This window comes from Molossus molossus, unplaced genomic scaffold (genome assembly GCF_014108415.1).
Source record: "Molossus molossus isolate mMolMol1 unplaced genomic scaffold, mMolMol1.p scaffold_m16_p_10, whole genome shotgun sequence".
In the NCBI taxonomy this organism is placed as follows: Eukaryota; Metazoa; Chordata; class Mammalia; order Chiroptera; family Molossidae; genus Molossus; species Molossus molossus.
This window is the reverse complement of record NW_023425345.1, coordinates 18,799,197-18,900,932: the sequence shown is the minus strand read 5'-3', so window position 1 is coordinate 18,900,932 and position 101,736 is coordinate 18,799,197. Positions and strand designations below refer to the sequence as shown.

The 101,736-nt window shown below is 43.7% G+C and overlaps 3 protein-coding genes and 1 non-coding gene across 7 annotated transcripts; 2 read left to right on the top strand and 2 right to left on the bottom strand.

Annotated features, from left to right (window-relative positions):
- Window positions 1-4,906: 4,906 nt before the first annotated feature.
- On the top strand, window positions 4,907-20,188 carry AMDHD1 (amidohydrolase domain containing 1). Its single transcript, XM_036250830.1, has 9 exons — window positions 4,907-5,043; window positions 6,355-6,461; window positions 7,856-7,920; window positions 9,123-9,400; window positions 10,899-11,124; window positions 15,567-15,691; window positions 17,125-17,218; window positions 17,788-17,948; window positions 19,297-20,188. The coding sequence occupies exons 1-9, from the start codon at window positions 4,907-4,909 to the stop codon at window positions 19,382-19,384; spliced, it is 1,281 nt and encodes a 426-aa protein (XP_036106723.1). The 3' UTR covers window positions 19,385-20,188.
- A 4,259-nt stretch (window positions 20,189-24,447) lies between these two features.
- On the bottom strand, window positions 24,448-48,189 carry HAL (histidine ammonia-lyase). Of its 3 annotated transcripts, XM_036251867.1 has the most exons (20): window positions 47,918-48,183; window positions 47,233-47,293; window positions 47,105-47,132; window positions 46,704-46,778; window positions 46,544-46,616; window positions 46,376-46,442; window positions 46,036-46,073; window positions 45,380-45,505; window positions 42,033-42,172; window positions 40,235-40,282; window positions 39,447-39,594; window positions 38,618-38,713; window positions 38,460-38,518; window positions 37,416-37,496; window positions 34,515-34,580; window positions 34,273-34,438; window positions 32,487-32,621; window positions 28,303-28,411; window positions 28,140-28,209; window positions 24,864-25,146 (listed from the first exon to the last, which is right to left on the bottom strand). In XM_036251867.1, the coding sequence occupies exons 1-20, from the start codon at window positions 48,162-48,164 to the stop codon at window positions 25,006-25,008; spliced, it is 1,974 nt and encodes a 657-aa protein (XP_036107760.1). In that variant the 5' UTR covers window positions 48,165-48,183; the 3' UTR covers window positions 24,864-25,005. The 3 variants fall into 3 exon arrangements, with proteins under 3 accessions (XP_036107763.1, XP_036107762.1, XP_036107760.1); XM_036251870.1 differs by lacking the exon at window positions 46,376-46,442 and having other exon boundaries at window positions 24,448-25,146; window positions 47,918-48,189; XM_036251869.1 differs by lacking the exon at window positions 28,140-28,209 and having other exon boundaries at window positions 24,630-25,146.
- Window positions 48,190-52,659: 4,470 nt separating this feature from the next.
- On the bottom strand, window positions 52,660-84,950 carry LTA4H (leukotriene A4 hydrolase). 2 transcript variants are annotated; one of them, XM_036252481.1, is made up of 19 exons: window positions 84,737-84,950; window positions 77,460-77,590; window positions 75,844-75,964; window positions 73,503-73,571; window positions 71,315-71,419; window positions 70,285-70,337; window positions 65,686-65,758; window positions 65,285-65,425; window positions 64,397-64,420; window positions 63,608-63,678; window positions 63,024-63,135; window positions 62,052-62,196; window positions 59,995-60,098; window positions 59,499-59,569; window positions 57,530-57,584; window positions 56,342-56,437; window positions 54,321-54,403; window positions 53,555-53,659; window positions 52,660-52,937 (listed from the first exon to the last, which is right to left on the bottom strand). In XM_036252481.1, exons 1-19 carry the CDS (start codon window positions 84,893-84,895, stop codon window positions 52,820-52,822), a joined length of 1,836 nt encoding a protein of 611 aa, XP_036108374.1. In that variant the 5' UTR covers window positions 84,896-84,950; the 3' UTR covers window positions 52,660-52,819. The 2 variants fall into 2 exon arrangements, with proteins under 2 accessions (XP_036108374.1, XP_036108375.1); XM_036252482.1 differs by lacking the exon at window positions 54,321-54,403.
- A 430-nt stretch (window positions 84,951-85,380) lies between these two features.
- On the top strand, window positions 85,381-85,452 carry TRNAD-GUC. The gene has a single exon. It is a non-coding gene; the product is annotated as a tRNA-Asp (tRNA).
- Window positions 85,453-101,736: the final 16,284 nt, after the last annotated feature.

The window sequence follows — 101,736 nt, the reverse complement described above, 5'->3', positions numbered from 1 at the left end:
GCTCCGTACCAAAAGAGAGGGAAAATGTTGAATTGTATAGCAAATGCCTACAAATTCATTTCTAAAATACATGTTCAAATCCAACGTCTGACAACTGAAGAAGGTCAAGAGCTCAGAGCAATCAGGGATTTTAAATGGTGCTGTGTGGCTGCAAACCATCATTTTTAGACGTGGTATAGGCTAGTGACTAAGAGCATGGCCTCCCATGCTCCTTAATCCTCACGCTTCAATTCCCCATCTTTCAAAAGGGAGGATGATATAGAAGGAGCTGAGGGTCCAATCGGGACACCTGTTGGAAGACAAGGGATAATGGGGTCTTGGGATAGTAGTGGATAAATTTGAAAAGTAGACCTACGTAATTGGCTGATGGTTTGGATGTGGGGTATGAGATAAAGGGCCCAGGAAAGAAAGGTTAGAGTTACCATCAACAGAGAGAGAGAAACAGAGAAGGCTATGAGGGAAGGAGCAGTTGGGACAAGCAAAGTTTCAGTTTGGAACATGCTAATTTTTTTTTTTTTTTTAATCCTCACCTGAGGACACCTCTCCATTTTTTTGTTTAGATAGAGTGGGAGGGAGAGAGAGAAACACTGACGTGAAAGGGACACATTGAGTGGTCGCCACCCACATGACCCAACCAGGGCCGGGGACAAACTGCAACCGAGGTACGTGCCCCCAGCGGAAACCGAACCCGGGTCTCTCTGGACCGCAGGTCGATGCTCCAATCGCTGAGCCAAACTGGCCAGGGCAGAACATGCTAAATTTGATATTTATATTAGACATCTAAGGTACATGAAACATATACTGTTCTACCAAGTGAACACCATGCTGGTTGATTTATTTACTTTTTTTTTTTATCCTCACCCGAGGACATTTTTGGATATTTTGTTCAGATAGAGTGGGAGGGAGGGAGGGAGGGAGAGAGAGAGAGAGAGAGAGAGAGAGAAACATCGATGTGAAAGGGACACATCGAGTAGTTGCCACCCGCACAACCCAACCAGGGCCGGGGACAAACTGCAACCGAGGTACGTGCCCTCAGCGGGAACCGAACCTGGGTCTCTCGGGACCGCAGGCCAATGCTCTAACTGCTAAGCCAAACCGGCCAGGGTGATTTATTTACTTTTTACATTCCTCTAACATTATGCAATTATATGTATAGGTCACTGAGCCGGGTCCTTTGATGTGTATCATAGCAGAGGCAGCATGAACGCACTGAGGAAAAACTCTGGCCTTGGGGGCAAGCGGGTTTGAATCCTGCCTCTGATTCTTATCAGCCCCCCCCCTTTTTAGGCCCACCCAACTGAACTCAGGGCACCTTAGGTTCTTCTATCAAGTATGGACACTAACGCCTTTTGTACAGGCTTGTTGCAATTTTCAAACACAGATAATGTATGCACAGTGCTTCGTCACGGCAGGCTGGCAGGGAAATAATTGCTCCTACTATCTTCTAAGGAGATATCCAGATGTGTCCTCTTTCTTGTCTTGTCAATAACTACCAGCGTATGAGAAGAATCGAGAAATCTGACAACTAGCTTCTGTGAGAAATCCTGAATTAAAGTTCTGGAAACCAGGTCATTTGAGAGGAATCTACCAGCAATGTCAGTGCAAATTTGGGGAATCTGACCCACCTTAGTGCGAATTCTTATCATTCCAAGCTTCGCAGAAGTGGGGAAAGGGGCGGGGGGTTTCAGAATGCCCGAACCTGAAGTCCACATAAAATTAACAATAACAATGTCTACCAGATATTATTCAAAGAAGTTTGTGTTTGAATTTCTCAACTCTACAAACTCAATGAAAATGGATTTCCAGATTCTCTCAATATGAGATAAAGAACTTTATCTCCCATATGCAAATGAAGATTTAGACAGATTCTCTCAGACCCAATGCTTTTCAATATTTTCCCACCTCCTTTCCACCCACTTGGACAAACACTAGGAAAAAGGGCTGTGAACTGTGTCCTCTTTCTAGACCAGAGCTAGCAATTTTTTGTTTACCCGAGAGCCAGCAGCCACCAGGTCCTTGGGCTGCCCAATGGCTGCCTTTTTTGATTAGGTCAGAATCGGAGCACAATGATGAGGAAATCACCTTCAGCTTGACCTTTAAGTCCCTGCTGGCGTCAAGCTAGCTATGTTGTGTGGACTTTTCCATTGACATTTCTGACTGCCCCTTTTGCAAACTGAAAAAAGCAACTGGAGGTCAAGTGGAAGGCAGACTGGGGAAAAGAGATCAGCCAATGTGAGTCGGATGATGTAAAAAGTACTCTGTAAACTAAGAAGTGCTATAGGGTATTGGTTATTCCTAAGGAAAAACACGATCCCTATCTCTCTGGAATTATTTAACAGTGACCTGGGCGGAGGGCAGTGCACTCTCACCCTTCTTGCTTCTGAAAACCTCTCATTTGCAGGGACTTTTCCCACAATAATGTTTATCTGGACTGTGGATGCACTCAGTTCACCCACAGATATAAATCTCCGTTTTAAAAAATACAATTTCTTTTAGACCTGCCAAGAACTTGTGAACTTTAGGTACATGGTGCAAGCCAGAATGCTATTGAAATCTAATACTATTGAAATCTAATCTTTAACTTAATTGACCAGCAAGACAAAGAGCAGGATTAAAATAAACTAATAGCAATAATAATAATAATAATAGCTATGACTTATTAGAGATAGGCACTGGGCTAAGTGATTTTATTTAAAGCTCAAACAAGTCCATAAAGTAGAAACAATTATCCCCATGATATGGATGAGAAAACTAAGGCTCAGGAAAATTAATTTCCCAACAACAAATAGTTCATAAGTAACAGAAATGGGATTAAGACAAGTTTATCGAACCTCAAAGTCTTCTATTTTCCTATAATTTCACTCCGTCCTTTATAATTGCATAAATCTGCAAATATACTTATAATTGCAAAATGTTACATTTAAGTCTTACAGAAATTTTATAATATAAAATTTTAAGCTTGGCTGGTGTGGCTCACTGGCTGAGCATCGACCCATGCACCAAGGGTAGCCAGCTGGACTCCTGGTCAGGGCACAATCCAGGTTGTGGGCCCAAACCCCAGTGGGGGGCATGCAGGAGGTGACCAAACTATGTCTCTCTCATCTATGTTTCTGTCTCTCTCCCTCCCTCTCCCTTCCCCTCTCTCTCTAAAATCAATAAAAAAAAATTTTTTAAATATAAAATTTTAATGTTTTCTATGAATTAGTGATTTTGTGTTTCTATTTTCCACTATTTCTACTTTTCTCTATTTCTTTCTGTATATTATACCTTTCTTTTAAAAACCATATATAGAGACACACATCCGTTTGTGATTGTGTGTCTGAGCTGTTACGAATAATCTGTGGATTTTTGTTTTCCTTTTGGTTCTCTTTTACTCATATTTTCTACTGAATTCTTTTCAATTATTTTTCTTTGCCCTCTCTCTTTTCTACTTGATTGGTCTCTCTCTTTTATGGACACACTATGATGTAAAGTATATTCTTATTTATTGTGCTTTCTGTTCTTTTAAAATGGCTTTAAAATGCCACTAAATTGATTTGCTCTTATATTTTATGGTTTTAGGGGACTCAAGCTTGCCTTTATGGTATGTTATTGTATCCATAAAGTGTCTTCCTTTTGGTTGTAGTCTGTGCTGGGCAAGGAAAGTGCCCTTCCTGTCTTTGTATGTTCCACAACACAAAGCTTCTACTAAAAGAATATAAATTAATGAAGTAGTTAAGAAGCACCAAACCACAACCCCAGCCTGACAGTGTTTTCGCAGCAACTGATCATCGGGAAGAGATGTAGGTGAGAATTATAGAGCATCTTCCTAAAAAACTTGATTCTGTCTCCAACCTTGGATGTACTGTAACTTGAGGAAAGACCAGACCAGATACAGTTGGGGGTGTGGAGGGCACGAAGCTGAAAACAGTTTAACCTCAAGGAGTTTGAATCCAGAAAACGGTTCACTCACTCTTTCCAGGAAGGTGGGGCCGATCCATTCTCTAGTCTCAGCTCTCTCCTCCCCCACGGCGGTCGCCCTTCATCCGGGAGAAACCCGCTGGAGGGGATCCGGGAGCGGAGCTGGCCAACCGAAAAGTTCGCGGCACCCGCCCCCCGGCGTCGCGGCCGCGCGGACCCAGCAGCAACTCGCCCCCGCACCCCCTCTCCTCCCTCCAGGTTCCGGGCAGCAGCCCCCGCGTCCAGGTGCCCCCCGCCCCCCGGCAGAGGTTTCCCGCCTTCCGCTCGCTGCCGGGGCTCTGCCCCAGGGTCCTGCGCCTGCCCCCGCCAGGTTTCTTCCCCCTTGACCCTCTCCAGGCGCCCTCGCCAGTGACCCCCTTCCATCCGGCCACGTGTTCGTCGCAGCCCACCTCTGTCTCTCGGGGAGGAACTTCAGTTCATATTTACTTTTTAAAGTTTTTTCTTTATTGATTTTAGAGAGAGAGGAAGGGAGGGGGAGAGAGACATAGAAACTTCGATTGGCGCCTCCTGCATGCGCTGGGGATCGGGCCCACAACCGGGCCTGTGCCCGGACTCCGACCGAACCGTGACCGCTTGGTCCATGGGTCGACCTCGACCCCTGAGCCACACCTGCCAGGCCAAACTTCAGTGTTTTAAAATCTGTGAAGTAGGGACCATACTCTCTACCGCATTTACCCGAATGTGACGAGGCGACCGAAAAAGACGATATTCCTTATAACAGTGCTTACTAATCGACGCGCTGCTCCCTGGTGCCACGCTGCTCCCTGGTGCCAGGGTTTTACTGCCGCGGTTCGGGAGGAGGCGCGCATCCCCCCGGGCTGGGAAGGGCCGCGAGCGCCCGCCCCCGCTCCTCCCTCCCGCCCGGCAGCGCCGCCTGCGGGGCTGCCCCTCCGCCGCCGTCCCTCGCGCAGCGCAGCAGGGTGACTCGGGACCCAGGCGCGGCGACATGGCGGGCGACCACCGCCTCCTGCTGGAGAACGCGCGCCAAGTGGTGCTGGTGTGCGCCCGCGGGGAGCGCTTCCTGGCGCGGGACGCGCTGCGCAGCCCGGCGGTGCTGGAGGGCGCCAGCCTGGTGGTGGGCACGTAAGTGCTGCGGGTGGAGGGCCCCGGAGGCAGTAAGGCCCGGCCCCGCGCTCCTCTCTCCCGCGCGCGCTGCGGACGGAGAGCGGGTCGAGGCGTTCCCCAACCAGGGAGCCACAGCAGGGCTGCCGTGCAGGAACCTGCTGCCAACACGTTGGACTGCTGCAGGGTCCCGCCTTTTCTGATGAAATACTGTCCAACAATCAGAAGGGGTTGGCGTTCTTTCCACCGCTTCTTGAAGTGCGGCCAGGAGACCACCTGCGTCAGATGACCTGAGTTTTGTTTTTTAAAGACAGATTTCAGACCACCCACCTGCCCCCCACCCCGTCCCCAGATCTTTTGAGTCAGCATCTCTGTGGGTGGAGCTCTGAGACCTGAATTTTTACAGATACCTCTCTCACCCCCTTCTGTGCACTAAAGCTTGAGAACCACGGAAAACGTTTAGATGGTGATGGTTTGGAGTAATAGGAAATTACGGTTCAGCTACCAGAAAAGGAGGCCGTTTTCAACACACCTGTGCTTCCCGCTCGAAGTGAATAAAAGAACGGCCAGTTTGGGAGGATGGGCCTGGAGCGGGAATGGGGGGTTGGATGCCAATTCGAACTGGAGAATTACGTGGCAGGACGGTTGTGCAAGAGCGATGAGTCTCACCCTTGAGCTGAGGCTGCTTAGGGCTGTGTACGAGTCCAGCTTTTAGGGAAAGTGTCTGTTTCTAATTAACAAAGGGATAAGAACAATTCCAGTGTTACTGTCAAAAAATTGCTAGTATCAGCTTAGGGAATTGCACAAAACTAAGAAGCCAGGTATAGCTGATGGCCACAGTGTGGAGTCCTGAGGATTCAGGCCCTCACTAGCTTGCTCTGTTGTGCAAGACACTTCTTCTCCAATAATTCCAACATCCGACATGGCTGCTCTGTCTCTCATGGTGTCTATATTCCAGCCTGTAGGAAAGAGGAAGAGAAAACAATCCTATTGGCTAAACTTAGTCTCATGGCTGCACCAGGCAGCCAAGAGACTGGGTAATGAATCTTCATTCTGGGTGGTCATGTGTTCCAGCTACATTTTAGGAATCTAGCACCATGGGGAAAGGGAACATTGATCTCAAAGAACAACTAGCATTCTCTGCTGCACATGAGTTGACTTTTTGCCTTACAGGTGGCTAGAGTAACTTTTTCCAAAGACACACCTTCAAAAAGGAAACGCAATAAATATTGACTGACACCAAGAGACATTGATAACATACTTTAAATCATTAGCCAGATTTCTCACACTATTTCCCCAAACTTTAGTAATTATTTCTTGATTTTTCTTCAGGGATGGGTTGATAAAAGCCATTGGTCCTGCTGATGTTATCCAAAAAGAGTTTTCAGAAGAAACATTTGAAGAAAGAATTGACTGTTCTGGGAAATGCATCTTACCGGGTATCAGCTTCTTTTCAGTAAAACCCTGAATGCAGTTTTAGTAATGTAAAGAGGAAGAGTAGTAGGTTGTTTTAAAGAGGGCCTCACAGTGATATTAAAATATAATAATAACAACAATTTATTGAGTTTCTACTATTAAATGTCTAGCTGCTTTACAAGCATGTTGAATCCTCATAACTGCCCTGTAAAGTAGGTATCATTACTGGCATGTTACAGATTAGAACACTGAAGTTTAGGGTAAGGTGAAATATCTTACCCAAGATTGCTAATGGGTCAAGGGCAACCTGGGACTCAAACCCATCCATTCATTCCACTTCCTCCCACTCACATAACAGAGACCAGCTGTGTTGTATTTAGGTTCAAAAATCGTCAGAAGAATTTTATTAATACATTGGGTAGGAAAGGCAAACAGGGAAAACTACTACTAGAATACACTTTAAATTAGTATAGAGTGTGAACAAAGGACCCATCTGTAGATGGAAAAGGAAAAAAAAATTTTTTTTCACTGAAGTTGTATCTTTGGTGATTGACAACAGAATCAGTTTATTTACCATTCTCTCCTACATGATCTATGTTTTATGGCTTCATGTAATGATCTGAAAAAAGTTGCTCAAATTTTGAGTTCTGTACAAACACAGAGGCCAAGATTTATACATTTAAAGTGTGTACTGTGTATATCTGACAGCTTTCTACCAGCTCGTGGGAGATAGAAGATAAAGTCAGGGTAAAACCTTATCAGAAAGAGCAGAATACATAGAAAGTGATCTGAATAGGGACTTTTGGTTTTACTCCAAGTCAGAACCCACTAGTCAGTCATTTGATCTGTTAGGTATTTTGAATATTCTGGAAAGACATACTTTACTGAATTGTACCTGGGTAAACAAAATTTCCAAGTGATTGCTTTATAGTTTATCTTTAATAAAAATATATAGTTTTTCATGAAGAAAGATTCATCTTTCTGATTTTATATTTTTTCTTCTCAAGTTTGACAATAGGGATTTTGATTCTGTTTTCACGCCCAGATTATTCCTTGGTGATATAGTCCTTAGTTTTGCTCACTAATAGATTTGACATCCTGTTTTTAAAGCTCCCTTGCTGAGCATGGCTTAATGGGTAAAAGGAGCTGTATTTTTCTGTACCGCAGGCCAACACTCCAACTGCTGAGCCAAACCTGCCAGGGCCTAGGAGCTGTATTTTTGAAAGGATATTTTCGTCATGTTGAGTGACCCTCCTTTATTAGAGCCAGGCTCTAACAGACAAATTCTTTCTCCTCCATGCCCTCCAAGATGGCTGACCACCATCACGCTTTCCAAGAGCAGAGTGGTATAGCTGGCCTGCTATCTAAGGGTTTTCTAGGTCTTAACTTTAACAATGATTTCATTTATTGATTACAGGTTTGGTGGATGCACACACACATCCAGTATGGGCTGGTGAAAGAGTTCACGAGTTTGCAATGAAGGTAACTTCAATGAATGATGTTAAATAAAAATGAAGCATAAACCAACATAGACAAATCTTTTTCTAAAGAGTCTGTAGGCTATCAGGCTTTGCAACATATGCCTACATGTTTTTTTAAAAAATTGATTTGAGCCCTGGCCGGTTTGTTCAGTGGTTAGAGCATCAGCCCACGGGCCAAAGAGTCTCGGGTTCGATTCTGGCCAAGAGCACATACCTCTGTTGCGATTCAGTCCCCGGCCCTGGTCGGGGTTGTGCAGGAGGCAACCAATCGATGTGTCTCTCTCACATTGATGTTTCTCTCTCTCTCTCACTCCACCCCTCCTCTTGTCCCCTCCCACTCTATCAGAAGACAAATGGAAAAATATCCTCAGGTGAGGATTATAAAATAAATAAAATAAAAATTTATTTGAGAGAGAGAGAAACATCAATTTGTTGTTCCACTTATTTATGCATTCATTGTTGATTCTTGGGTGTGCCTTGACCTGGGATCAAACCCGAAACCTTGGCAAATCAGGGTTAACTGAGCTAACTGGCCAGGGCCCCTACATGTCTTTTTTTTTTTTTTTTTAATCCTCACCTGAGGACATTCCTTTGTTTTTTGTTCAGATAGAGTGGGAGGGAGAAAGAGGAACAGAAAGAGAGAGAGAGAGAGAGAAACATTGACGTAAAAGGGACACATCGAGTGGTTGCCACCCGCTTGACCCAACCAGGGCCGGGGACAAACTGCAACCAAGGAACATGCCCTTAGCGGGACCGAACCCTGGTCTCTCTGGAGCGCAGGCTGACACTCCAACCACTGAGCCAAACTGGCCAGGACCCTACATGTCTTTTTAATGGATATTTTTGCTTGCCTGGACTATGGAAAATAAATTACAGCAAAACTAACTAGTTTGTAACTGTCTCCAATCTTTATACTGTGCACAGGATTAGCAATCATTTCAAGTATAATAATTTTATTTTAAAATTCTAGCTGGAGAATCTTCATTTTAACAGAGCTGAGCTCACGAGTTTCTCCTCCACCACATCTCCCATCTCTGCCACCCCAGTACTTTCCTGGGACGCCCCCCCCCCCCACTTTCTAATCAGCTGGTGCCCTGGCATATTGATTGTGAGTCGTTCTGAATATTATCCCTACAGGTAGGTTCTATAGACCTGCCTGCAACCTCCCTGATTTGTCCCGCTTAACGGCGAGCCTGTGTTCAGTTGGCAGGAGCCACATACATGGATATCCACCAGGCTGGAGGAGGGATCAACTTCACGGTGCAGTGCACGCGCCAGGCCTCGGAGGAGGAGCTGTTCAGCTCCTTCCAGCAGCGGCTGCAGTGCATGACCAGGGCGGGGACCACGCTGGTGGAGTGCAAGAGCGGATACGGCCTCAACCTGGAGACAGAGCTGAAGATGCTCCGTGTGATCGAGCGCGCCCGGCGGCAGATGCCCATCGGCATCTCCGCCACTTACTGCGGGGCCCACTCAGTGCCAAAGTAACCTCAGCCGATGGGCACCTGGTTTAAGTCGGGCTTGAAGGGGCTGCTTTCTCTAGCAGTGGCTCAGCACTTTAGTTTTTGCAGAGACCAGTAGAAAGAAGCCTTTGGAAAGGTGTTCTGAGTCTAATTGTCAGTCATCTCACACATGGTTTTAGGAAGGTGACCCCCACCAGACCCATCACTTTGCCAATCCCTTAATGATGAAAGGAGATGCTCAAAACTCTTTTGATTAAGAAAGAGAAATGTCTCTTGTAGCTTCCCATGACAGCATAAAAGCACTCTCGTGATTAACAGTAACACTCTTTAGGAGATAGGTCCGATCTTGTAGTCAAGTGACCCAGAACAGTTTTTATCTTTGTTTATGTTTGTTTTAACAGCAAACATTCCCCCTTTAGTTAAAAATGTTTTTCCTTAGTGGCTCTACGGTAATGGCTGTCTCCTTCTGCATCTGCACCTCATCTGTTCTGGAATTTCTAGACTGGAAGGCAGTTCCCCAATGAAAAGATCCAAAAAAATCCAAGACTTGGAAATTCACAGGCTTCTCCACAGTCTCAGTGCAGTTTGAAGTTTTGACAGTGTAGATATAGAAATGCTACAGGCTTACAAAAATTATTTGAAAAAGAATTTATACATTTTATAAATGTATTTTGTTTTGTGAACTTTAAAAAATGAAATTTCAATGCTAATTTTTTGTGTACCATCTTCAGAGGAACTAAAAAAATTAACATTAAAATTTATTATTAAAAAGTTACAAAATGAATTAAGTAGAAAAGAAACACAAATAGATAACATTTCCAATGATGTCTGTTGTATGTTTTTAGTATTAGGACTTCTGAAATCATTAAAGCTTTAAACTGCCCTAAGACTTTTGGGACAGCCTGTCTATAGAAAGCAGATTTTTTTCAGATGGACTCTAAGGTGTGTGATGGTCTGTTGGTTTAGTTTCTTTTTTTCAGTAGGAAGGACAGTGTGACTTGGTAGAAAAGTCTCAGGCTTTGGAGTGATAACAGACCTGGGTTCGAATCCAGCTTGGCTACATCCAGCTGGGTGATTTTGAGGGCATCTTTTAACTTTTTTGAACATGAATTAGTAACCTGTAAAACAGCTACATAACACCCTATTCTATACGATTGTCTTGAGGATTATATATAAGTGCCTGTCTCCTCATGGTCCACCTCTATCTAGCCACCCAAATGGTTCATTGAACAAGAGGCTTCTATGTGTCAAACACAGGACCAAAGTTTTACAAAGATTTTCTTCATCTGCCAGTAAGCCTCTGAGGTCTGCATCTGATCTCTAGTGATGAAGCCTGGGTCTCAGAGTATGCAATTTGCCAAATGACACCTAAATAACATGTCCAAAAAGTTACATAGCCAGCAAGTGGTGGAGCTCTGTGTTTATTTGATTTTAAGGGCCCAGCCTGTCAAAGCACCAAAAAATCCTTTCTCCAATTAAAAAAATATTTGCACATGGAAATCTTCTTTTCTTCCCCCAGAGGAAAAACTGCTACTGAAGCTGCTGATGACATCATCAATAACCACCTCCCGAAGCTGAAGGAACTTGGCAGAAATGGGCAGATTCACGTTGACAATATAGATGTGTTCTGTGAGAAGGGTGTCTTTGATCTGGATTCTACCAGAAGGATTCTACAAGGTGGAAAAGATATAGGGCTACAGATTAACTTCCACGGGGATGAACTCCACCCGATGAAGGCTGCGGAGGTACGATTGACTGTTTGCTTTTCCTTTGTCAACACTCATGTTATGGAAAACTTACCTAGTTTGTTCAACGACAGGAGCAGCTTTCTGAAAAGGCAGAGAGTGGGGAAATTTGTTCAAACACCGTGAAATTTACTTTTTTGCTGGTCATTTTCTTCTATTATCACCTGCTGGGGATGTTAGTAGAAAAAGAAGTACCTTTGTAGTCTCATTGACTAAATTCACAACCTCTTTTGGTTGGTACAGAAAGCCACACCAGCAGAGTCTATTCATTTCACGTGCAGCTCCTAGGGTCTTTCTGTGACATCATCCAGGTGAACTTCGGTGAAGCACACCGTTAATAGCTACAACATGATTTTCAAATCTATGCGTCTTGCCCAGATTCATTTATTCATGCTTTCAACAAATATTTGAATGTCTAGTGTGTGCCAGGCACTGTTGTAGGCACTGAGAATTCATCAGTGGATAAGACAGCTCTTGAGTCGGGTGCAGAGCTAAATACAGATGTAGATACGACACCCCACATGTGTCTTAACCGCAACATGTTCTGCTTGATCCCTTAATATCACTTCCAAATCATGCCCTGTGTTTCCTGCCCCAGTGAATGACACCATTATCTATCTATTGCTTAAGTAAAAAACCCGACATCATTTGACTCCTGCCTCCCTTTCACCTACCACATTTCAACCAACCAGCAAGTCCTGCCAGTTTTCCTCCTCAATATCTCTAGGTCCGCCTCTCTTCACCCCACTGCCTAAGTCCAACCACCATCAGCTGTCACCTGGATTCCTGTAACAACTACTCTTGCCTTCAGGCTGGCCTCTACTTTAATCTGTTTCTTTAATCCATCCCCATCATGCATCCATCCTTCCTCTCCATTGCTTAAAACCACCTCAAGGCTCAGAGGGCAAATTCCAAACTCTCTATGTGTAGGCTTGCCAGGATCCAGCCCTTCTTTACCTCTCTATCTCCCCCGCCCCTTTTCATCTCCTTCACCCTGTCTACCACGTACTAGCCACAATAAATGACTTTTAGTACACTGACTACCCCATACCTCTGCACATGTGGTTTCTCTAGTCTGAACTAACCCTTGTCTGGCTAATTCGAACTCCCTTTCATGTTTCATCCTAGCCAAGGCGTCTCTGGGGTCCTTCCCAAGCCTCTCCAACAGCGGTTATAGCTCCTCTTGTATTTGTCTCACGGGGTTAAAATCTCCTCTGTGGTTCCTATTGGACAGCAAACACCGAGGACTGCAGCCAGGTCCTCCATGGCCCTGGCCCTGGAGATGAGCACGGTGCCTGCCATACCGATGGACTTTACTTAGTAAACAGTTGTTGAATATTTGTTAAGTGAATGTGAACTGGGTGGTCAACAAGATATTTTTCTTCGTAGAGAGTGACTAGTGAATTACATCAATAGAGGTCAATACCCAGGATGAGCAAATAAAGTTTGGAAAAGTGAGGGTGTTTCCAAGGCCAGAAGAGAACTTCCCTGGGGAACATAGTCTGTCCTGTGGTCCAAAACGCTCTTGACCTGAGCCAGCTGCTGATGAGGGGCCAGCTCTTCCCTGCCCTGGTATGGGGGACAGCAGCCTCCCTGGGCCACAGTATAATGCCAAATATTTTCTACTCTTCTTTCCTTGGAACATGTCTTCTTAACATACCACCTTTCATCCTGAGCAAAGTGTGTGTGTGTGTGTGTGTGTGTGTGTGTGTTCATGTGTGTAAAATTGCAAAGATGAGAAGAAATCCACGTTAAGGCATGGTTCCGTGAGCACCGTAGCATTGCCTTGTCTTGGTTTTCTTCTAACAATCTAACCCAAACTTTTCGTCTGGAGAGAAATCAGGCTCAAATAGTATCCTCAAATTATACATGATCCACATTTTTAGTTTGTTTTCTTGACTAATCTATTTTCACTGAGAACGATGGCATTCCAAAATACCTTTTTATTGTGATTGTATGATGCTATAATAGATTTTTATTACCAGTATTACTCAATGTTTTATTCTGATTCATAAGATCCATAAAACTTTCTTTTTTAGCAAATGTCTGAAGAATGTCAGTAAGCATTTTTTTTGTTGTTGAAAGCATTACAGATGTCCCCCTTTTTTCCCCACTGACCCCTCCTTCTCACTCCCACCCTCCTCCTGCCTTCCTCAGCCTAGTGTCCATATTGACTGATTGTGCATATATGCATATAAGTACTTGGGTTTATCTTTTCCCACCCCTCCCACCCCCACCCCACCCCCTGTCCCTCTGAGGTTTGTCAGGCTGTTTCCCACTTCCATGATTATGGCTCTCTTTTGGTCAAGAGCTTATTTTGTTCATTATGTTCCACAAATAAGTGAGATCATGTGGTATTTGACTTTCTCTGACTGGCTTATTTTGCTTAGCATAATACTCTCCAGGTCTCTCCATGTCGTCTCAAAGGGTAAGAGATCTCTCTGTCTTACAGCTGCATAGTACTCCATTGTGTATATGTACCACTGCTTTTTTATCCACTTATCTACTGTTGGGCATGTGGACTGTTTCCAGATCTTAGCTATTGTAAATAGTGCTGCTATGAACACAGGGGTACATATATTCTTCCTGATGGTTGTTTCAGGCTTCGTAGGATATATTTCAAGAAGTGGGATCACTGGGTCAAATGGCAGTTCCATTTTTAATTTTTTGAGGAAACACCATATTGTATTCCTAAGTGGCTGCACCAGTCTGTATTCCCACCAGCAGTGCAGTAGAGTCCCCTTTCCCCCACATCCTCACCAGCATTTGTTGTTTGAGGACTTGTTGATGGTGGCCATTCTGGCAGGTGTGAGGTGATATCTCATAGTCGTTTTAATTTGCATCTCCCTGATGATTAAATATGACGAGCATTTTTTCATATGTCTCTTGGCTATTTGTATATCTGTTTAGAGAAGTGTCTATTCAGATCCTCCACCCACTTTTTAATTGGGTTCTTTGTCTTCCTTTTGTTAAGTTGTATGAGTAATCTATATATCTTGGATATTAACTCCTTATCCAATGTATGATTGGCAAATATATTCTCCCAGAGAGTGGGTTCTCTTTTAATCTGATGCTGGTTTCTTGTGCTGTGTAGAAGCTTTTAAGTTTGATGTAGTCCCATTTATTAATTTTTTCCTTTCTTTCTCTTGCCCTAGGTGATGTATCAATAAAAATTCCACTACATATGATGTCTGAGATTTTTCTGCCTACATTTTCTTCCAGGATTTTTATGGTTTCACAAGTTACCTTTAAGTCTTTTATCCATTTTGAGTTTATTCTTGTGTATAGTGTAAGTTGGTGGTCTAGTTTCATTTTTTTTGCATATAGCTGTCCAATTTTCCCAGCACCATTTATTGAAGAGACTGTCTTTTCTCCATTGTATGCTCTTGCCTCCTTTGTCGAATATTAGTTGGGCATACTGTCTTGGGTCAATATCTGGGTTCTCTGTTCTGTTCCATTGATCTATATGTCTGTTCTTGTGATAGTACCGGGCTCTTTTGATTATGATTGCTTTATAGTACAACTTGTTATCTGACATTGTGTTCTCCCACTTTGTTCTTCTTTTTCAAAATTGCTGTGGCTATTTGGGGTCTTTTATGCTTCCATATAAACTTTTGGGGTGTTTGTTCTAGATCTGTGAAATATGCTATTGGTACTTTAATAGGAAATTACATTGAATCTGTAGATTGCTTTGAGTAATATGAACTTTTTTTTTTTTTTTTATCCTCACCCGAGGACATTCTTCCATATTTTGTTCAGGTAGAGTGGGGGGTGGGGGAGAGGAACAGAGAGAGAGAGAGAAACATCGACGTGAAAGGGACACATCGAGTGGCTGCCACCCGCACAACCGACCAGGGCCAGGGACAAACTGCAACCGAGGTACGCACCCTTAGCAGGAACCGAAACCGGGTCTCTCAGGACCGCAGGCCGACGCTCTAACCGCTGAGCCAAACCGGCCAGGGCTAATATGGACATTTTAATGATGTTGATTTTTCTGATCCATGAACATGGCATATGTTTCCACTGTTTTACATCTTCTATTTCTTTTTTCAGTGTCCTTTAGTTTTCTGGGAACAGGTCTTTTACTTTCTGGGTTAAGTTTATTCCTAGGTATTTTATTTATTTTTTTGTTGCAATGGTAAATGGGATTGTTTTTTTGCTTGTTTGTTTGTTTCCCTTTCTGAGTGTTTATTATTGGTGTATATGTCAGCAAACATTTGTGTCTAGGAACCATTTTTGAAACAGCACGCCAGCTACTTTTCACATGAATGTCCATCACAAACCACTGTCTATTTTGGGGATTGTGCTTGTGACAGGTAGTTGACAAGAAATCTTAGTAGTAGAGTGCTGTTATATCTTTGTAGGAAACACAGTTTTATGGCACTTTATTGATTTGTTGTTGCTGTTGGTTAAATCTTTTTCTCTCTACTCATTCTGCTTAGCTTGGGGCTGAGCTGGGAGCCCGGGCAATCAGTCACCTGGAAGAAGTGAGTGATGAAGGCATTGCTGCCATGGCAGCAGCCAGGTGCTCCGCTGTCCTTCTGCCCTCCACGGCCTACATGCTGAGGTGAGGTCGTCCTCACCCCCACACAAGAGCTGCAAGCACAAGTTGTGAAGACACAGACTTCCAACATGCCAAACTATTATTTCATGGCCCTTACAAATCCCTTCGAATGCAGATCCAGAAAACTTGGCTCATGAAAGATGCCAATTCTGGAATGATGTTCAGAAACGAATTACTCGGAGCTCGGAATTAAATCGACTCTGAGTGGTGGGATTACTGGGGAGGGCGGCGCTTCCTTTTTCTTTATTACTAGTTTAAGGATTTTCTAATTTAAAGAAAAATCAGTATGCATGACCTTTATAATCAGAAAAAAATGAAGTGGGCTTCATACTTTAAAAAACATGGCTAAACCCTGGCTGGGTAGCTCAGTTGGTTGGAGCAACGTCCTGTACACCAAAAGGTTGCAGGTATGATTCCTGGTCAGGGCAGGAATCAGTTCAGTCCCTGGTCAGGGCACTTACAGGAGGCAATGGATTGCTGTTTCTCTCTCTCTCCCCCTTCCTCCCTCTCAAATAACAAAAACAAAACAAAACAAACATAAAAAACCATGCATAAGATATTAGGGATATTTAACAGTATTCAGAATCTGCATGAGCGGTTTTCTGAGAAGATGAGGGTGGGCGCCATAACTGTGTACCAGAACCCTCGTAAATCCCGGGGGTGAGGGGAGAGGGGGTGTGTGTTTTGTAACATCTCCTCAGGAATTTTGCTGTATGCCCTGTGTGAACGGAAAACATTTCGTGCACCTTGTGTAACTGCCATTGTTCTAATTCTACCCCCTGAGACCTGAGATCGCTGACTCTCCTCATGCCATCCATGACAACCACCGAGTCTGGTCAGGGTGACCGGCATCCAAGAGACAGTTTACTCTCTTAGAACCAGGTGCTTTCTGTGAGGTTGGGCTGCATGGTTTTCACGGAGGTGATTCTGCAGTGATGGCCTTAGGACAGTGGTTACCAACCTCGGGTGATGTTGTCACTCGGGACATTTGTCAATGTCTGGAGACATTTTTTGTTTGTTACAACTAAGTGGCACGACTGACATCTAGTGGATAGAAGCCAGGGATGCTGCTAAACATCCCGCCGTGCACAGAGCAACCCCCCACAGCAAAGAATTATGCAGCCCAAGAAATGAACTGAGCCAAGGTTCAGAAACTCTGCCTTAGGGTGGGGAAACAAGACTTGGAGTAACTGTTACAAGGGAGAAGAAAGAACCATTTCAGAGCTTTCCTGAAACTTGTTATGATTTTATACACGTATATTAATGTAGACTACAATCAGGAAATATCAATCAATAACTAATCACTTCATCTTGAGTTTCTGTTTCTTCTTCCAGAAGACAAAGGGGTTGGCTATCTCAAGTCTTCTTCCATTCTGAACATCTATTCTGCAAAAGCTCCAGTTCTGGACATTGACATCATTTTTTCTCTCCCTTAGACTGAAGCAGCCACGGGCCAGGAAGATGTTAGATGAAGGAGTAATAGTTGCTTTGGGCAGTGACTTCAACCCTAATGCCTATTGCTTTTCAATGGTAATCATTTTTAATATGTCTTTCTGAGCAGGGTATCAAATTTCTACCAAGCATATAAGTAATTTAAGTATATTTCTGTTGCAATATACCAAACATCAAAAAAATTTTTCCTGTGTAACAAGAAAAAAAAAAAAAGATATAGACTGTAGTGTAATTTTCTGCACACATCAATGCCTCCAGGAATAGAGAAAGGAGAAAAGGTTCTATATGCATTATTTCCTCATTTGTCCTTGGGCATTGTGGTTTTATAATAACCCATTTTCCCTCTTGGAGAATAAGATTAGTTCAAAGAAGTTTCAGTGAGTAAGCATGGAGGGGAGCTTTATTATATACACTAGGGGTCTTGGAAAGCTGTACATAAATATTAAGTATACGTGGGGGCACTCTCCATAATAAAGGAGCCTTTTATAAAGTATGAGAACCTTTATGTATACGTTTAAGTTCTCCCATAGCAATTTAGCCATTTTCACCCACACATTTAATCACCATTATTTGTTGTGCTGTGTTAAGAAATGTCGCAAATAGACATTTTGTTACCTTCTTCCAACACTTTTTTCTTCCCACCACAGCCAATGGTCATGCATCTGGCCTGTGTAAACATGAGAATGTCCATGCCTGAGGCCTTGGCTGCTGCCACCATCAATGCAGCTTACGCACTGGGAAAATCTCACACACACGGGTCTTTGGAAGTTGGCAAACAGGGAGATCTCATCATCATCAATGCATCCAGGTGAGTGTTCTCCCAACTAAGCTATGTTATGCCCATTGTAGGGTATAGACCTGGTTTAAATACTTTTTCCACTAATCGTTAGTGTCATCTCTGTGTAAGCACAGAAGCTACCCAGTCATCCCTACAGGTCCTAAACTACAGGGTATACTTTGTTTTCTGGTCTCTTCATCCATCTTACATCTTTCCTAGATCTCCAGGCTTCTACTCTGTCGACCTGGACTTTGGACTTGTGCCCTCTGTGATGCGCTTTTTATTTTTCTGCCTGGCTTCTGACCTTCTGCTGACTCTAGGCCACACATGTCCTCACTACAGCTTGTCGCCCTGGTTCTGATCCACTACGGCTCTAACTTCTTATTCCTACTGGATCCCAAATCCTTGCATCACTGTTCCGGCCCTGGTGTCTTATTCTTTACCCGCAGTCTGCTGCCATCTGGGTCTCCAGTGTGACAGTTTGAGTCTTCTTGTTCTAAAGCCTAGATCCTTGACTCCAGGGAGCCGAGCACAGCTCTTGGATCTTACGTTCCACCGAAGAGAGCGGCTCTAGAATTTCCCTCTCCGTGGTCGTAGACCACTCTCTCCATGGAAAATAATGCTGATGCATTATTTACTGAATCAACTACTTTAAGATCAAATACTTAAATGATATTATTAAATATTATTTATCATAGCCTAGTTAGTATATATGTTATTTTGTTTGTTTGTTTGTTTTTTAAATACTCACCTGAGGATATTTTTCCATTTATCTTCAGATAGATTGGGAGGGAGAGAGAGAGAGAGAGAGATCAATGTGAGAGAGACACTTCAATCGGTTGCCTCCCCCATGACCCCAACTGGGATCTGAACCGCAACCGAGGTACATGCCCTTGACTAGAATCGACTTTTTTGGTCTGTGGGCTGATGCTCTAATTGCTGAGCCAAACTGGCCAGGGCAATATGTCGGTTTTTTGTTTTTTTTTTAAAGCCCAGATATCTGTAACTAGGTATAAAGAAATTTTTAGAAAATGTTTATTTATTTATTTATTTTATTATTATTTTTTTAATACTCACCCGAGGACATTTTTGCATTTATCTTCAGATAGAGCGGGGGGGAGAAAAGAGAGAGAAACATCGATGTGAGAGAGACACATTGACTGGTTGCCACCCACACGACCCCAACTGAGCCGGGGACAAACCAACCGAGGTACGTGCCCCTCGAGGGAACCAAACCCGGGATTCTACGGTCTGCAGGTTGACTCTCTAACCGCTGAGCCAAACTGGCCAGGACTAGAAAATGTATTTTTAAATTAACATTTAATGACAGTGATAACTTTGACTTGTATGTACTGAAGGAATGTTGGTTTCTTTCTAGATGGGAGCATTTGATTTACCAGTTTGGAGGCCATCATGAATTAATCGAGTATGTGATAGCTAAAGGAAAAGTCATCTATAAAAAATGACCAATCTTAAAGGAAAGAGAAGACTTCAATTGTATAAAATACATCAATACAGTTATGTTAAAAGTTAAAATATCTTAGTAGTTTACCAAAATTATGTCACTTAAACCTAAATGTATTTCAGTGTTTTGTTAATCCACTCATAAAACCCAAGGGATTAACTTACTTTAATTTAATATGCACCTGGACACACAAAGAGGTAAACCAATTGTGATGACAATCTCAAGACAAATTATTTCGCAAAGATTTGTCATAAATATTCTGAAGATGAATTATCGCAAGAATGTATTTGTGGGGGGAAACCAGATTGACAACTAGGTAGATGTGGCTTGAAATTTGCATTTTGTTTCTGTTTTTTAAATTTTAATTTTCCAACAATATTTAGTGACTATTGGGGGATAGAGGGAAATCCAAGTGATATGCCCCAGATTAAGCTTAAATGTAGCTTTCTATAAGAGCAAATCATTTTTCCTGTTCCCACCCAGTTTGTCTGTCTAGCTGCTCTCCGAAGGCATCCGTGTGTCCTGAGGAGAGCGTCCTTCCCCGTCTAACTTGGCGACCCTCGCTGGAAACGACCTCACAGCACAGCTCACGGCTCGTCGCTTTACATACAGGCTCGGGGGCCTTCCTGTAATGGGTGCGTTTTGACCAAATCCAATAATGTAGTTTTTTAAAAAATCGTTTTTAAGTTTTTGATTCTTCACATTGCAAATGTATAGAAAACATGTCATAACGTTTAATAAATATGAGCTGTCGCTATTATTATTGTTCCCCTACGGCCCCGAAGGTAGAGCGGCGCCTTGTCTATCAGAGCTTTTCAGGAAATAAACAAATTACAGAATTACTTGTAAAGAATGGATGATTATTTATTTATATAAATAGTTGTTTCATCTGAGTTTACTTGAAATCTTTTAAAATGTTTTAATCATCTTTATGGTCACAGCTGTGTTATCAAACTTTGTCCGATTTATGAAGAAATTATTTGAGGAGTAAATGATGACTCTCCAAACTGTCACCCATTTCAGGTCAATAGAGGCTGAACCAGTGAGGCTTCACTGTATTCAGCATAAGTCAAATCAAGCTCCCCCTCGTTGGAATGTTATGGGTAGCAGGGCAGGTCGCTGTCCCCACAGGGGCTCTGGTGCTCTCTCTCGTCTGTTTGGCAAAGGAGTCTTGAGAGGGTATGGGATCACCTAGCCAATGGTGGGAATTTGGGACGTACAAGAGAGAGAAAGGCCAACAGTAAATATTAGGTTTGTCCTGGATCCCACGCCACACAACAGTGTGTCCTTATACTTACAGAAGAAGAAGGTGAAGTGCATCCTATTTCCCTCTAGGAGACACTCACTCAAAACAAATAGTAGTTACGTCTGTTCCTGAAGGAAAGCCGAAGAGGATACCCACCGGGCACTGCCTTAGTCCTCCCAGGCCAGTGTCTATAAGCCCTTGCAACTGAAGGGAGCTTGCTGGAATGCGCAACATCCGCCCCACCCCAGACCTGCTCAATGGGAGTCTGTGTCTTCAGGAGCCCCCAGGTGATTCGTGTGTCCATTCAAGTCTGAGAAGTGCTGCAGCCTAAGACCCCAGCCAAGCCAACTCCCACCTGTTCCTCAAAAACCCCATCTGCTTGGGCTGTTCAGGCCTTGCAGCACTGTTCCCTCTGCCTGGGGTGCTGTTCCTCCCCACCCCACCCTGCTCCCCTACCTCGAATACAGTCGTGATACCATTGTAATTTAACTGTCTTTCCCTTTAGGTTATGAGTTAGTAGAGGGCAGGGACCTTGTTGTGTCCCCAGGATCTGGTATGGGGGGGGCTGGTTCACAGCAGGTGATCAATAAATGAATTAATGAACGGCTGCACAAACATACAGATCATCATAAGGAATTTCTCAAAATAACCTAAGAAAGTCAATCCAGGGATGCAGTTATTCTGTGGATGGGAAAAAGCATATGAGTTTCTTAATATAATGTCAAAGGATGAAGCTCATGGGAAGTCAAGTGTTAAAATAAAACCAAACAAAGCGGTTAGAGCGTTGGCCTGCGGTCCAGAGAGCCCCGGGTTCGGTTCCCGCTAAGGGCATGTATCTCAGTTGAAGTTTGTCCCCAGCCCTGGTTGGGTCGTGTGGCAGGCAGCCACTCGATGTGTCACTTTTACATCGATGTCTCGCTCTCTCTCTCTTCCTCCCCCTCTCCCTCCCACTCTATCTGAAGATGAATGCAAAAATGTCCTCGGATAAGGATTAATAAATAAATAAATAAATAAAAATAAATTAATTTTAAAAAAAAAGAAACCAGTTCAAGGTTGGGCGGGGGTGGGGTTGCCACCCTCAGCTGGGGGGTAGGGAAGACTGTGACGGGAGGAAAGGCTCCAAGATGGGACATCAGGCCGTGTTCGGAGATAGGTGATGAGCACTGCTAGAGTAGAGGGGTCGGGGGAGCCAAGACTACAAGGTGAGGTCAGTTTCCACAGGGCTTTGGACGTCAGGCTCACTGGTTGAAACTTCATTTTACAGTCAGGGGAAGCCAGTGGGTGTTTTGTTCTGTTTGTTTGTTTCTTTGTTTTTTTCCTTTACTGATTTTAGAGGGAGAGGGAAAGAGAGAAACATTGATGAGCGAGAACATCGACTGGCCACTCCTGCATGCCTCACACTGGGGATCGGGCCCACAACCTGGTCATGTGCCCTGACCGGGAATCGATCCGGCGACCTCTTGGTGCAAGGGTCGACGCTCAACCACTGAGCCACACTGGCTGGGCCGCTGGGTGTTTTGGAATAGGTTAGGACCGGAATGAGAGCGTTGTCGTGAAGAATTCATCTGGTTTCAGTGTATATAACAGGCACTCACATACATGTTGTGTGAGTGGACTCTGGCAAGACACCTTGAGCAAGTCCTTTGGAGAGAGGAGCGCTCCGGGGCTAGATGTCCAGGTGGCACATGAGATGTGGACACTCCGCTCTGTGCTCGCATTGGGCTAGATTAACATTGCTTTTCTCAACCCTCTAAAACTATTGGGCCACCCCCCCAGGAGAAAAATTAAATTTGTTTCTAGGGGATAAGATTTTTTTAGGTAGGGTTGAGCTTTGGAAGACCACATACCATTGTGACATGCAAGTGTTTTTTGTTTTTGCCTCTACCAAACCTTGCTGGCAACATCACCCCCACTGAGCTGAGGCTATGTAAACCAGACGCTGTGGGAGACAGGTGAGGCAACATGGCATGGTGAAGGGAACGCAGGTTTGAGACTTGACACCTGGCACTCAGATGGTAGAAACTACCAAGGAGCCAGAGCAATCTGTCCCTGTTCACGCAGCCATGAGCTCTCGGAGGTGGTCTGTCCTGGTGGAGGTTCACTCGCCCTCCTGTCCCACTAGCATGGATTTTCATGCCGTCGATGACCTGCCCTCTACTTACTGCCGCATGTTGCTGTTGTTGTTTCAGCCTCCAGCCCACTACCTGGGCTACACACCATGAGTGCAAGGACCAGGACCATGTCAGCCACCATTTGGTTACAGATAGAAATTGACCAAACACAGAATTGGTCTCCTGGCATAACGCCCACTGACATTGAAGTTTAGCTTACGTTTCTCCTCTTTCTCCCTTCTTCTCTGACTCCCATCACTCAAAGACCAGCTTAGTCACCTCTTCCAGGAAGTCTCCCTGATGACCCGAAGGTGCTGCAGTTGTTGTGCCTTCCTCCAGGACACACGCCCCCTCCCAGGGATTGAGCTCACAACCTGGGCATGTGCCCTGACCGGGAATCAAACCGGCGACCTCTCGGTGCATGGACGATGCTCAACCAACTGAGCCACACCGGCCAGGGCGATATTGTCATTGTTTAAATTTAATAAACACCTCCAACAGAAGTGACACCCCCAAATACAAAGTGATTATGTTATTCATGAGATAATTAGAAGGTTTAATAAAAAGATAATAAGCCAGCGATCAGATCCAGAAATGAGACACACATTTAAAGTAGTATGAAAAGTATCTTTTTTCCCCAAAACTTTCAGGTCATGTATGGGATTTTATGTATGTGTAGGTTGTTAGAGTAATGGCCCCCAAATCATGCCAAATCATAGGCCCATGCTCTTGAGTACTACTCTCCCAAATTGACCTTGACTTGCTTTGACCAATAGAAACAGCAGAAGCTCGAAAAATCCTTGCACTTTAAGGTTTTCCTTCAGACAACAGGTGAAGAAGCCAGGTGAGCCTCAAAGGGAGAAACTCAGGGTGCCTCTAACTTTTTTGCTGCTACTCAATGGGAAAGAGAGAAAAGACTGAGTCAATAACTTCTGTCTCCTCCTTTCCTGTAGACAGGTCGAAATTGAGTGTGAAAACTCAATTGTGAAATAACTGTTGGATCCATTTTAGGCTGTAATCAGGTAGGCAGTCTGGCAAGTGTGTCTGTCCTTTCCTTAACCAGCTGCAGTTTTTAGAGCCATGGCCTCAGACTCCTGCCCTAGGTCTTTGCACCCAATTGCACAGACGGGTGCAAAGTCACAGATCTTGGAAGCCAAGAGGTCATCCAACCCATCCTTCATCTGGAATATTACACTTCAGGCTCAGAAGGCCCGTTCAAACTTCCTTTTTGGGAAGAAACATATTGGGTAATACATCCTTTGGCCCCATCCGATCTTTGTCAATGGGGCTTCATGTTAATGGTTACATTCCAGCGAGGGGTTGATTAACTTCTGAACATCAGATTTCTTGTCTATGAAACGAGGAGGCTTAATGCAGGGTTATTATGAGAATGTGAACCAAGAAGGAGACTTGACTTGGGGTGGTGAACACACAATACAATATACAGATGATGTATTATAAAATTGAATACCTGAAACCTACATAATTTTATGAACCAAGGTCACCACAATATATTTAATAAAAAATAATGTGACTTGAGTAAGAAAGTGATAATACTAACCTCCAACTCTAGTGTAAGCATCTGAGTCCCCTTTTCAATGTGTGTAGTGACAGTTGATAAATATGAAATACACAGTTCAATAAGAGCCACTCCTGTAGCAATCTTTATATTCATTCCTTAATTCCTTTACACAAACCTCTCATCGACCTATTGACCATTCTTTACTATGATTCAATTAGTAGAGGAAAGAGCAGCTGGAAGACAAATTATGATTTTAAAAGGGTTGTTTATGAAGGCATGTAAAGGAACAGCAGTCAGAGCACGGTACGATCAGCCAGAGTTAACTAATGGAGAGCTTGTCAAGGCAAACACACAAAACAGGTTTACCAAAGTCTAATGTTTTTAGAAAAGAAGGCCATCAATCTGTTTCAAGATTTGAGTGGCTCTAATGTGAAGAGTAAACGACGCACGCAATGTGGTTGCTCTTCTTACCTTTAAGAGTGAGTGGCCTTTTGACAGCATTAAAGAAGGAAAACTCCTATAGTCTGAAAAACCACCTGCTGTGTCTCAGACCAGACCAACAAGAACACAGTGCTCGAATCAGCAACCGTACTGCTGTCGCCAGTCTAACCAAAGTAGGTTTTAGAAGAACTGAATTATATAATAAGTTGATCTACCTAAAAGAAGTTCTCAAGTCTCTCCTTCAGCATAACGCCGCGTGCTGTTTAAGTACCCTCTGATCTACAATTCCACAACGAAGCCCTTTAAAGATCCCCAGACTCTGAGATGCTGCTGGATTTCCTGCGTAGAGATTCCAGCGAAAAGGCTGTCGGAGAAACAGGTCTGGATTCAGGAATATGCTCCAGTCTGTATGTTTCGATGTATGGCGAAGCTACTTCCCAAACCTGAGAAACAAGGATGAAACCGAAATGTTGACAACATTGTTTCCATATGCCATTAAACATTAACTTCACCAGAGGCCAAAACATTATCTCTACCCACCTGGACTTGTAGCAGCAGTGAGCTTGCTTTTTTTAAAAAAGTTTTTTCTTTATTGATTTTTTTAGAGGGAGAGATAGAAACACCAATGAGAGAGAACATCGATTGGCCACCTCCTACATGCCCCCCACTAGGAATTAGGCCCACAACCTGGGCATGTGCCCTGACCAGGAGTCAAACTGGCAAGTTCCTGGTACATGGGTCGTTGCTCAACCAGTGAGCCACACCAGCCGGGCATGTTTGCTTGCTTTTATTATAAGGCATTTAACACGCGGTCAGTGTCAATTAGTCTCTGGTTGCATTCAAAACTTTTAAAATACAAAGTCCAAAACTTTTCTGAAGTTACCATGGAGGTTTTCAGCTGCTTCCTCCTCTAAAGCCAAACAAGCCAAAACAAACAAACAAGCAAAACCTAGAGAATTTGGTGTGGCCAGAATTAGGGAAAGTTGCTCAAGGGTCCGACCGTGTGTTTTCTAAAGCAAACCCTGAGTGATGAAAAGCAGTGGATCTCCTCATTTGCTGTTTCCCTGCCATGCGTGCTCTGTCCCTCAGACCCTCGAAGTGGCCCTGGACCAGCCCCATCAGCACCACTGGGGGCAAGTCAGAATGTCAGCCCCACTCCAGACCTCCTGAATCCAAATTGCATTTTCACAGAATCTCCCGGAGACTGACATGCACATTACAGTTTGAGAAGCACTGCCTCAGGCCCCCCAGTCTGTTCTCTTCCCAGCCTAACATCGTCTCCAGCTAAGGCCCTGCTCTGGGTTTGCAGCTGCTTTCTACCTGATTGCTGCTGGCAGCCAAGGAAGCTCTTCTCTCTGTCCTTTTGTACCCCCTGGGAAAATGTATTCTTTCCAGGGCGAAGCTCCTCGAAAAGACAGCCGCACACCCTGGTCATTGCAATTTTTACAATTGCCAAAACATGGCAGCAAGCTAGGCGTCCATGGATGAATGAATGGACAAAGAAAATAGGAAGACGGGATGCATATATAAATACTTATGCGAAAACTGTTCAGCTATTAAAAAAGGGAAATCTTGCCATTTGTGAGAATGTGGATGGACCTTGAGGGCATTATGCTAAGTGAAATAAGTCAAGGAAAAGTATGGCATTATCTCACGTATATGTGGAATCTAAATAAAATTAAGTAAAATAACACCAAACTCATAGATACAGAGAGCAGATGGATGGTTGCTAAGGTGGGAAGTGGGAGGTAAGTAAAATGGGTCACGCTGTTAAAAGCTACAAACGTCCAGTTATAAAATAAATAAGTCATGGGGACGTAATGTACATAGTTTGACAACTATAGTTAATACCATATTGTATATTTGAAAGTTGCGAAGAGAGTCTTTTTGTGTGAGAGAGTTCTCATCACACAAAAAAACAATCTGTGGGGACAAAAAGGGGGACATCTGTAATACTTGCAACAATAAAAAGAAAGAAAAGAAAAATAATTTGTAGCTATGTGTGGTGGTGGATGTTACTAGATTTGCTGTGATCGTGTTGCAATATATACAAATACTGAATTATTATGTTGTTCACCTGAAACTAATATAATGTTTTGTGCCAATTGTGTTTCAATTAAAATAAGACTAACCTCTCACACACTTCTCTGCTAGCATCCAAGTTAGCAGCAAGCAAGGGGCTCCCCCTCAAGGGTGCAGGGCACACTTGAAAATGACAGGTATGAAGATCAAAGGGAAAAAGTGTTCCCCAAGAACAGAGCAACAATTTCAGGGGAAATCAAGCAATTCTAGGAACCAGGATACCACAAATTACTACAAAAGGCTTAACAAACTTTAAAAATATATATATTTTAAAAATGAGTCAGGCCCTGGCCGGTTTGGCTCAGCGGTTAGAGCGTCGGCCCGTGGACCAATGAGTCGCAGGTTCGATTCTGGTCAAGGGCACGTACCTCAGTTGCAGTCTGTCCCCGGCCCTGGTCAGGGTCGTCGGGCAGGAGGCAACCAGTTGATGTGCCTCTATCACTTCGATGTTTCTCTCTGTCTCTCTCTCTCTCCCTCCTTCCCACTCTATATGATAATAAATAGAGAAGTGTCCCCGGGTGAGGAATAAGAAAAAAACAACAACGAGTCAGCGTGCTAGGTGACTGTCTCTATCAGACGGTCTACTCAACGCAGCCAGAGGAAATCAGCAGTAGAGGGAACTGATGTCACCAGGGGGTGGGCTGGACACACCAGAGCACCAGACAGACCCACAGCCCTTTGAGGCAAAACCCTGGCACTTTGTTGTCTCTTCGGATCTAAGCAGGCATTGAATGTCCAAGGGGTGGTGGTGGCAGCGTTACAGAAAGAGAAAGGACTTTTGGATCAGAGAGTACAGTCTCGGTAAAGGGGATCGCGAACATGTCATCTCCTTTCCTCCCCACGAATACTTGTTCCAAAACTCCATCTAAAATTTATTTCAGCCCTGGCTAGTTTGGCTCCATGGTTGGAGCGTCGGCCCATGGACCAGAGAGTCCCAGGTTCGGTTCCTGCTAGGGGCATGTACCTCGGTTGCGGTTCGTCCCCAGCCCTGGTCGTGTGGGTGGCAGCCACTCGATGTGTCTCTGTCACATCGATGTTTCTCTCTTTATCTTCCTCCCTCTCTCCTCCCACTCTATCTGAAGATAAATGCAAAAATGTCCCCGGGTGAGGATAAAAAAAAAAATTATTTCAGCTTCCAATTCTTAGATGGTCAACATTTGGGTGCCACCTGGGACACCTAAGAGATGATCAAATAGCTTCTCGGTGGCCTTGCAAATGGCTTATGCACCTTTTTGTTCACTTCCAAGGCATAGCCAGGAAATGAAAGAATAAGACAACGTCTCTCCGCGACCCACTCCGCTCTCCTTTCCCATAATGACCCCGAACTAGGAAACAACCCAAGGAGTCAGCTTGCCTTTTGCTCCAACAGCAGCCTGTGCGCTGCCTCGATGTCGGGGGCCATGACGCGGTCTTTTATCCAGGGCCTGCGGACAAAGAAATCGAGCCGTCAGCCAAACATGAAGGCCGCCAGAGTCCACAGTCTGAGAGGGTGTCACTTCCATTACGACAGACCTCACCTTACAACAGAGCGCACCAGGTCATAGACCTTCTCCAGGGGCGTGGTTGTCCTCAGGGGCCGCAGGAACTCGATGCCCTGGCAGGCCGCCAGAAGCTCGATGGCCAGCACTGAAACGAGAGGGGGCGGGGTGGCCGGCTGAGGTCTGCGTCCTTCTCAGGGCTTGAATGACACGGAAGTGGGTGGCCATCTGGGGTGTATCTTTAATGGCGAGAAGGGGGAAAGAATCCAGGGAAATGTCCCAGTTTTCCTTTTCTCACCTTATCTAATTGAGATGGAAACATCTGTTTCCTATTTCCACCTTTGTGTAAGTTTCAAAAAATTGGTTTGTTTTTTTTTTTGGTCTTGTTGTTCCCTTTGTCCTAAAATACCTGGCACATAGAACTTCATCAAAGGATGAAAACAGCCCTGGCCGGTTTGGCTCAGCGGTTAGAGTGTCCGCCTGCGGTCTGGAGAGACCCGGGTTCGGTTCCCGCTAAGGGCACGTACTTCGGTTGCAGTTTGTCCCCGGTCCTGGTTGGTCGTGCGGGTGGCAGCCGCTTGATGTGTCCCTTCACGTCGATGTTTCTCTCTCTCTCTCCCTTTCTCTCTCTCCCTCCCACTCTATCTGTACAAAAAATGGAAAAATACCCTCGGGTGAGGATAAAAAAAAAAAAAGGATGAAAACAGCCGGTGAAAGAGAAAATGAGTCCCGTTGCCTGGGACTGATTCTACAAGGTGAGGCCAAAATGGATTGTCAGTTGTTTGTATGGAAAATAATATAATAATTAATAAATAATAATAGAATAAACTCTGTATTTGGCATACTCACAACTATAAACCTACTTTGGCCTTTCTCTGCATAATGTCCCTTTCGAGCCTTCAAACTCAAAGGCTCCCAAGTCCACTAAAACTGAAGTTCTAGAAACTGTTACCTGGATGTCTTGTACCTTCATCTCGATGCGTCTCAGAAGAATTTATTTTGTGCACACACCCCTTCCCTTACAAAACTAACATTGCAGCTCTCCTCCCAATTAGCTGGCCCTATTTGTTGTTCAGGTCCTAATGTTATATACTCCCTCGGAGATGCCTTCTCTCACGCCTTCGGACTCGGTTATATCCTCCTAGAACTCTATTTTTCAGTCAGAATTTTGTAATGTGCCACAAAGAGTTGCCAAGTTGTTGCCCAATGTCCGCCTCCCTGGTTAGACCCTCATTTCTAAGCGGGCAGAGAGAAAGATGATCTCCTTCACTGTTTCATCCAGGCAGAATTATTCTCTTCCTGTGCCCCGCGTGCAATGAGGAATCACTGGGTGCTGTAATAAGCAGACGCTTATCTTGTTATTTTATATCCAGAACCACTGGATTCCAAGATTTGTAGGTATTTGTCTAATATCTGAATCAAAGCAAACTTAAGTAACAACGAACATGCTTGGAATAAAAACTGCCAATTCTTTTTTTTAATTGCATCTGATCTCAATGTATAGAAACACATCAGATGAGCTAGATCTACAAGTTGGATCTGTAATTTGGATCAGTAGGGCCAACCTTATTGTCATGTAAACGTCTGAACACCGAGTCTGTGCCGGACACCATTCTGGGTGTCCCAGGTCCATCTGGGGATGGGATCAAGGCAGCTGAGGCCCCTGCCCACAGAGCTTACATTCTGCTGCGAGAGACAAACAGCCTAAGCACGTCGGAGCACTGAGTGCTATTAGGAGAGAGAATGGTGAGGGCTGTCAGCTGGCGTGACAGGGTGGGCCTCTGAGGGGAAGTCTGGGCAGCTGCGGAGAGGGAGTGAGGCGGTGAACCGCGTGAAGCCCTTGGAGAACGGTGCTGAAGGCAAGAACCCAGGGGCGGAGGGAGGGGTGTGTCCTTGGCAGGTACAAGAACAGCACTGTGCTTCCTGGGTAGAGAATGGGACAGAGAGAGGGAGCCCTGGGAGCCAGAAAGCAGACCACGCCCTGCATGATCCTCATAAGCTACAGGAAGGGGGTTGGACCCTGTTTTAGGCAATAAGAAGTAATTGGCAAAAGTTCAGGGGGGCATGATGTGGTCAAAATTATGTTCTAAGAAGCTCACCCTGGTCATTGTATATGGTGACTATAGAAGATAGTGAAAACAAGGAGCCCACGCAAAAGGAGAGGGCAGGCTTGATTGATAAGGGTGACTTTTGGCCAGAGCACCATGTTCAATGGGGAGGCCATCTTAAGAATGAAGAATACACTGTGGTAGACGGACAATGACAAGCGTTGGTGAGGATGAGGAGAAATCAGGACTCCCAGACACTGCTGGTAGGAATGCAGCATGGTGCAGCCACCTTTGAAAAACAGTTCGGCAGTTTCTCAAAAAGATGCATATAGGGTTACCATAGGATCCGGCAACTCCACTCTAGACAGATGAAACCACGTGTCCACACGAGAACTGTTACACAAATGTCCATAGCAGCATTATTCATATTAGCCAAATGTCCCTCAACTGACAAATGGATGAACCAAATGTGGTCCGTCTATACAGTGGAATATTCTTTGGCCAGAAAAACGAATGAAGTTCTGACACATGCTACAGCGCAGATGAAGCTTGAACACATTGTGCTTGGTGAAAGCAGTCAGTCACATAGACCCTCCCACACATGTCAGATGATTCCATTTGTATGAAATGCCCAGAATAGGCAAATCAGCAGAGAGAGAAAGCATAGCAGTGTTGTCTGAGCCTAGAAGGAAGGTCAGTGGGATAAGGAGAGGGGAGATGACAGCTCTAGGGTACAAAGCTCCTCTTTGGGGTGATGACAATGTCCTAAAATTGATTGTGGTAGTGGTTGTACAACCCTGTGAATATACTAAAAACCACTGAATTATAATTTTTAAATGGGTGAATCGCATGATGTGCAAATTATATCTCAATACCACTGTTACAAAAAAATAAAGAAAACTTAATGCTTCCATTCATCTTAAAATCATGATATTCTTTTGTCAGCCAACTGCTTTTAATATAATTGCAAAAACTTAGGAACTTAGACAAGAAGTCCTAAAGGAAGGCAATTTCTCTTAAAAAAAAACACACAAAAAACAACAACAACAACAAAAACATGCAGTAATTATGAAGGTGGGGAGAAGGGGGCCTAACACAGGCTCCACTGTGAAGAATCTTTGCCAAAAAGGCTGGATCTCAGGCTTGTCAAGCCGTTAGGGCCAACTGCCCCATACAGGAAATGCATGGGGCAGAGAACAAGTTAAAAGTCACACCATGAGGAAGCTAACAGGTGAGCCCAGAACACGGTCTCCGTAAGAAAATTGACCTGGTTTTTAACTAGTCGGTGGAATTAAGAGGGGAGGTGGGGAGAGGAGACGGGACTGTTCTAGATGAAAAGAAGTTTAAAACCTTGACTGCCCAATTTAAAATGTGGGCCTTGAGTCCTGGTTTGAACAACCCCCCTGTAAAGACACAGAGGTCCCTGGGAGAATGTGAACGTGTGCTCAGTGGTGACGCCAGGCTGGTTGTAATGATGGCATTCTGGTGGATTAGCAAGCACCAATAGCTAAGACTTAAAGGATGCAAGAAGAAAATAAGAGGGATTTGTTTGAAAATAATTTGAGAAAAGAAAAAGAAAATGAAGCAAAAGTGCTAAATGTTGAATCAGAGTGGGGGGGTGTATGAGGTTCATGGTATGTTTTGAAAGTCTTATTTTTTAAACAGCTGGCAGATGATCCAGTTTAACCAACTGGCATGTTTCCTAATCTCCAGTGAGCATCACCTGGAGGACTTGTTAAACCCAGATTCTTCTGTTTCCTCTCTAGAGTTTCTCATTCCGTAGGTTTGAAGAGGGGCTTAAGAGTTTGCCTTTTTTTTTTTTTTTTTTTAATCCTCACCCAAGGACATTTTTTGATATTTTGCTCAGATAGAGTGGGAGGGAGGGGGGGAGAGAGAGAGAGAGACATCGATGCAAAAGGGACACATCGAGTGGTCGCCACCCACACGACCCAATCAGGGCCGGGGACAAACTGCAACCGAGGTGCATGCCCTTAGTGGGAACCGAACCCGGGTCTCTCTGGACCGCAGGCCGACGCTCCACCCACTGAGCCAAACCGGCCAGGGCAAGAGTTTGCCTTTCTAACAAGATCCCAGGTGATGCTGATGGAGACCCCACTCTGAGGACCAGGAGTCGTTTATCAGTAAGGCCTGCCATCCAGGTGTGGCTGGGGTTACCTTGCTCGGCGTGCTCGACCACCCTGAGGGCTTTCCTCGCTGCCCATCCTCCCATGGAGACATGGTCCTCCGTGGCAGCGCTGGTGGAGAGGGAGTCCACAGATGAGGGGTGGCACAGAGCCTTGCTCTCAGAAACTGCAAGAGGTCAGTGCAAGTTAAGTATGTTCTACCAGGAAAGTGTCAGAATGACACGTGGTTTCCCAAAGTGCTCCACGGCATCCTCTCCAGGAGCCCTTCCTTGGTGGTTATCCAAGCACCAGATGGTCCAAAGTTACTTTGGAAAAAGGGAACACGTTGGTTGTTTTCTTTCCCCCCTAAGTGAGAAGGACTCCAAAGCTATAGTGAGTTCTAAGACTGAAGGGAACCCTAATGTTACAAAGCCACCTTAACAACATTGGAAGCAGTGAGCACACCAGGGAGACATGTGGTCATTCCCACGTGCTGGAGAATAACTTGACGGGTGGTGTCACCAGAGGAGGCGATATTGGAATTCAGGCATGGCATTTCGTGTGGAGGCGGGACCTACAGACTTTGAGCAGGAAGACCCAACAGTTCGGACAATTCAACAATGACATAAAGGGCTTAATCAGGGCTGGATGACTGTCAGAGATATCTTAGGGAGGTGAGAGGATCCCACAGGTGACCGAGATTGATGTCTCTCAAACTGCATTGTGCAAATGAATCATTAGATCTCATTAAAAGGCAAAGGTTGCATTTCCCGGGGACCTGAGATTCGGTTGTTCTAACAAACTTCGAGGTGATAGCTGTGCTTTTGGACTGAGGATCAGAAAGTAGCAAGGATCTAGGTTACAGTGTTTCTTCTCCCAGCGTCAGGAGCCAGGAAAGGTCAAACTCTTTGTATGACATTGAGAGTGGCTCTAAGCGAAGCATCCATTGTTTTCCAGGCTATAGGGATCCTGTCTGAGATCATCTAGATATAAATGCAGATTATCAGCTCGTCCTGGTTTGCCCAGGACTTCAGGTCTCAGCACTGCACCCCAGGTCCCGGGGCCCTAAATCTGCTACATGGATCAGAAGGCTGTAGTGAGACCTGTTCAGAAACATAACGTACAAGTGGGAAGCTGATCATTCAAACGGGGCTTCCCAAAGTCCATAATATTCTTTAGAAATCTCCCCCCACCATGTTAATATGAGAACTTGTTGCCTTTTGAGGGGGTATTTTAATATCCAGGTGAGTGAGCAAACAGAAGACACTGGACTGAGGAGAAGACACATTCTGTGGCCCTGTGTTGGTTATTTGCGCTGAGTTTTAGTGTGAGGCTTAGGTGAGGAAGGGATCAGGAGTAATAGTAACTATATTAGCACCAGGCATAGTTCTGAGGATTTACCTGCATTAATTCATTTAATCTTTACAACAGCTCCACTGGGTGTGTTTATCATGCCCATTTTACACAGGAGTAAACAGAGTCAACAGGATGGAGATTTGTTCCATATCACACTGTAAATGGCAGAGCCAGGATTCGAACCCAGACTCACACTAAAACTCAGCACGAAGAACCAGCACCGGGCCACGGAACGCATCTTCATTACAATCTCACTAGTGTATTATTATGTTTCAGCACAATAGTGTTAGGGTTTGTTTCGTATTTCTTCTAAAAAATATTAAAGTGACAACCTGCTGCATTTGTATGAAGAGAGGTAGGATGCAAATGGAGGTGCTGAAAGAGTTAGATCTCATTCAAAGAGAAAACTTGATACTTCCAGGTAAAATGAGAGGCCCGTCAATGGACCGGCTCGTGCTCTGGGAAGAGGGCGGTGTCCTTACCCAGGGCCGCGGCTGTGCAGTGGGCTATCATGAATCCAGAGTTCAGACCACCTTCAGCCACCAGGAAGGCAGGCAGCTCGCTGAGGGAGGGGTTACAGAGCCTTTCAATTCTTCTTTCGCTAATCGCAGCAAGTTCATGGACACCAATGGCCAAATAGTCCAGGGCCTGGAAGAGTATCTCAATTCAGTTGGTCTATATTGGAATATGCTTTCAAGGGCAGCAGCAATTCTAAAAAGCTTACTTTGGCTGGGTATTCACCGTGGAAGTTTCCTCCAGAAACAGTCTCTCCCCTGCTGGCAAAGACCATCTTTCAAAGTAGGTTAAGGCTTGAACATATTTGTTGATTACTTCATGTATAACCCTTCCCCCAATCTGCTTATTTTTAACATTGAAGTAGCAGCCCTTGTAAAATGTGGGGTGGAGAGAAGGTGAGTTCACAAGCAGTTGTTGGCATAAAGGGACAAACACACAAACAAACACACGATGTTAAAGAAGACTCATGTATACTCAATTCGGAGTCAAAGAAACACAAGGTGTGAAATGTTTTCTCTTGAGATTAGAGATTCTTAAGCATCATAACTGTGCTAATCTGATGGTTAGTACTTGCTCTTGAAAAGTTTAAGAGCAGAGACCAGGATACCAGTTTAAAAGCAAATTCTAGCCTAGCTGGTGTGGCTCAGGGGTTGAGCATCAACCCATGGACCAAGAGGTCACTGGTTCAATTCCCAGTCAGGGCACATGCCCAGGTTGTGGCTCCATCCCCAGTAGGGGGCATGCAGGAGGCAGCCAATTGATGTTTCTCTCTCATTGATGTTTCTATCTCTCTCTCCTTCCCTCTCTCTCTAAAAAAAAAAATTTAAAAACAAATTCCATTTCTTCAATGGGCACTGTGAGCTTGTTCTCCATAGAAGAACCTGCTGAATGGAAGACTTTGCTGATGACCAACCACCAAATTGTCTGGAATAATCAATTCTGGGAAAAGTCCCAAACAAACTCTCCACTCAGTGATCTGTACCAGCATTCACAGCAAATGGCCAACAGGTTGTCATAAACTCATTGAGGCCAGAGGCCACTTTGAACACACTGAATATTCGTACTCTCAGGGATCATTTTGTTCCACTGTGCACTTTACTTAACCAACAGACAAAGGCAGTAACAGACCCTTCTTCCAGGTTCCCAAGAGCTCATTTTTACCCACGGGACTAAAGAATATTCACTACCTATCATATCAATTAGGAACTCACTCTGTGTGAGAAAGGTTCTGACTTCCAAAGAGCTGGAGATACATGTGTTACATGACCTGCATCACGTGCTCTCCAAAACCGTGAGCACATCAGGCCTCACTCTTGCTCGTTTCCGTGAACCCACCCCAACCGCAGGCCTCGGTCTTCTCTCCGTTCTCGGAATCCTTATAGCAAGTGATCTCGTCATCAATTTAGAACTTAAGCATGTTCTATTGCCCTCCAGCTCCAAATCTGTTGGTTGGCTATTAAATTATAGCTCTTAGAAGTTAACTCCCATCATATCCAGTGACTAGGTAATAGGTGTTCTTTTTCTGCAGTAAAAACTTAGAAAAATATTCTATAAGGTAACATCAATATTGCAGGAGAACTCCCAAAGATTAGGCTATTGGAAATGCATCAGCAATTAAAAATCTTTAATTGAGAAAGTAAAGGACTTTGAGATGATTTTTTTTTTTTTTTTTTTTTTTTTTTGCTGGTGGGGGAGGAGAACTTAGTAGAGAATTATTTCCTCTCCCATTTCTAATAATTTAATGGTGCTTTCTTTTAACTCTCTAAGATACTCTTTTAAGCCTAAATTACGCAAGTGTGGAATGCATTCTTCTGCTCCCCAGGACAGATATGAGACTACATGAAATGCCCTGGACAGTTTGGCTCAGCGGTTAGAGCGCCGGCTTGCGGTCCAGAGAAATCCGGGTTCGGTCCCCGCTAAGGGCTTGTACTTCAGTTGCAGTTTGTCCCCGGCCCTGGTCGGTCATGCGGGTGGCAGCCACTCGATGTGTCCCTTTCACATCGATGTTTCTCTCTCTCTCTCTCTCTCTCTCTCTCTCTCTGTTCCTCTCTCTTCCTCCTATTACCTGAACAAAAAATGGAAAAATGTCCTCGGGTGAGGATAAAAAAAAAAAAAGACTACATGAAGCTCAGAAAAACTACTGCATCTGGGAGGTGGGCTGGCATAGAGGCGGGGTAGTGAGTTGAGAATCATTTAGTGTGGGTCTGACCTAACTGTGAAACAAGCCAAGAGAACATAAGACACACACCCTAAGATCAGCTCGCCAGAGAAACCTCACACAGCTGCTGCGGACCCATCTGCTAGCCCAGTCCGCGAACTTTCAGGGATGCGAACTCAGACTTTCTCCAGGGTTCAGAACCGAGGCAGACGTGGGGTAGGAAAAACTGCTTCCTGAGAGGTCTAGTGGTCTTCACAGGCAGCACTGTCTCTGCGAAGACTGCCAGTGTGACCCACTCAGGGATCACACCGACGTCGGGGGGATGACGCCGGCACAGAACATGCCATAGCGAAGACGAGGTGGCTCTGAGGTACCCACTCCAGGAAAGTCGAGCCCATCCTTGAGAAATGCGAGTGTTCTTACTCTTCTTCGTACAAACACCGATTCCAGTGAAGTCCGTGTCAGAAACGAAAGCTCGGGGTGTGGAGAGCCATAGCTCTCTGATCAACACTTTGGTAAGTGTTAAAGGCTGCTTCCTATTTAACGCGTCATGACGTTACTGGGACCGGGAAGGTGTGCATAAATGCCACTTAGCCCAGGTCTCCCCGATCACACCTGTGCCGTAGGTCTTCAACCTTCTACCAACAACCCCAGCGTTGGCTTTTAGGGCAAATGTCCTCATGAGACCGCTCAGCCAAAGCTGGAAATCCCTCCTTTAGGCTTTAATTCTGAAAGCATGGCACGTTTGACTCTGAACCGGAGACTCGGTTCGCAGACCTGCCTCTGCCACTTCCCAGCTCTGACCTGGAGAAAGTCCCTTAACTTCTGAGCCTCAGGTACTCAGTTTATGAAATAATGTGACAGGACAGAGGTGCTGCACAATGATCACGGCGGATCTTAAAATTACGCCGAAATCCCATAATTACGGTTTAGTAAACTGTCAAAAGATACAGGATTATCGGTTGCGCTGTTTAGTTCTGTGGTTATCAGGTTCTTCACAAATGCTATTGTGTCATTCACCACACCATGGACCTAAAATACAAGATTAAGTGAATTACTGCATGGAAGACACTGATAATGGTGCCTGTTTCAAAGTCTGATATTCCTATCAGAATGGCAAGGATGTTTGAAAGTGGGATTTATTCTTGTGGCAGAGCTAATTGGGCAATCCTTCCCCACAGATGTGTTCGATCCAGCTAGCTAGAGTAGAACTTGCAGGGTACCAGGACGTGAGGGCATTAGGGAGGACTCTTGACTACACTGTAGACTGGAATATGGCACAGGGTGGGGCAAAAGGAGGTTTATAGTTGTGAGTACATGAAACAGTTTATTCTTATATTTCTTAATAATCATCTCCCAAGAGAACAATCACAAACCTACTTTTGCCCCACCCTGTATTGTTTCCTTCTTAAGAAACGTGTTAGTCTCTTATTCAATTAATTACCATATGCAAATGAGCCACAACATCTGTGATACAGGAGGATGCCTCATGCTAACCCAAGTGATCTGCATTTTTTTACTTAAAGTTAAGTCTCACAGATTCATTTATGATGATTTCTGTCTGCCTATTAAAGGCAGGTAAGGTATACCGTGGATGGGCACTTGAATTTGGATTAGACTTTCCTGTGAGCATCCCTGGCATGCTGGTCCTTGTTCTCCCCAAGAGGGAGAGCAAGTAAAACTCTACTAACTGGTTAGGATGATGTTATTACTATGAATTTTAAAAAGTGAGGGCACTAAGCCAACACTGCAAGTTGTCTGTTGGGATTCTCTACAAGGTTGAGCAAAGCAATACAAAAGGAAATAGCCAGTTTATCACATGGAATAGAAACAATAATGAGACAAATGGAAGTATGATCTACATAATCTTTAATAGAGACAGTAAAGAAATTTGGATTCTAATGGACCATCAGATGATTTCCTAACACCTTCCTCTTTTTCTATTTTCCACCTGCACTGGGAGAGAGACAGGGAAGGTCCTGTCTGTTGGTTTACCTGTGGACAGCAGCGCAAGGTGTACGCGTCCTGCACACGGTCACAGAACCGGTGACTCTCTGCGGAAGAGGTGGAGGGGATGCCAGGAAACATATTAGCAATTTTCCCCCCACAAAACACCAAACCCAATAAGCTCACTCACATAAACATGCCCAGACCTGCTATTTCTGATGGATGGTGATCTGAGTCCAGGAGTGACCGAAACCGAAAAGCAACTTCAATTTGCCCAGGATGAGGGCGAACAGCGTGAATGTCTAGAATTGATGAAGGAGAAAAGGTCTGAGCAACTCTTATATTAGAATGAACTACCATGGATGACACAGCCCTCAAAAGTCCCAGGGGTCCTTAACCACCACTGAGGATTAGAAATGTATCTCCAAAAGCACGATATTCCTTATTGTCTCTATTCTTTCTACTTCAAACCTCCATGTGCAAATTATGTGTTGAGAATTCAACTACTGGGAATTCAACTCAAGACACTGGACTACCCTAAAAAGATTTAGGCTGATAATGGAAGGGAGCTGTATAGTGGCCTAATTTAACTAAGTCATTTTTAGCCAGTTTTCTTGTGTCCTCTATATAGTAATAGTCTTTCAAATGCACTACTTTCTAAGTAAGCTACCACTTCTATAATTTTTTCCTCTGATTTTCTAATAGGGATCAACCTGAATCTTACTATAGTTCTAAAACTCTGCAAACAGATTCCTAAAATAGCATATAGTTTGATGAGAGTCCAACCTAGGTGATCTGGGGCAGGTCACCTGACTCTCAAGGTCAGCGTCTTTCTGTAAAATGTGGTCATTTCAAGGGTCAAGTGTGGCAAAATTTAGATGAAGCTGTAGCAGTACCGGGTACACCATAGACTCTTGGGTTTTCTCCTTCTTCCCTACCACCCACCCCCACACTCCCATGTCGGAAGACCTCGACCAGCCTGCCCCACCAATTCTGGTTGAATGACTAGCAACCAAAGAGGGGGACCGCGCTGACCAGTATCGAAGGCTTTGGTGGTGCCCTTCAGCACCTCCAGGGTCAAGGCCGCCACGATGTCAGCCTGCCGGGCAATAGCACTGGCTCTCTCCACAGCTTCACAGCCCAGGGAGGTGATCATCTGTGTCCCGTTGATGAGCGCCAGACCCTTTGGGGCAAGGGAAAGAAGCTTCCTACTGAATGTTTCGTTACAAGCCCATGACCAAGTTGATTTAGTATCGTTGGCTTTCATAAGAGGCAAGTTAGCCAGTCAGCTAAATATAATTATGTTTCCTGAAGTGCAGGGCAGTAATGCTTATTCAAGCACGTGAGGGCTAAGTGACATCCTATGTGAAAGCATTACTATGAATCTGGCAAATAGACTAGCTGTTAAGTATCCCCCTTCTCACAGTAGCAGAGCAGCTCCAGTGCAGAAGGCATATACAATCTTAGTGATGGTGCATTTCTTCTTTTACTTCTCATCATTATAGACAAGATACCCTAACACATTTCTGGTCCAAGATTCTTGGCTTAGAGTATCCTAATAGATGCTGTCTTAGAGCATCTCTTAGGGATCCCTAGAGATCCCAATTTAAAGTTTAAGTTCTTTGTCAAGAGAATCCCTAAGCATTTATGGCAAGAAGAATCTTTTAAATACTGATGGAGGAGCTGTTTCTTCAGTGACCAACTTTGAACAAACATGTGAACCATGTTTATTTTAACAAATCAGTGAGACTAATATTAAGACGGAAAATAGTGCATAAAGAAAGACTCATTGGAAGGAACAAATTTTCCTTGGCTCTCCTTACCTCTTTTGGTTTCAAAACAATTGGTTTCAATCCGTGGGCTTGCAGGACCTAAAGAATTATTTAAAAATGAACATGGTATCAAATGAAATACCAGCCTATTACTAATTTCATGAGGTACCCAATAAAAGATCTTTAAGCCTAAAGGTCTGTCTTATAAAAGATTAGACCTACATGAGTTAGTTCTATTTATCATCTCTGGTCTATCCTCTAGCTCTGTTCTTTAGTCTGAAAGCAGACTTAGCTTTCAAATGTTTTTTGTACTTAAATCGGGGACTCTAGCATCTAGGTCCTTTGTGTTCAATGTCCACTTTCATGATTCACCTCCCTCCTGTGGCTTCCTGAGCACAGTCGCACATAAGGCTGGGCTTCCTCCTGTCTGCCCACACTCCCTGCCTCCAAGGCTTGACCTTAATAGTCCTCCTAACATATCCAAACACTGGCAGAAGCTCAGAGAAGGACTTCTCACTCATGTGGCAAACGTGTGAGCACCAGTGAAGTGGTAGTTGTTGGTCTAATGAATGGGAACAGAATCCTGAGGGGAAATGGGTTGGATAATCTTACTCTGACATGACAGAAGTAACAATGAGTTAAGGTCCCTCTAGAGAAGAAGGAAGACAGAGCCTGCACCATTTACTACATCAGTTTCTCAGGTTTATTAGAGGGACTGTTCCACATCTAACTCTGTTCTGAGTGTTGGGCTGGGCTGGAGTGGGGGAAATGGAGACAGATATGCTCAAGGGCAGTTACAGTAACAGAACGTTCAGTGGGAAATAATCAAGTACACTGCCAGGAGAGCACAGAGGAGGAGCAAAGGAGACGTGGTGGGCAGGGAAAAGAACAAGAAGAGCAGAGAAGCAGTTTCCCAGAGGACTTATTAGGAGGAACAGGAGTAAGTGGGGAAGAGAAGAATGACCCTGTGCTAGTCCCTCTGCCTAGGACATAGCACATTCCAGCTGCAAGGAGTCTCCAGCTTCTGTGATGGAGGACCTGGGTGGGGAGGGGGGAACATGACAAGTAAGACTCTTGTAGGCCACTTGAAGTTTGGACTTTTCTCCTAAGGACGATGGGAAGGACTTTAGGTTTTAGCCAGGACGGGCTCAGACTTGCTGAGTGAAGGTGGTGGGGGGACGCTGTACACAGAGAAATAATCAAGAATAGTCTGCATGGAAGGAAGGGGATCGGGAGTCCATATCCCCATAGCGATTATGGGTTTTATTAACTTCTCCCTCCTCCTTGGTCCTGGAACCTTTGCTTACTGTTAGGGGACCTCCTAACAATAGATCAAAGATGGCACTTCAATTAATTCTTTGGGCTGCTCTGATGGAATCTGGAGATGAATGACGAAAACACTAAAGCTCTATCAAAAACAAGCCTTTCTCATCAGCCATTAGGTGGGAGCTCAGGGAAAAACAGAACCTTCTTTTCAGAGCCCATAGAATGAGTGCTATGATTATAGCTCAGTACCTATGAGATCAGCAACCAAGTAAACTTGTGACAGGGCGTGACCTCCCAGATAGGCCCCGGAAGGAATTTCTCAGAAGAAATTCCTGAGATCCACACTGGCAGCTATACTTTTTCACCAAGGCGATCACCAAGTCCAGAGGCTGACCATTGGGTATGAAAGCTAAGAGCCTTGCCTAGTTTGACATCCAAGCTTCAGTTTTCTCATCTATAAAGTAGGGCTAACAGTGGCCCCTCACTGGGTGGCAGTAGGGATCAAGTGATATAAAGCATGCTGTATACCCGGTGTCCAGCCCAGGGAAAATCCTTCAGATGGACGTTGTTGTTAAAGTCTTACGTATTTAGCGTCAGCCCAGCCACTCTTTGGAGACCACATCCTCCCTTCTCCAATGAGCCCGAGAGCAAGATGAGCGAGTGGAGCGAGGTCTCCACTGGCACCAACGGTTCCTTTCTCTGGAATGTAGGGCAGGCAGGAGGCTGGGAGGGAAGTTACACCAGTTATTCCAGAACGTTGTTCTGGTCAACCCCATGCTGACAGCAAGACCCACCTTCCCCAGGAGGATCCAGGGTCACCTTCTGGTACCAATTGTCTGGGGAAGACAATTCCTCACGCACAACTAATACTTAAGGGATCTGGCTGAGGTACTGTAGTGAGGGGAAGGAAGAGAGAGAAAAAGGCAAGGGAGGAAAAAAGGGAGGGAAGGGAGTAAGGGAGGGCAGGAAGGAAAGAAGACCCTCCCTGTAACAAAGACTTCTCTTGCAGCCACTGTAAGTTTGGACTTTCTCCAAAGGACAACAGGTAGCATTACAGGTTTTAGCCAGGACATGCTCAAATTTGCAGTGTAAATGTGGTTGGGAACACTGTACATAGAGAAACAATCAAGATCGGGTTGCAGGGGAGAAAGGTGATCTGGAACCCATAACCCTAACCCTAACCCTAGACCTCCCAAGCATTTCAAATCTTGTCTCATATTTGAATTTTCCTGTCCCAGGAAGTAAGCTCCAAAGAGTTGAGCTGCATCATAAAACTGGCACCAGATGGTTTCACCATCGTGAGCAAGTCTTGAATCTCTTTTCTGTTTTATTTTTTCAAGAAGCTGGATTTCTGTTATTTAAGTCTGGTGATCTTACCACTTGGATAGCAGTAAGATTTCAGGTTCCCAGGCACCAACCAGAAGTACAGAGTCATCTTTGGGATAGATATCCAAGAATCTGGATGTTTCCCAGAAGTTTGGATGTTACTTCTCTAACCACCTTTGAATATCACTGAATCAAAGTTCTCTCCAGATTTCCAGTCAAGATGGCGGGTAGGTAAACACAGTATCGTGTCCTCCCACAACCACATCAAAGTTACAACTAAACTACAGAACAACCATCATTCAAACCCACCTGAAATCAAGCTGAATGGAAGTCCTACAACTACGGAATTAAAGCAGCAGCCACATCCAGACTGGTAGGAGGGGCAGAGGTGGACAGGCTGGTCCCACACCCACGTGTGGCAGATAAAAATCAGGAGGATACCTCGGCTAGGAAGGTCTTCCCTGAGGACTGAGGCATCCCCGTCCCACACCAGGCGCCATGCTCAGGGTTCCAGTGCCAGGAAGAGAATCCCCATAACTTCTGGCTGGAAAAACCAGCGGGAACTGAGGCTCAGGGAGGCTGAGGCAGCTGGAGCCCCAGGCAGCCCCTCTTTAAGGGCCCACGCCTGGATTTATCCAACTTACTCCCTCTAAGCTTGGAGGGAGGCAGCTCGAGGGGCACCAGAGACATACAGGGAAGAACAGAGCTGTTTGGCACCGGAGCGAGGGCTGGAGAGGGGGCTTTCTCCTGGACAAACGTGCTGTCAGAGGCCTTTGTTCCTTTCGTGAGCCCTTCCCTCACAAGGCCGGCATACAGTCGCCACATCTGGGACTCCAGCAACCTGGCTCACACTGGTTGCCCCGCCCTGGTGAGTCCCTGAGGCCCCGCCCCACCCAACTTTCAGGCCCACAGGAGCTGTTGCCAGTTGCTTCACCACAGCATTGACCTGTCTTGGATCCTGCTTCAGGTTTTCCTAAATTCTTTCAAACAAGTAGCATCTGGTCTCATACCTCCTGTTAAGTAATACATAGAAACAAACACAGGAAGGCAGCCAAAATGAGGAGACAAGAAACAGGTCCCAAATGAAAGAACAGAAAAAATCTCCAAGAAAAGAACTTAAGCGAAATGGAGATAAGCAACCTACCAGATGCTGAGTTCAAAATACTGTTTATAAGGATGCTCAATGAACTTAGTGAGAATCTCAGCGAACTTAGTGAGGGCCTCAAGAGCATAAAAAAGGAGCAGTCAGAAATGAATGAGGCACTAACTGAAATAAAGAATAATTTACACAGATTCAATAGTAGAATAGGTAAAGCCAAGAAGCAAACCATCAATTTGGAATCTAAGGAAGCAAAAAATACCCAATCAGAATAGCAAAAAGAAAAAAGAATCCAAAAAATGAGGATAGTGTAAGGAGCCTCTGGGACAACTTCAAGCGTGCCAACATTTGCATCTTGGGGGTGCCAGAAGGAGAAGAGAGAGAACAAGAAATCGAAAAACTATTTGAAACAATAATGGCAGAAAACTTCCCTAACTTGGTGAAAGAAAAAGACATACAAGTCCAGGAAGCACAGAGAGTCCCAAACAAGATGAACCCCAAGAGGCCCACACCAAGACACATCATCATTAAAATGCAAAAGACAAAGAGAGAATCTTAAAAGCAGTAAGAGAAAAACAGTTACCTACAAGGGAGTTCCCATTAAGACTGTCAGCTGATTTTTCAAAAGAAACTTTTCAGGCCAGAAGGGAGTGGCAAGAAATATTCAGAGTGATGAAAAGCAAGAACCTACAACCAAGATTACTCTATCCTGCAAAGCTGTCATTTAGAATTGATGGCCATATAAAGACTTTCCCAGACAAGAAAAAGTTAAAGGAGTTCATCACCACCAAACCGTTATTATATGAAATGATGAAGGGTCTTTTTGAAGAAAAAGATAAAATATATGAACAAACAAAATGGCAATGAATACATATCTATCGACAATGGAATCTACAAACAAAATGAACAGGCAGAACAGAAACATTCTCATAGATACAGAGAACATTTTGTTGATTGCCAGATGGGAGGGGGGTTGGGGGAATGGGTGAAAAAGGTGAAGGGATTAAGAAGAACAAATTGGTTGCTAGACTGACAAACCTCAAAGAGAAGGGGGTTGGGGGAAGGAAGAAATAAACCAAAGAACTTATATGCATAACCAATGGACACAGACAATAGTGTGGGAAAGGGTGGGAGGGGGGCGGGAGTGGGGAGGAGGGGGTCAATGAGGGAAAAATGAGGAACATCTGTAATACATTCAACAATAAAGATTTAAAAAAAAAAAAAAAAGCTCTCTCCAGCCCTGAACTTTAGGCCAGACTTATGGGCTGGTTCCAGCCTTAAGGATGCCAAATACAAAGTGAAGAGTGATGGAGAATGGGTTCAAGTACACAGGATTGTCTCTGCCACACTCCCTCACCTAGCTATCCTCCTTCTTGCCAAGCCCATTTTCTATTCATGTCATTATTTTATGTCTCAACCAATTCCTTACCATCTCATCAATCAAGTCTACCTTATGGGACACGCCCAACCTCAATGGAGGGTCGCTCAGGGATCCATTGCATTACCATTAAATACTTGGATAACTTGTTTGAGGGTCTCCAGGGAAATGCCACTGTATCCTTTGGCTAAGACATTGATTCGTAAAGCCAAGAGCATCCGACATCTCTCAGGGTTTAGTGGTTTCCCAACACCTACGAAACAATTGAAAAATAAAATCTTTTCCACCTCCTGGCTGCCTCCACCTCTCAAATCTTTCTTCGCTTCTTGCCTCAGGTCATTGGACTGCTCTCCCTCCTGACTGTCTTGCTTCTTAAAGTATCATCTTCCAGACGAAGGTGAAACCCAGTTTTGTCTTCTCAGTTTCCCTTCTTGGAACACTTCAATGAGCCCCCACGCCCCACCCCAGGCCTTGCAGTCTGACGAGAGCGGACTCTTGACAGACTGTCCCATCTCACCTCATCCTGATCTGCTCATTGCTGACTTTCAGCCTGAATGCACCCCTCTCTTGGCATGACTGCACCTGTACAGGTGCTCCTGTCCCTGTACCTGGCCCATTCCTCTTCCTGAGATTCATCTGGAAGGAGGTGTTGTCTGATGCTTTCTGCTTCCCTCCGTCCCCTGAAGCACCCAGTCCCCGGAATACACTAGCTCTTCATGACTGTCACGGGGGGGCATCAACCAAACAAGATCTAGGAGGCACCCAGCATTTGCGATGATTTACCTGAAGAATGTGAACGTACTAGGTTGACCTGGAGTTCCCTGAAAGAGAAAGAAGAAAAGCCCTCTTAGATACCCGTGGTGAAAATGTTCTCTCATCTGGGAAGTGAAGGGAGGGACAGTAACATCTTGGGAGGGACAGAGTGAGGAAGCGTGAGGCAGCGGAAGAAACCAGCAAGCCTGTGTTTTCAACGCCGTCTCCTGTGCAAGCTAATCTGAGCCTCGTCCTCCACACCTGTAAATTGGGGCAAATGTTATTTCCCTTGTTGAAACGAATCTGATAAATGGGGGTAGGTGGCCTGTGGCTGTGTACATTTCATGGGAAGAGCAGGAATCACACTTACTGTAGCTTGTTAATAGGAATTACAGTTCTGGCAAATTTCCCAAAACCTGTAGTAATGCCGTAAACAACTGGAATAAAAAAAAAACAAAAAACAGATGTTATCCAATTAGACACAGGCCATCTTAAATCTATAAAAATAATTGTATTAACACAAAGGGGGAAAGGATACCAGTTTTTTCTTTTATGATGCTATCTATGACTTCCCTGGATTTTTGCACCTTCTTTTCAGCAGCGGAGGTGAGCTAGAAAAACATTGGTCAGAGCTGAGCACATGGAAGATTTCCACATGTAGCAAAAAAGGTCAGAGGACATCCTTCCCTCCCCCATACCTTTATTTTGTAGTGTCCCTTGCCCAGGTTGATCAGATCCTCCGTGGTCAGGCTGTCCCCATCTAAGTCCATGTACTGCGCAAAGGAAGGGATCTCCATGAGTCTGAACGGCTTAGTTGCTCGAACAAGAGAGTAGAGAAGCCTCAAGCAGAACCAAACTTGGACACCTCAGAGATTTTATCACTGCTAATTCATGTGCTAAGTTAAAAGACAGCTTACCTAAGAAGAGGCCAAGTAAGGAAAGTTAGAAACGCAAAAGCGTAATGTCTTTCCCTACAACCCTGAGCTGGACAAAGTCCTGTCCTAACTGATGGTGCTAGCTCATACATCTTGCTGGCTCTCCCCCTCCTTAAATGAGGGGGACTTAATTTTCTTAACAAAAAGAGTGGTTTGAAGCTCACCTTTTCAGGCTCCCGGTATTTGCTGTATCTGAAGCCAGGTAAAGGAAAAGAGGGACGTGTGGGAGAGCCCCAGCCCCCCACCAGCCGGAGCCCTCCGAGCAGGCCAAGGAGCCTGCAGGAAAGGATACAGGTAAACTCCTTCCGGCTGCGATGGAATGAAGTCGGGAGACATGGCATCCCCTTCTATAACTGAAACGAGAAGATGAGAATGACCCCTGACAGGTCACAACCGAGAGCCACTTTAGGCCTTGCTGGTAAACCAAGGCAGGGCTCTTCAACTGCCTTTAAATTCTCTCCAAAGGTCTGCTTTAAAACAACTGCAGATACTTTCAAGTGCTCTTAGCATCTTTACAATGGAGGAGAGCAAAGGGCAGGGATGTAGGTGCTGGGCATGGCCCCGGGTTTAAATGCAAGTTCAAGATCTAACCCCCACCTCTATCCCCATCCCAGCTTTATTTTGTTTTAAATCTGAACTCCTTTATGCCACCTTTAAGTCTATAAAAATAGTTGTATAAGACAAAGCAATTTAATAACTGCAAAGGGATTCCAACCCGCAGTCCTGGGTTCAAAAGTGCTCTTTGCTTCTTACTACCAGCCTGACTGACTAGATAAATGGCCTCCTTTGGGAGCCTGTTGCCTCGTTGTAAAAGGTGAATACCAATCCCACCTTTTCAGGGGGGTGTGAGAGTCGAAGGCCCACAGAGGCCTGGCAGCACCTGCCCGGGGCCAGCGCGCACTTTCCCGGCCGTGGGACGCGAGCACTAAGCCACGCCGTGCTGCGTCCCTTCGCGCCGCTCCTCTCCGGCCACTCACCCACTTCCACGAACTCATTGTCCTCCAGGGCCACCTCGAGTGGGTCCTCATTGTCCAGGAGGCCCAGGCCCTTGCAGCGACGCACGAGGAAGTGCACGTCGTCCACCGAGGCGAAGCCACCGTTGTCTGGCTTGTTCTTCATGTAGCGCCGCACGGCCTCGCGGCCCAGCCAGCCCACCGTGAGCTGCGCGTCCTGGCAGGGCACGGCCAGCCATTCTCCGCGCACGTGCACCGTGTACCTGGGCATGGCTCCCTGCCGCTCCCGCAGCCCGCCGGGCTCCGCAACCAGGCCTCGCCTGCTGCTCTGCGGGTGCCGTCACTGGGGACAGTCACCAGGAGCGATTGGTTTTATCCAGCAGTGACTACCGAGGTGTGGTGCACGGGGAGGGCCAGAATGGACTTTCAAAATATGCTCTCTCTCTTGCCTTTACTCGTTCACGCGTTGGGCAAATATTTATTAAGGGCCCATGGTGTCCCTTTGTTTTTTTTGCAGTTGAGCTAGAGGCAGGAAGGGAGGATGCAAGCAGGCCAGTTGCCTGGGCACCTGTGATGCCACCCTGTTGGCAGATAGGCCTGGGCGGGGGCAGATGGGGGTGTCCTAGTGCCTGCTGGCACCAGCTGTGGCCCTTTTCCTCAGGGTTCCTGCTTTCCCCGCCCCCATTCCTATCTGCATTCTCTTCAATTAAGGGCAACTAATAAACACCATGTCCCTATCTTTATCTGGAATTACTCAACTGTAAAATATACCCAGGCGGCCAAGTATGACACCAGAGAGTGTGGCAATCCTCACTCATTTGTTTATTCCACAAACAGGTGTTGAGCAACTCTCACCGCTGAAGTTTCCAGAGGTTGCAAGGGCCAGGGATCGTTTTTCACAACCAAAAGTCACTGTCTGGACACAAGAGCCGTGGGTGGAACTCCAGCTCCACTGCTTATTAGCCTCCAGCAAGTAAGCTCTTAACTAGCTTCTGTTTCCTCCTCAGGAGATAAAGGCAATAAATGCCGCTCTGCACTATTTGTCATAGCTACCTGGGATCAAATCCCGGCTCTGCCTTTTACCAGCTGTGGCCTCTGGCAAGTTATTTGACTTCTCTGAGCCTCGAGTTCTTCGTCTATAAAATGCAGATAATGAGAGTAGTGCCTATTGCAAAGAGCTGTTGAGGGAACTGGGTTCATATATGGGAAGCCCTTAGAGTAGCACCTGGCACACTGGAAATGCTACAGAAGTTTGCGACTCTATTTGGACTTTAATTCTTTATATTGCTTTATGAATGTTCTTTCATCTTTGTACGCAAATATCCCTACTCCAGTTAAGCTTCTTCAACGCAGATAACTGCTCCTTGAACCCACTTCATTGCCACTAGTATTAAGAAAGTCTGAAGAGCATGAAAAAAGAATCAAAGAAATGTGGGCACTAGTTTAGCAGCATTTTAGTAGTAAGCCAGTTTCCAGAGATTTGGTGAACACGGCAGAAAAAATCCGAAAATGTCTGTTGCGATTAAAACAGATTACTGCGGGGACTAGACACAGTTGCTCACAGAAATCACCTGTACCCAGCATCTCTTTCTCTGACAGCTCCCCAGGATGTGTACAAGGAGCTACCATGCCTTAAGCCTTATTGAAACTTGCACTTGAGCCCCCCAGCTCCTGACCACACCCTGGAATTTGTCATCACCTGAATCTGATACACAAGAATCTTGATGCCAATACCCACCTCCTTACCTTGGCCTCATAGCCTTGCTGCTCCCCCCTCACTTCAGTCATCTCTGCCCATAGGACCTGACTTCTAGTTAGTTCCTTCGTCCCTCTGCCTCCCACTGGCTTTCTCACTTACTTTCCTAGGAAGCTGGTCCCCCAGTTGCTCACCTGGACCACTTTCTTCAGCACTTTGAAATTCCTTTATTTTTCTTTATTGATTTTAGAGAGAGAGAGGAAGGGAGAGGGAGAGAGAGATAGGAACATCAATTGGCTGCCTCTTGCACTGGGGATCTGGCCCACAGCCTGGGCATGTGCCCTGACCGGGATCGAACCAGCAACCTCTTGGTGCACGGGTCAGTGCTCAACGACTGAGCCACAGCAGCCGGACTGAAATTCCTTATAACACTAAGCCTGTGCTTACACTCTGAGTAAAACCTGACCCCTGGGTCACCACACGAACGCCACCTGTGCTCACTCGGGCGGCAGGCTTGGCACAGAAAGTCCGGTGATGGTGCAGATCACGGTGCTGCTCTTCCACTGGCCCCCTCACCCCGTTTCTAAAACATCACCCACTCCTCAAGGACCTTTTCAATGTCCACCTCCCCTAATTCTCAGAGGAAGATCTTACCTCCTACTTCTCAGAAAACAGAGGCCCTTCGACATGAAGTACCTGAACTTTCTGTTTCCTTCCATTCACTCATCCAAGAACTATTTCCTGAACGTCTGTTACACCCGTGTCCCAAGCACAATGCCAGGTGCTACTGATGAAATACAGTCTCTGTGTTTACAGTGCTTCCTCTCTGGTGATGGGTGCAGACATATAAGGAAGATTGGGGAGTCCAGCTATCCCCCGTGTTGTGAGGAAACCCCAACTGACCCCAGCTTTGGAGCAATCCCAGGCCAGACACGGGGCATGTGAGGAGAGAAATCTCCAGATACCAGCCTCCAGCGATCTGAATCACACCCAGACATCTGAGGACCCCAGGCTCAGGCCCTAGACACGGTGGGTAGAGCAGAAATAGCTGTTTTCACTGGCTCTGTCCAAATTCATGACCCTAACACCCATAAGTCTATATTCTCACTTATGTTATTCTTTTTCCACCCACAACACACCTCTAACTTTCTTTGCTTGGCTAGATCTTTCTTATTCCTTAAGACTCAGTTTATGCCTTCTCCAGAAAGCACTCCCTAAACCCCTTTCTCTGGGCTGCTTTAGCATACCTCCTCTTTAGCGTTTTATAGAAATTACTTACCTTTGTTCATCCGGAAATTATGTGTATGTCCAGCCTGGCACAAAGATACTCAGCAGATGCTTATAAGCAAAAGTGAATAAATGTAGACTCCACTGAGCTGGCCCCAGGTAAATCTGTTCGAACATTTGTCTTTAGCACCCTCTACCTTCCTCACAGCACCCTTCCACACTACCCTTCAAGGGTCCCTCGCCCCAATCACTCATCAGTGATAGTAAAAAATGGTGTTAGCTTTGAAGATGGGGGAAGCTTAGAGGGCTGGAGACACCTTTGAAAGTTATCATGTGGGTTTGGGGATTTGCCCAAGTCTAATCACTTAGAACGTGATTATAGACCAGGGATTCCAGCTGTTCTCCCTGGTGTACCTGGCACTGAACACAAGTGAGAACAGACCCTGGGAAACAGAATCACACTGCAGCTATAGATACGTGTCCAGGCAGAGTGGAGCTGCAGTCTCAGGATTATAGGAACGAACAGGAAGCTGTCTCTTTATCTGCCCCACCTTTTGGGGGTTTGCTCCCGTTTTGAGACTTTTGCCACTGCATTAGCACTTTTGGGGGGATATTTAATAATGATATACCTTCACCCGCATTTATACTAAAAAACACCATTCCTCTTTGCTACAGTTTATTTGGCCAGGAGTGGACCCAACCTGGGTCAGTCTCACTTCTGGAAATTTGAAATTAAGACAGTCTCTCCACATGCTAAGAATTATTTGCAACAGTAAAGCTGGTGACAGCCAAACTATACAGTGTGGACTACAGAAACAGAAAGGAGGCCAGGGCACTGACGGCTCTGCCGTCCTGGGTCAGTGTCTGTCTGTCCACAGGTTCCGATAACCTCCCTCTACCCTAGTCTTAAAATAACCCTCCTGTTCCCTTTCTGACTTCTCGTCATTTGGGTTGCTGTCAGGTACAATCAAAGAATCCCAACTCGCCCTGGCCGGTTTGGCTCAGCGGTTAGAGCATCGGCCTGTGGTCCAGAGAGACCCGGGTTCGGTTCCCGCTAAGGGCGCGTACCTCGGTTGCAATTTGTCTCCAGCCCTGGTTGGTTGTGCGGGTGGCAACTACTTGATGTGTCCCCTTCACGTCCATGTTTCTCTCTCTCCCTCCCACTCTATCTGAACAAAAAAATGGAAAAATGTCCTTGGGTGAGGATGAAAAAAAGAAAAAGAATCCCAACTCATTGAACAGTGGTTCCCAAACTGTGCTGAGGCACCCTGGGTGCCACAAGGCATTCACAGGTGTACCTTGTTACTCTCTCACTTGGATCAATGTTGTATTGTTTTCAATATTTCTGTCTACGTGCTGTGTGCTCTGTGTTGGTGAAGGATGTCTGCTGACCACTAAAGAGATGAGGCAGGCTGAACAGACCATCAGGAGACTGATGGGAAGGACTGGTGTTCAGGGTGGTCACCAGAGCCTAATGGACAGGAGAGGGGACAAGCCCAGAGGATCAGCAAGTGGATCCAGGCATGAGGAGCAGAGTGCTCCCCTAGAGTTGACACATTTTGACAAGGGAGTTCACCCTGTGTCCACCAGCTGGGTGATGAGCAAATCCGACGAAGTGGTCATGTTTATGGTTACTTAAAAGCCAAAACCCTAATCATGCCGAATTCTTGGTGTGCAACAGATTCAAATGAAAGAACTTAAAGTAACGGGTAAATATGTTGACATATTTTGTGACCGTACTGGGAGAACGTCAACATGAAACTGAAAATTTTACATTTATGAATCAAAAGTTTAAGCTTTTATATAATTCACTTTATAAGGAACATACCACTTGGGGGGTGGAGGGGGAAGGAAACTCAGCTTTATTTATGAAAACCACTGACCAAACAATAAAAAGCCAAAAGTAAAAAACATTTTTAGTTACACTATGAGCTGGAGTGCTATTCTTCTTTATGAATTCAGTTTAAAAAAGAGAAACATCTGACAGGGGCAACAGGCAGGGCTCAGTCCACGTTTAGGTCCTTGCCCACCAGCATGGCAGTCACGGGGTGCATACTCTCTTTGTGCTCCTGGTAGGTGCGGATGGCTTGATCGTGAGACTTGTCAAAGGCAGCGAGGTCCCTGCCAAAAAAAAGAGAAGACATTGTGACATAAACAAAAAGCAAACATAAATAATCATGGATATTTATGTCATGATTATCTTTTGTTCAGAATTCCTGCCACATCCACAGTCAAAATCATTTCACCGAGAGTATTTTTTAATGTAGCTTGCAGTCAAGATACAACTTCCCCCTTTACCAACCTTCCTTATGTTAGCAACCACTCTGTCACCTCATTGCAACATCTGAATCCAAAACATTTGGCTTTACCTGCTCAGTTCTTCTTCGGACATTTTTCTTATCCATGCCTACTTACCGGTTATCTTCTACTTGCTTTTAAAGATCTTTCTATGTCTGTAAGATTGTCTTTGATTTATTTGCTTTTCATCAGTATCTAGCCCTATTTGGCCCATAACAGGTAAACCATATATAATGCTTTTAAAGCTAATGAAATTTAAAATTTTCACAAGTATTAATTCCTATACAAAAATAATATCTATAACCTTTAACAAACTTAAAAATATGTATTATTTTTAGATTCTATTTCACAAAGTATTTTAGCAACAACAAAAACACTTAAGCTTTTTCCCCCCGCCCCACCCTTACATAAATTCAAAGCGTAGCTTGACTTGGCCTTACTTGAATAAGGGTCGTGTAAACTTCATTCTTCCTTGTTCAGTCACCATTTTTAGAGCCAAAGGAATTGCTTCCTCCCATTTCGATTGAATGCAGAGTCGCAACCATCTGAAAGAAGGATTTTCAGGGAACATGAGATAGGGAAGGAGGAGGAAGAGACAGGATACGACAGTTATATTTGAAAATAACTTTTGTAAGGATAAATAATCCTATTGTAGTTACACTGTACACCACTTTATATTATGTCTTTGGTCTGAGAATCTCAGGTACTTACATATACAATTTAATAATTGGAGAGGAGAAGGTAGAGGAATTTCTTCTTTAAAAATACCACACGTTTTAAAAGGTCTGGAGTAAAAAGGTGCTCAAGTACCTTATATATGCACTTTCTGAAGGAATTAAACTTTGCTTTAAACCTTACACTACAAATCTGAATTAAGAAAGATTAACCACATAACAGAATCAGAGGTTTCTCACTATTCCCAGTTTGGAGTTAATTGGGCTAGCTGTGGAAGGATGCCTATTTACCACTGAATCCTCAATCCTAATCTTTTTTAAATGCAAGGGAAGCTTAGAACAAATTCTAATAAAAAGATTAATACTATCATCTTATAGGTATTGCAACTATTCCTTAAAAAAACACTAATTATTTACACAGAAGCAGGAAACTTGACTAGGATGTCTCGAGACTCCTGTTCAGCTTCCCCTTTCTCCGCCTTTGAAACTAGTTTTCTACTTTCTTCCACAGAGACAAGTTAAAATGATGTACCTGAATCGTATTTCAGAATTGTTAATGGCATTGAAGTTGTACACCTCTTGCATTCGCTTTATGTGCCCCAATGGAAGAGGTGCCTAAGAGCAAAATGAAAAGTATAATGTATCATTTCAACAGGATTCCTTGGAAGAAAGGAGCTGGAGAGAAATTCTTAGCCAGATTAAAATCCTAAATATTTTATAATATAAAAGTAAATTAGATAAAAATAAAAGAAACAAATGCACACTAAAATAAATTTTGTGCAAACTTATTCTAGATAAGGGTGTTCTACTGGGAGCAAAGGGGTAATTTAATTTGTGAGGTACTCAGAGAATTAAGAGAATTATGCTCCTCAGACTTTTTGGTATATATAAATATTAACTTTCAGATTCTTTCCAGTCTTTCAAGTTCTTCCTTATGCCCTGTATATTTTAAATTTGTTCCATTCTCCAGATTGTATCAGTTTCTTGACTTTTTGCTCAAAATCCCCCCAGCTTTATCTTTGCATATTTCCTCTGAAATCCCTTTTAAATTATCTATAGCCCTACAAAATAGCAGTTTAAACTTCGACATTACAGACTCCTTTCAGAATCTGATGAGTATTATAGATCCTTTCTTTAGGGAAAAAACAAGACATTTACCATATAAACACAAACTTCTATATACAGTTTCAAGGGGTTCACAGCCCTCCTGTGCCCACCTCTACCCGGTCTAGAAGACAGCACGTTCGGGCGAAAAAAAGCAAGAAGAGTTCAGTCTGGACAGTGGTCGGGGGCGTGCAGAGTGCAGGCCGAGGTGCCACTGGGTAGACGGAAGTTCTCTCCTCCATCCTGACCTCATCTGACAGCTCACTCCACACTCACCAACCATCTCTGCTCTTGCCAACTGCTAGGCTCTTCCCAAACTGTTTCGTTTCAACTAAACTCCAAGTTGGCCCTGGGAGGTGAGCTGGGTAAGGTCACCTCCCAGGCTCCCCCCCTGCCCCCCACGCTTCCTTCCTTCCTGGTCCTCGGCCACACGGGTTGCTACAGACATCTGTGAAACCATGATGGCTTGGTGCACTAACAACTGATTCTGAGGCCCCTGTTGCCTTAGAATCCCATTCCTCCTTCTGCATCAATGTGTTCAAAGTCTTCTCCATGCTTGTCACGTCCTCTGACCTGAGACCTTCCTGTCATGTAACAGTAAAGACCCCATCGGTCATTACCTCCCTCTCCAAACGCAGCATCCTTCCGTCTCACATGTTCTCCTCATGACCTGGGTTTGAAACCTTCAGATCGGCTCGGACTCTTCCCTGTTAACCCCACGTCCAGTCAGTCACAAAAGCCTGTGCTTTCACCCTGTGTGACTCCCTCTCACCGTCCTATTCTTCCCCTTCCCACAGCCCCTCCGTGTCCCGTCCTCCGAGCCTCCCTCCCCTGGTGTTCCTCATGTCAGTCCAGCCTCCACATCACCAGCAGAGCAGTTTCCATAACCACCATTTCACCACATGACTCTTGTTAAACATGTTAAACCCCTTCCTACTTACTAGAATAAAATCTGAAATTCTTAGCATTCAAGACTTACCCCATCGGACCCTACCACCTTTCTAGTGTTACCTGCATCAGGGCCCTGACCAGAGGCACCGCCCACTCCTGCGGCGCTGGGCAGGCTCCGCCCCCTGCGGCTCCCTCCCCGACTCTGCTCTGCTCCAAGCCAGCCCCATGCCTCCAGATCCCTGATCCTGCCAGTCGGGAGTCTTTCTTCCTAATTTTTTCTCAAATGATACTTAAAATATACCTCCTTTTATAGCTAAATTTTGCATGTGTGACCTTTCTTACTAGATTATAAACTTTTTGAGGACTCGATGTCTTTCTTATGTATATTTTTATATTCAGCACAATACTAAACATAGTAGGCATACAAATGTTTTTAAGTAAATGAATTTTAAAAATTATTATTTTCTATTAGTTTCCACATTAATATTTTTTTCCAGGTTGGGTTTGACGTAAATGCTGTGCCTTATGCCCATTCTAATGCTTTGAGCTAGTACTTACTTTCTGAAGCATCTGTGCTAAAAATTCATTCAACTGATGAGAAGAGAGATCTTTCAAGTCCGCTGCGCTGAATGAATTTAAATCATCTTCTTTGGCCTAAAATAAATGTTACCTGGTTATTTCCATTCATGTACAATTCAATATTTATTGTTTTACCTGATATAAAAGTAAAAATTAAGAAAAAGACAGAAATACAAGAATATATAGAATTATAAAAAATAAATGTAAGCCTTAACTATAATATTTCTGAAATTGCATCACTATAATTATGACTCCTAAAATCTTTAGTGCTTTAAAAAAAAAAGATTATTAATAGCAAGAGTGGAGGAAACTTTTGACATCTTTTGTACCAGGGATCTCAGCTAAAAACTCAGAGCGTAGAGAAAAATTATTTTTCCTCTATAAGAATTATTCCTAAATGTTCCATTAAAGAATTATCCGAGGTTTACACTCGCCCTGGTTGCTCTAAGGGTTAAGTTTCCATGTATACAGGGAGAAGCTCCTCTTCGGGAAGTTTCAGAGCTGTGAGCAATACCAACGGAGCGAAGTGCCTCCGTTCTTCCCCACCAGGTAGCACTAGCGGCACCCAAGGTCATTTTATTATTATTTTTTTTATTTTCACCCGAGAACATTTTTCCATTTTTTGTTCAGACAGAGTGGGAGGGAGAGAGAGGAAGAGAGAGAAACATCGACGTGAAAGAGACACATCGAGTGGCTGCCACCCATACAACCAACCAAGGCCAGGGACAAACTGCAACCAAAGCACACGCCCTTAGTGGGAACCGAACCCGGGTCTCTCTGGACAGCAGGCCGACGTTCCAACAGCTGAGCCAAACCAGCCAGGGCCCAAGGTCAATTTAGATTTTCTTTGTATGTGGAATGGCTATATTTGAAGTAGCAGCTCACAAATGATTTATGAGGAAAAGGAAAAAATGCAAATATTTTTGCATACTTTTTTAAAGAGTTGAAGCGAAGCAAGAAAACTCAGAACCAATGCTATCAACATCTACTTGTTTTCCCCATTAAACTTAACGACACACTGGGAGCTGGTATACACCTGACTTACAAATAGCCTTTCCAAATACATGAGTCAAGTACCCACCACCCCTGGCCCCACCACCTTCATGTGTAGCAGAGACGTATTTTTATAGTTCAAATAGGAGTCAAAAGCCACACATTAGTACTCACAGTAATCCATCTTTGACTTAGGGCAATACAAGCATTTGTCAGAGTCATATCATAACTGCAAAGATGAGAAAATATTAAAGATTAAATGTATAAAAATGCACATGCTTTTGCATAACTGCAGGTTACAGAACATACTTAAACTTCAAAGTTATTTTTAAATAAAGAAAAAGAACTCCAGGGTGCGGGGAAAAGGAAATCATCTGCCTGACTTGAATATGACTGGTGTCATCCGAGAACTTGAAAATCCAAGTGGATACCAAATTAATGAAACTCCTGATTATTCTTTGGAAAGAACGCCAAAGCATCGCAGCCACGACTGTCATACGCTTGCGTGGTGGAAGCTGAAGGGACTGGGGCTCGGGAAAGCATATCTAGTGTTTACTGTGGGGCAGGAGCAGTTCTGGGCTCTGGGGACAACAGACAAACAACCAGTCATCTAACTATCCAATGAATCTGCAAGCACTATGTGACAGGCATGTTCTAATCACTGGGGAAACTGATGTCACAGGAGACTCTTAGGAGACTCTGAAATCATATGATGCTAACTTCATTTCTCTCTTTTCAGAAAAAAGTGGAAATAACAAACTCTGACCATTAAATCAAGCAAGTTACACTGATATTTGTGTGATCTCATGTTAGAAAATAAATCATATGTTTTACAGTAATGGAAGAGACCGGGTGATGTGTGCAAGATTCTTACAAAACACAGCCCTCTTCGTCTGTAAATGGTGTCTGCCTGCCCTGAAATGTGTCTGTTAGAGAACAGAGGTGTACCTGCCCTTAGGGCCTACATGAAGCAGGTTTTGACTAGAAGTTGCTGTAGAACCTGCGTCAGGAGAGCCTGTGCTCTAGGGAGGAAATACGAGTCCAAGCAGTGACCTTTGAATCAGCTGCCAGGTTATCTTCATGAAGCACTCAGGCTGTGGACTTGAGGCAAACCTTTGGTTTGTCCTCAAGACCAAATAGGATCAGAGATCCTGGATTGCTCAATCACCTTGAAGGTTACTTAACAGTGATTTAGAAAGGAATGATAGATAGGACAATAAAAAACCCTTGGCTGGTCTGTTTCTTGGTGCCCTGAAATTTCCTTCTCAATGTAATGAAAAGAACTAGGTAGGAATTAGCCCAAGGAGGGAAGCAACCCTTATTTATGGCAACGTCCTAAGAAAAGTAATGAGCAAAACCAGATGTATCAGCCCTGCTCTCATGGTGCCTCAATGTAGTGAAGGAGAAAGACGACAATAATCACACAAGTAAATGCAGAATTACTACTGTGGCAACAGCTATGAAGAGGTAATACAGAGCACCAAGAAACCCTGACTGGGAGACCTGACCTGGTCAGAGACGCCCAGGAATGAGTCCAAGTGCTGAGATGAACTGATAAAGAGTACTCCCGATAAAAGGAACAGCATTCCTGGCTAGAACATGCAGGAGTTTGCACCCTCATGAGACTCGTAAAAGACCAGGGTTTGGGTCCCTGATTGAAGAAGGTGCTTAGTTTAAAAGGCTCTGTATTGGAGGGGTTAAGACACCCAGGGTTTGAATCTCAACTCCTTTTTCTTACTTGCTGTATAACCTTGGGCAAGACACTTATCTAGCTAAGCCTCATTTCCCTCCTCTGGAAATGGGAATGATAACTTATAACACTGTTACAATGATTAACATAATACTTAGGTTATTTTTCTTACTGCAAATGTTTTCACGGAAAGGGCAACATCTTACTCTTTATCTCTCACCCTCCTTGTGCAAAAAGAGGTACTAAATAAGTATTTGCATGAATTTAACTGATTTATATTTAAATGTCATGGAGATTGTTCTTCTGACCTCAGGTTTAAAGTTCAAACACCCAACAACTCTGCTCTCATCACTAACTAGTAACAGCATAAGGAAGGCGTAAAGCCCTTCCAGATATTTGGAGGAGCCCTAGGATTAGAATGAGAAGGAAACCATGAACAGGGCAAGTCCCGACTTGGGTTTCACAGGAGGCAGGCCAGGAGAGTACAGCCAGGCATTCCAATCCACTTGGTCGAGAATATCCACCTGTGAACAGTAAGCACACCCAGTTTTCTAGAGAACAAGCTTTTCTACTGAAAAAGACTCTAAAACAGACTTTTAGGTCCTCAAATCTAATTTAGTCTATACTGACATGTCAAGATAATTGCTAAGTCTCTTTTCTAAAATAAATTTATTATTAACTGTGTTCTGTTAAATAACTAAAATATGAAAAATTTTAATACATACAAAAACTACATTTCTAAAACACTAATGCGGATCTCTCTGAAATAGGATAATTCTACACATAGTTCACGTATCACATTTTAAATAGGAAAAAATACAATGAAAGACTGAGTTTTAAAACAATTTAGCTTAGACCAATACCACTATTAAGTAATTCGGATCAGCCTAACCAGTAGCCGTTAGAGATATACAGGGCACAGGAAATAAGAGAGCTCTTAAAAGCCAACCTTATCTTTAAAGTGAGAATACAGGAAGTCCTTCCAGTCATCAGTGGTTATGCTCTTGTAGGAAAATTTCTCAACGTAAGCCTTTAAGAATCCTAGGAAAACCTCTGAGAGTTAAAAAAAAAAAAAAGTCTATTAATAGAAAGGTAATTATTTATTTTTTTTCCTGGTGCTTGGCATTGTACCGTTAACCACAGAGAACGCTCAGAGAAGAGGGAAGCCAGTGAGGGCTTTAAGAGTGAAAGAATGTTCAAAAAAAGAGGTAGGACTTGAGTTGGGACTTGAAGAATATATGTAACTTGGTGGAAGGGAGACAAGAAGCCCTAACTACAGAAGGGATCATACAACAAAGACACAGAAAAGGAATACACAGCACAAGTTCAAAAAGCAATGGCCCTATATGACTGGAAAGGAGAAATAAGACGGGACAGGCAGAATGGTCCAGATGAGGAATGGGTCCAAAGTCAGTCCACAAAGGAGAACATCTACACGCCCAGCAACAGGGAAGGTTACTTAAACTCAGCACATCTATACTTCTAATACTAGGATGGCATTAAAAGTGTAAGACAACCCGGCTGGTGTGGCTCAGTGGATCGAGCATCGTCCCATGGACAGAGAGGTCCCAGTTCCAGTCCCGGTCAGGGCACATGCCCGGGGTTGCAGGCTCAGCCCCCAGTGGGGAGTGTGCAAGAGGCAGCCGACTGATGGTCCTCTCTCACATCAATGTTTCTCTCTCTCCCTTCCTCTCTCTTTAAAAGATCAATCAAAACATATTTTTAAAAAGTTTAAGATAGCCCTGGCTGGTTTGGCTTAGTGGTTAGAGCATTGGCCCATAGACCGAAGGGTTCAATTCGAGGTCAACGGCACGTACCTCAATTGCAGGTTTGACCCCTGACCCCTGAGGGTAGAAGGCAACCAACTGATGTCTCTCTCTCTCTCACTCTCTCTCTCTCTCTCTCTCTCTCTCTCTCTCTTCCCCTTTCCCCCATCCCACTCTATCTAAAAATCCATGGAAAAGTATCCTCCAGTGAGGATTTTTTAAAAAAATGTGTAAGATAGATTTGTATGTTCTGACATGGAAGGATGTATGTAAAATATTGAAATTGAAGAAAGTAGAATAAGTATATAGTGTGATTCCTTTCCTGTAATTAAAATAATTATATATATTTATTTGTCTATTTGTTCATTTATGCTTAGAAAAAGATCTGCAGCCATACACACCAAACTGCTAACAATGGTTATCCCCAGGGAATGGAAAGGTCACTGAAGGACTCTCACTTGTTAATCTTATGAAATTCTGTACCACACACATTTTTTTTCAATGAATATATATTATTTTCCTAATTTTTAAAGTAATGATGAGTTGCGCCCAGCCAGAGTGGCTCAGTGGTTGAGCGTCGACCCATGCACAGAGGTCACTGGTTTGATTCCTGGTCAGGGCACATGCCCAGGTTGTGGGCCTGATCCCCAGTCAGGGGTGTACAGGGGGCAGCCAGCTGATGTTCTCTCTCACTGATGTTTCTATCTCTCCCTCTCCCTTCCTCTCTCTCTAAAATCAAGAAAGAAAAAAAAATGATGATGAGTTGCTTTTTTTAATTAAGTCAAGCAATACAATTTTGAACTATTTGGTTATTTGAGGTTTTAAGTAGAGAGGTAACATTAGAAAATGATACAGATTTCTTCAGCAACTATATACAGAAGAAACTGGAAGAATAAAATGAACAAAACAACAGTTAAAAATTCTTCCTTATTCTTTTTTTCTTGGAAATTTTACATTTATTGCCTTTTATTTTTTTTATATGCTTTTATTGATTTTTAGAGAGAGAGGAAGGGAGATGGAGAGACAGATAGAAACATTGATGAGAGAGAAACATCGATCGGCTGCCTCCTGCACGCTCAAGCCTGCAACCCAGGCATGTGCCCTGACTGGGAATCAAACTGGCAACCTCTTTGTGCATGGGTCGACGCTCAACCACTGTGCCACACCAGCCAGGCAAAAAACTCTTCCTTTTTCTTTATGTTACCCTAAAAAAAGAAAACAGAAAATGCCAACCACTTACCTGGTCCTCCTAGAAGTTGCTCAAGGTGAAAGAGTAAAGCAAAGCCCTTCTCATAGGGAACTGAAGAATATGCTTCATCAGGGTCTACATTTGTCAGATCAACCACAAGTTTGGTGAAAGGATGTGTATCACCAAAAGTCTTTATCTGCAAGACACAAAATTAGATGAATGTTCAACATGAAGACTAGTTACCACCACGCAAACAAGTTAATGAGAAAGCATTACTTCCCCTCAGTGGCATAACTTTAGGAAGTCTAGACCATGCACAACTCAGAGTCTGGAAACTGTAGGATGTGTTTGTATAAATGTCTAGAAGTCTATTAATGGAATATCTACTTATGTAATGTTCCATGGTATTTCTTGCCCAATAATAAGCTTTATTCTTGTAAAAGTCTAGAAAAATGTTTCTGGTCAGCAAATTCAGCTTTCAGGAGACAGAGCTTAAAAATTACATACTTACACCAAATAAAATTCAAAAATAGTAACTGACCATTTTAATCTCAAAGACCCAGTGAGGTCCTACTGGTCATGAACACATTTAGGGTAGGGTTTAATAGAATATTATTTCAGCATCTGCTAGATTTTCCACACCTGTAAAAATAATTTTCTTGTTGCTACTTAGGAAAGGTGCTTTTCAAACCTAAATTTCTGAACACCTATACAACTTTGGATGGATGCCTTTATTTATTTATTTTCTTAATCTTCACCTGAGGATATTTTTCCATTGATTTTTAGATAGAGTGGAAGGGGGGAGAGAGAGAGAAAGAGAGAGAAACATTGATTTGAGAAGTGCATCAAGTGGCTGCCTCCTCCAAGCCCCGGACTGGGGCTGGGGATCAAATCTGCAATCCAGGTACATGCCCTTGACCAGGAATTGAACCCGAGACCCTTTGGTCCTCGGGCAGATACTCTAACAGCTGAGCCAAACTAGCCAGGGCTAGATGACTGCTTTTTAAAGTATGACTCATTTACCGAATTCTGTAGTTCTCCCCATCCTCCTAGAGCATGAAAATGTCTGAATTTTTCACCAAACAACCGTCCACAAATGTGGCGTTCCAAATACACAGTATGTCCTTCATTTAACCTGGAAAAGGTTTTTAAATAAAAATAAAAACAGTGACATAGCTGACAGGAAAAGGCATGATAATCAACAAGGTATTTTATACTGGGTTTTCCACAAAGTACAGCAATTGTAAAGCATGACCACTCCCTCTAGGCGGCTGCCTGGGTGGCTTCCCTGCATCCAATCCACAAGCAGGGGAAGCCGGGCCAAGCAGAGGGCAGCAGGGAAAATTAAGCCGTGGATCTGATTTTACATGTCCATGTACCACAATGTGACTGTCCCAGGAACTAAATAACAAGCATTAACTGAATACCTAGGTCTACTACATAGCACTGTGACAAGTATTACAGGATTCAAAAAAAAAGAAATCTGTGTACCAATGACATAATACCAGAGAAAAACAAGATATACACACAAAACAATTTGAGTGGTGGGAGGCAGGAAAAGATATTAATCACAAGAACTGATAGAGAAATGATAAAATAAATCTTACCAAAAGTGATCCCAAGTTTTGTTGGTCACTAGATTTCCTGTCCAACTATGTGATATTTCATGTGCAATAACCTAAAGAAAATAATGGACATAATTAGTAGTAAAATTGATTACCTTATCCTAAAATAACTCATTACATAAACATTCTAGTTCTTTCAAATCCAAGTTGTTGGTTCTTTTTTAACATTTAGCTGAGAGGTTCACATTGTTACTCAGTTCAACAACAAAAAAATAATTTAGCCAAAGACAAAAAAGTACAGCACAGTTAAAAAAATTAGGAACAAAAAAAAATCATTTAGAAAATGTCAAATTAAATGGATACATCACTTCATTAAAAAAATATTTAATCGCCCTGGCTGGTTTGGCTCAGTGGTCAGAGCATTGGTCCGAAGACAGAAGGGTCATGGGTTCGATTCCCGGTCAAGGGCACATACCTGGGTTGTGGGTTCATGTGCGGAAGGCAACCAGTCAATGTGTCTCTCTCACATCGATGTTTCTCTCTCTCCTACCCGCTTCCCTCCTTTCAACTCTCTCCAAAAAAATCAATGAAAAACAAATTTAATGAACATATGAAGAGATAAAACCATAAAATGTTCTTAAATCTGTTAATGATTTAAGAATGGTTAAGGCATTTATGAATAATGGTTAATGTAATGTCTTACAACAAGAATTCTCAAGTTTTCTTTTATAACCGTATCTTCAATATAACAATATGTACAATGGATATTTTAAATTCTTTTGACTTAATAGTTCATGAGTGTAAAACCATGATAATAAATGTTTAACTTACATTGGAGAGTGACCTGTCACCTGCCTAAAAAAGAAGAAAATTACCTTAGTATTTAGTAGGCAAATTACATCTATAACCACCTGTATTAAGATGTAGTGTTCTGGCATTAACTGTCCACTCTATTTCTGCATGGCATGCCAGAGTTCAAGAGACATGTATTAAGAAAATAAAACAAAAAAATGAAGGACCAAAAACAGCATCATTCTTTCTCTCCTAATTATCCTAGAGAATTTTTCCAATACCAGCAGGGCCAGTATCCTTGTCTCTAATTTTCTAGGAAACATTTCTCCTATTTCCATTTTTTATATCTGTTCTTATTTACCCTTACTTACCTTCTACCTCTCTATTACCCACAGTATATATATTTTTAAAGTTTATAGTGTCTCTTATAATGTACTCTATTTTACTTATGTAGTTGCTAATCCTACCTACTGGTTCTAGGAAGGATTTGAGGTATCTTACAAGACATATAAAACATAACCATATACTGTGGCCTAATCCTTTCCTATTCATGGTAAATTGAGGTTTTTTTCCTTTTCTTTTTTTTCTGTTTCTTTCTTTGTTTTTTTACTAGTACCTATATGCCAAGTGTAAATGGTGTAGTTTCTTTGTCTGGATACATAACTCATCAATAGATTGCTGTTATGCAGTCCTCCACGCCCTAATATCCCCAAATAGCTTACACAAACTATTATTTTCTCTCAAATGGCCAAATTATTTTCTTAAGAAAAAATGAGATGATGATGATAACCACAATAAGCAATAAAATTAGAAATAAGGGTTATATAAACAAAATACTTTTTAAAATTATTAGGAGTCTAAGGTTCTTCATTCCTAGGTTTATATTTGGGGAGAAGTCAATTTAAATGAAAACATATTTACACTTACCAGCAGAGTAGGAGTTACAAAAGTGAGGCAAGGGTTTTCCATGCCGCCATAAGGGAAGGACGGCGGCAGGACCAATAGGTCATACTGCCCCCATACATACGGGCCTCCCAGATCTTCTGCAATTTTAAGCATAGATTCAGTCTGGAAAATTAATGCATATATATTGGTATGTCTTCATCATTATCATAATAAATTCTTAAAACTACATATTGCTTTCTATGAAGGTTATGAGTTAATGATACTTATTTGAAATGAAAACAATACAAAAAAATTCTGCAGATACAAATTCACATGACATATATTTGATTCTTTTACCACATCACTTAACACCATCACCTTTCATAATCAAAATCTTAAAACGATTGTCTACAATTGTTTAAAAAGGTGACTATGTGACCAACCTCAGAAAATTCGTAAGCAGACTTTTCCACCTGCTCTTTCTCAGACCATACCAATGTTCTTGGGCCAATTTGCCTGCAAAATTAAAAAGCTTAATAAAAAGAAAATTCAAGGCAAATTACTCACCTGGTTCTAGGAAAAATTTAAAGCACTGTACACAAATCCTATAGTAGGTGTGGTTTACCATGTGCTTAGGGGCAGGGCTGAGGTTAAAATGTCCCTCCTGAGATACAAGCCTGCTGTTATATATGCAGCAATTAATATGTAGCTCTCTAAAGAGACATAGTCTGGGTCAAATGAAAACTGAGACATAGTGGCCCCAAAGGTTAGTATACTGGCTTCTGGTAAGACATGGGGGATCTAGTTTCCTCCCTCAATTTCATAACTGTAGAAACTCAGTCACAGCTCAGTAAGAGATGATTCCAGAACAGGGGTGGATGTAAACTTTGTCATGCACTTAAAGGCTGAACACTCTAATATAAAAGAAACAAATAGAACAGAAAGAAAATCCTGTCACATCCTATAATATGGCTGAACCTTTAGGACGTTACACTAAATGAAATAAGCCAGTTATAAAAGAACAAATACTCTTATGATTCCACTTATGAGATATTTAAAGTAGTCAGCCCTGGCCGGTTTGGCTCAGCGGTTAGAGCATCGGCCCGCGGTCGAGAGAGACCCGGGTTCGGTTCCCGCTAAGGGCATGTACTTCCGTTGCAGTTTGTCCCTGGCCCTGGTTGGTCATGTGGGTGGCAAGCCACATCGGTGTGGTCCCTTCACATCGATGTTCTCTCTCATCATCGCGTCCTCTCTCTCGCCCTCCCACTCTAAGCTGAACAAAAAAAAAATGGGAAAAATGTCCTTGGGTGAGGATTAAAAAAAGAAAAGCATGTCAGAACTCTGGAAAACAGTCACAGATTTAAAGCAACAACAACAAAAAAATAAATAAAGTAGTCAAATTCATAAACACAGAAAGTAAAATGGTAGTTACTAGGGGCCAGGGAGAGGTAGACATGGGGAATTGCTGTTTAAAGGGTATAGAGCAGTGGTTCTCAACCTTCCTAATGCCGCCACCCTTTAACACAGTTCCTCATGTTGTATGTCGGCGGACCCGCCTGGAGACGGATAGAGGAGCGGTGTCTCGGTTCCTAAGACCACAGGAAATTTGTGTTTTACGATGGTCTTAGGCGACCCCTGTGAAAGGGTCGTTCGACCCCCAAAGGGGTCACGACCCACAGGTTGAGAACTGTTGCTATAGAGTTTCTGCCCGGGCGGTGTGGCTCAGTGGATTGAGTGTTGTCCCATGCACCAAGAAGTCACCGGTTCAATTCCTGTCAGGGCATATGTCCAGGTTGCAGGCTCCATCCACAGTGTGGGGCATGCAGGAGGCAGCAAATCAATTTTTTTCTCTTATCAGTGTTTTTTTTTTATCCTCACCCGAGGACATTTTTGCATTTACCTTCAGATAGAGCAGGAGGGAGAGAGGAAGGAAGAGCAAGAGAGAGAAACATCGATGTGAGAGCGACACATCAATTGGTTGTCCTGCACACGACCCCAAGTGGGGCCGAGATGAACCGCAACCGGTATGTGCCCTTAGCGGGAATCAAACCCAGGACCTCCCTGGTCCACAGGCCAATGCTCTAACCACTGAGCAAAATCGGTCAGGACAACTATCGTCGTTTCTATCTCTCTTCTCCTTTCCCTTCCTCTCTACCTAAAAACAAATCAACAAAAAAGCCCTGGCTGGTTTGGCTGGTTTGGCTGAGCGGTTAGAGCTTCAGCCCGCAGACCATAGAGTCCTAGGTTTGGTTCCCGCTAAGGGCACATATCTTGGTTGCAGTTTGTCCCCGGCCTCAGTTGGGGTCATGTGGGTGGCAACCACTTGATGTGTCCCTCTCTCGTCGATGTTTCTTTTTTTTTTGTTATCCTCACCCGAGGACATTTTTAGGACATTTTTCCATTTTTTGTTCAGATAGAGTGGGAGGGAGAGAGAGAAACAGAGAGAGAGAGAGAAACATCGATGTGAAAGGAACACATCGAGTGGCTGCCACCCGCACAACCGACCAGGGCCGGGGACAAACTGCAACCGAGGCACACGCCCTTAGCGGGAACCGAACCCGGGTCTCTCAGGACCGCAGGCCGACGCTCTAACCGCTGAGCCAAACCGGCCAGGGCTCACATCGATGTTTCTATCTCTGTCTCTTCTTCTCTCTCTCCCTCCTGCTCTGTCTGAAGAGAAATAAAAAAAAAAAATGTCCTTGGGTGAAGATAAAAAAAAAAAAAAAGCCCTGGCCAGTTTGGCTCAGCGGTTAGAGCACTGGCCCAACAAACCAGAGTTGCGGGTTTGATTCCAGTCAAGGGCATGTACCTTGGTTGTGGTTCCTCCCCGGACCTGGTCGGGGTTGTGCTGGAGGCAACCAGTCGATGTGTCTTTCTCTCGTCAATGTTTCTCTCTCCCTCCCGGTCTATCTGAAGATAAATGGAAAAATATCCTTGGGTGAGGATTTAAAATAAATAAATAAATAACAAAAAATAAATTAAAAATATATATAAGTAAAGGGTACAGAGTTTTAGTTTTGCAAGATGAAAACATTCTGGAGATTTGTTTCACAACAATGTGAACATAGTTAATATTACTGAATTGTCCACTTAAAAAACGGCTAAGATGTTAAATTCCATGTCTTTTAAAAACCACAATAAAAGAGGAAGATACAAATAGATTATGGATCACATATATAAAGCTTAAATGCAAAAATATTTTTTTTCATCTAAAATTTTTTACATAACAGAAAACTCCAAGCAACAAGACTTGCCTTGGTGTCCTGCCCCAGAGAGCAGTGAACTCTACAGCAGTGATTCTCAAACTCTAACGTGCATGCAAATAACCTGGGGAGCTCGTTAAAATACAGATTCTGATTTAGTAGGTCTGGGACAGGGCCCAAGAATTTGCTTTTCTAACCAACACCTAGGTGATGCCAAAGCTACTGGACTGCAGACCACACTGAGTAGCAATGGTATCCATGCTATACATTTAATGAAAGCCACAAATGCGAGCTACATATGTCATTTAAAATTGTCTAGTGGCCACATTAAAACAAAAAAAAAAGGCAAAATGAAACAGATAAAATTAATTTTAATATATTTTGTTTAATCCAATATATCCAAAATATTATTTCAACCTGTAATCAACACAAAAAATGATTAGTGCATTTTACTTTTTTCCATACTAAGCCTTTAGAAGCCCAGAGCGGATTTTGCATTGACAGCACATCGCAAGCCTCGCGTGGTTCGCGCTGCCGCACAGCGGCCACCCTGGAGCGCGCAGGTCTGCGCCGCAGGAGCTCGCAGAACCTGGTCTGTCTGGGTCCTGGCTCTGACATTTCCCAAGCCAATTACTAAAACTCACCAAGCGCTGGTTTCTTCATTGGTAAAATGGGAAAAAATAATCGTATCTACTCTACAGAGATGTGAGGAATCAATGGGATGGTGCACTGGAGTTGACCTTTTAAGACCTTTTAAGTTGTCAGCTACTGTGACAGTTATTATAATTATCATTTAAGTCTGTTAATTCTCACAAAAAGCCTTTGAAATCCATATTATTATTTCTAGCTTTTAGGTGAAAAAAAAAAAACTCAGAGGTGAGTTACCTAAGGATGAAGCTAATAACTGCTAGAGCTGGGATCAGCATCTGTTTGCCTGACTTCCCTATCACATCCGTATTTCTGGCAATTTAGAGAATGTGATGAATACAGGTATTCTTAATTTTTAGTTATTTAGAAATAAGAACAAACAAAAAGAATTAAGAAGAAAAGGTACTCTGTATATTGGTAAAGTTTTAATAAAGTATTTATATTTCTTTAATATTTCTAGACTTCCAAGTGCTTTCATATATTTTATCTCATTTGTTTCACATAAATACCCTATGAGGCAGGAAAGAGAGATATACTTTTTTTTTTAACCCTCACCCGAGGATATTTTTTCCATTTTTTTGTTCTCTCAAACCGGCCAGGGCAAGAGAGATGTACGTTCTTTTTTTTATTTTATTTTATTTTTTATCCTTACCTGAGGACATTTTTCGATATTTTGTTCAGATAGAGTGGGAGGGAGAGAGAGAGAGAAACATCGACATAAAAGGGACACATCGAGTGGTTGCCACCCACACGAACCAACCAGGGCCGGGGACAAACTGCAACCAAGGTACGTGCCCTTAGCAGGAACCAAACCCGGGTCTCTCCAGACGGGAGGCCGACGGTCTAACGGCTGAGCCAAACCGGCCAGAGCGAGAGATATACTTTCAATGATGACAAGGAGGCTATGAGAAGTGACTGGTCTAAGCTTACATCAGACCTCAGATCTCTAACTAAAGGTAAGAGCATGTTCCATCTATAATACTTGGAAAATCAAAGCAGCCAGTGACTGGTAAAAATTTTTTAAGCTAAAATTAACTTGTTACATTTTGTAATTAGATTTGAATTTTTCTAGAACTGTCAGCTTGATATCTTGAAAAATACACAAATTATCGACCAATCAATCCCAGACAAATGTTCAATAAGCCTAAAGTTTGATCTTTCCATAAATTCAAAATTTGTCCAAAAGCTTACCTGCTTTCTAAAGCGCCAACAACTAAAGCAATCAAGTAGCAGGGGATCGGGACCTAAAGGGGGCAAACAAAACACAATGGAAATAGTGTTAGAAAATGTTACAGATTAAGACAGTTCATATTTAAAAGTAAGTGAACCCCCTTTCAATATCCAAACAGTAGTATGGATTACTTTCCCTCTGTAGTTCCCTCTCAAACAGGTCTCACTTTTAAGACATCAAATAGTTCACAATTGTGATGTAAAATGTTTCAAAACATCTATTTCCCTTTATTCCAGTAGGAAGGAAAGCTGAAATGTGGAAAACACGATTGCACATAGTGTTACAGGTTCAGTTTAAGCAGTTCTCAAAAATTAACCTCTAAGAAAGCAACTGTACTTTTTCTCTTTAAGTTTTTGTTTTCTTTTCTCTTGACTTAAATTTTTAAAAATTCCTTTTTCTAAACCATTCCTGGTGTATTTAAGAGACATACAAAATACCTGGCAGTAAGAGAATGCTGAAGGTTTGGGCGCTTGGAACCTCAGAGGCAGAAGTGGGAGCAAAACTGTCCCTGTACATGTATGTAAAACTGTACATGTATGTTAAGGATGTTGACACACGCACACACAACTATACATTAATGGTCAAAAATACAAGTCAAATTACCAGCTACATAGAAATTTTAACTGAAATGACTACAGCAGAGTGCTTTCTTGACCTAAAACAGCTCTTGCATTTATAAACACTAAACAGCCACATGCCACCCTCGGTACCAGGCAGGAGAAAGTATAATACATTCAAGGAGTAGGAAGCCTGCTACCAGCTGGGATGAAGGAAAACAGGATCTGGCAGGCTCCCTATTATGCCCATCCATCAACCTCCTTCTTCAATACAACACTATAAATAGAATATTTTTAAAGCATAAAAGAAATGAAACATAAGCTGTTTTCTAAATTCTGAATATTTCAAAAGTAATTTTGCTCTCTAGATGGGTAAAAGCTATTTATAGTTCAACCACCAACCAATTCAAAAATCCAGACCCTAAGAACTTACTTTTTGGCTGAATCTGTATATTTTCCTGCTCGGGTCTTCTGGGTCAGGTGCTTCTCCATCCCGAATGGCACTCATAAGTGCAACCAGTTCTTTAGGGACAGATATCTCATGGAGAAAAGTCATTTCCAGTTATAAGTAAAAGGTTCTATGTTTCTTGAACTACTTATGTAAAGTAACCTTTCCTTCCCTTCATGGCTATCAGACTGTGAACCAAGTAAGTTCATATGTATCAATTTTGTAAACAGAACTGGTAATACGTAAAACTGGATTCTTTAAAAGCAAACGTGGACTCTCTCTCCATTCATCCATCCATATTAAGGACATCTGGTAGAAACTAAATTAAAATCCCAGCTCTGTCACTTACTAGTTTCCTGGACTTGGACAAACAACCTCCCTGAACCTCAGTTTCTCCATTAAATGAAGATAATACTTCATAGGATTGCTGCAAGGAACCAATAATATACATGCAGAGCCCAGCACCACGCCTGGCAATGATAACCACCACCCCTATTACCCCTCTACAGATTCAAAAGGCTCCTCCTACATTCACTTTAGGACAGAGAATTCAGTTTTGAACAATTTTATATTTAAAACTTAAACTTGGAGTTAACAAATAGAATAACTTTTTTTTAAATTCTCAACTGAGGACATTTTTGCATTTATCTTCAGGTAGAGCGGGAGGGAGAGAGGGAAAAAGAGAGAGAGAGAGAAAGATTGATGTGAGAGAGACACATCAAACAGTTGCCACTCACATGACCCCAACCGGGGCCGGGGACAAACTGCAACCGAGGTACTTGCCCTTAGTGGGAACCGAACCCAGGTCTCTCAGGTCTGCAGACCAACGCTCTAACCACTTAGCCAAACTGGCCAGAGCCAAACAGGATAATTTTTTAAGGGTCATATGAGAAACTAAACGTTACTACCAAGAACTGTGTAAAATAATTTTCTCTGGAAATCTGTATAGAAAAGATCCTTCCGGTGCAAACCATACATGGTCACTTAAATGTGCACCGTAGCTCCATGATTCTGTAAGTTTTATTTCTAAGGAATGCCAGAATCAGGACTATCCTCTGAATATTAATGATCTAGCAAGCATCCATTCCAGTAAGAGCTAGGCTCTCTATTTTTCTTGCATGTCTAGTACTTAAAGCTATTACTGTGGCAGACACTGAATCAGAAGCGCCAGGAGCAAGTGCTACAACCACCATGGATCCTAGAACCAAAAGCATTTGGGAGATACTTTGGTTCCACTTCCTCCCTTCATTTACACAGTGATATGTTATACAAATGAGACACTGAGGGTGTGAGGACATAAGATATGCCCATGGTCATGCAGTTATTAAGTGGTGAAGAGTCAAGAACCTGAGCTTTTTTTGCCTCCAAGTGTAGTTTCCTATAGCACTATACTAGGTGTAGTTCGGTTGTAGGATGATTGGGAATCAAGAAGGCCCCATAAATACAGATTGATCTGTTTGCTTGCTCTAAGTAGGCCTGGTCTCTGGGATAGTATGTATTTATTAATTATAATCTACCTTTTCCTAAAAGAATTAGTAGTACCTACGACAAGAATAAGTTGGGAGTGTATACAAATTTGTAATATATGCCTTTTAGATGTTTATATGGGTATAGAGTATATTTATAGAACTTTTTTTTTAATCCTCACCTGAAGGTATTTTTCTACTTTTCTTCAGATAGAGTAGGAGGGAGGGAGACAGAGAGAGAAACATCGGCGTGAGAGGGACACATCGACTGGTTGCCTCCCGAATGACCCTGACCAAGGCTGGGGACAAACCGCAACCGAGGTATATGCCCTTGACTGGAATCGAACCCTTGGTCCACGGGCCACCACTCTACCGCTGAAACAAACCAGCCAGGGCCATTTATAGAACTTTTAATCCTGCAAATGTCAATTTTTCAAAGTTTTAAAAAAACTGTTCCCATAATGTTATTTTTAGATCCAGAATTCTGAATTCCTTTTACATTCAGAATGCTACTCATTTCCTTTTTTTACACTTATGTTCAAAACTTCCCTTAAAAGAGAATTTCAAAATGAGGTCCACAGCCTCTTTTGTACATATTTCAGGTAGAATTTAATTAAGTAAAAATTCAACTATTATCTCTGCTTATCATTCATACCACATTTACTTATATGGGTCATTTAATTCAGTGAATAATTTGTGGTAGTTACCTCTGCACTGTAGGTTAATTTCACTGAAGGAGTGTCCTGGCAAGGAAGAATTGCTCGGCAGTGGATGGCCTGGGAAGGGGAGAAATAAAAAGAAACAGCTATTTTTCTTTATTATAAACCAAGTCATTAAAAATAAATAAATAAATAAAATGCAGCACTGTTCTTAGACACATTCTTTTTAAAAATAAAAATACGTCTCACATTTCTTGAGATCTTTTAAAGTAGCAAAAATCAATTTGTAGATTTTAAAAACTTTCCATTTTATTGCACGGTCAATGCTCACATTGCTGTTGAAAGATGAAGCAATGTTACGCAGTGTTTCCTACTCTGGGCACTGAATAACAGTAGTGCCCGGTGAGAAGCTGTTAGGAACCCTGAGAAAAAAGGGCTATTTGGTGAAATAAATTTGGGAACTGTGGCACACAACATCCCTACCTTGGAGAGAGAGTTACTAGGAACATTAGCCTCCTAAAGGTTCTGAAAAGAGCTACAACAAAGAAACTTGTTTGGGTTCTCACACTTATTTTAACATGAAACCCATTTTTCTCTGGTTATTAACATCTAATGGGATGCCAGTATTCTGAGAAACAAAGCTTGGGAAACATTGCTAGTCTTGATGTTTTCATCTTGCAACAAACTTTGAAAGTACAAAGTAGGAAGAACAAGAGGGAGAAAGAGAAGTCTCTCTCAATACCATGCAGACAAATTCATTCATATAATATGTAAAGTGTTTCTTTGCTTCCACATCAATCTGTTATAAACACTGGTTCCATCAAGAAGGATGGCCAGAGCACCCACAATTTCATATCTTGGCATGTTTACAAATAAGTCTGTATCTATTGCTGGTGAGCAAAGAAACCCAGCCTCATTGAGAGTCTACTGTGCCTAAAGGAATACGGACACTAACGTTCTCTCTCTGAAGTTGTTAGAATTCATAGACAGACTTCATACCACTACAAAGTTCCCTAAAACCCCCAAACTCCAGCCCTTTTCACTTCAGATCTAGTAGATTTTCCAAAGATGAGATCCAAAATGACCTCTACATGGCGTAAGTAGAACTAGAAGGACCACCTAGTTCTCTGCCCCAAAATGAGTTTTCAAGACTATGCCTTTAGAGCTCCTTCCTGGTCTCTGGTTAGGTGACTCAGCAATGCCAAGGGGTTTTTATATGCATTTCACTAGATAAGACCAAACCCAGGCAAATATGCATAGAGAATACTTGTAAGCAAATTTACCACACAAAATCGTGTCTACATGCTTCCTATCAACTGCAATAATTTCTGAATTTAACTAAAATCTTTTTCCTCTATTTCAAAAACTGTTACCAATAAGAAATGGAATAACATATTCAAAATTCACATTCATGGCTCACGAATCTTGTGTTTCTCATGTAGAATCATGGACATTCATTCTATAAGAATGACTAAGAATTAGATGTTACTAAAAGAGAGTGCACAACTTGTACATTCTTGCCTAGAGCATCTATCTCTTCCAGATTACCGAACTAAGGGTTTCTTAGATTAAAAATACATTTCAATTGGCAACAGAAAGACATGTTTAATACACATGCCAACACTGCTTCCTTTTTTATAGACTTGCATTCAAATTTGAGCCTACTGTACTATCTGTCACACAGGAACATTAAAAGGATTAAAATGTGCAAAGCATCTAACACAATGCTTAAAAATAGAGCAAATGGTTAGTGAAGTCAGTTCCTTTAATTGTCAACTATTTGATTACTAACAGAACTGGTTTTTTTCTTTCAGAGGAGAGTTTGATACTTGTTAAGTCTCTATTATATGGCTCTCTAGTCTTAGATTTTAAACAGAAGTAGTTTAAATCATATTGTTTTAAAGCTATGTTTAATATATAAATCTGTAAATGTGTAAGAAAACTCTGAAAGGTTATGCACCAGACTCAATGGTGGTAAGGGGTAATGGTGTCTGGAGAGAATTAGGAAATCTGATCTTTCACTTTCTACTTCTTTCCTGTTAGCAATGTTCATAACCAGTACAGGTTTTGTTTTATTAATGTTTCCCTTTCATTTCATAACCATTTGTTAAGTGTACACTCTATGCCAAGTTCTACACTAGGGGCTGGGGATATAAATATAAATATGACCCAGATAGTCCAGTTTAGGTAGACATTTTCAAATTAAAGGAAGTTTATTTTCTAGAGTAATATGTGAATATATTACTAGTGAGAGATATAAATAAAAATATGTTATTTTTATAATATAAGATGTCTTAGGCAGGGCCCATGTGTCCATACGACCACTGTCCACGTTGCCTCATTCAACTTCATGAGCTGGGAATAATAAATCATCCTGAACCCTTTTTACCTGGCATTGACTAAAGAGATATGGGTGTTCCTTCCCAGAAGTTTGTTCAGGAGTGAGCCACTGAAGAGCAGAAGATTTTGGCGATGTCTCAAAAGAAATTTCTATAATGACTTCTTGATTTCTATATGAAACAAACCAATATGTTAGTACAGTATAATTCAATCAACCTAAAACTTGAATTCATAATACAAACACTGACTATTTTATGAGGTCTTGTTACTAACTGAGAGTAAGCTCTAGGAATATCACATCCTAAGTGAGTAAGCTGGCCTCTCCCATTCCTACCTCAGTGCCAGCCTGTGGTCCTTTTCATTTTACCATGCTAACTGCTTATGAAGATGTAACATATTACAACATGTAACAAATATGAGTTGAATACCACACTGTGTAGCATATGATCTTTTGTGTGTGATACCATGTAATCTTTTATGATAGTGGGAAAATGGAGGAAATAATTTTGAAACTTCGACTACACAGTAGTGAGTGCCCAAGTATAACATGGAGCAGTGCTGGTCTGCAAACTGTTACTTGACCAGTTAAGTCAAGAAATTGAGAATAAGCTTTTAGAAACTTTTAGAGTTATTTTTGTTCATGGAATCTAGTAACAAAAAATGTGTGCTTGTATTAATCTCTTCTTCCTTGTGTTTCCTTTTTATTGCATTTTGTAAAAGCGTCAGTCTGTGATGGATTGGAAATAACAAAAACTGGCCCTTTGCCCCAGACAGTTTCAGCAGTACTGATGATGAGGAAACAGCGAGGTCATGCTGGAGACCAGCAGCCGTGCTTGTGTTTGAATCCTGACTCTACCACTAATTGGGGTTGTGAACTGGGGCAAATTATTTGACCTCCCTATGCCATAGTTTCTCCATCTGTAGAATGGGGTTAATGATATCCACCTCACAAATTATGTGTAGGTATTTCCTTTCTTTTTCTTAAAGGGAAAGAGAAGGCATGAAAACATTGACTACTAAAAGGAGGGGAAGATTTTGTTCCAGGCCAATGGCTTTCTGCCCTTGTCCTTTGCCCAATATATCAAGGAGTGGAGAATACTCCCAACAGGACAATTCTGACTGTCACTTTCTTGAAAAAGTTACTTCTCTGAGTTTCCCTTTCCTCATCTATAAAATGCAGATCATACCACAGAGAGTTACTGTAAGGATTAGGTAAAAGGTTACATCTAAAGCACTTATCTCAAGATTGCTACAAAGAAATAGTTCTATTTTTGCCACTGTTATTATTTCATTCATATAAGTGACTGGCCTCTTGGGACAAGGTGAAATATGTGCAGCTTGAAAAAGCTTCCCAGGTGATCCTGAAATGCCTCCTTAAGATGGCATGCTCCCACTATCACATTTTACTAGAAAGCAGTGAAATTCTGAGTAAAGGAGCAACAATCACCAAAAGTCCTATTCTTGGGTATTTCGTACAATGAATTTCTTTAGTATCTTAAGAACATATAATTTTCCCTATACGCTTCATCCGAATAGCAGATCAATAAGAGAAGTGTACCAATTACTACCTACACACAAACTAAGAATAAAAAAGGAAAAAATGTCTAAATTAATTAAAAATATATTCCCCCATTATTTAGCTATAAAAGAAGATAACATTCATACTTGCTCAGAGGAATAGGAAGACAGATTTCCATTGGTGATCCTTTGTAACTTTGTCTTTCTCCAAGAGTATATTTGACTTCTTGTCCATTGATGACCACTTTTTCTATTGTAAGGTCCTTTGTATCCAAAATCTAGAATTAAATTAATATTTTTAAATAATAAGAAAATAGCTTTATACACCAGAAAAAAACTAGTATTAGAAATAGGTTAACTGCAATGATTACAGAGCAGAATTAGTTGCTTAAGAGTAGGACCCAGAGTGAAATTTCAGGAATTAAAGGAGTCAAAAGTTAGCATAGGTCCCATCCCTCGAGACCCAAGCTTCCTGAAAATTTTGGGTTCTAAGAGTTGTATATATATTGGTAAGTAAGTCTGGGATAGTCACACAAATTTGGAGCTTTTAGTAAAAGTCAAACAAATAAAAATGCCTGTGCTTCAGTCTCCCAAAACTTCTCTGCTATGAAAAAGTTCATCTACAACTTCAGTTTCATTCATCATGACTCAATATATCGTACCATGTTTTTTCCTAGAATTAATATAGTCCAACTCCTGTGCACTTTAAAAATTAAAACAAAACTTGGCACTTGTTAGGCAAATAAACAGACTATAATTGCTGCTGTTGTGTATCTACAAAAAACCCCACTCAGTGTGGCAACTCTGACCCAATGGCCTCCGGGACTGGGGGAGCATGTCTACTTGCCATAGCTGATTAAGGACAACTGCTTTGGCCAGGAAGTAAGTGGCAGCAAATATAAGTCTTTTACATCCCAATAATCCCCTATCTGAGCCCTAGACACCATATCCTTTCATTGTCTCTCAACTTATTTCTTCAATCTATGTTGCAAGACTGTTTCCAAACAACCTATTACAAGCAAGCCTTCCATATTACTTTCAAAACCTCACTTGATCCTGCTGCTCATTCTGATAACTACTCATTTTTCTCTTTCCTTTCTTAAACTCCAAGGGCACTCTATAGTTGCTATGTCTACTTCCTCATCAATCTCTGCTGCTTCCCCCCCGTCAATGTGTCTTCTAGCTCCTATGCTGGTGAAAGGACAGTCTTTCTGACCGGCAGGTTTCCTGAGCTTATCACCCACAGCTAGCTATCATTTCCAAATTACTTAAGAAATTCCCCTCTAAATTTCTTAATGTTAAATGTTATTCAACAGTTGACTAAAAATAGTAACACTAGCCCTGGCTGGTGTAGCTGTTGGTGGGAGCATCACTGGGTACACCGAAAGGTTGTGGGTTTGATTCCCAGTCAGGGTACATACCCAAGTTGCGGGTTCCATCCCTTCATATGGGAGGCAACTGATAGATGTTTCTCTCTCTCTCCTTCTCTCTAAAATAAAAAATTCAAAAAATAGTAACACTAAAAGAAAACAAAGGAAAGGGGATAGTTGACAAGGTGGAATTAGTATTTTTTCAACAAATGTTTACTGATCACCAACTATGAGTAATGCCAACATACACACAGGTATATAAAAAATAGTACTACTGACTTCCGGTCAAGATGGCAATATGGCACATAGGTAAATACAGTTCTCGCCTCCTCCCACGACCACATCAAAATTACAACTAAACTACAGAACAATCATCATTCAGAATCACCTGACATCGAGCTGAACGGAAGTCCTACAACTATGAAATTAAAGAAAAAGCCACATCAAGCCCTGAACGGTTTGGCTCAGCTGTTACAGAATCAGCCAGTGGACCAGAGAGCCCTGGGTTCAGTTCCTGCTAAGGGCTCAGTTGCAGTTTGTCCCTGGCCCCAGCTGGGGTCGTGTGGGTGGCAGCCACTCGATCGATGCTTCTCTCTCTTCCTCCCTCTCTCCCTCCTGCTCTATCTGAAGATAAATGCACACACATACACAAAACCCCACACCCACATGTGGTGGATAAAAACCAGGAGGGACACCTCAGCTGGGAAAGTCCTCCCTGAGGAGCAAGCAGTTCCTGTCCCACACCAGGACGCCCAGCTCAGGGTTCCAGTGCCAGTAAGAGAAGTCCCAGTCACTTCTGGCTGTAAAAACCAGCGGGAACTGAGGCTGAGGGAGGCTGAGGCTGCTGGAGCCCCAGGCAGCTCCTCTTGGACTGGGCTCCAGTATTGGGAGGCAGCTTAAAGGCATCAGAGACATACAGGGAAGAACTGAGTTGTTTGGCATTGGGATGAGAACTGTAAGGCAGGTTTCTCCCAGACAGATGTGCTGGGGAAGGCCGTTGTTCCATATCTGGGACTCCAGCAACCTGGCTCACACTGGTTGCCCCACCCTGGTGATTCCTTGAGGCCCCGCCCCACCCAGCTTTCAGGCCCACCCAAGCTGTTCCCAGTGGCTTTACCATAGGAATGGCCTGTCTTGGCTCCTGTTTCAGATTTTCCTAAATTCTCTCAAACAAGCAGCATCTGGCCATAGCAAGCCCCGTACTTCTTACTAAGTGGCCCCAGGTCCAGCACTAGGAGCAGCTAGCCTTGGTTCACAGCTTGGCTTTGCCTGGGCACCTCCAAGCCCAGCACAGGAAGGAGCCATTGGCAGATCACTTTGTAGCTTATGTCTGGTGGTCCCGGATAGAACACAGGCAGTGGCTGACCTTGCCCCAGAGCCAGCACAGTGGACAGTGTCAGACCACATCGAAACACCACCACCCAACCAGCTCCACAAGTGACACACTCAATGAGTGGACTCAGAAGGTACCAGAGCCCTGCTGAAGTAAGTCTTGTTCTGTATGGTGGGCCCCTACATAGCTGGTCCTCCAAAGTAATCAGAGGTCAGTGGTCACAGCCAGTCCTTGCAGCTGATCAGCTTGAGTAAATCCCTCCCATTGATGTGCCAACAGCAATCAAGACTCAATTACAACAGAAGGGTGTACAGTTCACATTAAGGGTACACATCAAGGGCCCAGCTAGGGTGATCAGGGAGGTGGTGCCACTGGACCCTACAGGACACCTACTACAATAGGCCACCCTAGGAAGTCTAGGAGACACAGCAACGGTACCTAATACATAGAAACAAACACAGGGCAGCAGCCAAAATAAGAAGACAAACATGACCCAGTAAAAGAACATAACAAAACTCCAGGAAAAGAACTAAATGAAATGGAGATAAGCAATGTAACAGATGCAGAGTTCAAAACACTGGTTATAAGGATGCTCAGTGAACTTAATGAGGGCCTGAAGAGCATAAAAAAGGACCAGTCAGAAATGAAGGATGCACTAACTGAAATAAAGAATAATTTACAGGGAATCAATAGTGTCCGATAGCCTGGGGACTGGCGCCAGGCAAAGTGCTCGACCATTGTCTCCTTGCTCAGCCTTGTCTCCCACCCTGAACGGCCTGCCTCTAGGCTATAGATTAACTCCCATCTTGCTCTTATCTATTCACATTCCAGAGGCTCCATGCATAACCCCCGCAGGGCCAAACCCTAAGGGACAAATTCCAGCTACAACAGGCAGATATAAAAGACACGAGCCCCTACATTGAGCGTGGCTTCTAGGACTCGACCCCCGGAGTCTGTGAACCCGCCCGGAGTGTACCCAATAAAGCCTGATCCCTGTTTATTCAGCTGATTGGCTCTCCAGTCTCTTCTCTGTTTTATTCGGTGGCGCCCCCGATTCCTTACAAATAGTAGAGTAGGTAAAACCAAGAAGCAAGCAACACCCAATCAAAACAGCAAAAAGAAGAAATAATCCCCCCAAAATAAGGACAGTGTAAGGAGTCTCTGGGACAACTTCAAGTGTACCAACATTTGCATCATGGGGGTGCTAGAAGAAGAGAGACAGCAAGAAATTGAAAACCTATTTGAAAAAATAATGACAGAAAACTTCCCTAACTTGGTGAAGGAAACAGACATACAAGTCCAGGAAGCACAGAGTCCCAAACAAGATGAACCCAAAGAGACCCACACCAAGACACATCATAATCAAAGTGCAAAAGGTGGGAAGAGATAAACTGAAGAACTTATATGCAAATATGCAAAAACAACAGACATAGACAATAATGTGGGGAAGGTAAGAGGAGGGCAGAAGTGGGGAGGAGGGTGTCAATAGGGAAAAAAGGAGGGATAGCTGTAATACATTCAACAATAAAGATAAGTTTAAAAATGAATAAATACATAAAATAAATAAATAGTACTACTAAAGGAAGATACTAAGGACATAATTTACTATATCTCACACTACCCTCCTTGAATAACACTCTAAGCAACTGGCCAGCTGCCATGGACTATATAACTGATTCCCACCTTGCACAGGCTGCTGGGAAGTTGTTCCATGCCAGTCTTGGGGCCCAGTTCTGTGTTTGTGTCTGGGATTTACACCATGTGTTTGCTTCTCCTATCCTTATTCTCTTTTCCTCTAAATTCTTTATTTTTAATCTTATTATACTGAATATCTTGTTTTAGGCAATCTCATATTCTTTGTGCAACAAAGCAGGGCTTAAATTAAAAAGTGTGTGACTCATTATTATATCTCTATGTACATTTCTACTTATTTAATGGGCGCTATAAAAAAAAAAAAAATCACAGGGTTATACATTAAAACCAAAACCAAAAAAGCACCTTGATTTTATTCCTAGCTCAGCCATTTTCTTTTTTTTTTTTTTTTTTTATCCTCACCCGAGGATATTTTTCCATTTTTTGTACAGATAGAGTGGGAGGGAGAGAGAGGAAGGAGAGAGAGAGAGAGAGAGAAACATCGACATGAAGGGACACATCGAGTGGCTGCCACCCGCACGACCAACCAGGGCCAGGGACAAACTGCAACCGAAGTACGTGCCCTTAGCGGGAACCGAACCCGGGTCTCTCCAGACCGCAGGCTGACGCTCTAACCGCTGAGCCAAACTGGCCAGGGCCTAGCTCAGCCATTTTCTTAGTGAATACTGGAGGGTTTGCAATCAGAAAGATCTGTGTTCAATTCCTGACTTCTGCCTCTCACTAGTATATGACCTAGGCCGAGACATTAAAGCCTCTTCTGGGCCACCAACTGAAAGAACACCTAAAAACTGAAAATTTACATGAAAGAAACAAATGCATGAAAGTTATCAGAAATAAGTACTGAACTTCAGTGCAAGTAATAAAAAACTTCAAAAGGATTTTTAGAAAAGCTGGGAATTAGTCCTACTAGAGCTCCTCGAGCATTCCTCATTAGGGCTCTTTTAGCATTCCTCAGCATCACGGACTCCAAGAATGGAAGGCGAAAAGAACACATGACGTCCTCACCCAGCGCTGGCACTGGGTCCTCTCTATTGGTGACGGTGAGGTATGCGCCATCTCACCTTCAAGATACATTTAGTACTATCATCAGTGCAGCCATATTAAGCTTAGGCACTGATTTCTAACTGAATTCATCCATTAGTTCATCACAGTTTTGAATATTTTCTAAATGGCGGGTGCTAGTTAGAACCTGAGGTACAGAGACATGAAACCCTGTCCCCACCTTTAAGAGTCCATATTCTAGTGGAAGAAAGAAACAAGTTAACTTCAAATAAATAAAACTAAACTCTTGGTCTCAGGTTATTGTTATAAATAAGCAAACAATTAGAAACAGATGTCACTGTACTACAACTAGACTTCCTTGTATAAAAATCCAACCTAATTATAATCCCAGGCTCTAATTTACTAAACAGACATGCCAACTAGAAATATAATTTAAAAATCTTTTCTTTAGATTTGGGGAATGTAAAAACAATGGGCAGATTTTTAGATTGGGACATTTTTGTCAAAATTTAGGCCTCCTGACTCTTGCTTACTTGTGCAACAGAGATAAAGTTTTATCTTTTAGGTAGAGTGCAAGGTCATGTTAAGCAATGGTAAGCTATCAAAATTCATTTCTTATAATAAAAGGAGAGATTGCATCGACAGGACTTTAGTTCAGCCAATCCTGCCTGGGAAAAGCTGCCTGCAATAAAAGGTAACATGATACTTCAAGAAGACCAAAGTACAACCTGTAAGAAAACAGTCACCTTCTTACTTATAATACTTTTACTTTCTTCCTTACAGTACTTAAAGTACATGAAGGAATCGACTTTTTTTTTTCCCCCCCAAACCAGAATTAGTCTAGCAAAATGTTAATGGACAAAGAGTAAGAAAGTTATGTGCAGTATTAGTCCATATTAATGAACTCAAAATACAGGCCTATTACACAAGCAGGAAAAAGAAGCAGGAAAACCATAAATTCTTACCTAAACTTTAGTAGATATCACCACACTACTACTTTATGTAAGATATACTGTGGCTGGCCTTTTCTTGTCCCTCTTATTTCAAAAATGCTCGAAGAAATTCTCCAGGTGAAAGGTACAATCCCAATACTATCAGACAATTTGAGTGAGAACACTGAAGACAGGTTATGTTGTAGAAATAAAATACTTTAATAAAATTCTATAAATCTAAACAAGTTTTCATCATTCAAAAGAGCTTGTAGAAGTACATCTTTTCTAAGAAGCACAGTCATTACTGGCTCTTTGAAACCAACACCTATACTAAAGGGAGACATCCTCGGAAAGCTTGAATGGCCCACTGGCCCTCAAATGATAAGAGAAGGGTGAACAAGAATCATAGGTAGGAAGAACCACGACTCTGGAGCAAAGGAGCTGCTTCTGCAGATGGCAGAGATCGAAAGTATCAAAGCAGGGCAGAGAGAGGGGTCTGGTGCTGGGAATCCTTAAAGAAAGACTAGCAGTGAGACTGAGGGAAGTCGCCTGCAGACATACGGGTTGAAATAAAGGTGCCTGGAGGGAGGAGTGGGATCAGGCGCCGGCAGGATGTGGGTCTGACGCTCACATAGGAATGTGGGCTGAGGAAGGCACACTGGGGACTGGAACTCTGGGGCCTGAGTTGGGAGGGAGTTCTTGGCCGCAGGCCGAGGACATAGGGAGGCCACAGGGGTAATTATCGCTGGGAACTAGGATTATGGGGGTGAGGGGATTCGTGCTCAAATGAAATCAGAGCGCTGGGAGAGGAGCGCGTGCATGTGGCACTAGGATGTGCCCAGGGACTGGAGGCAGGAGACACTACAGAGTGTACGTCGAGGGTGAGGGAAGGGATGCAGGCATGGAAGTGGGGTTGGGAGGGGGCGCAAGAGGATGAGGGGGGCTGAAGATGAGGACACTGAGAAAGGAATGGGGGCTAAGGAGGAGGTGCAGAATAAGGGGTGAGGGCTGCGGAGGAGCACCGAGGGACGCGCGGCGCAGACGGGGGCGTGGGGCTGAGAAGGGGCCCGGCGGGGTGAGGGGCGAGAGGCGGGTGGCCGGGGGAGGCCGGCGGGGGCGCGCGATCCACCGTACCAGGCTGCGCAGATTGTCCTCCAGAGACTGGACCGTGAGCGCGGCGGTCCCGGTCAGCGCCCGGCGAGTGAAGTCAACCCTGCAGCGCAGGTGCAGATGCTTGGTCCGGCAGACGGACGCTGGAGTGGCCAAGGAGCACGTATCCACCACCTCTGGCATGGCTCTGGGAGTCCTGTAAGCACACGGATCGGCAGTCCAACGCTCAGCCGCCAGACAACACACCACTGAGAGCAGGTGACGAACCGGGCGAGGTTAAGAACTGGAGGAGGGATTCGGGCGCCTGCCGGGAAAGGAAGTTTCTTAAAGTCAGAGGAGCGTGGGGAATGGCGTGGAAGGAACTACAAGTCCCGTCGTGCAGCGCGACAAGGAGTGCGCTTTGCACCCTGGGAGTGTGTGTCGCGTTGTGCAGTGGATGCTCCAGATTGCTCCTGAGGAGGATGGAAGAGGGGGAGAAGACGGAAATGATGGGTGGAGCGGGAATAGTGTAAAACCGAACACTTTGTTCTTAGTTCCATTTGATTTTTGGGGGAGCCGTAATGGCAATAAAAAAATGTATAAAACTTAATTTTGGCTGTAAACAGTAAGAGCTGGGCGGGGTGAGTCAGAATAAGTGGCTTGTCAGGAGGCACTGTGCTGTGTGCAGTTCCTCGTTAGTATAGTGGTGAGTATCCCCGCCTGTCACGCGGGAGACCGGGGTTCGATTCCCCGACGGGGAGGCACAACAAACCTTTTTTCTCTTAAGCACTCGAAAATGCAAAATGTTAATACGAAAGCTGTACAAATAAGTCAGTGTGAAAGAACCCACGTCAAAGTATTCTTGAGATTTAGATTTTAAGAGCTATTTTGTTTCAGGTTTGCCATGTTGGTTATCCAGTAAAAAAAGTGAGCTCAGTTCTGTCAACTCAACAAGTTTGTGTGTGTGTGTGGGGGGGGGGGTATTATGTACATTTCCAGGCCCTGGAGATCTAAAACAGAATAAACCAGCGTTCCCATCTTAGAAATTTATTTCTTCAGTATGCTGTAATGAGAGAGCCCTGTGATGTGAGTGTGCACTGGCCACAAGGGGAATGCAGAGCTGGGACATCTAGCTCAGCTCCAGGAAAAGGTGAGGAAGGATTGATGGATGGAGTGCCTTTAGGATGGGACCTCAGAGTTGAAAAGGGAAAAACCGGCAGAGTACAGGTCTCAAAGGACTTTAAGCAGCTGGACCTCTAATCCTGAATGCACGAGTGGGGGACCCATTGAATTTTAAGCAGAGGAGTGACATGGTCAGATTTATGATATCAAGAGAACACTGGTAGTATTCAGAGAGTGAATGTGAAAGTCAAAGGCAGGAGAGTTAAGAAACTATTAAAATAGTCCAGAAAGAAGATGCTGGGGACCTGACATAAGAAACTAGTAAGGATAGAGAGGAAGGTAGGATTGGAAGATACACTTAGATAAATGGACTCTCAGATTGAGAAGGACCCTAAAGTGATTTTTAGGCTTTTTGCGTCAATGGCTGGGTGATCATTAATAAGAGATAGAGACTATACGAAGAGGACAGCTTTAGGGAGGAAAGATCTAAGTTCAGTTTTGGACATATGGAGTTTGAGAATACATGGGGGTCCAAGTGGAGATGCCTGTGAGTGACTTGGTGTGTCTATGAGTCACAGTTCTGGGGAAGTTGGGAGTAGACATAAGAACATTACATTATGTAGTGGCTGAAACTATGACAGTGGGTAAGCTCAGCCCAGGGAGAGTATATAAAGAGTGGCAAAAAGAGGTTGAAAGCTGGGAGGACACCAGTATTTAATAAAAAGGGGCTAGAGGATTGGGGGATCCTTTCACAATCAAATCACCTTCAATTTAGTCAATTATACCTAAGTAAAGGTGAAAAAAAAATTAGAGGGGAAAGGGACTAGAGTAAAAGGAACTCATGAAATAAACTAGAAAAGAGCCAACCAGCATTATCATATGCATCCTAGAGGGCCATTAAAATAAGGGCTAAAAAATCTCATTTGGATTTAGCAAAGGGTTAGAGGTGGGGAGGGTGGTGGTTTTGTTGACCTTTGTGGTTTAATTGAAGGTGTGTGCCAGTAAGCAGTGGGTTGAGCAATAAAAGAGAAGAGGGGAAATAAAACATAGCGTGCTGTGTCAAGATGCTTGGCCAATGTGGGAGGGGAGGATAAAAGAAGAAGAAAGAGGAATGTGGCATTGAGAAAGTGTTTTTTAATTTTTTCAGGGAGAGGAAACTTTAACATGTTGGGATGTAAAGAAGAGGAAGGATTTAAAACGCATGGGGAATAGTTGAGGAATTGAGCACTGGAGAGTGCTACATAGTTCCATTCTGTATCAAAGTGGCCTAACAATTAAATTTGGCTCCAGCACCCAGCCAGTGTGGCTTAGTGGTTGATTATGGATCCATGCACCAAGAGGGCACTAAGAGGTAGCCAGTTCAATTCCTGGTCAGGGCACATGCCCAAGTTGTGGGCCAAATCCCTAGTGTGGGGCATGCAGGAGGTGGCCAATCGATATTTCTATCTCTCTGTGCCTATCCCTTCCTCTCTCTCTAAAATCAATAATGGGGAAAATATTATATATATATATATCCCTGGCTGGTTTGGCTCAGCAGTTATAGCGTCAGCCTACAGTCCAGAGAGACCTGGGTTCGGTTCCCGCTAAGAGCACGTACCTCGGTTGCAGTTTGTCCCCAGCCCTGGCTGGGTTGTGTGGGTGGCAGCCACTCAATGTATCCCTTTCACATCGATGTCTCTCTCTTTCTCTCTCACTCTCTCTCTCTCTTTCCCTCCCACTCTATCTGAACAAAAAATGGAAAAATATCCTTGGGTGAGGATAAAAAAAATAATAAATAAATATATAAATAAATAAATTTGGCTCCAGCAACAGAATAAGATGCTAAACATAAGGAGTATAAGGAAGATAGCCTTATACACAAATGTATTGTATAGATAAAGAAAAATAAAACAAAACAATTTCAAATTATGAAATCCAATACCTTACGTATCTTAATTTTATAGAGCCTAAAATCATGACATGATAGAGATTTGAAAACATTGTTTTGAGGCCTAAGAGTGTTCTTGGTATTACCAAATATAGGGTGACAAATATAATGCAATAGAATATAGTGTACAAAATATATAGTGTACAAAATTAGCAATTCACAGACAATAAGAGAGAATAGTTTTAAAAAATTAACTTCCTATTGATTTTATAAAATGAGCATGATATCAGGGTATATGCACGAAAGGAAACTTTATGAGGGATGAAGAAGAGGATTTACATAAAATTTTATGAAAGGAAATAGTACATATATTTACAGGGATGTATGAACAAGAAGTATTCCAGCTCTACTGCTCCCCTGGAAAAGTTACTTAATCCCTCTAGCCCTTAGTCCCCTCGAGATAAGAGATGCCTCTGACTCAGGGGGTTGTTGAAGGGGTGAAATGAAATAATGTAGGTGAAGTGCTTATCACTAAGTTTGGCATAGAGTCAGCATTTGTCACGTGTTAGCCAGTATTATTATTTTGGTTGTATTTTATTTTGTTTATTTTGATCATTTTAATACTTGTTTTTTTCTTTTTTGTTAGCAAGAGTTTTTAGGAAGACCTGGGAAATGAGAAGCGACCAAACATGGGAAATGAGAAGCAGATCGCGCCGAATTAGGCCTCTAAAGAGTATTGACAACATTAGCACTAATCATGTTTTACGTTTAGGAAATTCAGGAAGTTGCAGTGGGTACATTAACACTTTCCTTAAAAGAGAATACAGACTTTTCATTTTCCCCATACTTCACACAGACCTTTCCTTTCTTTAAAAGTAGTCAGTCAATCAATTTGCAAATACTAAGTGCATTCCACTACCCTGCAGCTCCCTAAAATAGAGTTGGAGAAGGCTCTGTTCTGCCTGTTGGATAATTTGTGCTCTACACACAGCTATACCCATGACCCAAGACAGCATGATGTTACGTTGAAGGCCAAGGCTCAAGGAGAACTATAAACAAAACTTCTAAAGAGACAAGGTTCATCTCTTTAGGGAACGTCAGGAATAACAACATCGCCTTTGAGATAGGGCTTGAAGAATGAGCAAGATTTTAATAGGAAAAATGGTAGAGGCTATAAAACTGAACATGGGAATGAGAGTTGGGCAGCTTTCCAGGTAAACACAGTAGCAGGAATCCAGGCGTGGGACCAGAAGCAGAGATGTGTTTGGGAAAGAACAATTCTGGGGGTACAGAACCCTACAAATTAATCCAATGCTTCACATCGTCCTTACAAACCTTTCTTCTTCCCTTTCCAGTTTACACATCTGGTGTGGGGGGGACCATTAGTTGTCACCACAATATCTATATTTCTTTTTTATCCTTAGTAGTAAAACTCTTGATGCTTAGCTGGACACATGGCCTCCCTGAAGACTACATTCCCAGCCTTTTTGCAGTTATGGCCATGTAACTAAGTTCTGGCCAGGGTGAGTACAATTGATTATGACTTGTAGAAAGGGTCCTTAACAGGACCTATTTTTTGAAAAAAAAAAAAAACAACCCTTCCTCTCTTCTGTGTTTCCTGTCACTCATAGGGACCTCAGTCTTTACTAAGACCCCAGTCGTAGTTGGATGGGTTTACCTGTTTGGACCCAGGTACTTACCCTTTATTATCGATTTGGCATCACTTTACTGTGGACTATTGAGTAAGTCTGAGAAATTTATCAGCCAGGTCTTTCTTCCCTGTATCCTGTGTTTTCTGCTAGAACATCCTTTTAATTGAATCATACTGCTACCTTGCCAAAAATCCTTCAAGGGGTCACCAATATCTCCAGTAGATATTCTCTACTTTTATTGGGAGGTGTGACTAACTGGGGTGTTTTAGCCAAGAACATGTACAAGCTGGCCAAGGGGAGGACACCAGGGTGTGAGAAACTGAAGAGGTGGGGTCAACCTGTTGGAGCTCCTGTGGAGCCAAAGGACGATGGAAATCAGGGTACAGATCCAAAAAGATAAGGGGCAGAAAGTTTGACAGGATAAGATTATGGATGACTTTCTATTTTTATGTAAAAGGGGGAGGAGAATATATAGAAAATTTGCTCATATCTATGTAGAATATTTCTGGATTCTCAAGAAACTCATGGCATCGTTTACATATGGGGAGGAAGAGTGAGACAGGCCAGTAAGCCATTAAACTGATGAATTTTTTTTTTCTTTGATCCTCACCTGAGAATATTTTTTCAAATATCTTTCAATAGAGTGGGAGGAGAGAGAGAGAGATAGATAGAGAGAGAGAGAGAAACATCTGTGTGAGAGAGACACATCGACTGGTTGCCTCCTGCACGACCTCGACCAGAGCCCAGGGACAAATCGCAACCAAGGTATGTGCCCTTGACCGCAATCAAACTGGGACTCATTGGTCCTCAGGCCTACGCTCTACCGCTGAGCCAAATCGGCCAGGGCAAAAACTGATGAATATTCTACTGAGATCCTCCCCTAAGACCTCCCCTAAACTCCCAGCCTTTAAAACCCCCTAAAACGAAGGTACCAGCACATGCTCTCCCTCCAGGCACCTTTCCTCTCCCTGTCCCTCCCCTCCCCCACAGGCATGCATCTCCTAAATCCTAAGGGACCCCGTGAGGCTTGCAACTGGGCAGCCTTGGCCAGCAGCAGTTTGCTGGGCTTACCCTCTGAACCTGTCCCCAAAGCCCCCTTTTCTCTGACTTTTTAGTGAGCCAAAGCAGACCAACCTAGGCTCATTTTCCCAGCCCTTTCTTATTTCACTGTCCCCAGCTTTAATAAACATCCTCTAAAATTCACCTGGACTAAAATCTTTCCTGCATGAAGTTGAGAATCCGCACACTGCCGGCTAGCCCTAGGCACACCCGCTCAGGGCCAGGTCCCCTCTCTGGTAACAAAAGTAGGGTGGCTAAGAAACAGAGGGAGATGGAGAGATTTCAACCGAGTAACCTGTTCAGCCCTTTGAATTTTGATGTATGTGAATTTATTACCTATTCAAAAAAAGTTTATTGATTGACATTTTTTAAAATAAAGCTCACCAGAACCAAAATCTGCAAACAAAAAACGAAAACAGCCTCCTGCAACTTCCCGCTGAGATCAAGCCCTCTAACACTGGCTCCTGCTAGCCCAGCAGTCTCGCCTCCACAGGATACTGGTCCAGGAGGGCACTACTTGTCTGCCTCCTGCTGCTCCTCCTTCAGTTGGAGGCCTCCACCTGCCTCCCAGCCCCCAGTCTCCTTGGTAGGGCTCCCTTCCCCCTCAGGCTCTGCCTCCCTTCCCTGGGCTCTGGGCTGGAGTCCAGTAGAATCTCTTTCCCTGGGGAACGAGGTGTATGTGACACCCTTCATGTCTTCCTTCGAGTGAGAAACGATTTCTGCCACCTTTTTCCTTTAGCTCACAAAATGATTGAAGCAACCCTGACCCATTTCTCCGGTTTTCTGTTAAATCTGTTTTTGCTTGTGCTGCAAGAGTTTTATGTTTACATTTACATTTTTAGTCTAGTCTTCCTGTCAAGAAAAGGTTTGGGCAGCTGGATAAGCCAGAAGTGAAAGGAATGCAAGTCAGGGTTCTTCCAGTTTTGTGAAATAGCAGAAGTGACACCCCTACCCTGCCTGCCCTGGCTCCTTCCAAGCCCTTTGTCTCTCCCTCCCCACCATGGGTGACAGCAGGCGAGCCTGGTCTCCTTCCACACAGGCTGGTCTTTTGTTTCTCTGCTTGTGCCCTTGGGAGGGACTAGCCTGAACAAGACAGAGTGTCAAGCTGTACGAGGTTGGATCCAGCCCAGGAAATCCGTGCTGGTCACATGACCTCTTCTCTTACCCACGGAGTGTGGTTACAGGACCAGCAGCTTTCAGTGTCTCCTGAAAGCCCCATCAGAAGTGCAGATCTCATGCCACACCCCGAAACTGGATCAGAAGGCAGATCCCCAGGTGATCTGTGTGTTCAAAGGATACTTTGGGGGTTGCAGGAAATGCAGTGCAAGAGTGAATCAGACATGTTAGGGCAGCCTCTCCTGAGGTCCACAGCTCTGGACCCTCAACTCAGTTCTCCCTTCATACCCCGATGTCATCCCCAGCATAGCCCCTACCACACTGCCCTATATAGTCAGTTTCCTGGTCAGGAGTGTTCTTCATGCCCAGATGGTGTATTGTCCCTCTGGGAGCATGTTGTATGAATGAACACATGTGTAAATGGATGAGTGAGGAAAGCCACCTCCTGAGCCCTTCCTTGTCCTCCAGGGTCACCTGTGACAGAGAATGCCCTGTCACCTTCTTGATAATGGTAAACAATTTCAAAACAGTTTTATCGAAGCATATTATATATTCATAAAAGTGCACATAGCATGAGTGTATAGCCCACTGAACTGTGCAAGTTGAACACGGTGCAATTGTAAGAGTGAAATGCTCGGCCTCTCTGACTCCATCTTGTTCAAGCCTGTAGGTCCCAGGGCCTTCAGGCCGATAGCTGCTGCCTGGTCCTGCGTATAGACATGCTAATCATCAGAGAAATTCGGCTTGAGCTCGAGTTGTCCAAAAACAGCTCCTCCCGTGTTCCCTTCCCTTGCCACAAAAGAAGCCTGAACTCTGTACTTTCGGAAGATGGATTTGAGGACCTGCCAGGCCTCCCATCTTCTTGGCTGGCGCCTTCTCGATGAATAAACCTTTCCTCACTTCAGACTGATGTTTTGAGTCCTGACCTTTGGACGCTTTGGGTACACGGACTTTGGACCAGTAACACAACCAGCACCCAGATTAGATGGAGAGCTTTGCCACTTCTCCACGGGGGCCCTCCTCTAATTCCCTTCCAGTCTAGACACCTCACTCCCCAGGGGTAACCCCTGCCTGACTTCCAATTACATGTTACTTCTCTCTGTTTTGCTATTTGTATTTCCTTTCCACAAATGGAAACATACAGTCAGTCCTCTCATGCCTGACTTCTTCAGGTCACCGTTTGTGAGATTCCTTCACATGATTATGTGTAGTTCTGGGTTGGACAGTCTCATGCTGAGCTTACATGCGTGGATATACCACACTTACCCATTCTGTGGACGGACACGGGGGTTAGTTCTGGGCAATGACTGACGCTGCTATGGGCATTCTAGAACATGTCATTTGGTGAACACATTGTGGCCAGGTTTTGACGTGCTGCTTTGAAGTTTGGACAGCGCGCCCCAGGCCCACACCCATTGTTTTGGGACCACCGCACCAACCAATATTCACTGACTGCAACAACCCAGGTTCTGTCATCACGAGTTGGGAAAAGAAGCGTCTTTCAAGTTACCAGAAAAAAATTTCTTTGCAACTGCGTCTAGAGCATACTTGATGTTCCTTTTCCTCAGTCCGCTTTCTTTTCTAGGTGTACCCGATTGCAAGATTCTGCCATACCTTTTGTTTTTGTTTTTTTCTGACGCAGAGATTCCAGCTCTACTTATATTTTTCCTACTAAGTAGCCAGTCGTATTTTCTCAGTGCAGGTACCTACACCTTTTGTTCTGATCGTCTAGAGAGAGCATGAGTGGGATTTGACAAGTGTCCACAGGATTTCATGTTCAAAAGCAGTACTTCTGTCTCATGTCGATTGGCTTTGAGCCCACTTTTTCTAGTTTTACCAACAGAGCACATCACTGCTACTTGCTTGTAAAATATGTTTTCAGCAAAGACCAGCCTAAGTGGCTTTCCTCCTAAACATTCTTCTCATCTATAAATCCATGTTTGAGGAGCTCTCTACTGTTTTGTTATTTCTTATAAAAGGCCTCTCTTACTTGGTAGTGGAGGTGAGCAAACTCGTGTAAGAGACTCACGTAGTTGACTGTCTTCCCTTCTTCCGCAGCTGTGTAGCTCAGTATTTCTCAAGCTGAGTTGCGCACGTCCGCGTACCTCCTAACCTGGCCTCTACCTCCTCCCTTAGCTGCTTGCTCTGGGGTCCCTGCGCAGCCCCAGCCTCTACTTCCTTTCACACGGACAGGCCTCCCTGCTCAATGTGGCCGATGCTGGAGGCTCTCTCCCTCCTACCTGCCCCACCTCTGTCCACTGCCTCCTTCTCCCAATGTATATTCCTTCCTCTTTTGGTCCTTAATTTTCTTTTTTTTTAAATTTTTTTGAGTGATATATTAGAGAGACAGAGGAAGGGAGAGGGAGAGATGGAAACATCCATGAGGGAGAACATCGATTGGCCGCCTCCTGCATACCCCCCACTGGGGATTGGACCCACAACCTGGGCATGTGTCCTGACCAGAATCGAACCAGTGACCTCTTGGTGCATGGGTCGACGCTCAACCACTGAGCCACACTGGCTGGGTGGTCCCTAATTTTTCTTAATGGGAACTTCATATACAATCATTCCTTGCAGATTTCATATTTGTGAGTTTTTCTATTTGCTAAAATTTCTGTTACCCCCAAATCAATACCTTGGCCCTTTGTGGTCACTGGTGGACACAGGCAGGGCTGTGAAAAATTGGACTTGCCTGAGGCTCAGTCCCAGCCGCTCAGTGGTCTTGTTTCTGCTTCTTATAATGTAAATAAGTTTCCTTTTTGTGGTCTATTTAGTGCCCTGTTTTTCACATTTTTGTGCTTTCTGTTGGTGATTTTGCTGTTTAAATGTCCTTCCTACAACTGCTGAAGTGCTGTCAGGTGTCCCTGGGCCGAGCCGGCGGCGGTGCCTGGGGAGGAAATCAGTAGTCGGGGAAGTTTCGTCCAGGCATGAGTCACGGTGCAGTTGGCCGTGTCTTTGGTGTTAATAAGTCAACTATACACTGAACACGGTGTCTTTAGACAGAAACACACATAAAACAAGGTTTTACATTGGTTGGTTGAGGAAAACCCGTGAGCGGAGTTCTCAGGACCCGCCGCGTTTCTCCTGGGAGCAGTAGCTCAGGATTCGCTCCTCAGTGTTGCAGTGACTGCAGAGCATGATCACCGCGTCAGGAAAGCCACCTGCACGCATTTCCTGTGCTTCCTCCAGTCTCCGTTCCCAACGGAGTTAGGCACAGGCGCCTCACAGACATCCCTCACGGCCCCTTGAACCCCGCGGCGACGCTCAGTGCAAACAGCCTCCTAGGTCCCTACTTCCTAGGAAGGAACCTCAGGTCAAATGAAAAGACAACCCACTGAAGGGGGAAACATATTCACCAACGATGCATCTGATAAGGGGTTAATATCCAAAATTTAAAAAAGAACTCCTACAACTGGGCACCAAACACAAACACTGCAACGACAAGGGACCAGCGAAGGGAGGAGCAGGTGGCAGGAACAAAGGAACAGAGGGCGGCAGGAAGCGCGGCTGCACCGCGGACCACGCTGGGTTTATTGCTTGTGAAGAAATTCTGTCCCAGAATTTCTCAGCCTCTCATTCTTCAAATGCTTCCTCTTTATTTCTGAGAGCAATCATCGGCTAGAAAATATAAAATTAGCAATCAAGGGGTATTTTGTGATAGAATGCAACAGAGCGAATCTTCCAGATTCTTTGCAGCTTTTCCATTTTTCCCTCCCATCCCTCCCCTACTGCCCACCCCCTGGTGTTCACGTGGAGAGGGTAACTGCAGGACTCCTGACCGAGGCCAGAGCCGCCCTGGCGGGTGTTAGCTCTTATCTTCCATATTCCTGCCCTAAACCTCTCATTCCAGGAAACCAAACCCATCACTCCAGTCAGGCAGAAGGGAACGATGGAACCACCCTAACCCACCCCAAACTGCAAAGGTAGCTCCACAAGAAAAACAAGTTTCAGGAGACCCTAGCCCCCGACCAATCAAGAACTCTGGAGACTCCAGGCCTGACCAATCAAAGATGACCACGCCTCCCCAGCCCTGAGGTTAAAAATCCCTGGTCTGTACAAGCCGGTGGCTACTCTCTCCTTAGAGGTAGTCGGCAGGCTGATTCCCAATAAACCTGCACTTCTGGGGACCCTGCACCGCCTCGGTCCACCTCGTTCTTACAGCAGGCATCGCCCCAACTCTGGGGTATTACCACGCACCTTTCACGAGACCCAGCAGCATGGATGCCCCCTTGTCCCTGAGAAATTCCTAAACGTGTTGGGAAAATGGAGACAAGGAACTGAAACCACTGGAGAGCAGCAGGGAAACGGGATGACTAAAGGGTGTTTAGGCGGACCAGGCAGCACGTGCTGTAGGATTTCAAGGAGAGGTCAGTGGGCCTCCTCCTAGAAGCAGTGAGGCCCGTGTGGAAATACAACACAGGGGTCGCTCGTTCTTTTGTCCTGTGAACCAATATTAGTAAAAATAGTCACATCCTCAATAAATGTTTATTTGCTCATTTACAAATTCTGTACATGTGCTAATATTAATTAATAAATGTCTTAAGGCAGAAAATACACTAAGGCAAGGTTCATTGTCAGTGAGAATGAAAATAAATTATTTTAAGTAACCATCTTTTAAATTTTTTAATCCTCACCGGAGGATATTTTTCTATTTATCATCAGTTAGAGTGGGAGGGAGGGAGAGAGAGAGAAATATCCATGTGAGAGAGACACATCGACTGGTTGCTTCCACACGACCCCAACCAGGGCCAGGGACCAACCACAACTGAGATACGTGCCCCTGACCGGAATCGAACCTGAGACTCATTGGTCCGCAGGCCAATGCTCTAATTGCTGAGCCAAACCAGCCAGGGCCATAATTTTTATTTGCGTGGTAGAGGGGCTACCTTCGTCAGATCTGATTTGATGACCACTGTTTTGTTTTGTTTGTTAAATCGATATGCCCACCTTATCCTGGAGTAGAAGAATCATTAGTTCTGCCATTTTCTGTTGCTCACTTATGCTCACATTCTAACTTCCGCATTGGGATTGCAGTTTGTGAAAAGTGATCCTAGAACTTTGAATTACCTGAGTGTTTAGAAAAGTCACGAGCCTACAGAAGGTTTTAGCCAGGGCCAGAGAAAACACTAGCCCACTGAGAAAAGGAACAACAGAAGAACAAAACCCAGTTGTTCAGGATTACATCGCACGAGCCGTGCCTGTGAAACAGAGTAGACACACAAATAAAGTGTGACATTTTCTATTTTCTGCCTGCACCCCAGTGACCGCTGTGTACCCATATCCATCCTTCTCTGAAAACTCCTCCTGAAGGAAAGTGTCAGGTGTGGATAGATGATTGCAGAGGAAAGTACTTCCAATGAAGTTGATGGTTAAGAGCCAAGTCACATACCAAAGGCAAATTTGGACAATTACCTCACACTCCTTGAATCCTCAGGTGTCTCCAAATGACCTCGTCACATTTTACACAAGATGTCCGTGTGCATGGGGACTGTGCACTTCACCTGGCCTGGTGATCAGGATTTATTGAGGTCTCCTCTCCGTCAGCACTGGAGGAACTAGCAGCCACTGGAGAGTTATCTTTCCAGCTTAGGCCAGCATCACTGAGCCTTGAGTGTGACACACCAGCCCTCCGGTCATTTTCAGTTGATCACACAGACCAGCCCTGAGAAGTGGGAAGGAGTACATCAGTCTGTGAACACAGCAGGTAGGGATCACTGGGGGCCTTCTACTACCATGAGGTAGGCATCATCGCCACCTCCACCTTATAGAGGAGGACACCGAGGCTCTGGCAGTCATTTGCTTGTCCCGCAGTTTGGAACAGGCAGAGCTGAGGTTCGGACCCAGGCAGTGTGACCCCAGAACACATCCTTTTTCAGCACGGACCTCCCCACAAGCCTTTTTCTAACTTCCTTTCTTCCCTTTACTGCACAAAACATTGCGATTAAGGTATATTTCCTTTTGCTTAGATCATTTCGAAAGCCATTGTTTCTTAAGGGTAGAGACTGGAGAGTTTCCAAAAAATGAAATATAATGAGAACATCTGTCCAAAGCCCCTAATGTGTACACACATTAATTAATTAATTAAGAAAATGTAACTTGAGGACTATGAATAACAAGACCATTGACCCAATTTCAGAGCCTTTACAAAGTGAACACAAGGCAGAGTGTGTATATAATCCCTTTCCTTTGTGGCTGTTGGGGTCAGATTGTTGTCTCATGAGGCCGGGCGGGCTAAATTAAGCAACGTTTTGCAAAAATAAGTCTGTAAGATTAGACCTTAGGAAACAAAAGCCGGAAAGAGAAACTACATTTCCTATAAAATGTGCAAGTGTGGGATAACAGCTTAGGACAGTGCGACGGGACAGAGGGGGTTTGTATATGAGGAGGAGTGGCATTCCACACAACATACAATGTTGCCTCCGTAAACGATCATGTGAAAGGTCAGGTTTTGTTGTTCTTTTGTTGTGATTTTTTAAAACCACATTTGTACTACATTACATGAAATAATCGTAAGCCATTATTTTAAACCAAGTTTGAGCAAACATTAATCAAGACATTTTATTTATTTATTTTTTTTTTATAATAATTTTTTTAGCACTGTCAGGCCCTATTTTATTTTATTTTTATTTTTTATTTAATTAATTAATTAATTTTTGTTACAGCTGTTTCTCCTTTTTCCCCCACCGATTCCCCCCTCCTCCTCCCTCCCCACCTTGTCCCCAGCCTTGTTGTCATGTCCTTTGTTCATGCACACATGCATATAAGTTCTGTGTCAGGCCCTATTTTAAATGCTTTAGACATATTAACACCTTTCAGTTAATCCTGATAACAACCCTGTGATGAAGGTTCTATTCCTTTTCCCATTTTACAGATGGGAAAACTGAGGCACAAGCCCTGGTTAGGTAACCAAGTTAGTGAAGCTGCTAAGTAAACTAAGGTTAGGCAACCAACCAAAATTATGCAGCTAGTCAGTTTCAGAATTGGGATTAACATCAGGCATTATGTCCTTAGCACCTGGCTTTTAATCAGACTTTTTCATGATACAAAAACACGGATACATAGCCCATTCTCTTTTGTGACTGCACAGGCCATTCTCACCCTTCTGTCTGCCCCGCCAACTCCTGCTCTTTTTTCAAGAGTCACCCCAGGCTTACCCTCTGCTACGGAATCTTCTGTGACTGGCATGCGGAGTTGGGCATCTGTTTCTCCAAGTTCTCAATATGTCTTGCTCATATTATTGAGACATTTGCCGTTTTTCTTTATTTTTTGGTCTACTTACTTTCTAGTCTCTCTTCTCTGGCAACAGTCTGTGACCCACCTCATTTCAGAAGCAGCCCATGTGACCCCAGTCTCGCCAAGCAGAGCACCACGGAGCCCCAGTTGCGAGGAAATCCTGTGACCCAGGTCTGTCTACTCAGTGAACCCTGGAACTTCTGGAGAGAAACATACACGTTCCCCTGGTGAGCCTGAAGCTGCCAGCAGCCTTCTGACCTTCATGTGGTGCCTGAGAATAAAGTCAAATTGAAGGAAGCCAGAAAGCAATGAGAGAGTGGGCAATGTCACTGCTGTCATTGTTGGAGATTTGGGATCATGACCCCCTACATTCAAAATAGACTCTTGGACTTCATGGACTAACGAAGTCCCTTTTTCAGCTTACACCAGCTGGACTTTTCTATTATTTGCAACCAAAAGAATATTAACTAACAGATGTATTCCATTATATGTTTATATCTATTTCTTTATACCAACGTGTCTCCCTACTTGACCGTCATTATTTGAGGGCAGTAGATGCTCAACAAATGTTGACTGATTTTAGCTGAAAAGTGTTTTGGAGGGGACGGAGCCTAGAGCAGGGACACTTTTAGGGAGACTAATGAAGTTGGTGCAAGATGTGGTCAAGGGACTCAGTCAGGTTGAAGAGTGGGATTGAAAGGGAAGGGACAGATACCAGACAAAGAATTAAGGTAGTGGTACGAGGGAGTAGATAGTGTCTAGCTTTGGGTGTTTGTGTCTGTGGGTTTGAGTAAGTTTCTCTTTAGCAGCCAGCCTAAATTAAAACGTAATATTATAGCTAATTGTTGCCTGTCTAAATAACCAATCTCTTCCAGTTTATCATAAGTGGAAACATTAATGTTAGAAAATCAGAGGCTCGCATATGAGCAAATAAGCATGGTTGTCACAAAAAAAAAAACTTTTATTAGACACCTTCAGATCTCCACAAGGATAGGGCCAGGAGCCCAGAGGCCCACATAAGTCAGGTTGCAGTGACAGGCAGCTTCTGGACAATTTAATGGAGCATCAATTATGAGCAAAGGCCCTGAGCAAAATGGAGATTGGTAGGTGAAGTGGTTCTTGCCTCCTCTAACCACCAGCCATGTAGACACCAAGAAGGAGACCCTTGGAAGTTATGAGCAACAGCACCCTTCAACCAGCTCCTGGACCCAGGGGAAGGGAGGGTCAAGGCTTTCATCACCTCACCAATAACATCTGAGCCTGCCCCCGGGACAGGGCAGCAGGAAGGGAGGTACCACCTGTTTTGCTCTGGGATTATTTCCCTTCTGCTTTCTGTCACGGACCTGCAGACTTCCAGCTGTAAGACAGTCTCTGGGTGACCTGTGCCCAGACCCATCCTGGGGAAGACCCCGCTGTCCAGGATAGGGGATCTATAGGGAACCGTCCAATGGAACTTTCTGTGATAAAGGAAATGTTCTGCATTTCCTCAGTCCATGTGCTAGCATCAGCCGCAGGTGACACTGAGCATGTGAGATATGCTGAGTGCAACCGAGGAACTAAGTTTTTAATTTAATTAGTTAAAATTAAAATTTAAGACTTCCGGTCAAGATGGCAGGTAGGTAAACGTGTATCGTGTCCTCCCACAACCACATCAAAGTTACAACTAAACTACAGAACAACCATCATTCAGAACCGCCTGAAATCAAGCTGAATGGAAGTCCTACAACTACGGAATTAAAGCAGCAGCCACATCCAGACTGGTGGGAGGGCGGAGGCGAGAGGGCCGGTGGGAGACGGGCTGGTCCCACACCCACGTGTGGCGGATAAAAATCAGGAGGACACCTCGGCAGGGAAGGTCCTTCCTGAGGACTGAGGGGTCCCCGTCCCACACCAGGTGCCCTGCTCAGGGTTCCAGTGTCAGAAAGAGAATCCCCATAACTTCTGGCTGGAAAAACCAGCGGGAACTGAGGCTCAGGGAGGCTGAAGCGGCTGGAGCCCCAGGCAGCTCCTTAAAGGGCCCGCGCACGGACTTACCGGACTCTCTCCCTCTAAGCTTGGAGGAGAGGCAGCTCGAGGGGCACCAGAGACATACAGGGAAGAACTGAGCTGTTTGGCACTGGAGCGAGGGCTGGAGAGGGGGCTTTCTCCGGGACAAACATGCTGCCAGAGGCCTTTGTTCCTTTGGTGAGCCCTTCCCTGGGGCGGCAGACAGTCTCCATATCGGGGACTCCAGCAACCTGGCTCACACTGGTAGCCCCGCCCTGGTGACCCCCCCGAGGCCTCGCCCCGCCCCACCCAACTTTCAGGCCCACCCAGCTGTTGCCACTTGCTTAACCATAGGATTGGCCTGTCTTGGATCCTGTTTCAGGTTTTTCCTAAATTCTTTCAAAGGAGCAGCATCTGGTCTCAGCGAGCCCCATACCTCTTGTTAAGTAATACACTGAAACAAACACAGGGAGGCAGCCAAAATGAGGAGACAAAGAAACAGGTCCCAAATGAAAGAACAGAACAAAACCCCAATAAAAGAACTAAGCGAAATGGAGATAAGCAACCTAACAGATACTGAGCTCAAAATACTGCTTATAAGGATGCTCAATGAACTTAGTGAGAACCTCAGTGAGCTTAGGGAGGGCCTCAAGAGCATAAAAAAGGACCAGTCAGAAATCATGGATGCACAGTTAGAATTGAAGGAGGCATTAACTGAAATAAAGAATAATTTACACAGCTTCAATAATAGAGTATGTAAATCCAAGGAGCAAACCATCGATTTGGAATATAAGGAAGCAAAAAATGCCCAATCAGAACAGCAAAGAGAAAAAGGAATTCAAAAAAATGAGGATAGTGTAAGGAGCCTCTGGGACAACTTCAAGCGTGCATTGAACAACATTCGCATCTTGGGGGTGCCAGAAGGAGAAGAGAGAGAACAAGAAATCGAAAGCCTATTTGAAACAATAATGGCAGAAACTTTCCTAACTTGGTGAAGGAAAGAGACATAC

Excerpts from the sequence above, each read along its gene's own strand:
- HAL (XM_036251867.1), bottom strand. The coding sequence starts at position 48,164 with ATGCCCAGGTACACGGTGCACGTGCGCGGAGAATGGCTGGCCGTGCCC. Across the intron at positions 45,506-46,035 it reads AGTACGTTCACATTCTTCAG|GTGTTGGGAAACCACTAAAC; the intron begins GTAAATCATCGC and ends ATTGTTTCGTAG. Across the intron at positions 25,147-28,139 it reads GGCTGCTGTTGGAGCAAAAG|GTTTGGGAAGTAGCTTCGCC; the intron begins GCAAGCTGACTC and ends CTTGTTTCTCAG.
- AMDHD1 (XM_036250830.1), top strand. The coding sequence starts at position 4,907 with ATGGCGGGCGACCACCGCCTCCTGCTGGAGAACGCGCGCCAAGTGGTG. Across the intron at positions 6,462-7,855 it reads TGGGAAATGCATCTTACCGG|GTTTGGTGGATGCACACACA; the intron begins GTATCAGCTTCT and ends TATTGATTACAG. Across the intron at positions 11,125-15,566 it reads ACCCGATGAAGGCTGCGGAG|CTTGGGGCTGAGCTGGGAGC; the intron begins GTACGATTGACT and ends CATTCTGCTTAG.
- LTA4H (XM_036252481.1), bottom strand. The coding sequence starts at position 84,895 with ATGCCAGAGGTGGTGGATACGTGCTCCTTGGCCACTCCAGCGTCCGTC. Across the intron at positions 63,136-63,607 it reads AAAACTTGGGATCACTTTTG|GTTAAATGAAGGACATACTG; the intron begins GTAAGATTTATT and ends AACCTTTTCCAG. Across the intron at positions 57,585-59,498 it reads CTGCCTCCTGTGAAACCCAA|TTATGATATGACTCTGACAA; the intron begins GTCGGGACTTGC and ends TCATCTTTGCAG.